General features: G+C 43.0%; 2 protein-coding genes, 1 non-coding gene and 2 pseudogenes across 3 annotated transcripts; 4 read left to right on the top strand and 1 right to left on the bottom strand.

The window, feature by feature from the left end:
- The first annotated feature begins 18,976 nt into the window (after nucleotides 1-18,976).
- Nucleotides 18,977-25,329, top strand: Cryba1 (crystallin, beta A1). The gene is made up of 6 exons (NM_013056.1): nucleotides 18,977-19,012; nucleotides 20,709-20,773; nucleotides 21,640-21,758; nucleotides 22,957-23,098; nucleotides 24,427-24,569; nucleotides 25,053-25,329. Exons 1-6 carry the CDS (start codon nucleotides 18,982-18,984, stop codon nucleotides 25,198-25,200), a joined length of 648 nt encoding a protein of 215 aa, NP_037188.1. The 5' UTR covers nucleotides 18,977-18,981; the 3' UTR covers nucleotides 25,201-25,329.
- A 638-nt stretch (nucleotides 25,330-25,967) lies between these two features.
- Nufip2 (nuclear FMR1 interacting protein 2) lies at nucleotides 25,968-58,334 on the bottom strand. Its single transcript, NM_001427799.2, is given in 4 exon segments — nucleotides 25,968-34,438; nucleotides 37,984-38,016; nucleotides 51,295-53,007; nucleotides 58,002-58,334. Coding segments are annotated over 4 exon segments (2,076 nt in total). The 5' UTR covers nucleotides 58,279-58,334; the 3' UTR covers nucleotides 25,968-34,385.
- Nucleotides 58,335-73,853: 15,519 nt separating this feature from the next.
- Nucleotides 73,854-74,320, top strand: LOC103693441 (60S ribosomal protein L27a pseudogene; annotated as a pseudogene).
- A 10,593-nt stretch (nucleotides 74,321-84,913) lies between these two features.
- On the top strand, nucleotides 84,914-85,045 carry LOC120095450 (small nucleolar RNA SNORA17). The gene has a single exon (XR_015632512.1). It is a non-coding gene; the product is annotated as a small nucleolar RNA SNORA17 (small nucleolar RNA).
- Nucleotides 85,046-103,820: 18,775 nt separating this feature from the next.
- On the top strand, nucleotides 103,821-104,087 carry LOC120095266 (cytochrome c oxidase subunit 7C, mitochondrial-like; annotated as a pseudogene).
- The last annotated feature ends 18,866 nt before the right edge of the window (nucleotides 104,088-122,953 follow it).

Below are 122,953 nucleotides of genomic sequence, written 5' to 3'. Positions count from 1 at the left end.
GTTATTTGTATGTCTGTACATGCGTATGTGTGAGTGCAGGTGCATAAGTACCACAGTCTGGGCACAGTCCGCCTGTGGAGATATCGGTCCTCACCATCACGTTGTTTGAGATAAGATCTCTTTGTTGTCTCTCACATTCGTCAGTCTAGCTGGGCCTTGGGGGGAACAGTCTGCCTCTGCCTCTGATCTTGCTAGAGAGCCGACATTGCACTGCACTGTTCCAGCTACTAGGCAGGTTCCAGGGGTTCAAGCCCAGGTCTTCACGCTGTGCGGCAAGTGCCTTACCCACTGAGCCACCTCTTTAGTCCACAGCATTGGGTTTGTTTGGTTTTTTTTGTTTTTGTTTTAAGATTTATTTATTTTCAACAGGCAGTGGTGGCACATACCTTTCATCCCAGTACTTGGGAGGCAGAGGCAGGCGCATCTCTGTGTGAGGCCAGCCTGTTAGACAAAGTGAGTTCCAGGACAGCCAGGACTACACACAGAACCCCTGTCTAAAAAAACTAAAACAAGGACTGGAGAGATGGCTCAGCAGTTAAGAGCACTGACTGTTCTTCCAGAGGTCCTGAGTTCAAATCCCAGAACCCACATGGTGGCTCACAACCATCTGTAATGAGATCTAGGGCCCTCTTCTGGTGTGTCTGAAGACAGTGACAATGTACTCACATAAAATAAATAAATCTTAAAAAAACTAAAACAAACAAAGATTTATTTATTTTCATTTTATATACATGGGTGTTTTGAGATGGCGAGATGGCTCAGTGGTTAAGAGCACTTGCTGCTCTTACAGAAGACCCAGGTTTGCTTCCTAGGGCCAACATGGAGGCTCACAACCATTGTAACGCCAGTTCCAAGGGATCCAAAGTCCTCTTATGACCATGGAAGGTACCAGGTATACACATGGTGTACATATATACACACAGGCAAAACACTATAAAATAAAAATAAGGGTTAAAAATTATGTATATGTCTGTTTTGCCTGCATGTATATGAAGGCTCTATGTGCACGCAGTGCCCACAAAGGTCAGAGAGGGCATCAGATCTCCCGGAACAGGAATTACAGACAGCTGTGAGCCACCTCGTAGGTTCTCAGAACCAAGCCCAGATCCACGGCAAGACCTGCATGACCATCCAATCCACCAACTAATGCCAAGCAAGAACATACCATCTAGACTGGACACTAATTAAGAGAGAAGACTGAACTTTGAACTTGTTGTCTTATCTGTCACTCCTGTCCTACCTGACACACAAATATTCTCCCAAGACAAGTGCATTTGGCCCACGTGACAGGAATAACCAGCAGACACGGCACAGGATGGTATTAGTGTGCTCACAGAAACTCATTCAACACCACAGGTAGCAGCTCCCTCTCTAACACTCGCACTGCCCTGCCCTCTGCTCCTCCTGTCCAGTGTTCCTTGCTGTGTACCTACTGTGATCAAAGCTGCCTTTATCTCTATCATCCTCGTCCTGCTCAATTCATAATGTCATGATTCTCTTAACACCAAGCTCAGGGCTCCAGTTAACATTTGAGCAGGTTGGGGTTGGGGATTTAGCTCAGTGGTAGAGCGCTTGCCTAGGAAGCGCAAGGCCCTGGGTTCGGTCCCCAGCTCCAGAAAAAAAGAACCAAAAAACCCCAAAAAAACAAAAAACAAAAACATTTGAGCAGGTTCGTGTTTTACAAATTGCCTTCCCCTGACTCTGTGAGCTGCTGGAGACCGGAGATGAATGTACTCATGAGTCTGGTTAGAAGCCTGGTCTAGCCAGACCTCACTTAATGGGATGGACGAAATGGGGAGAGAGCAGGGGACACGCTGACAGGCACTGACAGATGTGGGAAGACAGACAGAAAAGGAGGCAGAGGTAGCACCCAGGTTTATGATCTGCAGAGTGGACTTAAATGAGGACACCATTTGCTGAGAGAGGAGATGGAGGAGCCTCAGACTGATGGTAAAAAGCTCAGTGTGAGCCCCGCTCACGCAAGGGCATGGGGGAGCCAGAAATAGGTAGCCAGTGCAGAGTCAAGGGATCCGAAGAGGGAAATGACAGTGTGCATTCAGATCCACCCGCACCTAGCGTGTTCATGGCTCCTCTGAAGTGGAGGCTCCGGGTTTTTCTTCAGAGTCTGTAAGTCTCTCTCCTTTTGCAAGAATGGAAGTAATCAACCTCCAGGACAGAAACCCAAGTTCCCATCAGTCTCTCCCCAATGTGTGCTGACAAGAAGGCACCCCCCTCCCACCCCCACCCCCATTGCCTCCCAGACTTCTTTTTTTTTTTTTCTTTTTTTTTTTTCTTTTTTTTTTTTCCGGAGCTGGGGACCGAACCCAGGGCCTTGCGCTCGCTAGGCAAGCGCTCTACCGCTGAGCTAAATCCCCGACCCCTGCCTCCCAGACTTCTATTGTGTTGTAAATATGAGAGGAAGGGCACCTCAGGCTTTCTGGTTCTCTTCAACCCTTATATTACATTGTTATTATTCAAACTATGATTATGATTTAACATTTTAAAATATATATGGGTGTTTTTCTTTTCTTTTTTTCTTTGATTCTGTTTTTGTTTTTTATTTATTTTTGATTGTTTGTTTGTTTTTTCAAGATAGGGTTTCTCTGTATAGCCCTGTCTATCCTGGAACTTGTTCTGTTGTTGTGGAAAAAATTTTTTTTTCTTTTTCTGTTTTTCGGAGCTGGGGACCGAACCCAGGGCCTTGCGTTTTCTAGGCAAGCGCTCTACCACTGAGCTAAATCCCCAACCCCTGTTGTGGAAAATATTAATTGGGGGTCTCTACCCTGCCATAAATCATTCAGTTTCCAGAAAAAAGACATAAACCCTTTATATTTATAATAAGCTTTAACAGCACTAGAACTGAGCAGATATCAGTCCTCTAAGCTGTTTGGTCTACTTCCCTGTCAAAAACCCCCAGATTTAACTTGCCATGTTCTGCCTGGGTCGATCTTACTCTGACCGGCCAAACATCACGGCCAGTTCTGATCACTTACCCGATGGTGTCTTCCTCTCTCTTCTTCCTCCTCCTCCTCTGGTCTCTGCCTCAGACCCTAAGCCCCAGGAACCAACGCCCCATTCACCTCTCTTTCGCCCAGCTATAGGCTGTAGGCATCTTTAGTCAACCAATAGTTTTAAATTAAGAAGCAGGGTTACATAGCATCGCTTGGTGTACGTGATGATTTCCTTGTTTCTGAGGCAACCAGATCTTGGGAACCAGTATTTAGCACTATGATACATGGCAACATACCAAACCCCAACACTGTAGGTCGGGCAGGTGTCAAATTCAGAGACCCACCTGCCTCCGCCTCCCTCCCAAGTGCTGGACGAAAGTGCCTCACCATGCCTGGCTGTACCGGCGGTTTTTGAGCATGCGTGTTTGTGTACGGCTTTCAGACCTGAGGAGGCAGAAGGCCCTCGGTCGGTTTCCCTGGACTGGAGATATAGATGGTGTGAGCCGGCATGGTGAGAATCCAGTCGGAGTTCTCTGGAAGAGCAGCCAACGCTCTGATCCCTGAGCTGTCTCTCTAGCCCTGTGATGATGATTTTAGCTAAGGTTAAGTTATTTTAAACTACGTGCGGAGTTCGGGACACTAACCCCATCCACCTCCCTTCTTCCCACCTCGCAAAAGAAAAGAAAAGAAAAGGTCTATCAGGAAAAGCAAGTTAATTAATTGCTGGAGGATGTTGTGGTTGGTTGGTTGGGTATTTTGGGGGGGGGGGGCGTTGCTTGGTTGTTCAGTTCTTTTGTTTTTTGAGACTTGCTCTGTAGACCAAGCTGGCCTTGAACTTACAGAGATTTACCTGCCTCTGCCTCCTGAGAGCTGGGGTTAACAGTGTGAGCCATGACCACCGGGCCTATTCTAAGCTCTCAGGTCACCCTGTTTCTCTTTTCTCCATTCCCTGACCAGGTTCCCCATTTACCCACTGCTCCACAATGCCCTCTTCAGACCTCAAGGCTACCTCCCGCCATTCCTGTCATCTCCATTTCTAAAAGATATTTTATTTTAAATTATCTACATGTCTTTGGATTGGTCTAAGCACCAGTGCAGAAGCCTTTGGAGATCAGAAGGCCTGGGTCCCTCTGGGGCTGGAGTTGCGGGGGTGGTTGCTATGGGATCTGGGAACCAAACCTCGGTTCTCTGCTCTTAACTGCGAAGACACATTGCCAGCCTTTCCTGCTGTCTTCTTAAAAATGGGTTAAAGTCAGGCACGTGGGTGGTGGAAGTAGGGGAGCTGCTGCAAGTTCAATACCATCCTGGGCTACATAGTGAGACCCTATTTCAAAGCCCTCCCCCAAAGAAATACAAAGAAAAGGAATGAAAATTATCGTTATACCTTCATTTTTTTTACATTCTTTATATTTCTACTTCCCCTACTAGAAGGGGCATTATTTATTTGGGGTTTTGTTATGTTTGTTTGTTTGTTTGTTTGTTTGTTTGTTGAGACAGGCTGTCTCTATGTAACCCTGGCTGTCCTGGAACCCAATAGATCAGGCTGTTCTTGAACTCACAGAGATCTACTTGTCTTTGCCTCTCAAGTGCTGGGATTAAAGACATAGTCTGCCACACCTAGCTTTCTCCCACCCCACTCTACCTTTTTAAAGTGGTGGGGGCAGAAGAGAGGGAGGGAGAGAGACTCACGGGCGTGAAGAAAGAAGAGAGAGAGAGAGAGAGAGAGAGAGAGAGAGAGAAGCTAGGTGCTTCCGGGTACTATTCTTTATGCAAATTGACTGCTTTACTGCTCACAGAAGTTCTAAGAGCTAGATGTGTGTTTGTATCAGCCTAGAAGATAATAATGAACAGTAAATTCACCTAAATAGCTGGGGATGGATACTTAACATGCCCCAAAACAGTGTTGAGCCCAAGTAGTGTGAATACAGTCCTAGCCTCAGGGTAGTAGGAAGTGGCTATTGGCAATGTTTAACATAAAATTTCAAGGTTCCATCCCCACAGAGTCTAACTAGGCCTGAGACAACAAGCAGGGCCATATTTTAACTGCACATCCTGTGGACCACACTTTGAAAAATCTCATCTTTTCTTCTGACAGGCTGGGAACGCTTGTGCTCTGAAGCCTGATGTATGCCCCCTGGTGGTCAGAGACGAAAGAACAGGAGGGTAGCCAATAGGATCCCTGGTCAACAGGACAAATACCAATAGTCTAGAATTCCATTCAGCCAGTGATCCCCTGCCAGCAGTAAGCCGATGTCACACACAGTATACCTAACAGAAACGAGACTTCACAGGACTGACCTTCCAGGGTGACTGTCCACCTGTTTTTTACCTATAGATAGATTCATTTCATTCCAAGTGGGCAAATTGTTCTCTGGTACAGTTATCTGTACCTTATAACACGTGGCTCTAGATTCTAGGACTTTCCATAATTGCAAAAATGAAACAAGTTCTCATGTAGCCCAGGCTGATCCACCCTAGGCTGGGATTACAAGCGGGTAACACTTCTATCCACAGAGATGTTTTTTTTTTTTTTTAAGATTTATTCATTTATTATATATAAGTACACTGTAGCTGTCTTCAGATACACCAGAAGAGGGCATCGGATCTCTTTACAGATGGTTGTGAGCCACCATGTGGTTGCTGGGAATTGAACTCAGGACCTCTGGAAGAGTAGTTGGGTGCTCTTAACCGCTGAGCCATCTCTCCAGCCCCAGAGATGTTTTTTTTTTCCCATTTGAGAAAGGTTCTCATGTGTACCTCAGGCTAACTTGGAGCTTAAGATCCTCCTGCCTCAGCCTCCCAAAGTGCTGGGATTACAGATGTGCACCATTTTGCCTGGCCTCACATCAGTCTTAAATCGTTAACCTTAAGAAGAAATAGCGCCAGGCAGTGATGGTGCATGCTTGTAATCCCAGCACTCGAGAGGCAGAGGCAGGCAGATCTCTATGAGTTCCAGGCCAGTCTGATCTACAGAGTGAGATCTAGGACAGTCAAGGTTGCACAAGAAATCCTGTCTCAAAGAAAGGAGGAAGAGGGACCAGAGGTGAGGTTCTGTGCACGCTGGGCTGTGGCCCCGCCTGGCTGTGGTCTTCGAACTCAGCGCCGACTACCTCCGCGAGGAGCTGCGGCAGGACCTGGAGGCAGAGCATATGGAGGTGGAGGACACGACTCTGAACCGTTGCGCGACCAGCTTCCGGAGTCCTGGTGGTGTGGGCTAAGTTCGAGGGAAAGCCACTGCTCCAGAGATACCGGCTGGTGAACGAGTGCTTAGCTGAAGAGCTCCCGCACATCCATGCCTTTGAGCAGAAAACTCTGACCCCAGAGCAGTGGACCCCACAGCGGCAGGAATGAGGGACCCAGGCCTGAACAAGCATTAAATTTTAAACCTGGCCAAAAAAAAAAAAAAGAGGAAGAGAGAAAGAGAGAGAGAGAGAGAGAGAGAGAGAGAGAGAGAGAGAGAGAGCTAAGAGAGATGGCTAAGTGAGTGTTTAAGAGCACTGTCTGTTCTTCCAGAGATCCTGAGTTCAAATCTCAGTAACCACATGGTGGCTCACAACCATCTGTAATGGAATCTGATTCCCTCTTCTGGCATGCAGGAAAACAGAGCATTCATATATGTAAACAAATAAAAAATTTTTAAAAAGACCAATAATTTTGAGAAACAAGACATGTATTAGTTCTGAGTCCTCTGTGACTTATGGACCTCAAAGCTATGTGTGACTGCAAATATGTTAGTACATGTTAAAATTCTGTTCAGGGTGTCTACAAAAAGTGAGTGAGCAGCTCACCCAGCCATTCCTTTCCCTTTTATCTCCCAAACAGCTGTATATACCCCATGTGAACCTGAAAGAGAAAGGGTTTCTACCAATTCTGTGAATGATAGCTACAAAGTAAGGAAGTTCCTAAGTTAGCACTTCTCAACCTGTAGGTCGATCCCCTTGGGGATCAAAGGGCTCTTTTATGGTGGTTGCATATCAGAGATCCTGCATGCCAAACATTTACAACAGTAGAAAAATTACAGTCACAAAGTAGCAGCAGAATAACTTTATGGTGGTGGCTCCTAACACAGGAAGAACTGTTTTCATGGGTCCCCAGCAGGCTGAGAACCAGTGGCAGCTCTGGAATAAGGCTTTTATAGGCTGTGGTACCACCCAGCAATGAGAGGATACAAAGTACCAGCTTCACGCAACAATGTGGCAGAGCTTAACCATTCAGCTGTGAGAAAAGGAGTCCAGGAAGGAAGAGCCAATGTGCTTGTGACACACATGCAGAATACAAACAGCTAAGAAAAATCTCCAGTGCCAGAATGGAATAGGAACTGGCTTTATGTGGAGAGACTGGAGGCACCTGGGGAGGTCTCAGCAGGGATGCAGGGGTAAGCGTCATGAGCTGATCTCAGTGTATTTCATAAAATCTTGTCAGATTATTTGTTCATATTTTGTGCGATTTTTGCTTATATTTAAAATTTAAAAAGGGATCTAAAATTTCTCGGTGGGAAGTGGTTGTGGTGGTACACACCTGTAATCTCAACATGTAGGATACAGAGGTAGGAGAATCATGAGTTCAAGTTCAACTAAATAAACTGGGAGACCCTATCTCAAACAACCACCACAAAGCCAAACAATAGGGTAGGGCAATGCCCAGGATTCTCTTATCATCGGCTGAAGCCCAGAGTCCCTTAGAGTATCAGAATCAGGACCGTAATGATTCTAGGGAAGCAAGATGTGACCTCAGAGCCAGGAGCTGGATCCAGATATCCTGCTCGAAGTCAACCACAGAAGGAGTGCCCTGAAGATAAGGCTGATTCCAGAAACACTGTCCCACTGGGCTGTGGAACAGAGCAGAAGAGCAAGGTGGTTGGGGATTTAGCTCAGTGGTAGAGTGCTTGCCTAGCAAGCCCAAGGCCCTGGGTTCAGTCCTCAGCTCTGGGGAAAAAAAAAAAAAAGAAGAGCAAGGTGTCTGCCCAGAGTCTGTGGGATGAAAAGTCAGGCTCTAGCCTTGTGTCAGTGTCAAGATTTACCTGAGCCCACAGTAGACCCACTGAGGATTATTGGCCAAGAAGTTAGTCAAAGCTCTTCAGCTGTGAGACAGAGAAGTCAAATGGTAAAATACAGAAGCCCAAAATAGGCTTGACTGAAATTTCCCCCAAACCTAGAGATGAACACGACCCAACTTGCTAAAGAAACAAATAAGAAGCAAATGCCATTTGATCCTGGTAGTTCCAACCTGTGATTTCAGTGCTCAGAATGCTGAGGCTGGGGAATTCCTGCAAGGCTGAAGGCAGCCTAAACTACCTGTTGAGATTTTTCCCTCACAAAAAGACACAAATATCATGACAGGGTGAGACATACAATGAATGAGAAAATTCGTAACATGGCTGCTACAGCCAGTAGGACAAGCACAAAAGATGTTTCTGAATGAAAATGAATTTAAAATAAATTCTGAGGACCAACAGTAGAATGTTTATTTAACATGTATAAGACCCTGGGTTTGTCCTAGCACTTCAGAATAATAGAGTATGCACAGATAGAGGGATGACAGATAGACTGGTGCATGATAGACAGACCATTTAAAATGGTCAAATTGCATAAAGGAAGGAATTGAATCTGTATGATAATACTGAGATGTCATGTAGGAATATGTGTGTAACTTTAATGTGTGTAACCTACTTTTTATGATTAAGGCTTTAACCTCCCTGCTAGCCTACCACCCACCGGAGGTAGTGAAAAAAAAAAAGATACAGGGGAAGTGGACCTGTTTAGAAATGATTCTTTGGAGCAAATCCCATCTTTGTTGTAGGAAATTAGTGGTTTAGTTTGCAGGTCAGCAGTGGCAGCTCTATCCACTCAAAAACACTTCATGGCTATACCAGCGGTTTAGTTCGGTAATGTCGGGATAGCAGAAGCAGTGGCATAACCTAGCAGGAACAGCCAGGCCACAGCTGAATCAGCATGAGTCAGCAGGGGGAACCAGGATCACCAGGAATGCCAAAAGAAGTTCTCAGCTGTGCCTCTCTCAGCAAATCAAAGATCAGCAAAGACTCAAGACCAACAAGCACTGCACAGCTAGCTCTACAAACAAGCCCTTCTCACAGTCTGTTGAGTCCTATTTACACTCCCTCCAAACATCACCTGTCCTCCACTGGTCTTGCCTCCACCTATGAGTCTGTATCAGCTGACATCACTCTGCCAATCCGCCTGAGTCTGAAGAATCATCAAGAAACCAGAATATACCACCAGAAGTTTTTTGGTTTTTCTCTGTGGCGTCTAGACAAATGGAACTGAACTGTGCAATATAAGGTGGACCAATACATGCATGTCCTTTAGTTAATGAAGAATCTTTTATCACGCACATGTCCGTTTACGTGCTTGCTTTATCAGAACATCCTTTCACCTGTGTTTGACTCAGTGAAATGTTCCTTCTCAAGTCTGTATTGACCTTTCACCTGTGTCCGCTTCAGGAAAACATTCTTTCACGTGCCTGCTTTAGCAAAACAACCTTTCACTTGTGTCTGCTTCAGGAAAACATTCCTTCACGTTTGCCTCAGCGAAACACCATCCCATACAACTGACTTTCCAAAGAACCCTAAAGTTTCCACTTTATATGTGTTTGAAAAAGAACAACATATGGAAATGGGGAGATAGCTCAGTCAATAGAGTACTTGCCTTGTGAACATAAGGACCTAAGTTCAAATCCCTAGCACCCATGTTTCATAGGAACACACACAACACATACATGATTCAGAACGCAGGAATAGAGGTCATGGTGTCACTCAAGAATAGAGTGCTTGGGGGCTGGGGATTTAGCTCAGTGGTAGAGCGCTTACCTAGGAAGCGCAAGGCCCTGGGTTCGGTCCCCAGCTCCGAAAAAAAGAACCAAAAAAAAAAAAATAGAGTGCTTGTCTATCATGTTCCAGGTCCTGGGTCAGCCACAGAGCTACACACACACACACACACACACACACACACATACACACACACACAGCAAGACTATGAGTCAAGAAACATAATTACAAGTAGGAGATACAAAGCAATATTATGCATTGCAGTTAATGTATACTACCAAAAGTATACTTAATAAGTATATTTATACTATCTTGGGCTAAATTCTAGGCCATAAAAACATGTTAAGGGTTGGAGAGATGGCTCAGTGGTTAAGAGCACTGACTGCTCTTCCAGAGGTCCTGAGTTCAATTCCCAACAACCACATGGTGGCTTACAACCATCTGTAATGGGGATCCAATGCCCTCTTCTGGTGTGTCTGAGGACAGTGACAGTGTACTCACATAAATGAAATAAATAAGTAAATAAATCTTTTTTTAAAGTGTTAAAATGGATGGATTTCAAAGTGCAAACATACATATGTGTATGTGTGGAGGGGTGTATATTCAAAGAAAGAGATTTGCTGATGTACAGTTGCATATCTGTAACCTTTGCTAATCTCTGCCTGTAAGGCATGGAGTAGGGATTGTAGGGGCTCCTAAGAAAGTTAATCCTTGATCTTTAGAAAGCCATAGGATCCTCTCTGTCTCTCTATGTCTGTCTCTCTGCATCGCCTCTCTAGAAACACACACACACACACACACACACACACACACACACACACAGTGACTATGAACAAAGAAGCACACAGCCCCAGTTGCTATAGAAAACACCCAGCCTTAGAATGAAGTCAACGTTGATGTCAGTAGAACAGGATGGAAAAAGTCTAAATCTTAGAAACATCACTGGAGGGCTAGAGTCCAAACTTACCCTCCTATGTTATTTTCTATTAGAAGACCTAAATTAAGTTCCTCATTGTATAAGGCACTAATATAATGGGACTGGAGAAGTGAGAACACACAGGACTTTGGAGAGGGGAATTTGGAAGATTGAGCCAAAGATTGGGTACAGAGATGAGAAAAAGAGTGGTCCCAGCAAGACATGGCCATTTGTGACTATTCATCCAGCACGTGAGGAGTGAGACAGGAGTGTGACTGTAATTTTTTTCAAACACCTATTTTTAATGATGGTTCTTAGATGTTTTAACCTCCCTTCTAGCCTACTACCCACCAGAGTCAGTGGTAAAGAAAGGATATGGGGAAAGTGGACCTGTTTAGAAAGGTTCTTTGGAGCAACTCCCATCTGTATTGCCTGGAAATCAGCAAATCAGTTCATTAGTTTGCAGTGGCGGCTCAACCCCAGCTCAACACACTGGCAAACAATTCACTGGTATGACAACAGTCCAGTTCAGTAGAGTCGGGATTGAAAACATGAATCAACAGCAAAGACAGCAAAGACAGCCAGACCTCAGCCTTGGCATGAGTCAGCCAGAGAGACTGGAGGGACACCAGGAAAGGTGCTTCTCTCAGCGAAGTGAAGATCAGCGAAGACTCGAGACCTACAAGCATTGTATAGCTAGCTCTATAAGCAAGCCAAGATCAACCTCCAATATTGTCCCTCAAGTCCTATTTATATCTTCCAAATATCATGTGTCCTCCATGGGTTTTGCTTCATAACATGTCTTGCCTTAAGATGTATGCCTGTCTCAGCTGCACTTACATGCTCATCTTACTCTACCAGTCAGCCCGAGTCCAAGCAACTGCAGCACACCACCAGAAGTTTTTATGGCAGAGTTTCTATGGAGTCCTGACAAATGCAGCTCAACTACACAATGTGAGGCAAAGAATTCTTCATCACATGTTCTTTCACATACTTGCTTTAGCAGAACATCCTCTATCCTGTGTCTGCTTCAGCTAAACATTCTTTCATGACCTTAGTCTTTCACCTGTGTCCACTTCAGCTAAATAGTTCATGTGTTTGCGCCAGCAAAATACCATCCCACTGACTTTCCAAAGAACCTTAAGTTCCCATTTCACAGGAGGTTCAGAAATTCAAAGTCATCACTGGCTACATTAGGAGTTAGAGCCCAGCTTGCAGTACATAAAACCAACTGTAAGGCCCCATCTTTTGTTCAGACTCTGTCTTAACCAACAACTACAAGTAGGGCTCCTGGATATTTGGCTTGAATGGTACTGAAGGAGCCAGAGTTGGGGTCAATCTAAGGCCAGTGGGAAAATTCCACCACAAACCTCCAAGCACAAAGACCCCTCCCTTCCAGAGAGTAGAGCTTGTTTAGTGTCTAGAACACTGCAAGCCAACTATCAGAAAAAGCTACCTGTGACTCCCAACCAACCCTCCTTGGAAAGTCCAGAATGGTACACTGAGTTGATTCGAGTTGTTTCACTCCACCAAATGCTCATAGTATCTTGCCTAGTTACCATTGTGTAAATTCTGCCCCAATTGTTTGAATTCTGCCCTTATCAAAGGTATATAACTCCCTCTTAGAGTCTGCTCAGGGCCATATCCTTTTTGAAGTGGGGAGGCCCCAACATGTTGGAACAATAAAATTCCTCTTGCTTTTACATCAATCACTGCCTCTGTGAGTCTCAATCAAGAGGTCCCAGAAGAGGTTCATTGTGGATATCACAAGCCCATTTCTGAGAAAGAGCCATCAGAAGACAAACAGGTTGAAGTTAGTGACAATAGTGGCTATATGAAGTTAAGAACATTGTTGGGAATCATCTCTGTTGGATACAGTGGGGAGTTAACTGCTCATCTCTGAACCTGAAGACTGTCCTTGGCTGAATAGTGTGTGCCTAAAATGCACGTCCGTCTTGGACCTCAAATATGACCAGACTTGGAAATGGTATCTTTGAAGATAAAATAATGGAAATTAAGTTGAGCTTACCCAGAATCAAGGATGATAGTAAATACAATGGCTGGTGTCCTTATAAAAAAAGGCACGTGAGGGCTGTAGAGATTGTTCAATAGTAAGGAGCACTTAAGGCTCCTTCCTAGAACCATGTAGAGCAATTCATAGCCGCCTGTTACTCTAGCTCCAGGGGGATCCAGTGCCTCTGACCTCCTTGGACACCTGCTCATGTGAATATACCCAGACATAGACACATCCACCTACACATAATAAAAATAGTGTCTTGGTGCACACCATAAAATGAATCCTTTTTCTTCAGCGTACTTCTTTTTTTTCTTTTTCTTTTTCTTCTTTTTTTCGGAGCTGGGGACCAAACCCAGGGCCTTGTGCTTGCTAGGCAAGCACTCTACCACTGAGCTAAATCCCCAACCCCAGCGTACTTCTTTTTATGTGTATGAATGTTTTGCCTACATGTATGTCTGTGTGCCACACATGAGCCTGGTTTCTGTGGAAGACAAAGAAGATGTGAAATCCCACAGAGATAAGAGTTTAAGGTGATTGTGAGCTGCCCAACATGAGTGCTGGGAACTCAACTTTGCTGAGCCATTTCTTCAGTCCATCAAATTAATCTTAAAAAAAAATAAAAGTGTAAGACTGGAGAGATGGCTCATCAGTTAAGAGCACTGATTACTCTTCCAGAGGTCCTGAGTTCAAATCCCAGCAACCACATGGTGGCTCACAGCCATCTGTAATAAAATCTGATATCCTCTTCTGGTGTGTCTAAAGACAGCTACAGTGTACTTATATATAATAAATGAATCTTTTTAAAAATGTGTATGTGGGGTGTGTGTGTGTGTGTGTGTGTGTGTGTGTGTGTGTTGCAGGGTGTGAATTTCTGGGCATCGGCTATGCAGCAATATAAGAAACTTTTGTCTCTGGGAAGACAGGGTGTGAGCATGTAGAAAATTCTAGTAAATGTACTTAAGGAAGGTGCTGAAAACAGAACCAGTAAAGAAGTAGGTATTTTGTTTGTTTTTGATTTTGAGACATGGTGTCACATAACCTAGGCTGGCCTTAATCTCCTGATCTTCTTGCCTCTACTTCCCCCCAGTGTTGAAATGTGTATAGCCATGCTTGGCCAAAATTAGACATTAATATATATATTTTTTTTCTCTCTTAATGAACACATAATAATTTTACAAATTTTTTGTTGTTTCTTTTTTTTTTTTTTTTTTTTTTTGGTTCTTTTATTCGGAGCTGGGGACCGAACCCAGGGCCTTGCGCTTCCTAGGCAAGCGATCTACCACTGAGCTAAATCCCCAACCCTGTTGTTTCTTTGAGTTAGGATCTCACTATACATGTAGTCCAGGCTGGCCTCAAACTCATGATCAACACTCCTATCTCAGCTACTTGAGTCCAAGTATGATGGACAGTGACATAAAACCCTGTCTATGAATGAATGAATGAATGAATGAATGAATGAATGAATGAATATTAAATAAAAGGAGTCAGTGGTACATTCTTCCATACTTATCCCTGTCTCAAAGAAGAAAATCCCCAAGACAAATAAAAGCAACAACAAAACCGAAAACATGGGTGTTCAAAAAAGCACATAGTGCTCTTGTAGAGGACCTGAGTCCTGTGTTCAGCATCCATGTCAGCTGGCTCACAACTGCCTGTAACTGCAGCTCTAGGGAATCTGATGCTCTCTTCTGGCTTCTACTGGTACCTGCATGCATGTGTGCCTCAGGTAAAATGACTCTCTGGGGCTGAAGAGATAGTTCAGTGATTAAGAGTGCTTACTGCTCTTGTAGAACACCTGGGTTTGGTTCCCAGCAAACACAACCATCTGTAACTTGAGTTCCAGGGATCCAATACCTCTTCTGACTTCCATGGGGACATTCCTGCCCACACACACACACACACACACACACACACACACACACACACACACACTCACACACACACAGACATACACATGCACACACACATACACACATATACACACATACACAGACATACACACAGACATACACACACATGCACACTCACACATATAAACTCACACACACATACACACACATGCACTTCACACTCACATACGCACATATACACATATAAACACGCACACACAAATATACACAGACATACATACACACATAAATACACACATATACACACACATACACACACATACACACACATGCACACACATAGACATACACACACATACACACACATGCACACACACGCACACACATATACACAGACATACATACACATACACACACACAGACATACATACGGACATATGCTCATACACACACATACACACACATATACACACATACACAGACATACACACAGACATACACACACATGCATACTCACATACACATACACTCACACGAACACACACATATACACATACACACACATGCACTTCGCACCCACATACGCACATATACACATATACACAGGCACACACACATATACACAGACATACATACGCATACATACATACAAACATACACATACATACTCACACACACATATTAAATAGATGTGATTTTGAAAAGATGGTAAGTTTGTGATCTCTTTATTCTAATGCTGATCTGAAGTTTAAGTTAAACTGGTGTCCAGTGTTCTTCTCTTCCAGTTGAGCAGCCCTAAGGGAGAAGCAATCTACCACTGCTTGTCGGGAGTAGGGAGTGGGCTATGTCATCAACAGGACACATTCTACCTAGACACCCATTCTTGTATCAGTTTTATGGGTTCTATTGGAAGGAAAGTGGTTGGTCTGCAGAACTGAAAACCCCATGAGGCTGCACTGGACTAAAATGCTTGCAAGCCTGTCTCAAATGGAAGAAACCAGCCTTGGAGTTTGTTCTCTGGCCAGTGCACATATCTATCCATGCCTGGAGCAGAGGAAGCAGAAATTTGAGATGGCTCCCAAGTTCTCTGCTACTGCTTGGCCTTCTTGGCCTTTTCAAAATTATCCAGGCCCCAGATCTCCTTCCTGTTTAAAGACATAGAATGGGACCAGGGAGAAAATGTCCCCCGAGCAGGCCCTTGTCGGGGAGGCAGGAGCTGACTGAATGCTGACAGGGACCTTTGCTTTGTACCTTTCCTGCTGTGTCCAACAGAAGTGCTGCTCAGCTGCCTGGCCAGCCCCATTGTCCTTTCCTCAATGTGCTGAGTCCAAGGGCTTCCCTGGCCCCATGGCCTGACTCCCCTACCCCTGGGCCCAGAGGCAAGGCCAGAGGGACAAGTCACCCATAAAATATGGTTGAACACCAACCAGCCCCAGGTTGCATGCACACGCACACACACTCACATACATGCACTTGCACAAGCACACAGGCAGGGTGCTGATAGAATGCACAAATAATAAAGAAAATTACTAGAAAACTGAATAACTATGGTCTTTTCCAATTCAAAGAAAACATTTATCTGACTTTTTTTTCCCTAGAGTCTGTTCCTATTTCTTCTTGTCTCTATGAGACCCTAGCATAAGATGGAATCTTATTTGACACAAAAAGACAGTTACTCTTTGCTGAGTTCTGAGTATCTAACACTGCCTTGATCACATCAACTGCCTTGTCTGACAGCTGTAGGTGGGCCAGCAGTGATCATCCAATGCCAGGCACCAGGCCAGAGAGGAAACAGCATGCTTGTTGCAGTCAAATAGACATGGGTTGAATCCCACTAGATTTCTTGGCTTAGAATCTAGCCTTCCAGTTACTCAGTTTACTCATCTGTAAAATAATTGCAGCATTGACCCATTTCATGAGGCTATCCTGAGAGGATCAGGAATAAAATGCCAGACTCATGGTCAGTGTGCTCTGTGCTGCAGTTACTAAGGATGAAGGATGAACAGGAAATTGTGAAACTCAGTCTGGGAAGAGATCACATACTGGTTCCTTTCTACTCCTTGGGTAACCCTGGCCCTAAACTCCCTGAAAAGAGATGGGACTGGGAGCTGGGGTTTCCCGGCTGCCCTGGAGGTAAGATCCATGTAGGACAGGCAAAGCAGAGTCTCAGATAACAAGGAAGGAGAAATGGTCCTCATCTTTGTGAAGAGACATGGCTCAGGACGAGAGAGAGAGCTGGATATACAGTATTAACATACACAGGCCCTGGGATTGATTCCCATTATCATAAAAGAAGCCACAGCTCTTCAAACCCTTTTTGAAAACTTGGTAATTATCACAGGAGACCTCACAATCCTCAAGTTTCTGTGACATGAGGTGATAAAAGAAAAATGATGTGTGTGGTGTGGGTGGGGTGGGGATGGGGGTGGGGGTGGGGGTGGGGTGGCAGCCTCAGAATTCTCGGTGGACTTATGCCGATGGTTTGCACACTCACTGAAACACACACAGTCTCCCATGCAATGATTTTGTGTTTCCATTTCCTCTCTAAAATGAAAAATTAACCAAGTCAGTCTTTATTGAATCAACAACTCATTCGAATATAAAACTCTCCCCAAAGATCCTGATAGTGAAAAAGAGCCCTAGGCAGTGCAGGCTGGATGAGAGGCTGTGCACAGCGGGGTGCCACGCAGTGAATTGTCACTCTTCCAGAGTCTCGGGACACATTCATTTTCTCAAAATGGACTTGCCAAGCTAAATAGTAGATGCAGATAATTATGTCATATTTATTTTTCAAAAATAACTGTTTTCACGTATATAGTTTTTCAAGACAGGCTTTCTCTGTGTAGTCCTGGCTGTCCTGGAACTCACTCTGTAGATCAAGCTGGCCATGAACCCACAGGCCTAAACTCTGCCTGGAATTAAAGGTCATCACTGCCTGGCTAATATAAAAATATAAAATGCATTCTTGTTGCTTAAAGTTCAAAGATTACAGAAAGATATATTGTGAAAAATTTTGTCCTAAATCAAGTGACTCAATTCCCTCTTTTGGATCCCAAAATTTCTAGTTTCTAAAGAAATTTCTACAAGGTGAGGCCATCTAAACCAGTCCAGGGATGAGGAAATGAAAGAAGAAATAGTTGACCAAAGAAATGTCAGTCTGGAAGGGAGAAAAGGACTAAGAAAAGGAGTGTGTGTGGAGAGGGGAGCAAAATGGCTCAGCTGTGCTGGTAAAGATGCTCCCCGCTAAGCCCCGCAACTGAATTTAATCCTTGGAACACACATGGTAGAAGGAGAGAACTGACTCTCACAAACAAGATGTTCTCTGACCACGCGCACGCTTGCGTGCACGTGCAGGGACACACACACACACACACACACACACACACACACACTAAATACACATACACACAAAGTGATATCAAAAAAATTGTCCAGGTTATTAGCCCCCCTTTTTTTAAAGATTTATTCATTTATTATATATAAGTACACTGTAGCTGTCCGCAGACACACCTGAAGAGGGCATCGGATCCCATTACAGATGGTTGTGAGCCACCATGTGGTTGCTGGGAATTGAGCTCAGGACCTCTAGGAAGAGCAGTCAGTGCTCTTAACGACTGAGCCATCTCTCCAGCCCCCAAAATTTTAAAAGTGAACTACAGTATTAAAGTGAATATTTAATTTAATAATACAAAGTGAGATTCGGGTCTACATGTCGACTGTAATTGAACTTCGTTCCTATCCAGCTGTGTATAGAATAATAGAGTAAAGAGCTTTGAGAAGATTTATGTTTTCTCAAAAAGGCTCAGTTTTATAAAAATACTTTCACTTATTTATTTTAGGTGTTTTGTTTTATTGTTTTTGAAACAGAGTCTCACTATATAGCCTGGGCTGTTAAGGAACTTAATATATAGACCAAGCAGGGCCTGAAATCATAGAGATCCAACTGCCTCTGCCTCCTGAGTGCTGGGATCAAAGGCTTGCCCCAAAACTCTTGGTTTTTCTCTGTCTCTGTCTCTCTCTGTCTCTGTCTCTCTCTGTCTCTCTGTCTCTCTGTCTGTCTGTCTGTCTGTCTCTCTCTGTGTGTGTGTGTGTGTGTGTGTGTGTGTGTGTGTGTGTGTACACATACATATGGTCCATTTCGATGATTCTGATGTGTTTTATAGAATCTTTCAAGACTGTCAAACAGGATAGGGCCAAGCATTCACTATAGAACACTTCTGTCCTTAGTTCCCAGCCACTCTGAGAAGATCTCCCTAGGCAGCCAGCCCTGCCCAACAGAAGGGCCTCTGCACTTCTGGAACCCTAAACAAAGCTCTGAGGGACACCTCCCCCAGTAGGCTGAGCCACTAAAGCTCTGGGGATCAGGAGAAACAAAGAGAGAGGGGGAAAGAGAGTGCTGACAGAGCTGCTGGCCATACTCTGCAGGACTATAAAGAGGGGATCCGGAGAGGAAGCTGCACCAGATGGAGACCCAGACTGTGCAGCGGGAGCTGGGTGAGTAAGACCTTGACAGTGCCTTTATCTTTCCTTTCCTTGACAGACAGATGCAGAGGAAGAACCAGTTGTATCCTGCCTAGAGGTTAGAACCTGTGGGAGAAAGAGAAAGTGGGGGACAGCTTTAGTAGTTGCTTTTGCAATAACTACATTCTTAGAAATCAAGACTGGGCATCAGCAGGTTATTGGACACAGGATGGGTGTAGCAAGGAAGAGATGCTGCTTATTTGGAAGCTCCACATAGAAATACCAAAATTTTCATGCATTAGCTCCTGGGCTTGATGCCCGAGTAGAATCCTCCATGTTGATTCTGGGTCTACAAACCTGATATGCATCTGCCAGTCTTCTTTCTCCCTTTCCTTCCTTCACCCTTCTCCTCATTGGACCGCTAATGATAAGTGCTTAACTTCTTTTTTTTTTTCGGAGCTGGGGACCGAACCCAGGGCCTTGTGCTTGCTAGGCAAGGGCTCTACCGCTGAGCTAAATCCCCAACCCCAGTGCTTAACTTCTATCGCTGTTGATCCTCATACATAAAATGGGGTAGTGATGGTATTTGACTTGTGCTGACTTGATATTATTCAAGCAATGCAGGGTCTGACATCGAGTAAGCCATTGGCTTTTCAAGACAGGGTTTCCCTGTGTAGCCCTGGCAGCCTGAAAGTCATTCTGTATACCAGACTGGCCTTGAACTCACAGAGATCTACACAGTACTAGGAATTGAATCTGAGGGTTCACACCCATGTTGAGCAAGCACTCTAGTACTGAGCTATATTCCCAACCACACCTCCCCCTCCTTTTTTGAGTTTCACTCTGTAGCCCTAGTGAGCCTGGAACTCACAGCCCTTACTTATTAATTTGAGACAGAGTCTAAGTGATCCAACTAGGTCTTGAACTTGCAATCCTCCTACCTACTATTTCAAATAGCAGGCATTAACTTCAAATTACTCTCTGCCCCATCTCACCACAGCTTTAGCATGAGCCTGTATCAGTCACACAGGAATGTCCAGCCCTGCTATGGAGATGCTGACCCAGTGTATATTCAGTAGTGATATAGATGAGTACTATGATGAATGCTGAAAAGTGAGGGAGAAGTCAAACTCTGCAGGCTGGAAAAGGCAGAAGGGTCTTGAGGCAGCAAGGCCAAAAATCTAGGTCTATGAGAGAGGAGATGGCGGCATGGATATGCAGAATTGGTCAGTTTGGGTCCTGGGAAGACACAAAGGGTTGGAGTACAGGCTGCATTTTCATCAGTGACAGGTGAGGTGGAAAATTCTGACCCTGCTGACTGAATGACTAGAGACACGGAGTCTAGACAGTTGCCAGGGAGATGCAGGCAAGCAAGAGGACAGAAGGGATATTTATCAAGAGTACCATATGCTTTCACAGTTCTTTATCTGTATTACTTTTCTTTTCTTTTTTTTCTTTTTTTCGGAGCTGAGGACCGAACCCGGGGCTTTGTGCTTGGTAGGCAAGCGCTCTACCACTGAGTTAAATCCCCAACCCCTACTTTTCTAATCTTTATAGTGACTGTGTGTAAAAGGTTTGTTGATAGAAAACCTGAGGTTTTGATAGTAGCCCCAGAGGCAGGATCTCAACCAAAAATCTGGGACTGTAAGCCTCTTTTCCTCATTACTCCTGTGATATGGCTAAAGAGATCTATCTTAGTCACATCACTGGTATGTATCCTCTCTTCCAGAAACTCTTCCAACCACCAAGATGGCTCAGACCAACCCTATGCCAGGGTCCATGGGGCCATGGAAGGTAAGCTGAGCCAACCACATAGAAAATGAAAGGATCCAACAGGGCAGGGCTGAGGTACTGGCACACAGTAGCTTCCAGGCTGTACTTATTCTTGAGATAGTGCCCGTCCCAAAACCAAAAAAAAAAAAAAACCCAAACCAAAACAGTTCTGTAGGAGGGTCAATCTGACACCTAGACACTGTTGAAAGGCAGTTTTCCTGATGGGTGACTCTGGAGGTCCATGATGGATAGATGATGATGCTTGTTTCCTAGGCCAATTCTATCTTGCCATTAGGTCTCCCAAAGTCATGGGATGCAGGCCCCTCTTCTCAATCTGATGTTGGATTTGGTTATGAGCTGAAGTGGCAGATCCCAGGTCTGTCACTACTCCCCTAATACTTAATCCTTTCCTCAGTTGTCAACTCTGACCCAAGTTCACAGTTTGGGGAGCTTGTCAAATCAGGATCCAGGTTCTAGTTGAAAGGATGAAAAATTCATCACAATCCTCCCTTAATGCCTTAGAAGCAAATAAAAAAAAAAATCCACAAGGTGCTTCCAGAAGTCCCAAAATCCTGACCTCTGGGTCACATAGGAACAGGACAGTTGGTGAAATCAGAGTTCACAAGGCCTTGATCTATGAATTGAATTCTGTGTTGTCCCTGGAACACTATTTCCATCATAAACTTAGCCTGAACATGTTAATGTCCACTGAGCACTGGTATCAACTTGAACCCCTTTTTGCCCTGACTACACTGGAAGAGACCTTATCGGGTAGCCTGGGTTATAGCTAGTGATGAAATCACAGGATAAACAGATGGTCTTAACTTATACCCCTATTCTTACTGCTGTACCTGGTTCTCTTCTTTGTCTCATTCAATCCCATTCAGATAACCATCTATGATCAGGAGAACTTCCAGGGCAAGAGGATGGAGTTCACCAGCTCCTGCCCAAATGTCTCTGAACGTAGTTTTGATAATGTCCGGTCACTTAAGGTGGAGTGTGGCGCGTGAGTATGAGTACCAACAGAGCTTCAGGACCTTTTCAGATAGATCTCGTTAGACATGGTACCATTTGAGTAAGGATCTAGGAAGATGCTCCCCAGATGCCAATCATTTCTTAGAGAGAGGTGTTTTATTTTTCTAAAGATCACTACATGCCCAATTAAGTAACTCAAAGCTAGGGGTGATGTTCACACCCCTAGCAGACCTGCAATGAGGCAGGACAGTAATTGTATGTATGCTTTTGTAGTCTATAAGTTACTTGTTTTTCTTCCCCGCATAAAATAGGGAAAGGAGAAAATCTTTTTCACTTTTCGAGACAGGATTTCTTTGTGTAACCCTGGCTGTCCCAGAACTCTCTCCAAAGACCAGGCTGGCCTCAAACACATAGATCCTCCTGCTTCTGCCCCCAAAGTGCTGGGGTTAAAGATGTGAACCACCACTGCTCTACTAAAAGAAACAATGGGGCTGGAGAGATGGCTTAGTGATTAAGAGCACTGACTGCTTTTCCAGAGGTCCTGAGTTCAATTCCCAGCAACCACATGGTGGCTCACAACCATCTATAAATAAAGTAAATAATTAAAAAAAAAAAAAAAAAGACTAGGTTGTTAATTTAGGATGCTCCACTAAGAAGGTGAAGTATGAACAGCAAGAGGAAGAACCTTCAAACTAATAAACAAAGAGAGGAACTGGAGAGGTGGTTCAGAGGTTAAGAGTGCAGGTTGCTCTTCCAGACGTCCTGAATTCAGTTCCCAGCAACCACATGATGACTCATAACCACCTATAATGAAATACGATGCCCTCTTCTGGTATGCAAAGATACATACAGGCAGAAAACTGCACACATAATAGATCTTAAAAAGAAAAGAAACAAGTACAGATACCCAGTCCCATCATGTTATTGCTCTTAGGAAGAGACTTATAAGCTCTGGAGCCATAGAAATGGTCACTGGATCATCAATCTGAAACTTCAGATGGGGGGGGGTATCACTAAAATGGAAATAGAGCTTTGTTAATACACATTACTAGGGGCCCTCTATCTTCAGTGGTTATGTTCAAAATATATTTCAAAACCTGTTCATGAGTGTTCACTAGTGATAGTCCTGGTATTTTATCCCACTATAAGTACTCAAAACAAAAGAGGCCTTCTCCTTAAGGCCATATAGGTTTTGAGCACCATGAACAACCACTACTTATTTTTGGCAGCTGGATTGGTTATGAGCACACCAGCTTCTGTGGGCAACAGTTCATCCTGGAGAGAGGAGAATACCCTCGATGGGATGCCTGGAGTGGGAGCAATGCCTATCATATTGAGCGTCTCATGTCCTTCCGACCCATCTGTTCTGCTGTGAGTCTGAAATTTCCACTTCTCTTGCATTGGGGTGGGGTAAGGATGAGGTCAGACTGGTATTTGTGTTGAATGTACTAGGATGAAAGTAAAGAATGAAGGATGCCTTTCCAATCTACCACTTGATATTCCACCTTATGCTAAAAAAAGAGGCTCTTCTTACTGGGGCAGGAAGCACATACTCAAGATCAAATTGTTAGTTAAAGGATGAGTGAGAAACTACTTACATGTACTAGAAAGTAAATTTATGGCCAGCTAAATTGGAGTGTGTTTAGGTTCCACTGAAGAACCAGGTTAATGTTTAAGTACAACTTCACTAAGTACTGTATAGGAAGGTCTTCCAATATCACTTCGCTACATTCATATGTAAAATTTTAAGATCAGGTATTGTTCAACAATTAGGTTGCATTCTAAATTAAGTCTTAAAACTTAACTCTATCTTTTAAAATGATGTAATTTTTTTGTGAATTATACTATTTGCAAATAGAGAAGCATCTATTTCTGTTTCCGAGATCATATAAACTGCTTAACCATTACGAAATATTTTTTGCACTATTTGTCCACATTTAAAATAAGTAATTTCTTCCCGAAACTTAGGGAACAATTCATCATTCCTTTCAGTTCCTTAATAAAGTCCAGTTTTCCACTAAGCTCTCATTTAGGACTGAACTGGCCAAACTTGGTCTTTTTTTTTCTAATTTTGAAAAACCTTATTTGTATTGCCATTTACTCATTGTTGACAAGAGTACCTGACTTAAAGGGCTAGCTCATGGTTTGAGTAGACTGAATCTGGAGCTGCGGTGAGGTAGAGCAAGGCAAACAAAAGGAATAGTGGCAGATATCGAGATCTAAGAACATATACAGCAGCTCACAGCCAGTTGTCCACAAATATTTTACTTCAGGAATAAGGTGTGCAGGAACTACCTTCTTCAGTACTAAATCACCATGTTCCCCCTCCAACATGGTGGCCCCATGACAGTCTAGGGTACCCAGCAACTTTTGAGTAAAAATGTTTATGCAGAAACCAACCAACCATTAGATCTTTAAGAGTTGAAAATGGTTCTGACTTTGGGAGTGACACTTGCCTGGGCTAGAAACTTATCAAATATGTTCTAATGATTCTTAGGTTTAGTTCTCTACCTCCAACTCAAAAGTTCTAACTATCTCTGTTTGGGATTAAAGGTGTGTAGCATGAACTGCCCAGCTGGATTTTCTCTTATAAATCCCTGTTAATCCAACAATGACATTATGCCAGAAAATGAGTTTAATACTAACTTGTTAAGCTAGAATAACTATACTACTAACGTCTTTAAACTTCTGGATTATAGAATCATAAAGAGTCTAAGATCACCATCTTTGAGAAAGAGAACTTTATTGGACGCCAGTGGGAGATCTGTGATGACTACCCTTCCTTACAAGCCATGGGTTGGTTCAACAATGAAGTGGGTTCCATGAAGATACAGTGTGGAGCGTAAGTACAAAATAAGATTGAAGCACACTTCAAAGATTGTAAATATTAAGACATCGGGGGTCATGGTTTACTAGATGCCATACACTGGCAAACTGACACTGATCTGAAATGCTTTGCTCCAGCTACCACTTACTCTATCTTCCTCAACTGGATATCTGTAGAAGCGGTTACTCTGACACCTCTATTTCTTTTCTATTTATTTTACATATTAAGTACGCTGTAACCTCTTTAGATATACCAGAAGAGGGCACTGAATCACATTATAGATGATTGTGATGTGGTTGCTGGGTATTGAACTCAGGGCCTCTGGAAGAGCAGTTAGTGCTCTAAATCACTGAACCATCTCTCCAGTCCCCTTCATTTTTTCATAAGGCTAATCGTCTATCAGTTGGGACCTACTAATGACATGACATTGAGAGGACTTTGGTTCTGGGGTTTATGTTCTTACCAGATTTAAAATGTAATGTACTTTGACTTTTATAGTTGGGTTTGCTACCAGTATCCTGGATATCGTGGTTATCAGTATATCTTGGAATGTGACCATCACGGAGGAGACTACAAACACTGGAGAGAGTGGGGAACTCATGCTCAGACTTCTCAGATCCAATCAATTCGCCGAATACAACAATAGTAGAGTCAAAGATTCAAAATTCCTCAAGCATGCAAACTTACTAAGCATTATAGAATTTTATGTTCTGCCCAGACACTGCATCCAAATGTTAGCACTAAAATCCACAATAAATGTCATTTAAAAAAAAAAGTGCCTTAGAGACTGATTCAAATACTTTGTACAAATCTCTTTTGTGGCTTTTGGGGTAGAGGGGGCTTCACTTTTTTTTTAAAGATTATTTTGGGGCTGGAAAGATGGCTCAATGGTTAAGAACACTGACTGTGCGGGGTTGGGGATTTAGCTCAGTGGTAGAGCGCTTGCCTAGCAAGCGCAAGGCCCTGGGTTCGGTCCCCAGCTCCGGGGGGGGGGGGGGGGGGGAAGAGTAGAAAAGAGGTAAAGCTGGCCATGGGCATGTGGAGGGAAGGTGGGGAGAGATGGAGAGCGAGAGGGACAAGGGGAAGAGCAGGGAAGAAAAGAGAACAGAGAGCAAGAGAGGAGTAAGAACATGGCATAAACTTTTAATCCCAGCAATGGGGGGAGGCAGATGCAGGTAGATCTGAGTTTGATTGAGGCCAGCCTGGTCTATATACAGTGAGTTCCAGGACAACCAGAGTTATAGTATGAGACCCTGTCTCAAGAAAAGAGACAATAATCAGTTATCTTTAAGACTGAAGCTCTTTGCAACAAATAACATTTGGAAAATAGTTAAAAGCCACAAATCCTACCTAAATTTTCAGAAAGGAATTTAAAATTTAAAGTACACACAAAAATAACACAAACACCTCAAAAACTTTTAAATTTTTTTTATTCAACAATGTACACTTATTGTCTTATTTGATCTACAAATCTCAAGTTTTTCTGATAAAATAAGTAAATCTGAGTATGGTTGTAGAGTGTAATTTTGTATTTTTAAAACACTGAACATTAAGTAAGACATTAATAAAGGAAGATCATGTAACTGACACTTCCTTGGAATTCATAACATCAGCAACAGCTTTAGTAAATACCTAAGCAGTTAGTTATTTAGCAAAACAGTAAATTTCTGGTCACTGTTCTTCTATCTAGAAAAGACCTACTTTTATTATTTTTTAAACTGGGCAAAACAGGTATTGAAAAAAATTTCAGCAGGAAAGGGCCAACATCTTCTAACAGAACTGTAATGTACTAATTATCCTTTTCCAAAATTAAAAGGCAACCCAGTTCATGAATAAATGTCTGCACACAATAGATTACTTTAGTTCTCCAATACATTTACTATGTTGTTGCCATGCAGGCCAATCTGGCTTTGAACTCACAATCCTCTTGCTTGAGCCTTCTGGTTGCCAGGATTACAGATGTAATCAACTACTAACAGATATTCAAAATCCATCCAAGCTGTTTGCTACTGCCTTTGTTTTTAAGATTATGCATCACTGACCACATTTTGAAACTCTACTAGGTTTTGTTATAATCATCACTATGAACAAACAGAATTTGCTGTCTTTTCAAAGTCAACAAGATGAAAGTGAAGTAACCCTCTTTTAGATAGCCAAAGCTATAAAATGAAATATATCTTATATCTGGGAGCCTGGGGAAAACACCATTGGTAATGTCTTCTACTTAACTCATCTATGAATGTCCTAAGGAAATCACCAAAGTTCCTGTTATAAGATGAATGACAACATCTGGCCAGCAGATCTACACAACCTTGTAAGTGCACACCTCATGTAAGTGAAACTACTCAGTACATGCAACTGCAGTGAATTAACCAAACATGCCCAACTTCTCAACTCACTCACATCAGCTTGGGCTTTTTAAAATATCTTTAAAACAATTGTGTTTTGACTTTTAAACTGAATGACTTTAATTTCAAACTATCCAGTTAATCAAATTCATGTTAAAGCAATAAAGGTTAATAAAATGCTACCCTACCTTTAAACCAGCTTTAAGACATAAAATTGTCCGAGCTTCATATGGCAAAGGTCTTTCCTTCATTTTAGTTTGAATGACTTTCCATTTCTTTTTCATAAATATTCAAAATTTCACTGAGAAGCGCATTGGATCCAATGGTTTATAAAGCTGATACAACTGCCCTGTTTGAAGAAAAGCCCTTTAACAGATACAGACAGGTTAAGCTCTCACTTCAGCTGAACTTTATTCAGTGGTTGCCAGTTTTCCTCCCTTTAGTTCCACTGATGAGCTAGCCCAGAATTATAACTTTGAACCATGTTTCCAAAGATGGTAAAGCTACGAACAGCAAAATAATGACAGATTACTTTTGGTAATGACACACAGATTAAACTTTCAGAACATGTGCATAGCTTTATTCATCTACTTAAATCTAACCTTTCACGGAGCTTCGGCAAACTGAGTGTGCAAAATGCATTTCTAAAACGTAATGCAAGCAAAGCTTTTCACATTTACACTGGCAGGAAATACAGAAACTAACAAGTCACATTAGGGAGAGTTCAGATCTGTCTTTTTTTTTTTTTAATGACAAGAATTGCACAGTTTATTATTTTGAGACAAGTGTTGTAGACATGAATATTTAAAATCCCTAAGCAAGGTGCTTCAACAATAAAATCTGTTGGAATGAGCCAGTAACTTGGAATAAAGCTCACAAAGAATCCCAAATTAACGTGGACAGCCATCATTTCCTGTATTTTTTGCAAACAATGCTTTTAATAATACCTTTTATAACACTAAAGGAGACAGCAAGCTGAAATTTTTTCAAAGCACACAAAGAAACGATACTATCACATTACTTGAAGGTGGTGTTGAGGGTGGGGGTAGGTAGTGAAGAACCTTTTTTACTATTTCCCACTACAGAGCAGCCACTAACTGACTAAAAACGGAGGGAAAAAAAATAAGTGAAAAAGCAAGTCACTTCCCCAGTTTATAAAAGAGTTCCAGTTTGACAAGATCTCTAACTTTAAACAGAGAGCACCAGTTGGGCAATAGAATGAACATTTCAACTGCATAAAAATCAGTGAGGTGGTAAGAACCATCAACATTTCAGGCATTAATACATGGCCTTTCCAAAGTTAATATACATGCAAGGCACACTGATATAAAAATAGATCTCTGGCCAACAAATATATTAAGTAAGCAAATTAAAATTTTGGCTCTGTAATATTGGCAACATCAAAATATAACCAGATAGCTTTGGACCACACATCATTCTCATATTCCTCCACCTCATTTGGTGTCCTTCCTCTATACTTTTGGGTTTTTTCTCCTTCATGTTTGAGTATGTGCTTGCAAAGATATTTTACTTTGTCAAGTAGCATTCTTATATTTTACCTTTGAACATATACTAGAGAAGTAGAATAGTTGGGAGCTTGTTAACTAAACTAAATATGATAGGTGCAGGGCAACATTACTTCTCTGATAAAATTGTAACAAACAAAAAACAAAACGCAGCTTACTGAGAACTAAAAACAAATGAAATGATTTCCTCTAATTCTTCCCAAGTCTTTTTGAAGCAGAGGGAATAATAGAAACAAAGCTATAACTATTTTCAGTAGTAGAAGACACTTTAAGGCCAAAATATAATATTAACCAAAAATTTATTTCCTAAGTTACTGTCCCCTTCATAAGTCAACACAAACTACAGACTACTTTACTGACTCACTCCTGAAGAGAATAATAAACTCTGTTCACTTTTGTTAGTGGCTGTGCTACCAAAAAAAGGTATTAAAGCAACCTATGGTATATAGTAATGTTAAAAAGTGCATCACATTCTTGATTTTCAGTTTCCCATAGCAGCAGCAGCAGCAGCAGCAGCAGCAGCAGCAGCAGCAGCAGCAGCAGCAGCAGCAGCAGGCGTAATCTAAGACAAAACAGTTGTTTTCATTCTAAAGATGCAATACCTAATGAAATGTATTAAAGATTGTGAAAAATTATCTACAAAAGATAAATGCAAACAGACTTAATAGACAAGAACTTAAGGTATTCGTTCATATTTACATATTAAAACCATTTTGTTAACACCAAATCTTTACAATTAGTAAAAGAAATATGCATTTTAGGAATAAGAGATGTTACTAAAGCAGTATTCATTTTGGAGCCTTTGTTTAGCACCTGAGGAAAGGGGTCTAAATAGAAAGCTATTGTAATGTTGATCTAAGTTGTTTGGTCTGTAGATTAAAATGACTACAATGAAAGCAAAATTCAACTAGGGGAAACATTTGTAACTATTTCAAATAAGGCTGTTAAAATACATTGCCAGGTTTGGTGGTAACCCCAGCACTCTGGAGGCAGAGGCAGGCAGATCTGAGTTTGAGGCCAGCCTAGTATATAGAGCAAGCTTCAGGCTACCCAAGACTACACTGTGAAACCGGTTATCTTCCCCCTCCCCAACAAAACAAAAATTCAAACAGACACCTACATGTTAAAAAATGGCTTCAGAACTCTGGACAGAACAAAATTTTCTAAATAGGAAATGTTTGAACCAGCAACCCTACTACAGCTTAGGGTGTCTTTTGAGTTTCAGTCCATATCTGAGTCCTCATAATACAATAGTATAATACACTACTGCTGCTTTGCTGGGCATCTTACGGAGAACGAAAAACTCACTACTGCTGGGTAAAACTCACTACTGCTGGCATCTAATAATTGCCTCAAGATCTCTCTTAAAACTTGGTGAGTAGATCAGTCCTTGAGTGGAGTTGATAATTTATCTTTTTTTATACCTACAGAATGGTCTTGCAACTCACATATCTATATCTAGGTGTTCATAAGCATTTTAAGATACCCACAGCAGAAGCCCACCTTCCTCAACACAGAAATATATCAATACTTTTGAAGGGAAATCAGTAATGGCGTTCAGGCCTTATGTTCTTCTGGCCATCTTTAAGCAGCTACTTATGCTTTTACTCGTCCTGTGCTTTCTTCTAGGAGACTGGGGAAGTAAATCCCATCCTTTTCTAATACAGTCCTATCAAAAACCACTCTGGCAGGCATACATCAACAGGTCTTACAGAAATAATTCTTCACATATCTGGTCCACTACACTATACTAGTTTGACTGGTTAATATATAAAAGGAATTGTATCATTTGAAAATATGGTCAAGTGGCATAAAATCCTTAGCAATTAGCACACTAAGTAACTTGAGAGAAACCTCATCATCACCATCACCACATACAGACAGGTTTTTAAACTGCGCCAGGTCTTCAATTTCCTTGCATGTGCCCATCTGGTGCAAGTTCATATCACATGTCCTTAACCTTAACCCCCCCCCCAAAAAAAAGAATGCTTTTGGTGAAGGCTGGCAACAAGTCTAACAGCCAAGTGTGCAACTACTGTTGATGTGTCCTATTTTGTGAAGAAACAACTGCCTATCAGTTCAAGATTTACCTTATTTTCTCTAAAAACTGTCACTTGAAAAAAAATTACAGCACTGGTTTTTATTTTTCTTTTGCAGATTCAGAGTGGTAACTAGGAAAGCAGATGGAGGACAGGGGAAAAAAGGTATCACTACCAAATTTTTAAGATATTGGCTATCCCCTCCTAGGAAGCAGAGGGCAGGCTAGATAGACACCATAAAAACTTTATTGATGTGAAGGTTCATTACTAAGGTTAGCAGAAACACTATGCAATTAACTTCAGGCTGTTGAAATGAGGACGAATAGAGAAAAGATAAATACACCCTGTCTTTTGTGGGGAAGGAAGATTATTCAAGACTTTTACACAAAATTGAGTGGTGACGTAAAAACTACAAGACAAACTGAAAAGGAAATCATCACCCATAATTAGTTTCTTAGCTATTAAAAAAATAGGCCATGATTTCATCCTTAGTGCCATTTTTCTAGTACTACCCTTGAAGGATTTAAACCACCCGACTTTATTCCGTGTAATGAAAACAAATGGCACAAAATAAATACAAGTTTCATTCTCTGAATACTAATATGTCTTACACATTCATTTACTAATTCTTAGTATCTTCATCTTTCCCCAACATACAAGCACCCCAACATACATACATCCACACACACACGTATCTTTTTCAGTCTTTTAAATGGAGGGATGTTAAAAATCCCCTCTAGACTGTATTTGGTTTATGCTACAGTACTAATACTCTGAGTTGAAGGAAAATTCTTTATACCGACAACATACTGTTATTTAAATGTGCTAAATTAATCACAGCTGATGTTTCTTTAGAAGCTTACACACAAAAAAATAATCAGAAAACAGATGAACTCGTAAGACATTTTTTTAATAAGTGCTCTGTAAGGAATTGTGTGAGGACCTAAGGAGAAAGATTGAGACAAGTATCAAACAGCACAAAAGATATCTGTCCCAAAGTCCTGCTTGTACTGAGGCAACTAAGTCCATTAACCCAATGTCCAAAAAATACTGACAGTTAATATGATGGACCATTAGGGATCCCAGAAAGTTTAAGAGACATTTCTAACTACTATGTGTGTGTGTGTGTGTGTGTGTGTGTGTGTGTGTGTGTGTGTGTGTGTGTGTGTATACACACACCTCTAACCACATTATCAAGAAAATTTCAGTGGAGAAATCAAAGTGAAATGTTGCATTGTCTCATTTAGAGGAAGTGAGATTCTCAACCCTTGGACAGAGAAAGGGTACATTCTCTTTAGCTTCTCTGCACCGCAGCCTGAAAGTTATGGAAAAGAATTATGAAAGTGAAGGCCTTTAAAGGTACTAAGTATTACTTCTAAGTTAAAATCCCAATTCAGGAAACTGGATTTTTTTTTTCATTTTAAGTATGTTCATTCAACCTTGTATGCCATAAACCTAGGAAGTATTTTTTTGTTCTTTTGTTTTTGTGATTTGTGCAACAGACCAACTTTAAAATTCCAGGCAAGCAAAACGGACACTTAAAAAAAGTGGGGTAAGGATTCAGCCCTAAGGCGACAAGTGGTCACACAAGGCAATTAAACACACGGCAGAACTTTAAAACCTATAAAACAAACTGGAGCCTCGTTTTTCTTTAATCAAAATTTTTTTAACTTTTTGAAAATTTTTATTAAAAATTAAAAAAAAAAAAGGAACACAAAACACAGACTTTTCAGTTCAGTATGTGGCGTGTTGCATTTTCCAGTTTGCTCAGTGCTTTAAAGCTCAAGGATGCCTCACTGATGTACAGGGGCCTGAAGCATCCTAGCTTTTGGCAGGCAGGAGACTCAACCAAAAAGGAAAAAAAAAAGAAAAATAGGAACAAAGCTACTAAATGCAGGGCACATCTGTAAACATATTATACATTTGAAAATTACAATATCAGTAAAAGTGATACAGTTTACAGGTGAAATGAAACTATCTGAAACTGGCCTACCACAAGTTTCTGAACCTGGACTGATACAATAAGTTATTATATATTATGTATAAAAAGTTTTGTTTACATCAAGTGGAATTGGCAATCCATGCTTATACTTTAAAAAAAAAATCTAAGTAGGGCAGAAATCCAGACTAAAAAGTATTTTTCTCTGCAGTAAATCAAATAGGTTCTTTCATGAACATTTGTTAAAAACCTGAAATAATTAACAAAACCAGAAAATCCATCCATACTACAATCACTCAAAACTGGACATTTCTTATAAAACAAGAATAAAAAGTAACTACTTTGTCCCCACCCCCAACCCCCTCAAAGTGTCCAAGGGATCCAGTTTGCCTTTGTTAGACTGCAACTCTGTAAATGCCCTGCTAGTTTAACTTGCATTTGACATACATGGATACATTAATTTCTCTGTTGTGTGTGATATGATGCTACATCAGGCCAGAACTTGTATTTATGCCACTAACTCACCCAGTCTTAAATTGGACCCTTAGTTCGTTCGTTCTCTCTCTCTCTCTCTCTCTCTCTCTCTCACACACACACACACACACACACACACACACACACACGTTTTAGCATGCTATACACAAGCCGCAGCACAACAGGATGATAATGCGATGATAAGACAGGGCTAATGCCTCTTTCTGCCCAAAATTTTCAGAATTTCACATTATTAAAAAACAAAAACAAAACCCAAACAAACAAACAAACAAACAAACAAAAAAAAACCCCAAGCCCAATCTTGCTCTAATGATAAAATATATTAAGATATAATTAGAAATATGTAAGCTGAGAAGTAGAATTTGCCTGAAAACACACCTTCTACATATATAAGCAGTGTTTATTACCTCCTCACTGGCTAAAAAAAGACGGTTTTCATGAATTTTTTTTTCCTTTTTAGATTTTGCTGAGAAACTGAAATTAAAAGAATTTACAGAAAGGTACATAAGTTTCTCTTAAATGGTTGATGAAAAACAAGAAGAGTACGCACTTAGTGTTAGTGACAGAGAGCAAGTCTGAGCACCTACAGCAGAAAAGCAGAATGGATTTTTGCTCCCAGTTACACAATTACAATGGGTAATTATCAGCCAATTACTCGTTCTGCAACTTTTCCTTGAATGACACTCTTAGATTCTTCAGCTGTTAAAAGTCAAACATGTAACCAAAGTTAACTATGTACCCACAAACTATTCCAGGATTGTAAAACTTCAATGCCCTCCCCCTGTCCCCACCCCACAAAAAATAAAAGGAAAGGAACTATTTCCCCAACACCCCAGAGGCTGCACAACTCTTGGCAAGACATGCAAATCATTGGATTAAAAAAAAAAAACAAAACAAAAAACAAACAACAAAAAACACCCCTGCAAACTTCAAGGCATTTATCCAGCATTCTCGCAGGGCTCAAAATAAAACTAAAAGATCAAGGGCGGAGTAGGGGAAAATGTTGAATCATTCTGGGTTCCCCGTGATTAGTGTATCACTTTAGTCACAGAACAAGGTACAGATACCTAGAAGTAAGTGGATTTGCCTTTCCAGTGGGTCATTTGTTGCCCAAGTAGATGACAGCAGGAACTTTAGAACCACGCTTGTTAAGTCTGTATTCATTAATCACTTGCATTCACACTTAAAAACAAAAACTAACAAAATAATAAAGAAAAAGACTATTCGGTACCGGAGATTAAATAACCATGTGTAGTCTCTTGAAATAAATTTGATTCCTTAAGAAGTCTAATTACTCTCAGTTGCCTTTTTTTTAAATAACTATATATATATATATGTATATATATATATTTGTATATATTATCCTGTGATTCTACTTATGGTTCCTCTGCTGCGTTGAAGATCTAGGAGCATGAAAGCCTTGTGTCCCACATGAACGGTGGCTCTAATGCTGCACAAAGGTTACAAATAGGCAGTCTGGTCCTTCATTGATCTGGACTATCCATGGCTTCATTGTAAGTGATTATCCTTTTGGGATCTAGAGGCAAAGTGAAAAAGTAAACTAATTAAACAAATTCAAAACAAATCCTTCAATTAGCCCAGAAACAAATCCCAAGCAATCATTTAAATTGAAGACACTTCTGATTAAAATAAATTTAAAAGCCATTTTCTTTTTGGTATTATCCAAGTGTGATCTAGTTTCTCAACCCAAAATGTGGCCATTCAGCATTCCCAATAAATTCCCAACAATAATGTCCTCTAACACCCAGTAAGGGCTTCAACCTCTAGAGACTAACCATGTTTAAGTTCATTTCATAAGGAGTTTTCCTTACAATTCACTTGATTACAAAAGTAGCAAATATAAAAGCAAGGAGAAAGAAGCTCAAGTCATAAAACAATTTAATAGAGAAATTCTTGGGCTTATTTTGTTTAGCAAGGAATTTTTTGTTTTTAAAGTTCTGATCCAGGCTGGACTCAAAACCTGCTATGGTAGCTGACCTTGACTGAACTCCTGTGCCAGGTGCTACATGTGTTCTCATGCCCTAGCCTAAAGTCTAAATTTATTTTAACTACAGTGGGATGGTTGACAAGGAATGGCTGGCTCAAATAAAATCTAACACCAAATATTTCATGGTAATAATCAACATCATCATACAATAACTAGCTTATCCCTAATCACTCAATTACTCTTTATTCCCCACAATATTATCTCTATCTTCAGCAAACATAAATGTAGGACCCAAGATACAGAGCACATGCCTAGAATATAAAAGGCCTTTGTCCAGTCATAGTTTGTGCTCCCTTCTGGAGATAATTACAATTTTATTTTATATTTACATTTATATTTACTTATGTTTGGCTATGTTTATTTTATATTTACATTTATATTTACTTATGTTTGGCTATGTTCATGTGTATGACAGACATGGCACATACAAAGGGCAAGGGACAACTTTTTTGAGAATTCTCTTCTGACCACCTTGATTGATATGGGTTTTGGAAGTTAAATTCTCATTTTCAAGTTTTGCAGTAGGCACCTTTACCTGCTAAAGCATCTAACCAGTAAAGATGATGAGGATTATAGCCTCGCTAGCCTTGATCTCAGAAAACAGCCCGACTCTACCAGGATTAAAGGTGTGTGACACTAAACACAGTATCAGTAGAGACAGTATTTTTTGTTCTACATTATTTCCAAGAAGTGCTGGGGTTGTTGCAATATATAGTCCAGGTTGGCTATTAACTTTTAAAAAGTTAGTATGCTTTAGTAAATAGGAAAACCAGGAAGCCAGGTGGTGGAGGAGCACATGTTTAATTCCAACACTTTGGGAGGCAGAGGCAGGTGGATCTCTGAGTTCAATGACAGCTTGGTGTACATAGTAAGTTTCAAGACAGCCAAAACCTACACAAAGATAAAAGAGTAATTTCCTCATACGCATAAGGTCTTAGATTCTTCCATCCCTCAAGATGAGCATGCAAACCTTCCAATCATTACTTAACAGAAAGGAAGAGATCCAACAACAACACTTAAGTTCTCAAGCTATCCCAGTTTAAGAATTAACCTAGCTTAAACCAGATAGTGGTAGCTCACACTTTAATTCCCAACTGAGGCAGGCCAACCTGGTCTATTGATGGAATTCCAAGACAGCCACAACTACAGAGAAACCTGTCTCAAAAAAAGCAAATCAAAACCACAAAGAAGGGGTTGGGGATTTAGCTCAGTGGTAGAGCGCTTGCCTAGGAAGCTCAAGGCCCTGGGTTCGGTCCCCAGCTCTGGGGGGGGGGGGGGGGGGGGGGCCCACAAAGAATTGACCTGGCTCACTTAACAAGACAATACAAAAATATCATTTCTAGAACTCCAAAGACAATCTGCCATGAAGACAATGCTCATCCTTACAGTCACTAACCATTTTACAATGTTGCATTTCTCAATTTGGTGGATCAAGTTTGCAGAACTCATTTTGTAGTCTCTTTGATTTGAAATGTATAAAGAAGCAATTTTTTTTTTTTTGGTTCTTTTTTTCAGAGCTGGGGACCGAACCCAGGGCCTTGCCAGGGCCTTGCGCTTCCTAGGTAAGCACTCTACCACTGAGCTAAATCCCCAGCCCCTAAAGAAGCAATTCTTAAGTGTTTGCTAATTATCTTTAAGCCATGGCTGTACTAAACAAAAAACTTGATCCTTGGCTATCAACCTATAAACCACAACAACTAGCAATGATAACCTTAAGGATGTAACAATGGCACACATACCTTGACATAACTAACAAGTCTGTAATGAGACTTAAGACCCACTCAACAAAAGGGAAATCATTCCTGGTACTGGAAACCTAGCCAAATACCTATGGGTAGTAAAATCATGGATCTTGGGTGTGTGTGTGTGTGTGTGTGTGTATAAAATCACCACTTTACTAATCCAGCATAACCCTAACTATACTCTATATAATATTTGTTCCTATATGGACAAGTGAAGTGTAGCTCTCCCCCACATAAAAGAAACTTCTTTGTAACACACAAAGACCATTAGAGAAATCCTCTCCTAGTAATGTCAGAAGCTATACACAGTAAGTCTCACCAACATGACTGCATAGATATGAGCTAAATAAACAAGGAAGACAATAAACATGCTGAAGTGAATGAGCAAGTCCAGGTACTTCAATGCAACACAGAGAACTACAGGCAATGAAATAACACATGAGAACTGAGAAAGTCTTCCCCAGAAAAGCACCCAATTGTTTATCTAGTACCAAATGGTCAGCCTTGAAAACATACACATACACATTCCACTACACAAACCAAACAGGTTATTTATGTAATTAGGAACTTGAGAGCAATCAAAGACAACATGTAAATTGTATACCCAGTCCTACTTTTTCAATCTTGGGTTATGGGAGGAAAAGTGAATCTGCTATTCTTATTTCCAAACACCATTCCAGAGAACATACAGTCTAGATGTTTCTGTATATTATCCTAAAATAGGAAAATATTTTAGTCCTTAGGGTATCCTTTTGTTTACTATACAAACAGGCAGAATGGTTAGACATTTATATTGATTTCCTCAAAAACATTTGTATTTGGAAGACACAGGAAGGCACTTGGGCTGTACTGGGGATCATACCCAAGGCCTTTTGTGTATTAACCATGAGCTCTACCACTAAGTATAAAATAAAACCCTTCACGCCTCTACAGCCATAGTAGCACATGCCTAACCCCGGCACTTGGAAGGCAGCAGTTGGATTTATGTAAATTCAAGGCCACCCAGATCTACACAAAACCTTTTTAGAAAAGAAAAAAAAAAAAAAAAACCAAAACTAAACTATTTTGAAAGGCAGAGTTTCCATTTTCCCTGCAAAACTATAGCCCATGATAGCCTTAAATTTCAAGCTCTGGCTTTCAAAGAGATAGGATTACAGGTCATTCTTTAGCAGTCTTGGTATGGCAACTATCTTTTCTTTTGACAAGTTGTTAATTTAATACAAAATATAAAGCCTGTTCATTCGTATAGGTCAGAATTCCAATTATTCTCACTAAAACAAATGTCACTATTTTTTATTAGTATTAACATTTCAAGTAGCAAACCATTCTTACCTTGCTTCTGCAAATTCCATATAGATTCCATTTCTGTAAGAGAAAAAAATATTTTAATGAACGCTGTACAAAATTCTGCTTTTATTCCTTATAATATTGCTATGCTTTACTCCCTTACATCTGAAAGACCTAGACTGACTACTGCTGGGATAAAGGTAGAGCTGACTTATAGTATGCAACACAAGGCACTAAAAGTTTGAAATAACTTTTAAGCAGCATCTAGGCTATGTACATGCTTATTATTTTAAAAAAAAAAATTGGGCTGGCAGGATTGCCTCCTACCAAGTCTAATGTCAAGTTTAATTTCTAAGACCTTCATGGTAGAAGAATGCTGGCTGTTCATTGAGCTCCACACACATGCACACACACTAAAAGCCAATTATGTGAAAATGACAAGATTCTGTGTTTACAAATAGCAAAGATATGCGAAAGTCTGCACATATTTAATGTTATTTCTCACCTATTACCCCACTACATAAAGCTTTACAGTGGACATCTAAATGAGTAAGACCATACATAGCTTATAATACTTATAATATAAAACCCTAAGAGTGGGCTGGAGAGGTGGCTCAGTGGTTAAGAGCACCGAATGCTCTTCCAAAGGTCCTGAGTTCAAATCCCAGCAACCACATGGTGGCTCACAACCACCCGTAATGGAATCCGATGCCCTCTTCTGGTGTGTCTGAAGACAGCTACAGTGTACTCATATACAAAATAAATAAATAAATCTTTAAAAAAAAAAAAAAAACCCTAAGAGTTAGTCCCTAAAAATAGAGATGAAAACTATTGGGAAAAAGGAATGAAAAACAGAATAGTACTTTTCTAATAGTGCCCATACCAAAAAAGTTAATTTGCACTCTAGAACTGGACCTTCTAACCACTCCACTTACTATTTACTATGTATAGTTTATTTATATAGGACTTGTTAGAGCACAAAAATGAGAAATTTCTTCTTTGTGTAGCCCTAGGTTTTCCGGACTTTATAGACCAGGGTAGCCTTGAACTAGTCTCCCAATAGAGGCATGCATAAACACACTCAAAAAATGCTAAGTTTCTTTTTAATGAAATTTATCTTTAAATTAAGTACTGAGGCAGTGTTTCACTATGTAACTCTGAGGGGCCTCTAAGTTGACACATTCAAACTAGCCTCGAACTCAAGACAGCCTTTGCTTCCTGAGTGTCAGTAGTAAAGCCATGTTTATCTGTAGACAGGGTGTCACTAACATGTCATGTTATACACCTCTGAACTTCAGACAATCCTCTCGGTCTCCCAAGAGCTGACACTACAAATTTAAGCCACTACACCAGTCTTCCTTGTCAATTTTATAAAACAACTGTAACCTTATACCCAACTTCCAAAGTCTGCAGATCCCCAAAGGTTATTTTCACGTTTATTTTGAATAGATTGATAATTTACTCTATAAATACAAGAGGAAGAAGACCTTTGCATTTCTCTACCTGGGATATTTTTAGTGTTTATGGGGTGCTTTTTTTTGGGGGGGGGGGTCCTTTGTGTAACCCAGACTGTTCTAAACTCTGTAGAACAGGCAGGATTCAAACAAGAGATCCATCTAACTCTGTCTCCCAAGAGCTAGGATTAAAAGCGAGTACCACTTTCGGGATATTTTAATCTATCTTCTTTCTACTTAGTTACCAGAAAAATAAAGCCTACTACCTACAAATTAGTGCCATATTAATTCATCTAGCTGAACATGGTTCTAAGTCAACAATGAGCTGTCATTTTAAAAAAGATTTACTTAACACTATTTAATGTATTTGAGTACTTTTTAACTCACTCCAGAAGAGGGCATTGGATTCCATTATAGATGGTTGTGAGGCACCATGAGGTTGCAGAGAACTGAACCTCTGGAAGAGCAGTCAGTGCTATTAACTGATAAAGCCATCTCTACAGCCCAGAAAAGTCTATTTCACTAGGATATTCATCTGTTCCTTCTCTCCCTCTCTTTTAACTTTTTCACACACACACACACCCCCCCCAAGCTGGCGACCAAACCCAGGGCCCTAGCAAGCACTCTACCACTGAGCTAAATCCCCAACCCTCATCTTTAGTTTTTGAGACAGGGTTTCTCTGTGTAGCCTCTGGCAGTACTTACTGGTCTCTGTAGACCAGACTGGCTCCAACTCAGATTCTCCTGCTTCTGCATGCATCAAACAAGTACAAAGTAATTTGGAGTGTCAGGGACGTAACAGTTGAGTACTCCATAGCTTGCTTTCAAAATTTATTTAATTTTTAATTATATGTATGCCTGCAGATCTTCAAGACCTCAGACAAGGGTGCCATCAATTGCATGCTACAAAAGCCATCTCTCTAGCCTTATCCCATGGCTTTCGGCATAACCATTATCCTTTGAGCAGTGCTCTTTTTTCTGAATAAGAGACAGTCACCTTCTTAGTCATTTCTCTAGGGAGTCTTCATTCTTTTCTCTTAATGGCAAACGTACTACTTACTTAGAAGCCAAAATCTGAGTGGGCCTTATCTGTGTTCGTAGCTATTAGATGGAAGCCATTCTCTATCCATTCTCTCATTTGATGCTGAGACATGTAGCTTGGACTCCAAAATGACTTTGAACCTCTGCCCCTATCTCCCAAGTGGTGGGATTACAGGCATTTATCAAGCAGGCCGATAATCATATTCTACAATTATAGTGAATTTTTATAGTTTATCATTAGAAATCTGACCACTTTACTTTAAAGCCTTTTATTGTCCCTATACATGTATTTTCCCCCACTGTTCTTATTCTTTTCTTTTTTCTGCATTGGGGATTAAACATGAGTCTTGTATATTAGGCAAGGTATATATATATTCATATATATATTCCTCCTTTTGTTTCCAGACATATTCTGAATGAATTACCTAGGTGACCCTTGAGTTTGTAATCCATTGCCTTAGCCTCTCAAACAGATTGAAGTACATACAGGCCTGTACTACCTACTACCATACCAGGCCCTGCATTTTTGTCTGCCTAATTTTGACCTGGCTCCAGTTCTTGCAAGTCTGAGTTATAATGTAACTAACTGCTGGTCTGGAATTGGTAATTTCCCAAATCCACACAAAATTCAACAATCACATTCACATTAAAAAATAAAAACAAGGGGACTGGAGAGATGGCTCAGCGGTTAAGAGCACCGACTGCTCTTCCAGAGGTCCTGAGTTCAAATCCCAGCAACCACATGGTGGCTCACAACCATCTGTAATGGAATCCGATGCCCTCTTCTGGTGTGTCAGAAGACAGCTACAGTGTACTCATATACAAAATAAATAAATAAATAAATCTTCAAAAAAAAAAATAAAAACAAGGGCTCGAAAGATGGCTCAGTGGTTAAGAGCACCCGACTATTCTTCCAGAGGTCCTGAGTTCAATTCCCAGCAACCACATGGTGGCTCACAACCATCTGTAAAGAGATCCGATGCCGGGGTTGGGGATTTAGCTCAGTGGTAGAGCGCTTACCTAGGAAGCGCAAGGCCCTGGGTTCGGTCCCCAGCTCCGAAAAAAAAGAACCAAAAAAAAAAAAAAGAGATCCGATGCCCTCTTCTGGTGTGTCTGAAGACAGCTACAGTGTACTTAAATAAAAACACGGACGGATTGAATGGCTTGGCACTGGCTGCTCTTCCAGAGGTCCCAAATTCAATTCCCAGCACCCACATAGCAGCTCACAACTGTAAGTCTAGTTCCACTGGATCTGATACCCTCTTATGGCCTCCATAGATCCCTATATGCACAAGTATACATATACATAAGCAAAACTTTTTAAAAGACCATCGGGTGTGGTGGCACTCAGGAGGCAAGCAGGTGGATCTCTGAGTTTTAGGCCAGCCTGGTCTAAAGACCAAGGCAACAAACATAATAAGACCCTTTCTGCAAACAAACAAGCAAGATTCCATCCATCAAAATCCAGTTTAAATGTTCCATAATACAGGCTGTTGTATTTATTCTTCTATACTGGAAATTATCTTATCTCTACTAAAATTCTCCATTTATTTGTAGCTTCCTGACATTTAGAATCTTGTATTACATGCTTGTGCTTTTTTCCTTCACCTATGGGTATTTGAGGAAGAGGTCTCTTGTATTGCAAGCTGGCCTCATACTCTATGTATAGGATTCAGTTCTTCTACTTCCTAAATGCAGTTATATGCCTATATCACTAATACTTTGATTATGTGGTGCTAGGTAATTCTACCAACTGAAATATATCCTTTGCCTCTACAAAGAAAAGCTTCTTCCTGATAAGTAGTTCTCTCTCATAAATAAGCCAAGTACTTTAGTCTACGGTAGGTACTTCAAGAGAAAATGAAGAACTACACTTTCAAATTAGTGCTATACTCCTTCACAGTAAAGAAATTGTGTCGGGGGAGTGGATAAAGCTGAGGATAGATTTTAGACCTTCTAAATCAAAGTTTCTAATTGAAGAAAACAACTAGAACTACACCAAATGTGTATGTATCAGAATTTTTCGAAAGGCCAAAACTAAAACCAAAACTAAAACCAGAGAACCAAACTATCTATGCTAATAACCTGCTACAAACTGCACTCAGTTTGTCTGAAATATATTTTTATACTAATAGCTTCTCCATCTACAGAAAAGACATTAGCTTTGGGTGATTAAAAAATCAGACACTCGGGGTTGGGGATTTAGCTCAGTGGTAGAGCGCTTGCCTAGGAAGCGCAAGGCCCTGGGTTCGATCCCCAGCTCCGAAAAAAAGAACCAAAAAAAAAAAAAAAAAAAAAAAAAAAAAAATCAGACACTCTAAACTAGCTGGCACACAGATCTTAAACCCATTTATACTGCTATCATTTTAACATTGTATTTTTCACTGCAATTTCTAATACACTAAAATATTTAATCACTGGGGGTTGGGGATTTAGCTCAGTGGTAGAGGCCCTGGGTTGGGTCCCCAGCTGGGGGTGGGGGTGGGGGATTCAGAAACTTGCTGCCTGAGCCTATAAACCTGAGCCTGACACCTGGGACCTATTCCCACTAGGTTCATCCTTGCATGATAAATGTCAAAATTTGTCATTCTTTTTTTTTTTTTTTTGGTTCTTTTTTTCGGAGCTGGGGATCGAACCCAGGGCCTTGCGCTTCCTAGGCAAGCGCTCTACAAAATTTGTCATTCTTAACTGATTTTAGCTAAAGGATACCTTTCAAGCTATCTCACTTTTACTGTAACTGAGTGTAAACTCTTTCATCTCAACTTTTTGTGGCACTGGACTTTGAATACTCCCCCCTCATGACAGAAGTCAACTGTTCTTTTGCTGAATTATTATCTATACCCAGTTCTCCCTCTTTTTACCTTTTTGTAAGATTTTTATTTTGTATAGCTGTGTACCTAGTATCTGAGGAAAACAGAAAAGGCATTAGATCCTATCCACGCTGGTACTGGTGTTAAGATACATGTGGATGCTCTGAGGAGCAGATGGTTGGTTCTATTCCATGTTGCTTAGACTAGCCTCAAAATTTTTTCATCTTAAATTTGGAATTATTTTGACTCAGCCTCAGCAGTAGCTGGGATCCCAAGACCTGTGCCCAAATTTCTATGACTGTTGTCTTAATGCACTGTTTATTTTGTATGTGGGTATATATATGCAACTTGTACAAAAAGATCGCAAGGGACCCACAGGAGTAGGTCCTCTCCATCTACCACCTGGGTCCCACAGATAGAACTTCAAAAACCCTACATTGGTTTTTGAAGCAAGGTTTCACAAAGCTCAGACTGTGTAACTTTGAACTCCTGAAACTGTTGTTTCCAAAATACTGGTAAAGGCCCGAATTACTACACATAGTCTATTTTTTAATATTGCAAAATACTAGCATTTTTAATGTTTGAGTGCAAGAGCAACTCAATTTTAAAGTTAGCTTTTTGACCAAATAGGCAACTCCCATCTCCTTTACAAACTTGACTTTAAAAACATATCCAGAATATAGAAATAACCACTAAACAACTAAAAAACAAAAAGCCAGGCATTACATAGGCCTTTATAATCCCAGGGTTTTGAAGGCAGAGACAAATGGATCTCCTAGTCTACATAGTGAGTTTCAAGACAGTCAGAGCTAATAATGAGTAGGCTGTCCCCAAAAGGGGTAGTGGCTGGAGTGTCAAACTGTGGCAAATACTAAGACATTTTTTTGCAAAGACACACAAATGGTTAATAAACAAGTGAAAAGATGTTAAATTATCAATCATCAGAAAAGTATAAATAAACTGGGCAGGGAAGATAGCTTCACAGTTAAGAACACTGGCTACTTTTCAAGAGGACCTAGGTTCAATTCCCTGCACTCATATGGTGTCTCAGAATTTTGTGTAACTCCAGTCTCCCAGTGTCTCTTCTGGCCTGCATTGAGTACCAGGCACACATATGACATACAGATGTAGGCAAAAAATTCATCACATAAGGATAAATTTTTTTAAAAAGTATAAATTTTAAGATACTATCCACCTGTCATAACCAATGTGGTGGCTACTATTAAACAGAAACTGAGGGCTGGAGAGATGGCTCAGTGGTTAAGAGCACTGACTGCTCTTCCAGAGGTCCTGAGTTTAATTCCCAGCAACCACATGGCGGCTCACAACAATCTATAATGAGATCTGATGCCCTCTTCCGGTGTGTCTGAAGTGTACTCATATACATAAAATAAATAAAATAAATAAATAAATCTTTAAACAGAAATTGAGCTTACCAAGATGTGAAGCTATCCAAACCCTTGTGTACTCTTAGTAGTACAATGTAAAACTGCTGTGAAAAACAGTACAATATTTCTCAAAAACATAAGAATGGAACACAGTCTTCTTTTTCTTTTTTTTTTTCTTTTTTTTCCCCCGGGGCTGGGGATCGAACCCAGGACCTTGCGCTTCCTAGGCAAGCGTTCTACCACTGAGCCAAATCCCCAACCCCGGAACACAGTCTTGAAAAGCTATTTCTATATCCATGCTTAGGGTGGTATCATAATAGCTAAAATGTAGAAGTAGTAAAACAAGTATCCATTACAGATATAGAAGAATGGAGAAATACAACACACACATTCCCAGTTTTAAAAAGAAATGGAAGGGGGTTGGGGATTTAGCTCAGTGGTAGAGCGCTTGCCCAGCAAGCGCAAGGCCCTGGGTTCGGTCCCCAGCTCTGGAAAAAAAAAAAAAAAAAAAGAAATGGAAGGCTGTACCTTCCTAACATGGTTATGGTCCTGATTTTAATCCCCAGAAGAGAAGAAACAGGTTGATTCAACTCTACTGTAATATTAAAACATGGTAACTAAATCCTCAGAATTTTTTTAAGTTAAGGAGAAATGAGCTGGGCCAGGGATTGTGATCATGAAAAAGAAGCAGTTGGTTCTTTAGGCTAGCCTATCTTGTCTCAAAAACAAAACTCCAAGAGACATTATCATTACTTTAGTATGACATAAAGAAAAAGGACCTACTCTTCGCTTGTTAATTGACACTGCTCTATCATGGTACACAAAGATAAAATTTGTGGTGTGAGGAAATGGAAGAGCTTATTATCCATGCACACTAAGCCAACATTCTACCACTAAGTTCTATACCCAACCAAGTCTTATTTTTCTACCTTCTTCAATAGATCTTATATATATCTGAAAATATGCTTTCTTTTCTTTTCTTTTTCCTTTTTTTTTTGGAGCTGGGGAACGAACCCAGGGCCTTGTGCTTGCTAGGCAAGCGCTCTACCACTGAGTTAAATCCCCAACCCCGAAAATATTCTTGAAGTCTAATTAAACTCCTGATCTTGCTTCTCCTCTGAAAGCTAGGATTGCAGGCTTACACCAACCAAGCTGGGTTTTCAGTTTAATAGTCATTCAATGCTTTTTTTTTCTTTTTTGAGAGGGGGTCTCTTTACATGGCTCTAGCTGTCCTGGAACTTGATATGTAAATCAGGCTGCTAAAATGCTAAAATTATGTCACAGCACACCAGGCTAATAGTCATTTCTTGAACAAAGTCCATGGCACAATATACACATATGAAGAGAAAAATGCCAACTGGACTATAAATCCTGTGTGACCCTTATGCTTTAATCTGTCATTTTATCTTTAATTGCAATGAGCTTCTTATATTAAAAGTAAAATTAGCAGTTCCGTAAGTTATCAATAAAACCTAAAATATGCACCCTCCCTACTGAAATGACACACCCTTCTACCTATTACTAAATTATATTGTGAATGGCCTATTTTTGAAGCTAGAAGAAATGCACAGAACTTCCAATTCTAAGCCTAACTTAAACTCAGTAAATTACTACTCAACACTGAAAAGACCAGAACCCTTAATTATATAAACAGGTACTCTTGATAGTGCAGTTAAGCTCAAATGATTCTCCTTTTGAAGTAAAAACAAAAACAAACAAAAACAAAAAACAAAACAAAAAAAAAAAAACACAAAAAAAACCAAGACTTAATACTTGCTGCTCTTCCAAAAGGGTGAACTTTGGTTATCAGATTCCACAAAAAACAGTTCACAACTATTGTAACTCCCTATTTTCAAAATACTGATTCAAAACAAATACAAAAAATCAGTAAGTCAATGAACCACTGCTGAACCAACCAATATCAAGTAGTAATTCAAAGAACCTGCCCTCCTGGAACCAAAATGAACGATTATCTGATTATCTGCTCAGTTCTGTTTTATTTAGGCAAAATACCTGTTTGGTCACTTATTAATGCTCAAAATTGCAAAATTCGAATTGATGTACTACTTTACTAAATTCATTGTAGTAACTGCAACCATGCAAAATGGTATTTAGTTCATCTGTATCACTTCTACACTACAAAGAGAAAAAAAAAGAGGTTGTGGAACACACCTTTAATCTCAGCAGAGGTAGATAGATCTCTTGGGTGTCTGGACAGCTAAGGCTACACAGAGAAGAAACCCTGTCTCTCAAGGGGAAAACAAAAACACAAAGCTGGGAGAAGTGACACATATAAAGGTCACATATAACCCTCACTCAGGAGGCAGAGGCAGGCCAATCTCTGAAGCCAACCAGGACAACAAAAGCCAAAGCTACAGAAAGAGACCCCACTCCTTTTTAAGAAAGAAAAAACATCAGCTAGCATGATGACTCGGGTCTTAACAATCCTTTAATCCTGGAGTTGGGAGACAGAGACACATGGATCTGTGACACCAGCCTTGGTCAACAGTGAGATACTCTCAAAATGAACTCCAGCAATAAAAAAAAAGGAATTTTTTTGTAGGTCTAGTCTAAGCAATATGAAATCTCCCTGGCTCTAAGAAACAAAAATCTACACAAAAAGCCACCAACTAACCACCTTTGGAAACAAGATCATCTCAACGTCTTCTAACTAATTATCACAAACTACAAGACACTGTGATTTTCTGTAATAGGCCCTAGAGAGCAGATGACACAGAAAATGACACCAAAACCACCCAACTCTCCTCACAGAATTTAGCATATATAATTAAACACACCTTAAGAACCTAATAAGCATTTCTCTTCTGCTCTACTTTCAGCCTCTAAACTTTTATTTCCAAGGAGACCTGGAGAAGAAGTCAAAATAATCTACCTGTCAAGATTCCTAAAACCAGCAGCTATGGTAGTATATGCTTTTAAACAAAAACTTTGAAGAAACTTAAGTCAACCTCAGCCACCCCTTTCTCACCCCCCATCTTCTACAAGTTATACCTTGTAGCCCTAGCTGTCCTTAAATGGCTATGTTGACAAAGTTGGCCTGGAATTCAAATCAGTCTTCTTTCTGGAATTAAGAGTGTATCATCAAGGCCCTGGGTTCGGTCCCCAGCTCCGAGAAAAAAAAAAAAAAAAAAAGAGTGTATCATAACACCTAACTCCCTATTTTTTTTAAAAAGGAGGAAACAAAATACATAAAAAAAAAAAAAATAAAAAGTACATGTATATAAAAGTACATGTCTTTCAGTTTACAGATCAAGAAAGGCAAACTACTGGGAGAAGTCCCAAGGTCCTACCCTTAGATGAAGTGCTTCAGGAAATTAATGGACTGTGAGAAGAATTAAGTCTTTGCTAGGAAAGTACCCCGATCCCAAACAGCCATCCCTAAACATTTAAGATTTAAGCATGCTGGGCTGGAGAGATGGCTCAGTGGTTAAGAGCACTGACTGTTCTTCCAGAGGTCCTGAGTTCAATTCCCAGCAACCACATGGTGGCTCACAGCCATCTCTGATGTCCTCTTCTGGTGTGTCTGAAGACAGCTCAGTGTATTCATATACATAAAATAAATAAATCTTTAAAAAAAAAAAAGATTTAAGCATGCTACATTCTCATGTGTGCCTAAGTATATATGAGTAAAAATAATAAAGAGGTTGTGAATTGGGGACACAGCATTATGAGTCCCCAAAGGAGAGTGATGTGAAAATACTGTCACAGTACTGTGTATGAAAGTATCATTTTTTTTTTTAATTTATAAAAGGCTAACCTTAGTATGGCTCAACAGTTAGGTGCACCTTCTACTCTTGCAGTGGAACCCAAATTAGATTCCCAGAATCAACATTGAACAGTTTGCAACTGCCTGTAATTTCACCTCCAGAATACCCAATATCTCCTTAGCACCCAAAAGTTCATGTCAGTGGTTAAGAATACTTGTGATCTTCCAAGTTTGGTTCCCAGCACCTGCATTGTGGCTCATAGCCATCTGTAACTACAGGCACTGGTGTGGTGGGAACAGAAAAGCAGGCCAAAATGTAAACACATAAAAAAGAAAGTCGGGGGCTGGGGATTTAGCTCAGTGGTAGAGCGCTTACCTAGGAAGCGCAAGGCCCTGGGTTCGGTCCCCAGCTCCGAAAAAAAAAAAAGAACCAAAAAAAAAAAAGTCGGGGGCTAGAGAGATGGATCAGTGGTTAAGAACACTGACTGAGGGGTTGGGGATTTAGCTCAGTGGTAGAGCACTTGCCTAGCAAGTGCAAGGCCCTGGGTTCAGTCCCCAGCTCCAAAAAAAAAAAGAACACTGACTGCTCTTCCACAGGTCCTGAGTTCAAATCCCAGCAACCACGTGGTGACTCACAACCATCTGTAATGAGATCTTATGCCCTCTTCCGGTGTGTCTGAAGACAGCTACAGTGTATATAAGTTTTTAATAAAAAAAAAAGTCAGGCTGGGAAGATGGCAGTGGTTAAAAGCACGGACTATTCTTTCAGAGGTCCTGAGTTCAAATCCCAGCAAGCACATGGTGGCTCACAACCGTCTGTAATGAGGTCAGATGCTCTCTTCTGATGTGTCTGTCTGAGGACAGCTACAGTGTACTTATATATAATAAATAAATCTTAAGTCACAAACAACTTTGTTATTCTCTAAGGCAAGTTTATTCTAGAGAAAAAAAAATCTTCATCCCTATAATCTGATGGGCTCTCTCTTTCCTACAGATGAAAAGTCACTCCAAAATAAACCAGTATTTAATTAAAAAGTAGCATACACCTTTAATCCTAGCACTAAGAAAGAGATAGACATGTATTTGAGTTCAAGGCCAGCCTAGTCAGCATAGGTAGTTCCAGGATAGGGAAGACTACATAGTTTCTAAAAACAAATTAGCATGTGCAGTAGGCAATAGATGTTTATACCCAAGGAGTAGAAATGACATAAAGGATGCAAATAAAAATTGTTTTCTTTTAGTGTCATGGAGGATGGCCTTCAATCCCAGCACTCAGTAGGCAGAGGCAAGTGGGTATGAGTTCTAGGCCAGCTTGGTCTACAAACTCAGTTCCTGGATAGACAGGTTTACACACAATTCCTCCCCCACAAAGTTATGCATTCAGCAAGTTTTCATTTTTCTTTAATTATCCAGGTGAGGGATCTGCAATGGCAAACTGAATGTCAGAGGACCACCTCTGGGAACCAGGAATTGGAACTCAACTCAACTCAGGTCTAAGGCTTGGAAGCTGGTGCCTTTGCCTACTAAAAGCTATCTCTACAAGTCCCAAAAAATTCTGTTGTTCGAGTTAGGATTACTTTAGGTGGGGGTTGATGGGTTTGTGATTTTTTTTTAAGACAGGTTTTTCTCTGTGTAACCTAGGTATCCTACAACTTTCTCTGTAGACCATACTGTCCTCAACTCAGAAATCCTGCCTCTGCCTCCCAAGTGCTGATAGATTGCACCACCATTGCATGGTATGTCAGGAAAGTTCTTAATTCCCTGCCTGGCACGTATTTAAGAGCAAGGCTCAAGGGTTGGGGATTTAGCTCAGCGGTAGAGTGCTTGCCTAGCAAGCACAAGGCCCTGGGTTCGGTCCCCAGCTCCGGAAAAAAAAAAAAAAAAAAAGAAAGAAAGAAAGAAAGAAGGAAAGAGCAAGGCTCAAGCCTTAGTAGTTAAGGAACAAAACTTGGAGGAACACTACTGCCCAATTCATTATAAGCAATTAAAACCATGAAATGCTTTGCTAATAGAGTATACACTTTAAGAAACAAGAGAGGGTGGCCAAAGTTGGTGGCATACACAGGCAATCCCAGCAGCACCTGTAGAGGATCAGAATTTCAAGCCCATTTGGCTTATAAAACCTTGGACTCTATCACTTAAAAAAAAAAAAAAAAAAAAAAGTGGGGTTGGGGATTTAGCTCAGTGGTAGAGCGCTTGCCTAGGAAGCGCAAGGCCCTGGGTTCGGTCCCCAGCTCTGAAGAAGAAGAAAAAAAAAAAAAAAAAAAAAAAAGAAAGAACCAAAGAATTCAGATATACTAGTTTGGGGCTGGGGCTGGGGATTTAGCTCAGTGGTAGAGCGCTTACCTAGGAAGCGCAAGGCCCTGGGTTCGGTCCTCAGCTCCGAAAAAAAGAACCAAAAAAAAAAAAAAAAGCAAAGCTGTGGGGCTTGAGAGAATGGCTCAGTGATTAAGAGCACTGACTGCTCCTCCAGAGGTCCTGAGTTCAATTCCCAGCAACCACATGGTGGCTCACAACCATCTGTAATGAGATCTGATGCCCTCTTCTGGTGTGTCTGAAGACAGCGACAGTGTACTCATATAAAAAATTAAAAAAAAAAAACAAAAAACCTGTGAGACCCTATATAAAATAATATCTTTAAAGCAACATGAAACCCCTCTAATTATGTGACCAATTATGCTTTTCTTGATCATTTTATGTTGGAAAATTACATTCTTCTAAACTTTAATATGATTTCCAAAAATCTCAAATTAACTGATGATACTAATTCTTACCCAGGTATTCCCAATATAGAGTATCAAATATACGCACACACCCACGCACACACCCACGCACACACCACACACACCCCCACACCCACCCCCACACACAGGATAGAGAGGGGAGGGACTTATCAGCCCATTGGAATCTTTGAAAAAGAAACAAATAAGAGTTACCTTTAGTGTGATATACAATAGCAGCCCTCAGGTCAAAAGAACCCCAGCTATCATTCCTTTCTAGGCCTCTCTGGTATCTCTGTTCTTTGGCGGAGCCTAACAAAGTGTTCGTAGGAGAGGCCAGAGGATTTTGATTTTCTATTTCGTAGTCCTTTGAGAGAAACACTAAAGCACCTTGACTACTGGTGTCTGCTTTTTGCAGGTCACCTATATGACTGGGTTCCAAGGATAAGGCTCCACTCTCAGTAGTCCCAGGTTTTAGAATGTTACCCAGAACTTGAGGACTAGTCCGTTTTTCCAGCTCATAAGCCTTGGGAAACACAGGATGCTCAGTTCCTGAGGGAATTATTTCAGCACCCTGTGAAACCAAAGTGGCAGGATATTCTCCTTGAAATGTCACTTCCATCACTTTATGATCTGATGACTTTCCAATAACAGTCTCTGGGCCAGCACTGGGTTCATTTATAAACGATAAACCCCACTGATTCTGGAATATATCTCCCAGGTTTTGCTGATCTGTCTGAGAGGGCAGATCTACTTGTGCACTTAACAGCACTGTTTGCATATTTGAAGGGTAGATAAAAAGGCTAGACTTAATTTGTTCAACAGCTGCTGAACTCAGACTCATGTCCTGAAGAACTGAATCAGTCCCAGTAGAGATGGGTGTTAAAGTATTAGCAGCAGTAGTTAGCAGTGGCTGACCCGCAGATGGATACATACTTCCATCAGTTCCTGCTAAAACAGGCCCATTAGAAAAACTGGCAGAAGTAACAGATTTCAGAGCTGACATGGGGACCTGGGATAACCGACTTGAGGATTGGGTCTGAGTTTCCCCAGTAGATGATGATGATGAAGATGAAGTTGGTGACACAGAGGAGTTCTGTACAGTTTTGTTGAGGTTTTCCTTAACTTTGCTTGCATAACTTATTTTAGGAACTATTTTTGCACTGCTATTGTCCACTGGAAAAACTGGGGGTGGTTTAAACAAGGTCCACGAGTCCTCTTTGGAGGCAGCAGCTGAGGCATGCTTTCCTTTGGGCCGATCATCAAACTTTTTGCTACTCAGACCAGGTTTAATATCTGAACTTTTACGAATTATGTCACCCATAGCAGGTTTTCCACGACTTGTTCCTCCAGGTCCAGTTTCGTATTTCCAAATAGGCTTCGAACCATCTACTCGAGTTCCCTTTTGTTCACTGTAGTCAGGCTTTAAAGTTTCAAGTCCCTGTTTTAATGCTGGGACACTAGTCTCTTGCATTATTTTGTCCTGCACTAAATTAAGGTTTTCACAACCCTTGGCACTATTGCGCCTAGCTTTCCTTTTCTTAGGAGTGGTATATCCACTCTCAGATCCACTCCCATCATTATCTGCTCCTTTGCTCATATAACCATTAGTAATATAGCCTGAATTATTTGTTATAACACCATTTGGAATTGCTATAGTGTCGGTCTTATCTACAGCCTGGGTCTCTCCAGATTTATTTTCATAAGACTTCCCATTCTTTTTGTCCATACTGTTTTTCTGAATAAAATTCTTGGTTTTAATTCCTGCTTTTCCAAAGGTGCTGGTCTTTACAGTCTGCTTCAGGCTCGTGTCTACAACTTGCTGGTTGCCATTGAGGACCCTGGAAATAGGGTTGGTAGCTTCATCAGAACTGAGGTTCTTTAAAGATATTTCTCTTTCTCCAGCATTACCATTTATTTCACCATAGCCTATAGAAGGAAAACAAAAACAAACAAAACACATACATTTAAATCACAGCAATACTGAACAACTTTATTGAACCCCAAATACCAAGTAAGCTGTATGTAGGGTTTGTATCTCGTCTCTTGTCAGCCCATTTTACAAATTTTATGACACAGAGTTCATTGCCAGTCAGAAGCAGACCTAGGACACAACTCACATGAGGTCCATCTACTGGGCCAGTAGCCAAAATCAACTAGAAAGATCAGGACCTTTCAAGCAGCAAGCCATAATATTACTCCAAACTATCTAAACAGAACAAACCTTATGTATTACAGCAATGAGGTTGTTATAACAAGTGAAGCAAGATGATTGTTGCATGTTTGAAGCCACCCTGGGTGGGTGGGACAAGGATAGAACCTTGTCCCAAACACATACTATTTAAACAAACCAGTGCTACTTCAGATACAATTGTAAAAGGAAAATAAAAATAAGACTTTGGCTTTTGCCTCCCTTGCATGACCACTGAATTCAATCCCTACCCAGTACTACTTACTGCCCCTCCCTCCCTTCTCCCAAAGAGGAAATTGAGGGCTGTGAGTGAGTAGTTGCCAATGTCTATCAGACAAAGCCATAAGGCCTGTGGACTTCCAAATATAACTCCACATAAGAGTATACTATAACATATGAAACAAAAATATGTAAAACATTTTTAACTCTTTTATTAAGACTCATTCTCTTACTTTCCCTTACTTTTGGTGTCTATTTGAATTAAAGGACCAGGAGAGAAAAAGTTAACATCCAAGTCAGAGTAGCAGAACTAGAAATCTGTCTACAACCCAGATTTCTACCCCCTTGCAACACTTTCACGCTCACAAAACTACTATGAAATGCAACTAAAATTCCAAAGCAGGCAAGTTTTTGAATATAGACTTCACTCCATACAGCTAAGGTTTTGTCTGTTTTTTGAAATCAAGTTTTTCTGTGTAGTCCTGACTGTTCTGGAAATCACTGTCACTGAGCTCAGAGATCCACCTGCCTCTGCCTCCCAATGCTGGGAATAAAGGCATGAGCAACCACTGCCCAATTTACAGTTAATTCTTACTAGAAGTGATTTACTGGGTCAATCACAACTTCCTGCTCACTAATAAAATGGGGACTAGCTATCAATTGTTTTAAGATCTTTGGGAAATCCTCAATCAAACAACAAATACATTTTCTTCTGTATGAACTTCCAGAAAATAAGAAAATGTAGTTGAACAAATAGCAAACTACAGACAATACTTTTGCTTTCTGACACGGGATTTCTATGTAGCCCTAGCCATCCTAGAACTCACTCTGAGATTTGCCTGCCTCTGCCTCCCAATACTGGGAGTAAAGGTGTACACAGCCACTGTCCTGCATTAGAAATACACAATGGCATGTATCAAGTTCAAGGTTCAACCCTTACTTAGGAAAAATAAATTCCTTATTTCCAGCATTGTATTACCATTTTTCATTTTCTAAAAACTATGATAGCCAATCAATCAAACTTCCTGTGTTGCTTTGAGCTGAGCTCAAGATCTTATCATACTAGGAAGGTCTTCTACCAATAAGCTCTATCTCCAGGTCACAAATAAAAAAAAAATTTCATGGAGCTGAGGTGGTGGGACATGCTTTCGATCCTAGCACTGAAGAAAATCTGAGTTTGAAGCCAGCCAGGGCAAAGACCCTGTCTCAAGTGTTATTTTTTTTTTCCTCAGAGAGAGGCTAACTATAAGACAAAAACAGTATATGTAGTTCTGTATTCTATAATGTTTTCTTTAAAAAAAAATGCAGAATGTTAAGCCAGGTCTAGTGATACGTACCCCTGCAATTTTGTCTCAAACAAAAAAAAAAAAAAAAAAAAATTAGGGGGGTAGAGACTCAAACCAATAGATTTGCCTGAACCAAAGGCAGCCAAGAGAACTACTTTACCATTTAATAAGTTAAGCAATTGGGGTTGGGGATTTAGCTCAGTGGTAGAGTGCTTGCCTAGGAAGCACAAGGCCCTGGATTCGGTCCCCAGCTCCGAAAAAAAGAACCAAAAAAAAAAAAAAAAAAAAGTTAAGCAATATCTGTATCTTCTGATTCATTAATCATAATTTTATATATTTAAACTAAAGGTGGGCAATGTTACATGCAATGATAAAAACTGAAGTCCAAAAAAGTTGAACCACAACACAAAATTTTAAGTAAACTGCAACAATTCTACCTAAGTTTGCTTACTAGTAACTTAAATACCAGAAATAAATCATGGGGGAAAAAAGCTCAGGTAGCAAATGGTGGCCCACATTAATTCCAGCTTCCTAGGAGAATGAGGCACCAGAATTACAAATTAAAATGTAGCTCAGTGGTATATAGCTCCTACCTGCTATACACCAAGGGTCCTAGGTTCAATTCTAAGTTTACAAAATGCAACCTACTAGGCAGCTTTTAAAAGTGTTAATGACAAAAATAAATAAATCTCACTTCTGAATAAATACATAGTTGTCTCCCTGTGGCCTTGGTATGCAGAAAGTCTAAAAAGCATCTTTTAAAGCTTAGATATTTAAGAAAAATGTGAAGATAGTAGTTATAACAGAAAGCAAAGAATTCCTGTGTCTTTACTATTTGGGGCTGCCATGATAACTCCACTTCAAATGGACTCAGTAAAACTTGAGTCCCAATAAATCTAGCTTTTGGATTTGACATTGCAATTACTCAACATGTTTGGCCTCCTATGCCCTTACTTCTGAATACAGAAAACCAGTTTCACTTAAGTTTGGGAGTAATGGTTCATAAAAACCCATTACGTTATGTACCTAACATTTTCTAGATTTCGTAGCACTGTATAAAATGACCAAACTACACATGGAAAAGCCACTCAGCCCAACTGATAATATTCTTCATCCCAATTTAAGACATTTTGAGGACAGCCACCTTCAATGAATGGTTCAAGGTCTGCATCTCTATGGAGTAAGGAATCCGATGGGGAATACACAAACCTTGTAAAAGATAAATTCTAAATCTTTGAACAGTTCCATTTGGCAACCTTGACACTTTCTCACCTTCTGAAAAACCAAAACCAATGCAGTTACATAATTCCTAAGTCTCTAAGCTGCTGTAAATCCTTACAATTAAACATTTCTGCTCCATCATCAGTCCCTACCACCTTATAAAAGAAAATCTGATATCCATCCAGGTGTCTTCAAATAACTTACGGTCTACACTAAGTTTTTCACCAGTAACTACTTGTATTATATGATAGGCTAAGTTTAACATTTTTCTAAGCATTCCCTTTTCAGTTTAAAAAAAAAAGCACTTTAATGTGCTTATATATAAACTTTGATGCTTATTTTTTAAATATTTCAAGACTCCACGTTTAATATGTTAAATAACATTCAGTTTGGGGATAGAAGTCGGTTTTAAAATGCACCAAAAACACCTCTCACTTTAACCAAAAAGGTCTTGTCCAAGGTAAGGGATTAGTGACAACCGCATGGACAAGTCACTTCCTTTCCAGTTCATCGTTAAAGAAACAGGGAACCCAAAACTGCCCGTGTTGTCCATCCAATCGAACATCTGATTAATCCCTCCTACAGTCACTAACCCAGCTCACAAGTTTAGTAGGTGTTGAGTGGAAAAACCAATGGAGTAAGGTTTGAGAGGTTGCCGGGCCCCCCACCCTCCTTGGGTAGGAAATGCGCTGCTATAAAGAAAAAGGCCTAAGTGAAAAAGCCTCTGAGGCGGAGTCGTGAGCGAACCTGGCAGGAGATGAGATTCCTGTGGCAGAGAAACTCGTGACAGGGGAGCTTGGTTCCCGCTGTGTACCCCACCAGGCCTCAGGCACCGCCTCTACCCAAAATGAATCCCCTCGCCCCTCGCAGGCCGGCGGAACGCTGGGGCCGCCGCCCGGGCCTCCTTCCCCCTCTAGCTCCTCTTCGAGGCCCGCTCCCTCCCGGCCGCCCGCGCCTCCCGCCGCACCCGGGAGCGGGAAACGCGGCCGTCGGCGCGCGAGTCCACGGTGCAGGCCGCTCCCCTCGTGGCCGCTTCCCTCCCCCACCCCAACCGCCCCCGCCCCTCACCCCAGGGACCCGCCCGGGGCCGCGCGGCCGCCACCGGGTTACACAACCCGGCGCGGGGCGGGGGGAGGGGCGGCGGGCGGCGGCCGCCCGCAGTGCGGGGGACCTGAAGAGGGCTGCACAGGGTCCCGGGGCAGCGGTGCCAGCGTCCCGTGTGGCCTTCCGCACCCTTCCCCCTCCGCTCCTCAGCCGGCCAGAGTCGGTGACAGGAATCGGCTTCCAACATGGCGGACAGGAAGCGGCCCCGCGAGGAGAAGAGAACATTCCAGCCTCGCCGGCTCCGAGGCGAGCGGGCCAGGGGCGCCGGCCTCTGGAGGTGCCTCGCGGATAGACAGCGGGGTCCGGAGCCCAAGATGGGCATTTAGGGATAGAAAAGACCCGAGGGACGATGGGGTCCCAGCCTACCCCCCCCAGGACAGCAAACCCCAAGGCCACAGGTGGGCTTGGGGTGGCGGGTGAGGGAGGACGCTTCCTCAACTCAGCCCTCAGCCCCGCTCCTCGCCGCCTGCAAGCGGGTCTCGCGACACCACCCGAACCGGAATTCACTAGGCCTGGATTACAGACACCTCAAGGGATTTTTTTTTTTTTTAGGACAGATGAGTTTCACCCCTTCTTAGGGCCCCCACATTCAGGCAACTCCAGGGCCGCACTAGAGGGAAAAATAAGGCTGGACTTCCAAGGCCGACCGTACAGGTCTGCCTCCGGCCGGGGCGGGGGCCGAGGAAGGTCACGCTGGCCTGACTGGGCCTCTCCCATGCTAAAGGGAAGGAGAGGGCGCTGCAATCCCCACCTCGCGGCCCGCGCCCGGGAAGAATAGAAGGGGGCATCCCCGGCCCGGCGGGACGCACACCCCGACCGGGTCCGCGCTTTTCACATCTAGCCCCACCCCCATCCCTTCCCCCCAACCCAGTCCCCTTCCCCCACCGCCCTCCCTCTCAGACCTGTTTTCTTCTTCGGCGTTTCCTGGTGCTGCTGGAGGGTGTGTTTCTGCTCATGTTTCAGCGGCTTGGGCTGGGCCTTGGGGCTGCCCTCGGCTCCATGCTGCAGGTACTGGTGAGGCTGCTGGTGATGGTGGTGGTGGTGGTGGTTGTGGCTGTGGTTGTAGAAATAATAATGGTGGTGGTGGTGCGACTGCTGTTGCTGCTGCTGGGGGTGATGGTGCGGATGGTGGTGGCTGTGATGGTGCTGAGGCTGTGGCTGGCCGGGCTTCTCCTCCATTGAAAGCGGCTGGGACTCCCTGGCTGAGGCTGCGGGCTGCTGCACCGTCAGGATCTGAGACTGCTTCTCCGCGCTCGCTCAGTATATCTGAGCGCGTCTCGCCAGCGCACTGGTTAAGCGAGCGGATCTGCGAGATTGGCAGCCGCGCTCCAGCAATCAGGAGCCACGCTGCGCGTCAAGCCCCGCCCCTAGCCCAAATCCTCTTCCCTTCCCCTTCGCCACCGCCGCCTGGCCAACGCCACTTACCCTATGCAACCTCACAGGGCCGGGCCTTCAACGTCAGCATTATGGCTCTCTCTTCTATCGCTTTCTCTCCTTCACCACGCAGTTAGCGAACAGCACTTTCTACACTCCTCACAGCGAGCAAGCTGATGTCGAGTGTAGCAGATTCCACTGAGGATTCTACTGGCGCTAGGAGCCATCTGTTGGTTTTGCACCTCCTAGAATATGTTGGGGTGTGTGTGTGTGTGTGTGTGTGTGTGTGTGTGTGTGTGTTTAATTCTTTTCCGGGTAGTCGAGGGGGAGGGAGGCGGGGGGGGGTCTCAATTTCCTTAACCCTTAAACCACGAAAGGGGCAATACAAAAAAAGAGGAAATAAATACATTTTTAAGAATACAAGAGCCTCACAACTCGATAGATCGTTTTGTATTCTGGATTCATTTTGCTTTGTATTCATATGCTAATCTCTTCCTTTCCACGGAGGGATTATAGGGTTCCACAATAGGGTATCTGTGTAATTTTCTAAAAGGGCACAAAGGGCTTAAATCATTGTTTCTTTGTAGTTGAAGGCAAGAGAGAGAGAGGAATGAAAAATCTACACTGAAGTTTTTTGTTGTTTTGTTTTTTTAATTAAACACTGCAGGTGAGGTCAACTATGAAACCAAAATAGGTTTTAGGATAAGACTTTCAAAAGTGAAGGAAAGGAGAAAGAAAATCTTTAAAAGTTCTTTAAGTTTTGGGTTTTTTTACATTTTTTGCTTTAAATTGAAAGAAAACATTGAAATTTAAAGGCATATTTGCATTTTATGCTGTTAATTCAACCTGTTATGATAGGAAGGAAGAAGGTTGTGATGAGGACAGACACGCGGCACCCTCTTAGTATATTAGGGGTGGGTGTTGACTGGGAGTTTTGTTTGTGTGTTTTGGATTGGATTGGTTTTGAAACAGCATCTATGTAACCCTGATTGACTTGGAACTACCTTTGTAGAAGTGTCTGGCCAACTAAGAGGTTCCCCCTGCTTCTGCCTCATGAGTGCTAGGATTAAAGTCCTACACACCAGCACACCCAGCCAATGTGCTATTACATGAATGCTTGCTTTATAATTCATTTAAATTATACATATAATGCATACACATCTACGTAATACAAGGGAAATTTTAAATGTAAAGTTTACCATCTTTTGTATTTATTTTGTTTTGTTGTCTTGGTTGGTTTGTTTGTTTGGTTGGTTTTGAGACAGGATCTTACTGTGTATTGCTGCCTGGCCTGTTACCATTCACTATGTAGCCCAGGCAGACTACAAATTGTTGCTGTGCCCCTTCCTCTCCCTCAAAAATACTGTCATTGCGGGCCGGCACCATCATACCCAGTTCCCACTTAACCATTTTGAGTACACAGTTGAGGGGTATTTCAACATTCCCATTCTTCTACAACCATCTCTAGCTCAAAAATACTGTCATTGTGGGCATGCACCATCACACTCAGTTCCCACTTAACCATTTTGAGTACACAGTTGAGGGGTATTACGACATTCCCATTCTTCTACAACCATCTCTAGTGAACCTCTAGGACCTATTACTCTTGAAACCCCACTGCCTTTTAACTGGTAAAGCCCTTGAGGGTGGAGGGTTAGGTCAACTGTTAAAGAGCATGTTCTGCTCTGGCCAAGGACCAGAGTTCAATTCTGAATACTCCCATACAGCTCATAATCATCCATAACTCTAGTTCCAGGGGATCCAATCCCTCTTCTGAAGTCCAAGGGCACCACACACAGGTAGTAAACATAATTAGGTGTATTTTGTATGTGTGGGTTTTTGTTTTTTGTTTTTGGCCGGCATGATGTGTGTATGTGCACCATGTGTATGCCTGGTGGCTGCTAAAGTCAGAAGAGCTAGTTAGGTCTCTTACATGTGGCATTAAGAATGGTTGTGATTCGGGCTGGAGAGATGGCTCAGCAGTTAAGAGCACCTGACTGCTCTTCCAGAGGTCATGAGTTCAATTCCCAGCAACCACATGGTGGCTCACAACCATCTGTAAGGAGATCCGATGCCCTCTTCTGGTGTATCTGAAGACAGCTACAGTGTACTTATATATATAATAAATAAAATAAATCTTTAAAAAAAAAAAAAAAAAAAAAGAATGGTTGTGATTCAGTATGTGGGGCTGGGAACTAAACTTGGGTCTTCTGCAAGAGCGACAAGTAGTCTTAGCCACTGAATCATCTTTCCAGCCCTGTTTCAATTATGCATTTCTGTTTGCTTGGCGTTTATTGTTGTTTTGATTCTTCTTTTTTTTTTTTTGGAGTCACAATCTCTTATACCCTAAGCTAACCTCCAACTCACTTTGTAGTCAAGGATGACCTTGAACTTTTGATCCTTCTACCTCCCACATTTTGGTATTTCAAGTGTGTGCTACCATAATACCTTAATATGTGTTCATATTACATGACATGAATAAAAAGGTCTTTCCTTTTTTTGACTGAATAATATCTCATGGTGACTAAGTATGTTTTGGGAAGGTATATACAACATTTTTAGTATGAATTTATTTGACAATAGGTATGTTATGTTAGTCTCCCTTCTCTCACAGACAGCCGAGACTACACAGAGAAACCCTGCATTGAAAAACCAAAGAAGGGCTCTAGAGATGGCTCAGTGGTTAAGAGCACTGACTGCTTTTCCAGAGGTCCTGAGTTCAAATCCCAGCAACCACATGGTGGCTCACAACCATCTGTAGTGAGATCTGATGTCCTCTTCTGGTGTGTCTGAAGACAGATACAGTGTACTTATATATAATTAAAAAAAAAAAAGGAAAAAGGAAAGAGTTAGACACTAGTGATTCATGGCTTTAATCTCAGTGCTTGAGAGGTAGAGGCAGGTAGATCATCCTATGAATTCAAGGTCTACAGAGCTAGTTCCAGGACAGCCAAGTCTACTTAGAGGAAAACCTGTCTGAAGTACAGTATACTCACATTGCATTAAATAAGGAAATAAATCTTTAAAAAAACGCTGTTCAATAAATACTTGAAAATGTGTAAGTTAAATAGATTTTATTGTTTTTACTTTTCCATCTCCATCTGCATTACTTTTTGTATGCAGTCATGCCTATAGGTAATATTGTGACTTCCATTTTGTCATTTTGCTGTTTGTCAGTTTGTTTTTGTTTTGTTTCAGATTTATTTATTTTATATATGTGAGTACATTGTCACTGTCTTCAGACACACCAGAAGAGGGCGTCAGATCCCATTACAGATGGTTGTGAGCCACCATGTGGTTCCTGGGAATTGAACTCAGGACCTCTGGAAGAGCAGTCAGTGCTTTTATCCCCTGAGCCATCTCTCCAGCCCTGTTTTTGTTTTTCTGCTTTCGTATTTTTCCCCGTCCTTTTTGACAGGGTCTTACTATGTACCCCAGGCTGTCCTCAAAGTTGTACTAATCATGTCTCAGCCTTCTTAGTGCTGTAATGAAAAGCATGGACCACCATGTATGACCTGAGGTTATACTTCCAAGTCAATTTGCAAAATGTCAAAAACATTAAATGTCAGGTTTAAGATGGCTCTCATTACAAAAAAAAAAAAAAAAAAAAATGTTGTGACTGGAGAGGTGGGTGAGTGGTTGAGAGAATAGTCTCTTTTTTTTTTTTTTTTTTTTCCGGAGCTGGGGACCAAACCCAGGGCCATGCGCTTGCTAGGCAAGCGCTCTACCACTGAGCTAAATCCCCAACCCCGAGAGAATAGTCTCTTATAAAGTGCCAGGGAGGTTGGGGATTTGGCTCAGAGGTAGAGCGCTTGCCTAGCAACCGAAAGGCCCTGGGTTTGGTCCCCAGCTCCGGAAAGATAAGACAAAAAATAAAATAAAATAAAGTGCCAGGGATTCCATTCCAACACCCACCTAGGAGCTCACAACTCTAACTCCACTTCTAGAGTATCTTATGGTCTCCTATGGTCTCTGAGGCACCAGACACACATGTGGTACACAGACATACACACAAAACACCCATAGGGCACACAATTTTTTTTTCTTTTTTCTTTTTTTTTCAAGCTGGGGACCGAACCCAGGGCCTTGTGCTTGCTAGGCAAGCGCTCTACCACTGAGCTAAACCCCCAACCCCACACAATTTTTTTTTAAAGATTTATTTATTTATTTATTTATTTATTTATTTATATGTAAGTACACTGTAGCTGTCTTCAGACACACCAGAAGAGGGCATCAGATCTCATTACAGATGGTTGTGAGCCACCATGTGGTTACTGGGAATTGAACTCAGGACCTCTGAAAGAGCAGTCAGTGCTCTTAACCACTGAGCCATCTCTCCAGCCCCACACAATTTTTTTAAAAAGAAAAAAACATATTATCTTTTCAAATATTACATACTGAAAAAATATCACCTGACAGTAGTGGTGCATGCCTTTGAAGGCAGAGGCAGACTGACCTCTGAGTTAAAGGCCAGGCTGGTCTACCGAGTAAATTCCAGGACAGCCAGGGCTATAAACCACCCCCCCACACTCCACCCCCCCAAAAAAGAAAAACATCTTGTTCTGTCAGTAATTATTTCAAGGGCTGGGGTTGTAACACAGTAAAGTTCTCGTTTAGCATTCACCAAGCCCTGCAGTTGATGCCTAACACCACGTAAATCATGCACATAGTTTCTGTCCTTTTTATTGTCTATGAGACAGAGGTCTCACTATGTAAGTCTGCTGAAAATCACTCTGTAGACCAGGCTGGCCGCAGATTCATAAGGATCCGCCTGCCTTTATCTCCTGAATGCTGGGACTAAAGGTGTGCATCACAACATAGACCAGAGATGGAAATTCTGTCCTAGAGCAGGGAAAGCCTGTGGGCCAAGCAGAGACCGCAGGGTAGCTGGAGTGCACGTGGAAAGGAGACAGACTCTAAGGTACTACTAGTGTCTCCACTTCTCATCAACTCGGAACCAGGCAAGAGTCTAATTTGGCCTGCATCTACCTGAGTAGACCAGAGGCCCCATCAAAAGCCTTCATGCGGCCGCTCCCCTCTCCGAGTGGCCAGATGGGAGTTCCAGACCAGTGTTGTTTTATGGCATACTGACAGCCAGGTCCTAGGGCTGCCTCAGTTGGTGTGTCTGCCTCAGGGGCTGTGGCACTGCACCACTGTGGTACCTTGATTATTGGCTATGCCAGGAACCTGTCTCTTGACAGAGACAGTGTGTACTCATATAAATAAAATAAATAGATCTTTTTTTAAAACGTCGTGTTATTTAAAAAACAAACAAACAAACAAAAAATAAATAAATTTTTAAAAGGACCCCAAAGTGGGGCATTAGATCATTTTGACGGAGGTCCTTGATTTGGGTGCTAGGGTTCAAAGCCCTGTACAGAATTTCAATCATTTCTGAAAAGGCCCTAAACAACTTTCAGCCATTTAGTACTACATAAGTATAAGAAGTAACATTTTTTTTTTCCAGAACTGAGGACCAAACCCAGGGCCTTGTGCTTGCTAGGCAAGCGCTCTACCATGAGCTAAATCCCCAACCCCAAGAAGTAACATTTTAAGTACTGTCATAAAATGAAAATGTTAAACCAGGTGTGGCAGCTTATCTTCCTTCAGTCAGCACAGAGGCAGGCACAGCTCTGTGAATTTGAGGCCAGCTTGGTCTTCACAGTGAGTTTTAGTAAAGCCAGAGTTGTATAGTTAGCCCCTGTCTGAAAAAAAAGTAAAAATGTCAAACAATTCTGAAAAAGATTTAACTCTTCCTCCCCCTTCCTTTTTTCTTTTTCTTTCTTTTTTTTCTTTTTTCTTTTTTTTTTTTAAATTTATTTATTTCATGTATGTGGGTACAATGTCACTATCTTCAAATACCAGAAAAAGGCATCAGATCCTGTTACAGATGGTTGTGAGTCACCATGTGGTTACTGGGACTTGAACTCAGAACCTCTGGAAGCACAGTCAGTGCTCGTAACCACTGAGCCACCTCTCCAGCCCGAACAGCTTCTTTTGTTGATTTGTGTGTGTGTGTGTGTGTGTGTGTGTGTGTGTGTGTGTGTGTTGTTATTGTAAAACAGGTTCTCATTATTGTGACCTTAGATGGCCTGGACCTCACAGGACCTGCCTCTGCCTCCTGAGTGCTGGGAGATCAGTCCAGTACCCCACGGCTCACTATGTAGCTGAGGCTGTCTCTGAAATCATTATTCCTTGTCTCCACCCTCTAAATGCTGGTATTCCAGGCCTGGCTCATCTCTGCTGACTAATGAGTGAACATTTTCTCTTTACTCACTAGTATGTGCTTTTTTGGAATTTTGCTGTTTCTCTTTGTACAGTTCAGGAGATTAGTTAAGTAGGGTTGCAAGACTACAATTAACAATGAAAATCATTGGGCTGGAGAGATGGCTCAGCGGTTAAGAGCACCCAATTACTCTTCCAGAAGTCCTGAGTTCAATTCCCAGCAACCACATGGTGGCTCACAACCATCTGTAAAGAGATCTGATGCCCTCTTCTGGTGTATCTGAAGACAGCTACAGTGTACTTGTATATAATAAATGAATACATCTTTAAAAAAAAAAAATACCTAGGAAGCACAAGGTCCTGGGTTTGGTCCCCAGCCCCGAAAAAAAACAAAAAAAACAAAAAAAAACAAAAAAAAAAACAATGAAAATCACAACTCAAACACCTTATTTTCCATGTGCCTTTACCCGTTTATGTTGGGTACCATTTCAACTTCAGAAATACAGAAACTTTTTTTTTTCTTCTTTTTTTCGGAGCTGGGGACTGAACCCAGGGCCTTGCGCTTGCTAGGCAAGCGCTCTACCACTGAGCTAAATCCCCAACCCCTATTCTTTTATGTTATAAGTACACTGTAGTTGTCTTCAGACACACCAGAAGAGGACATCAGATCCCATTGCAGATGGTTGTGAGCCACCATGTGGTTGCTAGGAATTGAACTCAGGACCTCTGGAAAAGCAGTCAGTGCTCTTAACCGCTGAGTCATCTCTCCAGCCCCCAATAGTTGCAATTTCAAAATAAAGCAAATCACTGGTAACATTCACTGTTTCATTTTAGCAAGAAAAATAATCTTATTCATACACCTGTGATGGCTAAAGAAACTCCATTTTTGTGCTAGGCGTCCATGTTGTTACCTGATAGTTGTCTCTGACTGCAGTTCCTGGAAGATAAGTTCCTGAAACCCTGATTCCCTGATACCAACATAGATAAGTTTTTTTATCAGATCTGGGATGCAATTCTTTTCTGCTTTGTATCTCACGTGGACAGATTACTTGACCCCACTCAACTGTTTTTCATTTGAAAGTCTAATTCATGGGTTTTAATGAGGTAGGTTTAGATAAAGTTGCTAACAAATACCTTTTTTAAAGATTTATTTATTTATTATATATGAATACACTGTGGCTATCTTCAAAAATACCAGAAGAGGGCATAAGATCTCATTACAGATGGTTGTGAGCCACCACATGGTTGCTGGGATTTGAACTCAGGACCTCTAGAAGAGCAGTCAGTGCTCTTAACAATTGAGCCATCACTCCAGCCCCCAACAAATACTTTTTGATGCTACAAAATGATTAAATATGTTATGGTCCTTATTCCACCACTTCCACCACCACCCTGCCCTCCCTTGCTTCCCCCAAGAAAGGGTCTTGCTATTTTAAACAAACTGGTCTTGAATATTTGGGCTCAGGTTGGAACTGAGGCTTGTGTGCTTAAAACTGGTTGTCAGCATGAGGTACCACTGACAGATTGTTGACTCTCTAGGAAGTGGAACCTAGGAAAAGGAAGCTTGGTTGTCTTAGTTAAGGTTACTATTGTTGTGATGATATACCAGGAACAAAGCAGCTTAAGAAGAAAAGGGCTTACATATCCTGAATCACATTCCACAGAGAGAAGCCTAAGCAGGAACCTGCAGGCAGGAGCTGATGCAGAGGCCCTAGAGGGCACTGCTTCCTGGCCTGCTCCTCCTGGCTTGCTCAGACTACTTGTTTGGTTGGTTGGTTGGTTGGTTGATCATTTGGGTTCTTCAAGGTAAGGTTTCTCTGGCTGTCTTGGAACTCACTCTGTAGACCAGGCTGGTCTTGAACTTACAGAGATTTGCCTGCCTTTGCTGAAATGAAAGGTGTGTGCCGGGGCTGGGGATTTAGCTCAGTGGTAGAGCACTTACCTAGGAAGCGCAAGGCCCTGGGTTCGGTCCCCAGCTCCGAAAAAAAGAACCAAAAAAAAAAAAAAAAAAAAAAGAAAGGTGTGTGCCATCACCACACTGAAGACTGCTTCCTTTTCATTCATTCATTTCATTCATTCAATTTGTTTGTTTTTGAAACAGGGTTTTTCTGAGTCACCCTGGCTTTCCTGGAACTCGATCTGTAGATCTGTAGATCAGTCTGGCCTTGAACTCAGAGAGCCATCTGCCCCTTCCTCCTGACTTCAGGGGCTAAAGGTGTGGGCCTCCACTGCCAAGCCTTTATTATTATTTTTTTTTTCTTTTCTTTTTTTTTTTTTCGGAGCTGGGGACCGAACCCAGGGCCTTGCGCTTGCTAGGCAAGTGCTCTACCACTGAGCTAAATCCCCAACCCCCCTTTATTTTGTTTTAAAACTGCTTTCTTTCTTTCTTTTTTTAAAGACTAATTTATTATATATAAGTACACTGTAGCTGTCTCCAGACACACCAGACTAGGGCATCATATCTCATTGCTGATGGTTGTGAATCACCATGTGGTTGCTGGGATTTGAACTCAGGGCCTCTGGAAGAGCAGTCAGTGCTCTTAACCACTGAGCCATCTCTCCAGCCCTTAAAACTGCTTTCTTAAAGTATCTAGGGCCACCTACCCTGAGTGGCCCCATCCACAGTGGGATCAGAGTCCCCCATCAATCACTAACTTAAAAAAATGCCCTGCCGGGGTTGGGAATTTAGCTCAGTGGTAGAGCGCTTGCCTAACAACCGCAAGGCCCTGGGTTCAGTCCCCAGCTCCGACAAAAAGAAAGGAAAAAAAAAAAAATGCCCTGCCTACAACCAGATCTTATGGAGGGATTTTCTCAAACGAGGAGGTTTCCTCCTCAGAAACGCTTTAGCTTGTGTTAAATTGACAGAAAAACTAGCGTGGATTTAGGTCACTGAGAGGTGACCGTTGAAAAGGGGAAGGAAGACCTCTGGCTTTTCCTCTCCTTCACTTTGCTTCCTGGTTTGCATGGAGTGAGCAGCATTGGCTCATGCAAGTGCTTCCAGTCTTCCCTTACATTGACCTAAAGACCAGTGACCTAAAAGAGCTTCCCTCCCTCCCTTTAACTGTTTTTGTTGTTGTTGTTACGATTTATTTATTTGTTATATATCAGTACACTGTAGCTATTTTCAGACACACCAGAAGAGGGCATCAGATCCCATTACAGAGGGTTGTGAGCCACCATGTGGTTGCTGGGATTTGAACTCAGGACCTCTGGAAGAGCAGTCAGTGCTTTTTTTTTTTTTTCTTTTCTTTTCTTTTTTTAGGAGCTGGGGACCGAACCCAGGGCCTTGCGCTTCCTAGGCAAGCGCTCTACCACTGAGCTAAATCCCCAACCCCCCACAGTCAGTGCTCTTAACCACTGAGCCATCTCTCCAACCCCGGACACACACTTTTAATCCCAGCTCTCCAGAAGCAGGGACAGGTGGATTTCTGTTAGTTCAAGACCAGCCCAATCTATGTAGTGAGTTCTAGGACTTCTGGGGCTATGTACAGAGACCTTGGTTTTGAAAAAGAAGAGGTTGGGGTTGGGGATTTAGCTCAGTGGTAGAGCGCTTGCCTAGGAAGCGCAAGGCCCTGGGTTCGGTCCCCAGCTCCGGGGGGGGGGGGGGGGGGGGGGGAAGAACCAGAAAAAGAAGAGGTTGTGGACTGGAGAGATAGCTTAACAGTTAAGAGCACTGGCTGATCTTCCAAAGGACCCGGGTTCAGTTCCCACACCCACACAGTAGCTTACAACTGTCTGTAATTACAGTTCTATAAGATCTGACATCCTTACACCAATGTACATACAATAAAATTAAATAAATAATAAAAAAAAAAAAGGCTGTAAAAATGGTTCAGTGGTTAAGAGCACTGACTGCTAATCCAGAGGTCCTGAGTTCAAATCTCAGCAGCCACATGGTGGTTCACAACCATCAGTAATGAGATCTGATGCCTCTTTTTGTATTTCTGAAGAGAGCAACGGTGGGCTCACATAAAATGAATAAATCTTAAAAAAAAGAAAAGAAAAGAAAAAGAAACGTTGCTGTTAGTATAGAAGTGTAATTAATCTTAACGGGGTGTGGGCAAGCATATTTAATCCCAGCACTGGGGAAGCAGAAGCGCAGATAGATCTCTTTGAGTTCCAGGCTAGGTAGAGTTACACACTGATACCCTAGCTCAAAAAAGATAAATACAATACAATAAAATAGACATTTTTTTTTTCGGAGCTGGGATCCGAACCCAGGGCCTTGTGCTTCCTAGACAAGTGCTCTACCACTGAGCTAAATCCCCAACCCCAATAGACATGATTTTTAAAACTTTAATCTTTTTTTAAAAATTTACTTCTATACGGAGAGGGGGAGGGATCCAGGGACAACCTATAGGAATCAGTTTCATTCTACCATGTGTGTTCTAGGGGTTGAACCCAGTCATCAGGCTTGGACCAAATTTCAGTTCCCATGGTCCGTATAGTGGCTCGTAACCATCAGAAACTCAGATTCCAGGGGATCCAATGCCCTCTTCTGTCTTCTGTGGACAGAGTAAACATATGGCATACTTGCTCACATAAAATAAATACATCTAATAAAATTTCAAAACTACTGTTGTTGTTGGCTTTATTTGTCCTTTTATTAGATTTAAAAAAAAAAACAAAACAAAACAAAAGAAAAAAAAAAACATTTCAAACGTTATGGTTTCCCCTCCAGAAACCTTTTCTTTTTTTTGGGACAGTTTCTCTGTGTAGTCCTGGCTGTCCTGGAACTTGCCTCTGTAGATCAGACTGTCTTCACACTCAAAGATACCTGCCTGCCTCTGCTTGCGAGTAAAGTTGTGTGTCACAACACCCCACTATACCGAACTCAAAAAATATTTTTAAAAAAAGAAAGAAAAGTTAGGGCTAAATAATGCTGCTAAATCTTCAGTGTTTGGCTGCACTTTATTTCTTGTCTTTGCACTTGAATCCCTACAGAAAAATTGTCCCCAGTTCCCAGGACACTGGCTGGAAGCTCACTAGACACCAGGACTTTGATATAAGCTACCTAGGTAGAGTCTAACATACAATGCCTTGTACAGGTGTCCTCCCTCAAGACGACCAGTTCTGCACACACACACCCCACACACACCCTCCTCCGTTAATAATATACACCAGATTTTTACTATTCACAAATTATGTACATTTGGACTTGAAAGACCACGTAGCAGTTAAGACCACTAGCAGATCTTCCAAAGGAACCGAGGTTTAAATCCCAGCACCAACGTGGCAGTGTATAACTGTCTCCAATTCTAGGGGATCCGATATCCCCTTCTTACCTCCATGGCCACCGCATGCATGGGTGCAGGAACGTGCAGGCAAAAACACCTCTATATGCATAAAAAACCTAAATAATTTAATGATATACATTTTTGTCTATGTGCAATCAATTAAACTTCTTAATAAAGTTATTAAACATTAGAAAAGTAGGTGAGTCATTCATCTGAGTTATACACAAGAGGAGAGGCCTTGAGGCTGTCCTTTGATGTGGCAGCAACCCTGGCTCATCTCAGAGGGTGTCTACTGCCGTCTAAACACATGCTTTGAGGCCACTGAGATGGCTTAGCTGGTAACCATGCCTCCTCTGGCCTAAATTCAATCTCTGAACTTGCCTGGTGGAAGGAGAGAACTGACTCCCCAAAGTTATCCTCTGACCTCCAAAGACCTTACATGTGTTCGCCCTCCCCCAAATAAATGTAATAAAATACAATACAAATAATAAAATAGTAAAAATGTCTCTTAAAGATGACCTAATGTGGTAGTGGTGGCACCATGCCTTTAATCTTTGTGCTTTAGATGCAGAGGCAAGAGGATCTCTGCGAGTCCAAAGCCAGCCTGGTCTACAAAGTTTCAAGGGAACCAAGGCTACACAGAGAAACCTTGTCTCCAAACAAAAACAAAAAATGTCTTAAAAATGCACTCTTAGGGGGTTGGGGATTTAGCTCAGTGGTAGAGCGCTTGCCTAGCAAGCACAAGGCCCTGGGTTCAATCCCCAGCTCTGAAGGAAAAAAAAAACTACTCTTAGACTGTCTTTGCATACTGTACTGCTACCAATCAGCTACATTCCAAATATAATCTTATTTCATATGTGACTGGAGAATACACAAGTCGTGAAGTTTCTGATTTTTTTTAATAATTTTTTAAAATTTTATTTTATGTGCATTGGCATTTTGCCTGCATGTATGTCTGTATGAGGGTGTTAGATGCCCTGGAACTGGAGTTATAGAGTGTGAACTGCCATGTGGGTGCTGGGAATCGAACCCTGGTCTTCTGGAAGAGCAGCCAGGGAGGACTCTTAACCACTGAGCCATCTCTCCAGCCCCAAGTTCCTGACTTATTAAGTTGGCAAACATGCAGTGCTGGGATAACAAATATGTGCTATGATATCTGGCAATGAATATAGTCAATCTCATTCCCTCATTTGATCTCAGATCTCACCATGTAGCCCTAACTGGCTGCCAAGGACCAGCTTTGGCTTAAAGAAGGGTTCCTGAAAGAAGGGATGTTTGAGAGCATAGGAAAGAAAGGACTCGCCCTGGGTTCGGTCCCCAGCTCCGGAAAAAAAAAAAAAAAAAAGAACCAAAAAAAAAAAAAGAAAGAAAGGACTCCAAGTCAGATTGTCAGTCCAAGCTGACAGCTTGTGTTCTGCTCGAGATGTCTCTCCAGAGAGATCTCTGCTTGAGGCAACTCTACTAGAGACAGCTCTCTCTTGTTAGAAAACATTCTAAAAACTCTTTGGATAGCTCCTAGGTTTTCTGATCAAAGTCAGAAAAGCTGCTATAAGAAACTCTTGGATTTTCAGACTAAGTCAGAAACCCTGTTAGAAAAATTCTAAAAGTAATTTTTGGGTTTTCCAATCAAAATCAAATAACCGGAGAAAAAAATTCTGAGGGGCTGGAGAGACGGCTCAGTGGTTAAGAGCACTAAACTGCTCTTCCAGAGGTTCAATTCCCAGCAACCACATGGAGGCTCAGGACCATGTGTAATGAGATCTGATGGCCTCTTCTGGTGTGTCTGAAGACAGCTGCAGTGTACTCATATCCATAAAATAAATCTTAAAAAAAAAAAAGAAAAAAATTCTCAAAGAGCTGTATTGTATTACCTCTCAAAGCAGTTCTCTCCAGATAGATGCTAGAAAACATTCTAGAAGAGCTGTAGTTGCTCTTCAGACAGCTCTCTTTGGATACCTCTTACTCTAGCAGGGTAAAGCCCAGTCTTGTATTTACATATCAATTTAGTCTTTTGCTCCAGGTTCCCTCCTGATTATCCTATGAATCAGCATTCCCTGGCCCCAGCCCCTGAAGGGACAGCAAGCACATTTTTCTTTTTAACATTGCAAATGAGGGCTGGAGAGTTGGCTCAAAGATTAAGAACATTGTCTACTCTTCCAGAGATCCTGACTTCAATTCCCAGCAACCATAGGATGGCTCATAACCACCTATAATGAGATCTGGTGCCCTCTTCTGGCATGCAGGTGTACATGTAGGCAGTATGCTGTATACATAATACATAAATCTTTTTAAACAAATTGCAAAGGAATTCAGAGATTTGCCTGCCCTTGGGAGCACAGAAAATAAACTAGCTGGGTGGGATCTCACAAGTGAGACAAGCATTCCTACCATGCCTGTGCCTGATCTCGACCTGTCCCAGGCTGACCTTGAACTCCGAAATCCGCTTGCCTTTGTATCTTTGTCACAAGCTGGTTTACAGTGCATCTGCCTCTGTTCTTTTTTTTTTTTAAGATTTATTCATTTATTATATATAAGTACACTGTAGCTGTCTTCAGACACACCACAAGAGAGCATTGGATCTCCTTACAGATGGTTGTGAGCCACCATGTGGTTGCTGGGAATTGAACTCAGGACCTCTGGAAGAGTAGTGGGGTGCTCTTAACTGCTGAGCCATCTCTCCAGCCCTGCCTCTGTTCTTTTAGGTTCATGAAGCCCCTCATATAATTCATATATTACATCCTTATATTTCGCATAGTTGAGAAATTATATATTTTTGAACTCATGTTTTCAGAGTTCTTTTCCACAGCCTTAAGGTCTTAGTGTTTATCATTTTTGCTAAGGGCATAGACACACCCTCACCTCTAAGATTGCTGCTGTGACTGATTATCATGGAGTCATTAACCTTGGCAGGGATAGGGGCTGGGGATTTAGCTCAGTGGTAGAGCGCTTACCTAGGAAGCGCAAGGCCCTGGGTTCGGTCCCCAGCTCCAAAAAAAAGAACCAAAAAAAACAAAAAACAAAAAAAAAAAAAAACCTTGGTAGGGATAACATTCCCTGATAACCTTGGCACGGAGAATATGTCCTGGAGGAATATGAAGTAAAAATATTTTTTAAATACAAATAAGCCTCACACCCAGTAACCATCAACACTAGTCCAGGGCCATGCCCTGCTGGCTCTGTTCTGGGAGCGGGAACCATGTTACTCTATCCCTTCCACAAGGCCATGCAGGACTTGGCAACTGGCCTAGAACTGTGTAAACCAGGCTGGGTTCTAACACACGGAAATCCACCTGACTCCTCTCCCTGGTTTTAGGATTAAAACTGTGTATCACCATACCTGTCTAGAACTACAAAATCTTTTTTTAAAAAAAATGAAAACAATATTCATACACTAGTGTAAAATGGAGTAAAACTTAATCAAAGCCACTGTTGTACATTAAAAAAAAAATCGGGGGCTGGGGATTTAGCTCAGTGGTAGAGCGCTTGCCTAGGAAGCACAAGGCCCTGGGTTCGGTCCCCAGCTCTGAAAAAAAAGAACCAAAAAAAAAAAAAAAAAAAAAAATCATGGGGCTGGAGAGATGGTTGAAAATATTTCCTGTTCTTCCAGAGAACCTGAGTTCTTCTGTTTCTAGCACCCATGTTGAGTGTCTCATAAAGACACACTAACATAAATCTTTTTTTTTTTCTTTTTTTTTTTTTTTTCCGGAGCTGGTGACCGAACCCAGGGCCTTGCACTTCCTAGGCAAGTGCTCTACCACTGAGCTAAATCCCCAACCCATAAATCTTTTTTTAAAAAAACATGCATAGGGGATTGGGGATTTAGCTCAGTGGTAGAGCACTTGCCTAGCAAGCGCAAGGCCCTGGGTTCGGTCCCCAGCTCCGAAAAAAAGAAAAAAAAAACAAAAAAAACATGCGTAAGCCCTCTTTCTTTTCTGCCACCGCCATGCCATCCAGACTGAGGAAGACCCGGAAACTCCGGGGCCGCACACGGCCACGGTCGCATCCGTAAGCACGGAAAGCGCCCAGGAGGCCGCGGGAATGCTGGAGGCGAGCATCACCACAGGATCAACTCTAACAAACATCATCCGGGTCACTTTGGCAAAGCTGGCATGAGGCATTACCACCTGAAGAGGAACCAGAGCTTCTGCCCAACTGTCAACCTGGATAAATTATGGACGTTGGTCAGCGAGCAGACACGGGTCAATGCAGCAAAAAACAAGACTGGAGTTGCTCCCATCATTGATGTTGTTCAATCAGGCTACTACAAAGTTCTGGGGAAGGGGAAGCTCCCTAAGCAACCTGTCATCGTGAAGACCAAATTCTTCAGCAGAAGAGCTGAAGTGAAGATAAAGGGTGTTGGAGGTGCCTGTGTTCTGGTGGCTTAAAGCCACTTCAGAGGTTAATTAATGCAAACATTAAAAAAAAAAAAACATGCATAGGGGTTGGGGATTTAGCTCAGTGGTAGAGCGCTGGCCTAGCAAGCACAAGGCCCTGGGTTCGGTCCCGAGCTCCGAAAAAAAAAAAAAAAAATGCATAAAACAAATCTTTGAAAATAATAATTATAAGTGACTCAATCATGAATAACCTAACAGTATATCTAAAAACTTTTACAGTTGTGTGTGTGTGCACATGAACATGTGTAAATGTGTATACCATGCACACATGTGGAAATCAGAAGACAGCTCTGTAGAATTCTCCGATTCTACTCTTTTTTTTTTTTTTTTCTTTTCTTTTTTTCGGAGCTGGGGACCAAACCCAGGGCCTTGCGCTTGCTAGGCAAGTGCTCTACCACTGAGCTAAATCCCCAACCCCTCTGGTTCTACTCTTTTTTTTTTTTTTTTTTTTTTTTTTTGGAGCTGGGGACCGAACCCAGGGCCTTGCGCTTCCTAGGCAAGCGCTCTACCACTGAGCTAAATCCCCAACCCCTCTGGTTCTACTCTTAAATATGGTTCAGGAATTGAATTCAGGTTATCAGGCTTTAAGGCTAATGACTTTGCCTGGTGAGCCATCTGATGGGCTTCTCTACAGCCTTTTGTTAACAGCAGATTTACCATTTATTGGTTATTTACCTAATTTTCTTCCACCCATCTATCCATCCACCAACCATGTAGGTATCTATTCAGATCTTCTGTTGTTTGTTGACCTTCCTCTACCTTACCCATGAACTTTTAAAGTCATTTAATCTTATGTGTATGGGTGCGTTTTTGTCTTGTATTTGATTTTACTTTTTTTTTTTTTTTCCGGAGCTGGGGACTGAACCCAGGGCCTTGCGCTTCCTAGGTAAGCGCTCTACCACTGAGCTAAATCCCCAGCCCCTGATTTTACTATTTTAAAGATTTATTTATTTATTTTATGTACAGCATTCTGCCTACATATGTGACTGCAGGCCAGAAGAGGGCACCAGATCTCATTACAGATGGTTGTAAGCCACCATGTGGTTGTTGGGAATTGAACTCAGGACCTCTGGAAGAGCAGTCAGTGCTCTTAACCACTGAGCCATCTCTCCAACCCTGATTTTACTATTTTAATTATGTGCATTGTGGTGGTATGTGCACATGAATGCAAGACCCACAAAGGTTCAAGGTGTGAGAACCTCCTGGACTGGGGTTAGAGTCAGCTGTGAGCTGCCCAGTGTGAGTGCTGGGAGTCAAACTCGGACCCTTAGGAAGAACAGTGTGTGCTTTTAAGCACTGAACTCCAGCCCTGGTCTTTTTTTTTTTTTTTTTTCTTTAATGTATATAGGTGTTTTGTCTACATATGTGTCTGTGCACTACTTGTGTGCCTGACAACCAGTGAGGCCAAAGGAGGGCATCAGATCCCCTAAAACTGGAGTTGCAGATGTTTGTGAGCTGGTATGTAGGTGCTGGGAATTGAACCCAGGGCTTCTGCAAGAGAAACAAGCTCTCTATACCACTGAGCCTCCTTTCCAGGTGCTTTCCCTCTTTCTTTTATTTGGTGCTGCGAAGTCTTACATACATGAAGTGTATGCTCTATTGAACTATGTTCCCAGCCATGTGGGTAGGAAATTTTAAACATAAGTGACAAACCGTTCACCATTCCCACCTCTGCCTCCACATTGGCATGGCACTCCAGTAAATTTTCCGGTTTTTCGAGCCAGGGTTTCCCTGTGTAACAGTCCTGGCTCTCCTGGAACTCACTTTATAGACGAGACAAGTTTCAAGCTCACAGGAAGTAGCACTATTAGGAGTTATAATCTGACTAGAGGACGTGTGGCCTTGTTAGAGAAAGTCTGTCACCCTCTTCCTAGCTTCCTGAAGGATAGTCCTCTCCTAGATGTCTTCAGATCGAGATCTCAGCCCCTCTTCCAGCACCACGTCTGCCTGCATGCTGCTAGGCCTCAGACTAGGACAACACGGGACCGAACCTCAGAAACTGTAAGCCAGCCCAACTGAAAGTTCACCTTTAGGGCTGGAGAGATGGCTCAGTGGTTAGAGCACTGACTGCTCTTCCAGAGGTCCTGAGTTCAATTCCCAGTAACCACGTGGCGGCTCACAGCCATCTATAATGGGATCTGATGCCCTCTTCTGGTGTATATGAAAACAGTGACAGTGTACTCACATACATAAAGTAATTTTTAAATATTTATTTATTTATTTGTTTATTTATTTATTAAATATAAGTATACTGTGGCTGACTGAAGACACACCAGAAATGGGTGTGTGTGTGTGTGTCCCACTGAGTTTATCTACGGTTGCTTGAATGAGCATGGGGGGGTAGTTAGGTCTCTAATATTAATATGACTAATTCCCAGTTCTTAAAGACTCAGAGATATTTCCCGGTGTGGTGGTGCATGTCTTTAATTCCAGTACTCAGAGGCAAGGGCAGGCAAAGCTCATAGTTCAAGGCCAGCCTGGTCTACAGAGCTAGTTCTAGGACAGCCAGGGCTACACAGATAAACCCTGTCTTGAAAAACAAATAGACAGACAAACAGAACAAAAAGAATGGCCTAGTCCAGGCAGAAGAGATGGCTCGGCAGTTGAGAGTAAGTACCGCTCTTGCAGAGGACCCAAGTTCCATTCCCAGCACCCATGTTGCGTGGCTGACAAACCACCAGAGACTCCAGCCCCAGGGGCTCTAACACCTCGGGCCTTCTCAGGCACTTGTTCTCAAATGTGCATGAAGTATAAATATACATGCACACAATTGAAAAACACAAACAAACTATTTTTCGTTTGTTTTTCGAAATGGTTTCTCTGTGCAGCTCAAGCTGTGCCGGAACTCAACCAGGCTGGCCTGGAACTCACAGAGATCTGCCTGCCTCTGCTTACTGAGTGCTGGGATGAAAGGCATGTGCCTGTACTTGGGACAGGTTCTAGGTGGGCTGCGTTGCCTGGCCTCAGTGGGAGAGGAAGGGCCTAGCCCTTGAATGCTAATTTGTGTGTGGGAGTAAGGGGATACCTAGGGAAACCCATACCAGCTCAGAGAAGAAGGAGAGGGGGGAATGGGGGAAGTATTATGGGAGAGGGTGACAGAGAAGAGGGGCAGTGGGCTGTAAAGTGAATGAATAAAAAAAAGAAGAAAGTCCCCAGCTCCGAAAAAAAGAAAAAAAAAAAGAAAGAAAGAAAGAAAGAGAAAAAGGCATGTGCCACCACCACCCAGCAAAAACAATATTTTTAAAAGAATGAAAGAATGCTTTGTTCTAAAGTTCACAGTGAAATTACAAGACTGACTAGAAAAACTCAGAATCTCACATTAACATCAGGAAAGGGAACATAGACATTTGCCCAGGCACTACATTAGGAATCAAGAACCCAATCACTGCCCCTAAGCTTATCAAGTTCTCAGCATAACTTATCAGGTGTACATGGTGGTTTATACCACTAAATTTCAGCATTAGGGAAGCTGGTGCAGGATTGCCATAAGTTCTAGAGCAACCTGGACTACAAGTGTGAGACTTTCTCTCAAAGAACAAAAAGCTGGCCTGGGGAGACAGCTCAGCAGTTAAGGAGCTGGCTGCTCTTTCCAAAGGACCTGGGTTCAATTCCTAGCACTTACATGGCAGCTCACAACTCTTTGTAATCCCAGTTCCAGGGGATCTGGTGCCTTTTTCTGGCTTCCACAGGCAAAGTATCCATGTGGTGTACAGACATATAGGCAAAACACCCATGCACATAAAAATAAACAAGTAAGTAAAATAAACACCCCCCACCCCAGATAAACACGTTATTGCCTCAGTTTCCCGATTCCAAGAAATCGCTCTGCAAGCGTTCACTCCTAACTTGCGTTCCCATGCTCTCTAAAGTCCACACTCACTGGATTTTGTTGTTGTGTGTTTTGTTTTTAATCTTTTTTTCTTTTTTCTTTTTTTCAGAGCTGGGGACCGAACCCAGGGCCTTGCGCTTGCTAGGCAAGCGCTCTACCACTGAGCTAAATCCCCAACCCCTGATTTTTTTTTTTAGTAGGGTCTCGCACTGTAGCTCAGATCAGACTGAAACTCTATAGACAGTCCCCTGCCTCTGCCTCTTGAGTGATGGGATGACAGGTTTGTACCACCATGCCCAGTATCGCAGGTGTGTACCTGTGATAATTTTTTAGATACCTCATAGGTATTTCAAATATACCGTGTCCAAAACCAAAGGCTGCACCCATAGGATCTCATCAGCATGACTGCCTAAAACACGAGCTGCTCTGTGTATACATATATGTATTTAACAACATGTTTTATATATGTGTGACCATGAATTTGAAAGAAAGCAAGGAGGGGCATATGGGAGAGTGTGGTGGGAGGAGAGGAAAAGGGTAAATTATGTAATTATGATCCCAGAAAATTTAAAAAAAAAAACTTTGGTTGTTTCCCCCAAACCTGTCTTCAAAATTATTCCCAATCTGTGGTGATGCTACCTTTACTAATTGACTTAACCCTGAAACCCAGGAGTCCTCCATCCTTGGTCTTTTCTGTCCCACCCCTGACCAGAGTCTATCATCTCTACACTAAAGATATTCTAATTGCATTTGCTTCCTTCTATCTTCCATTTGACCCAGGCTCTGATCTCTGACTTCCATTCATAACTCCCTCACCGTTCTTCACAGAAGAGATGGCATAATCTTTTTTTTTTTTTTTCCCCAGAGCTGAGGACCGAACCCACGGCCTTGAGCTTGCTAGCAAGCGCTCTACCACTGAGCTAAATCCCCAACCCCCGAGATGGCATAATCTTAAAGTCTAAGTCTGCAGGCTGCAGATGTAACTTGGTGTTAGAGTTCTGATGTTAGTTTGGTTTCTGTCTTGTAATAAAACACTGACAATAAACCAACTTGGGTAGAAAAAGGAGTTTATTTGGCTTACAGGTTACAGTCCATCCCTGAGAGAAACCAGGACAAGAACTCAAGGGAGGGATCTGGAGCAGGGACTGAAGCAGCAACCACAGAGGAATGCCGCTTACTGGCTTGCTCCTCTGGCTTTGTTAGCAACCCTTCTACTGCACCCCAGGATGACCTGCTGAGGGATGGTACCATTCACAGGCAGGGACCTCCCACACTAATTAGCCATCAAGAAAATGCCCCAAGATGTGCCCACAAGTCAGTCTAATGGAGAAAGTTCCTCAATTAAGACTTTCTCTTTCTGGGTGTGTCTAAGTTTGTATCAAGTCAAATAAATATTTATCAACACATTTAGCATCTGTGAGACCCTGGGTCCAATTCCTACTACCACCAAAAATTTTATTTATCTGTTTATTAAATTATAAATCAAATCATGATATTCCTTGTCTTGGGATTATTTTATATCACCCTCCCCCACCCCATCAACTACTGTATTGCAATCATTCCCTGTAATTGTAAGCCTTCTGCACAAGTCAAGAAACAGTGCAATCTATGTGTGAGCTACTCTCCGAAGGATTGACTTAAACATCACAACATTGGACAGAAAGAAGAAATTCATTCCTTCTTTTTATGCTCATCACTTTGAAACAGAGCTTTCTGCTTTTTAAGGGAGTTTGAGTCCCAGCACCTGCATCAGGTGCTTTGTGGGATCTGATGCCCTCTTCTGGCCTTTGCAAGTACTGCACACACAGGTGCACATCCTCACCCCCACCCTACCCCAGGCAATACATACAATTAAAAAGAAAAATGAATATGCTGTGTCTTTGCACAGCTCTAGGGTTGACTTAACTGGGGCGGCAAGGTAATAAAGAAATGGCAGACACACAGAGACAGGAAAGGTCGAAGAGGCTGCAGCCCCCTGGGAGCTCAGCATGTTTATTGTACACATTTGAACAAGGAGGTGGCTATTGCATATAGGTGAGTAAGGAGGCCGGATTATTACATACAGATAAGCAAGGAGGCAGGGTTATTATATGCAGCTGAATGAGGCTGGTTTAGCTAATCTCAGCAGGAAAAGTCCCTATCGGGAGGCAGCCTCCAGGCCATTGTAGGGCGAGAAGAAAGCTATGGTGGCCGTTTTCTTCCCACACCATCAACATCTGCACTCAGACCTGAGACAGGTTTTGGCATCCCTCTGAGTCTCAACCAGGGTAGGTTCTGCCACTGTCATGGGGCTAAGGCATTGGTCCTCGACATGGCCGTGCCTTTGTCAAACAATACTCACTCGGGACTTCTCTCCGTTCCTTTTAAATAATGAACCGAGTCGTACCATACAGAAAGGGTTAATAGGTTGAGCCTAGAAAATTTTTCCTGGGGTTGGGGATTTAGCTCAGTGGTAGAGCGCTTACCTAGGAAGTGCAAGGCCCTGGGTTCCGTCCCCAGCTCCGAAAAAAAGAAAAAAAAAAAAAAAAAAAAAAAAAAGAACCAGAAAATTTTTCCTAAGCAAGAAGATGCCTTCTTTAAAATTCTGAGATAACCATACGGATGTTTCTTTTTGCACACTGCAAATCATCCTACAAAAATAGACAACATCTGCTGGCTATGCTGGCCAGAAGTACAAAAGCTGTTTACGACACCGTAATTAACCTACCCAGAGGCCTTTATTTCCATGAATAGGGGAGGCAGATAATCAGATAAACCTGGTGTAGTGCCTTGGCCTAACCTGGAACTAGGACTCCATTCACCACTGTTGAGTCTTACACAGCCCGACCGACCGCGTGCACAGCTAGCCTTGCCCAGTTGTACTTTAGAATTCCTTGGCATACCGGCTTCCTGGCACCAGCCTTCATCCGCTATTTCTCCAGAAGACACTTCATGAGCCAGGTTGGCTATCCACAAAGCTCCAGTGGTATCCAGACAAAAACCAAGAGGTTTTATTAGTGTGCATTTTAGCAGTTCAGAGAACTTCTATATGTGTATAGACACACACACACACACACACACACACACACACACACACACACACACTTCTCTGCCACACAATGACATAAGAAGATCCGAGATTATAAAACATAAAATTTCAAATAGTTTGTTTAAAAGCCACAGTAAAATTATATATCACCATCACATTCCCCTCTTCCCACTCTCATTATAGCATGTGGCTTCCCAAGGGATTTGAGACCTTTTATGAAAAAAAATGTAAAACTACATATAATTATGAGTCTGGAACACTTTTTTCTAACATTCTTAGCATAGGGGGAAAAAAGTCACTGTGTAGTTTTTAAAATAAGAAGCCTTTGTGGGACAGGCTTCTAAACTGACTCATTCCTAAATTCACATTGAAATGATCAAAAGACTAAAAATAGAGGGAAAACCTCTCATATGCCAGAAACTTTGAGGAATTTCTGCTAGTTAGAATGTAGAAGGGCCCAGTTAGAAGGAGGTATTGTGTCAAGATTCCACTTCTGTAATATATTTCGGCATCCTGGGCCAGCAAGATGACTCGGCAGGTGAGTGAGGATATTTGTGCCAATCCTGACACAGCCAGAGTTCAATCCCTGAGAAACAAGGGGAGGAAGGAAAGATCTGTCACTGGTATGTCTTCGTTTGACCGCATTCTTGAATGTGCGCATGCGTACACGCGCAACTCTAAGGTCCAGGATTTTATTCTTTGAAAAAATATTATCACCTTGATTGAATCATACTAACAACTTTTTTTTTTCCTTTTTCTTTTTTTTTTTTTTTTTTTCGGAGCTGGGGACCGAACCCAGGGCCTCGCGTTTGCTAGGCAAACGCTCTACCGCTGAGCTAAATCCCCAACCCCACTAACAACTTTTTAGTCAGGATAGAGGGCAGGGTGAGGGCAGAGGAGAGTCAGGTTCTGCTCCCCACATTCCAGCACCTAATTGGTCCACTACAATGTTTGTTTTTCAAGACAGGGTTTCTCACTGTAGTCCCGGCTATCTTGGAACTCACTCTGTAGACCAGGCTGCCCTTGAACTCATAAAGATCTGCCTGCCTACCTTTTCCTCCCCAGTGTTGGGATTAAAGGTATGTATCTCCCAACCCCAGCAGAACCATTGTAATTTCTGTTTTAGTATTTATGCAGACCTGTCTCTTAATGTTGAAATGAACAAAATGGAGAAAAATCTTGGGGCATCAAAAGTACTATAGTTCATAAGAGTAAGGTTCCTTTGAAAATTCAGAATAAACACATGGGTGATGTGAAGAACAGATTAAGAATATATCACCAGGGGGAAAAATGTAAGCATTTTTATTCCCTAACGATGTAACTCCAGTACCCAACATGGCACCTGGTTCAGAGCCATCACTCAGTGATAGCTATTGAATGAATGGAGTAGGCACATCAGGAGGCACCATAGACACAGCAGCAATAATAAATACCTTTCCTAAGACTTATGTCTGCTGATTAGTGAATAAAATCAACATTTAGACTTAACCAAGCAACATTTTAAAAATATGTCACAGATGAAGAAAAGCACCTTCGAGAATAAAAACAAGGAAAAAGGGGAAAAAAAAAGAAAGATTGGTTTCTCTCCAAGGAGTGAAATTCTGCCAAACGACCACAGAATTCTTCTGCAACTCCGTGAAAACCAATAAATGACCATCCCCCTCCTAAAATAAAAATCAAAATGTAAACTGGGTGGTGTGGTGTGCACCTTTAGTCTCAGCACTGGAAAGGAAGAGACGGGTGACCTGAGTTTGAGACCAGCCTGGTTCAATTCCCAGCACCCACATGGCAGCTTACGACTGTCTGTAAATCCAGATCCAGAGGATCTGACACCTTCACACAGACATACATGTAGGCCAAACACCAAATGTACATTAAAAATAAATTATTTTTATATTAGAGAATATATATATCCATAGAATCACACAAGGAATGATGGGAGACAAAGAATAAATTAAGGAGCCTGCCATACTCTATGGATACTAACTGCACATATATGTGCACATATCTTATACAAACATGTGTACACCCATCCCATACATACAGAAACAAGGCTGAGAGAAACGAAATCAAAGTGTTCGGCATGAGCACTTGGGAGGGAGAGGCCAAAGGACTGTAACTGGAGTTGGGAGTTACAGAATTTGACCTTGCCTCAAAAAGATATAAGATATAGGAACAAAAATAAATAGCAACAAAAGTTCAAGGTTCTGGGAGTGTCTAACTCTGGGTGGTTTGCTTTTTTTTTTTTTTTTTTTTTTTTTTTTTCTTTTTTTCTTTTTTTTCCGGAGCTGAGGACCGAACCCAGGGCCTTGCGCTTGCTAGGTAAGCGCTCTACCACTGAGCCAAATCCCCAACCCCTGGTTTGCTTTCTTTATACCTTCTTGTGTCTCCTTCATCTTTCCTATGTTTTCCATAATTTCTACAGCAAACACACTTACTTCTACATTTAGGAAAAGGAGTCGGTGCTGGATACAGTAGTGTGGGTCGGAAATCTCAGCACTCAGGAGGATGGAGCGGGGGACAGTGTGGGCGCTACATAAAAAGATTGTCAGAAAACAAGTCATTCAGTAAAATACATAATGCAAGGTTTGCAGCAAAGCTAGAAAGAATATAAGTCTCCCAAAGCCAGGCTTATTCCTGGATGCCCAAAGTGTACAAAACTATCTACAAAAGCAGCAGTGTCTCATATAGCTCCAGTCCAGTTTCAGCTAAACAAAACAAATGTCTTTTTCCTTTGAATAGTGAATGCCTTGGAGTTCCTCCAGAATAATATTGAATTATTCGCATTGAATAGTGAATGCTTGGAGTTACTCCAGAAGAGTATGAAATCAACTTCATTTCAATAAGAACTTCAAAACCTAAAACCCTGTAAATTCAGTCTTAGGACATGTGTGTTCTCTCAAAATTAATCTTCTAATTGGGTGCTACAAGATGGGAAGCATTGAACAGACACCCCCTGATGGAGAAGGAGATACTAAGAGGAGTAGGGGATGCTGAAAGCCCATGTGAGAAACCAGGGTGCAGCTCGCTGATAAAATGTATACCCGGCCCTGACTTCAATCCCCCAAGGAAAAAGTGAGTAATTAAAATAAACCCAACACCAGCCATCAGGATATTACAGCTAGTAACGACTATTTCCACCCCAAGCTATTCTTTACTGGAATAGTGAGTGAGCGGCAACATTTCGCTCACTCATTTACTCCTTCAGTCAGTATTTCTAACACCGGGCTATACATGCAGCAGTGCCTCGGCACTGGGTTAACCACAGAGAACACTTAGATGGGGGGCTTTGTCTTCAGAGAGAGGAAAGGCTGATGGAGAAGACAAACAGGCCCGGCGGTGAAGAAGGCTATGAAGTCGGGTTCTCTAGAGGGACAGAACTTACAAGTCTGAATATATGAATGTGTGTTTATTGGAATGTTTTTTCAGGCTGTGGTCCAGCTAGTCCAACCATGGTTGTCTATCGACAGAAGGTCTAAGAATCCAGTAGTTGTTCATTCTGTGAGGCTGGATGTCTTGGCTGATCTTCAATATATGTCAGAATCCCAAAGAAGTAGGCTCTAATGCCAGTGAAGGAATGGACTTGCCAGTGAGAAGGAGAGCAAGCAGGCAGAGAGAGCAAGCTTCCTCCTTGCATTTTGTTTACTTGGGCTGCCACCAGAAGGTGTGCCACCAGATTTAAGGTGGATCTTCCCACCTCTAAAGATCCGAATTAAAAGTGGGTCTTCCTGCCTCTAGAGGGGTTGCAGGTATGCCTGCTGTGTCACACGTGGATGAGTAGGTGACAGAGAGGAGAGAGGCTATGTCTCAGCCCAGTGTTCTGTCCTATGAACATCTGAATGATTAGTAGCCTAGCATCCCCTGAAAAAATTAGAGCCTGGTGCTACACAGGCCCAGATGGGCTCCCAGGGTGAGCAGCAAGCTGGAGATTAGAAGAACCCATGCCTGGGACCACCAGCCCTGGGTGGGAGTGAGCCCAAGACAGATGAACCTTGCCTTGGGGCCCAGATAGGGAACCTGAAATGACTACCAGTCCAGTGCTTTACAGGCCCTGGGGTGCAGACCGTTCCTGAGATGACCCCTACCCAGTGCCATCATGCAGGAGCAGAGAATAGCATTCCTGATAGCACTCCTAAGACAACCCCAGACACTCCGAGACCCCAGGTACCACTAAGAGGAACAAGTAAGTGGTGGAGAAATGTACGAGAAACAGAAGAATGTGGGTACTGAGAGGCAGAGCTGCAGACTCAAGGACAGTGAAGAACAGACTGATGTGAGAAGCCAGTGATGCCACCTGGGACCATGGTAGGGCCCTGGCCTATGCTGCCACCAGGGCCATATCTGGGTCAGTGGTACTACAGCAGCAGGGATCTGTTACTTCCAAAAACCAGGCAGACATCTCTGATTCAGGGATGCTACTCCAGGATATATTGATGTCTGAGGATTGTGCAAACTGGCCCCACCTCTCACCTGGGCATGGTGGGAGACCTGGCCATGGGGTCATGAGAACAAGAGGGCTGGCCCTGCCCCTCACCTGCTACAGCCCTTGGGAGAGCAGGCCTTGCACCTCCAGTGGGCAGCACAGTAGAGCTGGTCCTGGGTGTGGGGGTTGCAAGTGAGCTGGCCCTAAGGGTGTGAGTATGGGATAGCTGGCCCCACGAATTGCCTGCCATGCAGTGGTGTGGGTAAGGAAGAGATACCCTCCCTGACACTCAACCTCTGCCACCTACAGGAAGCAGGAGAGCTGTCCTTACCCCTCAACTACACTGCAGCACTTGGGAGATGAGGCCCCTGCACTTCACTTGGGCAACAGAATAGAGCTGGTCCTGGATGTGGGAACTGCAGGTGAGCCTGTGCCAAGAGTGTGAGCACAGGAGAGTCAGCCCTGCCTTTTGTCTGTGGTGCAGTGGTGGGATAACACCTCCTCTCCCTCATCCCTCACCACCCATGGCAAGCAAGAGAGCTGCCCCCCAGGGTCATGAGAGTAGGAGAACTGGCCATGTACCTCACCAGCTGCATGCAACACTTGGGAAAGTGGGCCCTGTATCTTGCCTGTCAGCAGGGTAGAGCTGGTCTCTAGTTGCAGGGTTTCTAGTGAGCCAGCCCCAAGGGCAAGAGATCGGTAAAGCCAGCTGACTAGCTCAGATGCCTCTCAGACCCAGATCCAAGTCTTTGAGTTGGCCCACCCCAACATTACCCCATCAATGAACTGCTGGAGTGCATGAAGGGGCTAGCCCTACTGATCCAAAACTACAGGATCTCCATGACACAGGACAACAACAGGATATCTGAGAGGAGTTCCAATCAAGTACTGATAGATTAGCAGAAGCCAGAGGCCTCATACCAAACCAATGAGTCATTGTAACGAACATTTGCAAGCAAAGAACTGTGGACAAAAGGGTTTAACATGGGAGGCACCATGATGTACTACAGCTTCCAGAAGATATTGATTTATTTTTCTCTGTTGGGGAGGAGGTTACAAAGGTGAAGGGTGGGTACAAGAGGAGGGGAAATGAATGGGATTGGGTGCATGATGTAAGTTTACAAAGGTCTTTTCCTGGGGCCAGAGAGATGAGTCAGTAGTTCAGAGCACTGGCTGCTCTTCCAGAGGACCCAAATTCAATTCCTAGCACCCACACGGCAGTTCACAACTGTCTGTAACTCCAATTCTATAGGATCCAACACCTTCACCCAGACATGCATGCACATAAAACACCAATGCATACGAAATAAAAATACATCATTAAAAAGTTCATTCAGGGGGTTGGGGATTTAGCTCAGTGGTAGAGCGCTTGCCTAGGAAGCGCAAGGCCCTGGGTTCGGTCCCCAGCTCCAAAAAAAAAAAAAAAAAAAAAAGTTCATTCAGTCTTAGGGGCTGCAGAGATGGCTCAGTGGTTAAGAGCACTGACTGCTCTTCCGAGGTCCTGTGTTCAATTCCCAGCAACCACATGGTGGCTCACAACCATCTGTAATGAGATCCAATGTATGTCCTCTTCTGTTCTGGTGTGTCTGCAGAGAGAGACAGTGTACTCACATACATAAAATAAATCTTTAACAATCAACGCACCACACACAGGGAGAGAGAGAGAGAGAATGAATCAACATTTAAAACAAGTATACTTAGCCACTTGGGTTAATTCTGGATCTAGTCAAGCTGACAATCAAGAATAAACATCACAATGATATCTCTCTCGCTCTCCCCCTCCTCTCTCTGTGGTTAAATGATATAAACTGGAACCCCAAAAGGTAAAAATTAGCAAAAAGGTGTCCAGAGCGATGATGAGTGCCAATAACCCCAGCACCTGGGAGATGGAGGCAGAACCATCAGAAGTTCAAAGTCTGTCGGGGCTCAGAAATACGAGACCCTGTCCTGAAAATAAATAAATAAATAAATAAATAAATAAATAAATAAATAAAATTAGAGAAAGAGCCTGAGGACATTAGCTTAATGACAGAGCACTGCCTAGCATGTGCAGGACCCTGGATACTCTCTCTCTCTCTCTCTCTCTCTCACACACACACACACACACACACACACACACACACACACACACACACACACGGAGAGGGAGAAGAGGAGGGGAGTGGAGGGGAGGGGAGACAGAAGAAGAGGGGGAGGAAGGGAATGGATTTCCTCCTTAAACCTTTTGTAAGACTTCATTGTGCCACGCAGTGATGATACACACTTTTAGTCCCAGCATCCATGAGTTTGAGGTCAACCTGGTTTACAGAGAGAGTTTCAGGACAGCCAGGGTTACACAGAGAAACCCTATCACAAAAAACTAAGTCATTTTATTTCATCTGCAAAATACTTGCCCTTTTAATGGTGTTTCATAACATGTATGTAGTGTGATAATTAACAAAACATGGCATACCTACTAGTAAAATGTATGTTCTGAGGAACAGTGGGAAGCCCAAAGCGGCAAGGAAAGGGGAGAAAACGAGAGACACTCGCTTGTCATTCAGTTCAGAAGGCTAATTATGACCATGAGCTAGGTCATCTATTTTTTGTGACAGTAAACTGTTGTTTGCAAAGAAGTGGTTTATTTGAAGCTTTCTCAAGGGAAATCCAACAGCTCAGTCTCAGAATTTTGTTATAAAGGGTCTAGATCTTCATGGCTTTTGCTTAAATACACTTCTGCGTTGAACTACATGGTGCCTATATAGCTAGAGTCAAAGGAGACTATATCCAGGGTGAGTCTTACCCTCGACCCCACTCTATGCAACCCTGATCCTCCCAGGGGTCGACACACTGCTGAACGGGGACATGTAACAGTGATGGAGTGCGAAAGGCCTGCAGGTACTGATCTTGTAGTTGTAAGCATATTCAAGCATTGGGGGAATTTGCATACACAGACGCTGTGAGTAATGAGTTATTCACAGGTAGGAGTCAGGGTGGTTACTGGGTTGGCAGATGCAGCAGCGAATGAGATTGCCAGGAAAAAGCTCCATCCCTCTTGTCTATCTTTCTGTCTTGTCGTCTGTTATCTGTGTTTACCCTCTGGGCATCTCCTGTACGTCAGGCTGCGGCAGCCTAGGAGTATCACAAGTAGACACCATCTGTGGAGAGCTTTGGGGGCCTCCTTCTAGGAATTTGGCAGGAATTTGACATTGGGCTAGGACAGGGACGTAGGCTGACGAAGAGTGCAGCCGAGGAACGTGTTCTGTGTGTCCTGATGGCTCTTGTTTGTTAAGGCTCTGAATGCAATAATCAGGGGACCTTGGTTTATGCTTCGTTTTCCTTAACAACTTTGTTTATGCCTTAGGACTGTCCCGGAAAAAATTAAACCCACTTCAACCTCAGCACTGGCTGGAGGCCTGTTCTAGTGCTGTCTAACTGTCTTTTTCTTTTCAGTCCTCACTCTCTCCCTTGAGACTCTGTTAGGCTGACTGAGCCGGCTTGGTCAACCATCACACCTAACAGAAGAGAGGTCATTTTCTCTGTGGATGTCATATTATAGCAAGAACAATCTTTCTCCAAATCCTATTTTACTCCTAGCAAACTTGCATTCAGGTGTCATGAACCAAAATGACAGAGAATGCTCCTGTCTCAACCATGACTGGCTTGGAACAACAAACTTCATCTCCCAGACATAGGGAGCACCTCGAGGGAGCCACATTTCAAAAAACGAATACAAACAAACAAACAAACAAAAACACAAAACAAACAAACAAACAGGATTCTGTTAGTAAGAAAGACTGGGAGGAGGGAAAAGAGGTAAGTAGTCGACAGGGTTTCTACCATGTTGTTTAGCAGTGATAGTTTGATAATGTCATGCCCACAGGCCAAGATCAGAAAACAACACTGCCTGGGCATTAGTACTTACATACATAACAGGCACTGATTGCTAACAACATTCATAATCTGTCACCCGTTCTTTACCACTTTCTTTGCAAGTATGCTACAAAAAAATGTCTCCTAGTCTGAACTAGATGAAGGAGGTGGACAACACAGTGCTCCATGACCCACATGTAGGTTAGAGTGTAATGCCTCCCAACATGGCTATCCTACATAAATACAATATGGCTCTCAAAATCAGGAAACCACAGCCTGGCTGGCTGAATGTTGTCTAAGGATTCAATAAAGTCTGTAAGTATAGGAGTTAGCCCAAGATCACCTGTTATATTTACTTGTGCCTTAATTCTTATTTATTTTTAGATTTATGTACTTATGTGTATTTTTTTTTTTTTGTGAATAAGTGTTTTGCCTGGGGCTAAAGAGATGGTTCAGAGGTTAAGAGCACAGGAAGCTTGAAAGATCCCCGGAGCAGGGAGATCCTCACTCAAGTCTCGGGATGATGCAACCCCCCAAGAACTCACACAAGACCATCCTTGCTGTAATCACGTGAGGTTTATTGATAGGAACCAGTGCACTGGGGTCAAGACTCATATCCTACGCAGGGGCACAGGAGTTCAACCCCGAGAGGCTGGGAGAAAGGGTATTTAAAGGAAGAAGCCACAAACCAAGGGGGCAGGGGTGGCGTCATTGGAAAATCACAAGGAGAAGCTTGTTTCTCAAGATTGCTTAACTTTATGGTCAGCTAGTTCCTAGAAGCTTCCTGCTTCTCAAGGTTGCTCTCTAAGATTTTCGGGAATTGCATATCTAAGGGCCTTATCTTAAGTCCTTTTATCTAGTTCCTGGGAGAGCAGGCTCAAGAAATGTGACCTTTTACTTACTTACAGGTAGAGGGCAGGGTCTGGAATTTGAGGTATTCAGGGCTTGTTAGGGGTGAGATAGCATTTTTTTTAAAGATTATTTATTTATTTATTTATTTATTTATTTATTTATTCTATGTATGTGAGTACGCTGTAGCTGTCTTCAGATACACCAGAAGAGGGCATCGGATCTCTTTACAGATGGTTGTGAGCCACCATGTGGTTGCTGGGAATTGAACTCAGGACCTCTGGAAGAGTAGTCGGGTGCTCTTAACCACTGAGCCATCTCTCCAGCCCGAGATAGCATCTTTAAACTTCTGACTTTTTTTTTTTCTTTTCTTTTCTTTTTTTCGGAGCTGGGGACCGAACCCAGGGCCTTGCGCTCGCTAGGCGAGCGCTCTACCACTGAGCTAAAACCCCAACCCCCAAACTTCTGACTTCTTAGCTGCATTTTTTATTCTTTCAAGCTCTTCCAGAGGTCGTGAGTTCAATTCCCAGCAACCACATGGTGGCTCACAACCATCTGTAATGAGATCTGGTGCCCTCTTCTGGCCTGCAGGTATACATGCAGGCAGAAAGCTGTGTGATGTATACATAATAAGTAAATAAATAAATAAGTAAATAAATATCTTTTTAAAAAAGTGTTTTGCCTGAATGCATATATGTGTAACATGTTGTGTGCTTGATGCCTGGAGAGGGCAGAAGAGGGCATGGGATCACTTGGAACTGGAGTTGCTGATGGTTGTGTGGGTCACTGCTCCTTGGTCCTCTGAAAGAGCAGTAAGTGGTTTTGTTTTCTGTTTCTCCAGACAGGGTTTCTCTGTGTAGCCCTGATTGTCCTAGAACTCGCTCTGTAGAGCAGGCTGGCCAGGAACTCACAGATCTGCCTGTCTCTGCTGGTGCATGCACTGCTGCGACCTCTGCCCCAGCACAATCCTTGTCATCATCATCTTCTTCCTCTTCCTTCTTTTATGTGACATGTGTTTGGTGTTTTGCCTACACATATGTCTTTGTGAGGGTGCCAGATTCCCTGGAATTGAAGTTACAGGCAGTTGTGAACATCCATGTGGTTGCAAAAAATTGAACCCAGGACCTCTTTCTCCAAGTGTTCGGAACTGCTGTTCTAGCCCCTTAATTGTAACTTTAGATCTAGAAGAGTACTTCCTCAGTCTTTTCTTGACTTGTAATTTGTGTGTGTGTGTGTGTGTGTGTGTGTGTGTGTGTGTGTGTGTGTGTGAGAGAGAGAGAGAGAGAGAGAGAGAGACAGAGACAGAGACAGAGAGAGAGACAGAGACAGAGACAGAGACAGAGACAGAGACAGACAGACAGACAGAGACAGAGAGACAGAGACAGGGTCTTACTATGTAACCCAGCTGGGCCTCAAACTTACCATCGACTCCCAAGTACTGGGATTATAGGTGCACACTTACACTCTCAATTTCCCTTATGCTTTTGAAGACTAAAGAGAGGTTCTTTGCTAGAACATTGATTGCTCAGTTAAGGTTGGTCAGCTAATGCAATCCTGAGGAATTACCATGGGCTTTTCTTACCCCATCTCATCAGATATCGCACGATTTCAGTTGGTGCCATTAGCTGGTGACGCTAACTTTCTGCCAGATTTATCCACTTTGAAACGAGCCCTCTTCCAGTTTGTGATTATTAAGCGGGTTGTGGGGAGCTATTTTGAGGCTATGAAAATAGCCTGTTCTTTATCCAGTTTTCAGCTTCTGGTCTTAGCCATGTTTCTTGGCCGATGTAACTACTTCTATAATGGTTTCCAAATGGCAATTTTCTAATCTTAGATTCTATCTGCACGTATTCATTCATATTTCACTGTAAAGAAGTTGTTTTCATAGAGCTAGAGATGTAGCTGGGTAATGGAGTACTGGTTTAGGCTGTGTGAGGCTATAGGTTTACCTCCAGCACTACAAAAACAGAAACCAAAACGTCGAAGAAACAAGCAAAAACCTGGGGCTTGAGACATGGCTCAGTGGTTAAGACACTCAGTGGCTGGGGTTGGGGATTTAGCTCAGTGGTAGAGCGCTTGCCTAGCAACCGCAAGGCCCTGGGTTCGGTCCCCAGCTCTGAAAAAAAAAAAAAATAGAAAAATAGAAGACACTCAGTGGCTAAGGTTCACAAGCTATCTGTCACTTGATTTTCACATGACCTGATGTCCTCCAGCCTCTGCAGGCATACCTTTGGTCTCATTTACATACAAACAAACAGTCATACACCTATAATTAAAAAGATCTTTGACTTACCATTTGCTTATTATTTTTATAAACTTGTGGGTTTTTATTTTATAATATGCATTATTATAATTCTATAATCTTGTGTAAGTGTGAGAGTGAAAGCACAATCAGGTATGCCTTCAGCACAGCACAGCACAGCACACACAGCACAGCACACACAGCACAGCACAGCACAGCACACACAGCACAGCACAGCACAGCACACACAGCACAGCACACACAGCACAGCACGCACAGCACAGCACAGCACACACAGCACAGCACACACAGCACACACAGCACAGCACAGCACACACAGCACAGCACACACAGCACAGCACACACAGCACAGCACAGCACACACAGCACAGCACAGCACACACAGCACACACAGCACAGCACAGCACACACAGCACAGCACAGCACACACAGCACAGCACACACAGCACAGCTCACACAGCACAGCACAGCACACACAGCACAGCACAGCACACACAGCACACACAGCACAGCACAGCACACACAGCACACACAGCACACACAGCACAGCACACATAGCACAGCACACTGGCAGAGGTCAGAGGATAACCTCAGGTGTTGGTCCTTCCACCTTGTTTGAGATGGGGTTTCTTGGTCAAAGCTATGTACCCCAGGCTAGCCAGCCTGTTTGTTTCCAGGGATTCTCCTGTCTTTGCCTCTGATCTTACCATAAGGGTGCAAGGATTATAGACATGCAATAACACTTCCAGCTTCTGCTTGACGTGATGGTTAATATTAATTATCAACTTGACAGGGTTGAGAATTACCTGGGAGACACCCTGCATGAGGAATTATTCTGTCCATTAGATTGGCCTCTGGCTACGCCTATGGGGGCTGTCTTGACTGGGTTAATGGAGGTGGGAAGACCCACCCTTGAAGTGAGCTACACCACTCCATGTCAAGGGGAAGTGGCTGAGCCCCAGCACCATCTTTCTCTGCTTCCTGACTCCAGATGCGACCTGACCAGGTTCCTGCTTCAGGATTCCCCTGCCTGGACCACTCTCTAAAGTAGTGAGCTAGAAATAATCACCCCCACACTTCATCTTCTTTTTAAAAATTATGTACTTTTATTTATGTGTCTCTGTGAGGGTATGCCATGTGTGTCTTCGTGCTTAAAGAAGCCAGAAGAGGGCTCTGATCCAGTGTTACAGATGATCGTAAGCGGTTTAACGTGGGCTCTAGAAAACAAATTTGGAATTCCTAAATGATGCATCGTGCATGTCACTCGTGGAGATGACATCATCACCTGGCCTTGGGTAGTTTGATGGCTTTATTGCCCATTTGTCCTACATTGCAGCTCAACACCGTGAAGTGTAGGAGGCCCGCAGGTGCAAGTTGGCCAGGTGGTTCGCAGCAGTTCCCGCTTCGGTGGAATAATTCTGATGAATCTGAGAGGTCATGGCTGATCAGGAGTATGGGGCTAACCATGAAGACGGTGCTGGCTGGTCCTAGGAGCCGAAGGCAGGGAGGAGATGGTTCTGGGGGCTGTGACTGGAGAGACTTGTAAGGCGTCTGGGAACTAATAAAGTGGGAGTCCCCAGGTCCGTTCTGTCCAAACACTGTTGAAGCAAGACACAGATCCACAGGACCTCCAAGGTGCTGCTCTGAATATTACATTTCTTATTTATTTATTTATTTATTTATTTATTTATTTATTTATTTATTATTCGTTCATTCGTTCATTCATTCATTTACTTATGTATTTATTTGACACACTAAGATGTCCTGAGTGTGCTGCACTTCCCATATTCCATCCCAGAAATATGGTGTTTCTCCTCAGTGTCTCTGATAGTTTTGTTCCCAGAGAGTTCAGTTTAGGAACATGACCACTACCAGAATGCTGTAAGCAGTTCTGTTTTCAGATAATCTAAAACTAAAGGCTCTGTATCTAAATAGCCTGAATCCATACAACCTTCTAAAATTCCTGCACTGAAGCCTAATGCCCAGAGTCCGTGAGAGATGGAGCTGTAGGGAGAGTCCTAGGTTTTTGAGGGTGGAGCCTTCATAAATGGAATTCCTGTCCTTGATTGTGGAGGCTTTTAATCCCAGCACTCGGGAGGCAGAGGCAGGCGGATCTCTGAGTTCGAGGCTAGTCTAGTCTACAGAGCGAGTTCCAGGCTAACCAGAGCTACATAAAGAAACCCTCTCTCTAAAACACAATCAACCAATCAATCGATAGATAAGTAAGCAAATAAATAAATAAATAAAATTAATTACCCAGTCTAAGGTGTTTAGTTAGAGTAGCTCAAGCTAAGGCTTATTTTGGGGGAAGGAGGGGAGCTGCTCCAGATTGAATTCAGAACCTGGTGTGTGCTAGACCCCGCCTATCTCTCTCCTGCACAGGTAGGCATCTTTAAAGGCAGGGCATGGTAGTGCATGCCTGTGATCTATCTCAGCAGAGGGTAGAGGCAAAGGCTGGAGGGTTGCAGAAAATTCAAGGCCAGCCTGGTCTACAGAGCAAGTTCCAAGACAGCCAGGGCTTCATAGATAAACCCGTCTGGAAAAACCAAAAAGGAAAAAAAAAAAAAAAAAAAAAAGAAAGAAAGAAAGAAAGAAAGAAAGAAAGAAAGAAAGAAAAGAATAACAAATTGTCTTCCTTTGCTTTTATTAATACAAAATGTCAGCATTTCAGTTCTTGTATTAGACAGACCTCTATTCAGACGCCAGCCTGTGTCTGCTGGTTGTGACACCTTGAACCAGTTGTCCATTTCTATATTTGGAGCGCTGAAGCTCATGAGCTACAGAGTACAAAAGCCTTGCCTTGGGCCCCACTCCTCTCCGGGGGCTGTAGATGTGTCCCATTTATCCCCTCTGACTCCCCAGTGAAACAGACACTTGTCATGGGAAATGCTTGTCACGTTCTCAGCACAGGGCTCTGGTTCATGTCCTGTGTTCAGTGAACCCCGTGTCCAACTTTTCAGTTTTGGCTGTGACAGCTTAGCTGGGAATACAGAGTCTGAGTAGCAACTGGTATGAAGTACACGCTCAGGGAACACTGGCTGTTGCCTCTTAGGGTTGTTGGGAGGAAGAAGTGGGACCGGAGAGTCTGATGCTCTAATTATTCTTGCTCTGTCTCTCCCTGAATTTCAGAGAATTTTTTTTTCCCAGAGCTGAGGACCGAACCCAGGGCCTTGCAATTGCTAGGCAAGCGCTCTACTACTGAGCTAAATCCCCAACCCCTAGAGAATTTTGATTACACTGTTTATAACCTGCAAGCCAGCGTCCATCTTATTTTAAAGCCACTCACACCTTCCTTAATCTTTAACCTCCTCATTTAAATAAGTGCCAGGATGCCTCAGAAGACAGAAACTAAACATTTAAACCTAGATCAAGCTTGAAGCTGCTCTTTTTTTTTTTTTTTAAGATTTATTTATTTATTTATTAAGCACACTGTAGCTGTCTTCAGACACACCAGAAAAGGGCATCGGGTCTCATTACAGATGGTTGTGAGCCACCATGTGGTTGCTGGGATTTGAACTCAGGACCTCTGAAAGAGCAGTCAGTGCTCTTAACCTCTGAGCCATCTCTCCAGCCCGAAGCTGCTCTTTTGATCCTCAGGTCCTGCTTCTGAAATTGCTGCCACCACAATCTTCCCAGATGTGCAGCTAGATTTGGGTGGAAGAAAAGGGAAAAGAGGTGAAAAGGAACTGTCCCAACCATCAACAGCAGAAGATGATGTCTGTGTAGGGAATGACTTCTTTTAAAGTAGGAACAGTAGAAAAAGCAGTGACCAACTGCTGTGACGACTGGAGTTTTTGCGAATGAGTTCTTCAGCATAGCTTTGTTCCTAAGACAAAGTGAGCAGTCTCCCTGTTCACTGCCCCTCCCTTCTTCCCCTCCCCTTTTTTTTTTTTTTTTTTTTTGTGTCCATTCATTTCTGTCATACCTGGAAGCAAAAGAAAGGAACTCATTTCTGAGATATTTTTCCCCTGAAAATAAAATTTAGCAACATATTGTTTATAGAACGAAAAAGGACACGTTCTATTGTGTGTTGGGATCTCTGTCCTTCCTTGGGTGTTGTCATATTGAGTTTCTGAGAGGTGTAGTAAGCCAGGCTCAAAGAAATACTGGTCTGCTAACAATTTGCTAAGTCACCATATTTCTCAAAACTCCTTCCCTGGGTTCACCTGGGAGCGCTGCTGTAAATTATAGGAAATATGGGTACAATTCGGGTCATGGCTATCCTTATTCAACTGACCCACTTTGGACTCAGTCTAGGCTCTCACTGGCCTGCTGTGCCTTAGCCAAGCAAGTCTGTGTGTTCCTGGCACACACACTCTGTGCTTGGCTCTTGCCATTCTCTTTGTCTCAAATGCCCTCTCGCCTTGTCTCCAAGTCTCCTTGCACTTGTTCCAGTTCTCACCTAGCTCCCTGCAGGGCTGGTCAAATCCTCTTCCAGCAGTCGTCTCGATTTCCATCACTGGCAGAGATCTTGCTCTTCTTGGCTTTTTTCTTTTCTGGCGACTATAGTTGTTTACCTGCATCTTTCCTTCTCATCCTTCCCGCAGAACTGATGAAGCACAGAACCTGTATTCTCCCTCATTTCCTACAGCGCTTCAAAGTAGAAATGGCTCTCTATCTTCCCAACCAAACCTTGACCTGTAAGCCCTTTGAGATCAAGAGACAGCTCTCATCCTCCTCCTCCATCTCCTTTTTAAAATTGTATTTTATCTCTCTCTCTCTCTCCATTCACACACACACACGCATGTGTGTGTGTGTGTGTATATATATAATATATATTTATATATATATGTATTATATATATATAAAATATATATATAAAATGCATCCTGTGTGAGTGCCCATGTACAAATGCTCACAATTCCATTCCATGGTGTGTGTGGGTGTAGAACAAAGAACTTACTGCAGGAGTCATTCACTCTTTCTCAGGGGATCAAAGCACAGATCAGCAGTCTTGGTGGCAAGCTCCTCTGCCCTCTAAGCCATCTTACTGGCCCTCAAGAATCATTTCTTGTCCCTTATATTCCCAGCAGCATCTAGCTCATTGATTGGTACATGGTTGGTGCTCCGAAAGTATCTGTTTAAGTAATGATTAAAAATAAATACTTTGGGCTGGAGAGATGGCTCAGTGCTTAAGAGCACTGACTGCTTTTCCAGAGGTCCTGAGTTCAATTCCCAGCAACCACATGTGGCTCACAACCATCTGTTGTGGGATTCAATGCCCTCTTCTGGTGTGTCTGAAGAAAGAGACAGTATGTTCACATACATATAATAAGTAAATCTTTAAAAAAAATAAATACTTTGGGGCTAGAGAGATGGTTCAGTGGTCAAGAGTACTTTCTGCTCTTCCAGAGATCCTGAGTTCAAATCCCAGCAACCACATAGTGGCTCAAAATCATCTGTAATGAGATCAGATGTCTCTTCTGGTGTATCTGCAGACAGCTACAGTGTAGTTATATATAATAAATAAATACATCTTTTTAAAATTGCAAAAAATACTTTGTTGAGGATTTGATTTACATTAATTTTAAAGTAAAACTTTGATAAGGAAAGTATATTCTACAGTTATAAGTAAGTCATGAGGTCTGGGAGCAAGTACCCCTACTTATGAACCATCCTGCTAGCTTCATGGCTAGTTCTTCCTCTCACAAGGATGCCCTGTTGAGCATTTAGAAACATCCCTAGATTTTTGTCTGCTGATATCCTACAATCCTTTTCATCATGACAAAAGAGTTTCTAGTTTTGGAAGAACCCTGGGAGATAAAGTCATTCTCTGCTGGGAAACACCGAGCTAAGGGATTGCCTCTGTGAGTGAGTCATATACAGAGAAGACTGCAAAGGCGGAGCAGGGAGTGGAGTTAGCCGAGCCCTGGTCTGGCATTCGAGAAGCCCTGGATTTGGTCCTCAGCACCACATAAAGCTGGGTGTGACGCTGAGTACTATAACCTAAGCACCAGAAAGCTGGAAGGAGGAGGACCAGAAGTCTTAAAGGTTTATTTGTTTATTTAATGTGGTTTTGCCTGTGTGCATGTAAGTGTACCATGTGCATGCCTGGTGTCCAAGGACGTTACCAAGTTTCAGATTCCCCTGGAACTGTACTCATAGGTGTTTGTGAACTGCCATGTGGGTTCTGGGAATCAAACCCAGATCCTCTGCAAGAGCAGCCAGTGCTTTTAACCACTGAGCCATCCCTACTGCCCAAGGATGGCCTTAACTTAGACGTTTAAGATCATCTTTACTGCATGCATGTCCCCTCTGGGATTCAGGAGACACTGACTCAAAAATGAATAAGCAAACGAAGAGAGAAATGACAAATACCTCTATTCCCAGGCCCCAGGTGACGAGGTGGAAAAACACTTGAACCTAGGAGTCCAAAAATTTTAATTAAATAAATAAAAATAAATAATAAAAACATGAGAACTACTCAGATGGCTCAGTGGGTAGAAGCACTTGCTACCACATAGCCTGAGTTTTAGCCCCAGAACCCAAGTGAAAGCGGAAAGAAGGACAAGCCCAGAAAGTTGTCCTCTGACCTCCACATACAGTCACAGGTGCCCAACAGTAATAATAAGAAAATTTAATAGTGTTGGGGATTTAGCTCAGTGGTAGAGCGCTTGCCTAGGAAGCGCAAGGCCCTGGGTTCGGTCCCCAGCTCCGGAAAAAAAAAAAAAGAACCAAAAAAAAAAAAAAAAAGAAAATTTAATAACAACAACAACAACAATAACACCAAACAATAAACTAATGGAGTATATTCCAGAAAAAAACATTCGAAAAAATTTTAAAGGAAAAATAGACTATAATAGACTACAGCATGAATAAATAGGTCCTAATTGCTGAAGGTAATGACTAGGGAGGAGCATGGGGCACGGAGTGATTGGGGGAGAAGGGAAGGACTCAGTCATGAAGGTGTTTGAAGTCACAGACGGAAGCTTAGGTTTTGTTTTTAGAGCTACAGAGGCCATTAAAGTTTTTAAGCAGAGAAGAAACGTGATCTGCTTGATGTTTTTGAAGATCACGTTAACTCCAATGTGGCCGATGGGAGGGAAGACAGGACAGATGACTCGGATCAGCCATGAGCCACCAATTTCTCTCTCCGCATCCACAAGCGCTCCTCACGTTCTCTAAGATGACGCCCACAGGCACTTTTTCCGTTCTCTCTTCCTGGCATATTAGTCCAGGTACAATGAACTCTAGTTTGAACTTCAATGGTCTCCCTTTCTCTGCTTTCCCCTCCCCACTGTCCACGGCAGCAGCCACTACAATTATCTTTTTAAAGAACCCCACAAATCCAATCATACTAGTCCCCAGGTAAAAAACATTTCCTCATTTTCTCCTGTAAACCCTGAATTATTGGGTCCCTGCTTATTTCTCTAACCTCTTATCATCCCACGCTCTTCCTCTCCAGCGGACATTTGTTATTGCCTTGGGAAAAGTGATTATGAGATGTCTCTTCCTGAATTCCCAGGCCCAGAGTCTTGCTTAGAGACAGAAACAGTAAGTACCGTGTACTTCTTTGACTTCCCTTAAAGTAAGGAGTGGGCACAGCCTCTAGCGTCCGAGCAGATGGTTGCCAGGCTGTGTGCTTGTTTGTGTTTTGGTTTCACGCTGAGTCTCATGCTGTAGCTTAGACAGAGTCTGAGCTCACTAAGACAGAGAGCCTGGAGCTCACTCTGCAACCAAGGCTGGCTTCAAATTCAGCGGTCTTCCCGCCTCAGCCGAAGTGCTGTGATTATGGATGTGCACCACCATACATGGCTTTTTCTGCTCTAGCTCGTTTAATCGGTGCTAGCAATTTAAGCGAAAGAGATTTGGTGGGATAGACAGACTCCTGGAGGAAGAATGAATTCCTGAGTGACAGAGACAGCAATAGAAAAGTGTTGTCTGATGTCTGCTCCAATAGTATTGGCAGTTTCAATTCCTAAGAATCTGTACTTATCAATGGCAGTGGGACCCCTAAGGATAGTTAGACTCGGATCATTGTCCTGCGGCAGATAACCATGAACCTAGCTTCCCAATCCTACAGGTGATTCTTAGTTACCCAGTGACCTTTTGATGTTGAAAGATGGCTGACTTCTAGAAGCTGTTTCCTCTACCTGCCAAATTCTTCCTGACCAGTAGAAATAAAGGACTTTATTTTGCTTTATTTTACACCGCCAACACTTCAAACGATATCTGCCAAGTAGAAAATACTTTGCAACTGTTATTTCAACTGGATAGACTCTGCCAGTTAGAGGCCAGGATACCAAATTTTATTTAGCCTTCATCTTCCTTTCAATTTTTTTTTTTTTATTAACTTGAGTATTTCTTATATACATTTCAAGTGTTATTCCCTTTCCCGGTTTCCGGGCAAACATCCCCCTCCCCCCTCCCCTTCCTTATGGGTGTTCCCCTCCCAACCCTCCCCCCATTAATTTTTTTCTTTCCATACTGGGTTTCTCTGGGTAGCCCTGGCTGTCCTGAAAAACTCTTAGGCCATCCTCGAACTCAGAGATCCGCCTGGCTCTGCCTCCCCAGGTATAAGATTAAAGATGTACTACTTCACTACCGCCTGGCTCTCCTTCCAAATATTTATTCCATAGACGAGGATTTGTTTCTCTGCTTAATTTTTTTTTAAAAGATTTATTTATTTTATGTATGTGAGTACACTGTAGCTGTCTTCAGACACACCAGAAGAGGGCATTAGATCCCATTACAGATGGTTGTGAGCCACCATGTGGTTGCTGGGAATTGAGCTCAGGACCTCTGGAAGAGCAGTCAGTGCTCTTAACCACTGAGCCATCTCTCCAGCCCCTGCTTAATTTTTTTTTTATTATTGTTGTTTGTGGGTGTACATGATGTGTGTGGCACATGTCAATACACATACATACATACATACATACATACACACATACACACATACACATACACATACACATACACATACACACATACACACATACACACATACACACACACACACACACACACACACACACACACACACACACGTCGAAAGCCTCCTTAAGTAGGTTTGAGAATCAAACTCAGTTCACCTGGCTTGTTCAAGTGCCTTTATTTGATGAACCAACTCGCTGACCCTGGTTTTTTGGTTTTTTTTCTCATAAGATTTACTTGCCATAGCATGACTTTAATCCCAGCTCTCTGCAGACTGAGGCAGGTGGATCTCTGTGAGTGTGTGGCCAGCCTGGTCTACAGAGTGAGTTCCACAACACCCAGGGCAGTTATACAGAGAAAGCCTGTCTTGAAAACCAAAAACAATCAACCAACCAAATAAATACAATTACTTTAATTTATACGTCTGAGTATTTGCAGATATGTATGTGCACCAATGTGGGTCTGGTACCTGCAAAGACCAGAGGGCAGTATTGGAGCCTCTAAGATTGGAGTTATTACGGATGAGATCAGCCACCACATGAGTACTGGGGATTGAACCTGGGCCCTGTGCCAGAATAGCAAGTGTTCTTGACCTCTGAGCTTGCTCTCCGATGCCTGTTTGTTTCTTTGACTCATAATCTCACTCTGTAGCCCAAGATGATCAGACCATCCTGCCTCAGCTTCCTCAATACTGGGATTACAGGTGTGTATCACCAAGCCCGACATTTTGATTTTTGCTGTTGTTGTTCTTTGCTTGTTTGTTGAGATTAAAGTCTCTCACCATGTATTCCTTGCTGACTGCAGACTCAAAGATCTGCCTGATTTAAGTGCTGGGATTTAAAGGCATGCACCACCAGGCCCGGCTGATTGTTTTTGAAAGAGAGTTTCCTGTAAACCAGACTGACCTAAAACTCACTCTATTGCTGAGAAAGACAATGAAATTCTATAACCCTCCTGTCTCCAGTTTCCAAAAGACAAGATTAGAGATATATATCATCACATTCAGCAAGAATACACATCTTTTTAAAAAAATCTATTTACTCTTATTTTATGGGTGTGTTTTTCCTGCATGTGTATGTATGTGTACCACGTGAGTGCCCGGTGCTCATGGAGACCAGAAAATATTGGGTCTCCTGGAACTAGAGTTACAGACATGATTGTGAGCTGCCACGTGGGTGCTGAGAACAAGCTGCTATGCCGTCTCTCCGTCCTCAGAAAAGACGCTCTTTTTATTTTATTTATTTTTATGTCTGTAAGTGCTTTCCTTGCATGTATGTCTGCATCCTGTTTGTGCCAAAGAGGAAAGAAGAGGGCGTCAGGCCCCTTGGGATTCAAGTTACCAAGAGTTATGAGCTACCTTGTTGGTGCTGAGGACTGAACCCAAGTCTTTTGGAAGAGCAGCCATCTCTGCAGTCAAGCAAAAGCATTCTTGAATTTTAATTTTTGATTAGCAATGGCCTAGGAATGTTGCTCAATGGTAGAGGGCTTGCCTAGTGTGCTTGAGCCCCCCCCCCCCCCCCCCCCCCGAGTTTTATCCCTAGCATCACAAAGAGATGGGGGGAGGGGAGGAACCCAGGAGAAACAAGAGGAGAAAAAGGAAAAGGAAGGAGGAAGAGGACTGCTTCTTCCACTTTAAGACTCAAAAGTCTGGGGGCTGGGGATTTAGCTCAGTGGTAGAGCGCTTACCTAGGAAGCACAAGGCCCTGGGTTCGGTCCCCAGCTCCGAAAAAAAGAACCAGAAAAAAAAAAAAAAAAAAAAGACTCAAAAGTCTGAAAGGAAGTCTGATGGTGGGGGTACACATCTTTAATCCCAGCACCCAGAGGCAGAGGCAGGAAGATCTCTATGAGTTTGAGGCCATCCTGGTCTACAGAGTGAGTTCCAGGATAGCCAGGGCTACAGAGAAACCCAGTCAAAACAAAGTCAAGGACTGGAGAGATGGCTCAGCGGTTAAGAGCACCCGACTACTCTTCCAGAGGTCCTGAGTTCAAATCCCACCAACCACATGGTGGCTCACAACCATCTGTAAGGAGATCCGATGCCCTCTTCTAGTGTATATGAAGACAGCTACAGTGTACTTATATATAATAAATGAATAAATCTTTTAAAAAAACAAAGTCAAAACAAAACAAAAAACAACAACAAAAAAACCCCACCAGTACCAACAACAAAGTTGGAAAGGGAGGAACCTCAGAAGTTGGGGGACAACTCATAGCAACTGGACCTCTTAGAAACTTGTGCTAGTATCATGGTTCCTAGAAATTTCTGCCTGAGACTAGGGAGAGGAAACTGTGACGACATAGAGTAGAGCAGCATTCTCTCGTAAGATTCTTTTCCCCCCTTCCAGTCTTCTTGTTCAGGATAGCAAGGTCGTGAAGAAAGTAGGGTGAGGTGGTATGGCCATTTCTTCTGCCTTCCGTCTCTGTGACTCTCGGAGAACTTCCAGCAGCATGTTGGGCCAGAGTATCTGGAGGTTCACCACCTCCGTGGTGCATCGCAGCCACTATGAGGAGGGTCCGGGGAAGAATTTGCCGTTTTCAGTGGAAAACAAGTGGCGGTTACTGGCTATGATGACCGTGTACTTTGGATCTGGATTTGCTGCTCCTTTCTTTATAGTAAGGCACCAGCTGCTTAAAAAATAAGGATATGGGGTTGGGGATTTAGCTCAGTGGTAGAGCGCTTGCCTAGGAAGCGCAAGGCCCTGGGTTCGGTCCCCAGCTCCGAAAACAAGAACCAAAAAAAAAAAAAAAAAAAAAAAAGGATATGGGCTGGAGAGATGGCTCAGCGGTTAAGAGCACCCGACTGCTCTTCCAGAGGTCCTGAGTTCAATTCCCAGCAACCACGTGGTGGCTCACAAACATCTGTAAAGAGATCCGATACCTTCTTCTGGTGTATCTGAAGACAGCTACAGTGTACTTATATATAATAAATGAATAAATCTTTAAAAAAAATAAGGATATTTAATTCATCCCATTAACAGAATGAAGAAAGTTTAAGAGATATGATCTGGAAATTGGATTAAACTCTTGAACTCTTATACTAGAAAAAATGTAAATAAACTAATGATATAAATAAATAAATAAATAAATAAATAAAAGATTCTTTTCTCAAGGTGAGGCTTCAAGGAGTTATCGTTGGCCTTACTGGTAACCTTAGTAGACAGCCTGGTATGTGGTGGACTGCCAGGCTTTAAATAAGAGGTGGACATTTTTGGAAACTGAGATAGCAAAGTCCCACTTGAACGCTGGATGCAGAAGTTTTTTTTGTTGTTTTTTTTTTGTTTTGTTTTGTTTTTTTTTCTTTTCTTTTTTTCGGAGCTGGGGACTGAACCCAGGGCCTTGCGCTTCCTAGGCAAGCGCTCTACCACTGAGCTAAATCCCCAACCCCTCGATGCAGAAGTTTGGTATCATCTGTAGCCTTCCGTCCATGACATTTCATTGTCTGTAAGCATGGGGGGCTGGGAGACAGATGGTGATCGGCGTGGCTGAGGTGTGGTTTGCTTGCTATCATTGAAATCAAGCAGGCAAAATTTTAAGCATATGCTTTGTACACTGAGCGCATGCTAAGAAATGTGCAGTATCTCATTTAAGCATCTCGCAGCTCTGAGAAACATCTGTTACTATAACACCCTTGCTTAAAAGCCTGTTTTCACCATTACAATATCATGTATCCTCACGCATGTATCCTTTCTCCCTCTTCTGTTCCAGTTTTTCGTAACTGTATTTTCCTCTGCATGGCTGTTTTGAATCTTTATGAGCCACTTGTGCCTGGTGCCCTTGGAGGCCAGAAGAGGTCATGAGACCCTCTGGAGCTGGAGTTACAGATGGTTGAGAGCGCCATGTTGGTATTGGGAATTGAACCTAGGACTTCTGGAAGAGCAGATGCCCTTAACCACTAAGCCATTCGTCCAGGCCCGTATTTCCTTAGAATTAACTTTTAAGAAGTGGAATTATTGTTAAAGAAAATAAAGATTTTAGAGTCATTTGTAATTTTTTAACTCTTATTGGGAGAGCTTTTCTACTTCATTTCTTTGTATTTAAGGTTTGTTTTGTTTTGTTTTGTTTTTTGGCCAGGCTTGGTAATACCTACCTTAAATCCCAGCACTTGGAAGGCAGAAATAGTTGGATCTCAAGGCCAGTGATAAGTTATTTTTCCACTGGCAAAATGAGCCAATTCAAACCAGATTAGAGTATAAATGGGAAGTCCCCATGGGGAGAGGGAGGGAGAGGAGGAAGAGAGATAGAATGCAAACAGGAAGAGGGAAGAAGAGAAGAGAGAGAAAAGGGAAGAGAGGGAAGACCAAAATGTTTGGATAATACAGGAAGGAGCCTCTGGGGGAGAGGCAGCCCAGCCCCTGGACTGAACATTCATGGCTGGGAAGGGGGTGTGCCAGGGACTGAGGGATGCTGGGAGAACCTGGAGGGCAGGTCTGCTTTGGTATGTGAAATATGCATGAGCCCCTTGTCCTGGGTCTGAAATCCAAGAGCCAGCCTGCTCTACATAGTAAATTTCACACCAAGTAGGGGTACAAAGATCCTGTCTCAAAATAAATAGGTAATGACTGGGGAGAAGGCTTAGGGGATTCGGGGGTGGGGTAGGAGATGGATTTAGAGAGCCTGCCTGTCTTGCAGAGCAGCAAGATAGTTCCTATCACAGCTACTGTCGGTCTCCTCTCAACCACTGTCAGTCTCCTCTCAACCACTGTCAGTCTCCTCACAACCTCTGTCAGTCTCCTCTCAACCACTGTCAGTCTCCTCACAACCACTGTCAGTCTCCTCTCAACCACTGTCAGTCTCCTCACAACCACTGTCAGTCTCCTCACAACCACTGTCAGTCTCCTCACAACCTCTGTCAGTCTCCTCACAACCACTGTCAGTCTCCTCACAACCTCTGTCAGTCTCCTCACAACCTCTGTCAGTCTCCTCACAACCTCTGTCAGTCTCCTCTCAACCACTGTCAGTCTCCTCACAACCACTGTCAGTGTCCCTCAACCACTGTCAGTCTCCTCACAACCACTGTCAGTCTCCCTCAACCACTGTCAGTCTCCTCACAACCTCTGTCAGTCTCCTCTCAACCACTGTCAGTCTCCTCACAACCACTGTCAGTCTCCTCACAACCACTGTCAGTCTCCTCTCAACCACTGTCAGTCTCCTCACAACTACTGTCAGTCTCCTCACAACCACTGTCAGTCTCCTCACAACCACTGTCAGTCTCCTCTCAACCACTGTCAGTCTCTTCACAACCACTGTCAGTCTCCTCACAACCACTGTCAGTCTCCTCACAACCTCTGTCAGTCTCCTCTCAACCACTGTCAGTCTCCTCACAACCACTGTCAGTCTCCCTCAACCACTGTCAGTCTCCTCACAACCACTGTCAGTCTCCTTCAACCACTGTCAGTCTCCTCACAACCTCTGTCAGTCTCCTCTCAACCACTGTCAGTCTCCTCACAACCACTGTCAGTCTCCCTCAACCACTGTCAGTCTCCTCTCAACCACTGTCAGTCTCCTCACAATCACTGTCAGTCTCCTCACATGTCAGTCTCCCTCAACCACTGTCAGTCTCCTCACAACCACTGTCAGTCTCCTCTCAACCACTGTCAGTCTCCTCACAACCTCTGTCAGTCTCCTCTCAACCACTGTCAGTCTCCTCACAACCACTGTCAGTCTCCTCTCAACCACTGTCAGTCTCCTCACAACCACTGTCAGTCTCCTCACAACCACTGTCAGTCTCCTCACAACCTCTGTCAGTCTCCTCACAACCACTGTCAGTCTCCTCACAACCTCTGTCAGTCTCCTCACAACCTCTGTCAGTCTCCTCACAACCTCTGTCAGTCTCCTCTCAACCACTGTCAGTCTCCTCACAACCACTGTCAGTGTCCCTCAACCACTGTCAGTCTCCTCACAACCACTGTCAGTCTCCCTCAACCACTGTCAGTCTCCTCACAACCTCTGTCAGTCTCCTCTCAACCACTGTCAGTCTCCTCACAACCACTGTCAGTCTCCTCACAACCACTGTCAGTCTCCTCTCAACCACTGTCAGTCTCCTCACAACTACTGTCAGTCTCCTCACAACCACTGTCAGTCTCCTCACAACCACTGTCAGTCTCCTCTCAACCACTGTCAGTCTCTTCACAACCACTGTCAGTCTCCTCACAACCACTGTCAGTCTCCTCACAACCTCTGTCAGTCTCCTCTCAACCACTGTCAGTCTCCTCACAACCACTGTCAGTCTCCCTCAACCACTGTCAGTCTCCTCACAACCACTGTCAGTCTCCTTCAACCACTGTCAGTCTCCTCACAACCTCTGTCAGTCTCCTCTCAACCACTGTCAGTCTCCTCACAACCACTGTCAGTCTCCCTCAACCACTGTCAGTCTCCTCTCAACCACTGTCAGTCTCCTCACAATCACTGTCAGTCTCCTCACATGTCAGTCTCCCTCAACCACTGTCAGTCTCCTCACAACCACTGTCAGTCTCCTCACAACCACTGTCAGTCTCCTCTCAACCACTGTCAGTCTCCTCAACCACTGTCAGTGTCCCTCAACCACTGTCAGTCTCCTCACAACCACTGTCAGTCTCCTCAACCACTGTCAGTGTCCCTCAACCACTGTCAGTCTCCTCACAACCACTGTCAGTCTCCTCACAACCTCTGTCAGTCTCCTCTCAACCACTGTCAGTCTCCTCACAACCACTGTCAGTGTCCCTCAACCACTGTCAGTCTCCTTCAACCACTGTCAGTCTCCTCACAACCACTGTCAGTCTCCTCTCAACCACTGTCAGTCTCTTCACAACCACTGTCAGTCTCCTCACAACCACTGTCAGTCTCCTCACAACCTCTGTCAGTCTCCTCTCAACCACTGTCAGTCTCCTCACAACCACTGTCAGTCTCCCTCAACCACTGTCAGTCTCCTCACAACCACTGTCAGTCTCCTTCAACCACTGTCAGTCTCCTCACAACCTCTGTCAGTCTCCTCTCAACCACTGTCAGTCTCCTCACAACCACTGTCAGTCTCCCTCAACCACTGTCAGTCTCCTCTCAACCACTGTCAGTCTCCTCACAATCACTGTCAGTCTCCTCACATGTCAGTCTCCCTCAACCACTGTCAGTCTCCTCACAACCACTGTCAGTCTCCTCACAACCACTGTCAGTCTCCTCTCAACCACTGTCAGTCTCCTCAACCACTGTCAGTGTCCCTCAACCACTGTCAGTCTCCTCACAACCACTGTCAGTCTCCTCAACCACTGTCAGTGTCCCTCAACCACTGTCAGTCTCCTCACAATCACTGTCAGTCTCCTCACATGTCAGTCTCCCTCAACCACTGTCAGTCTCCTCACAACCACTGTCAGTCTCCTCACAACCACTGTCAGTCTCCTCTCAACCACTGTCAGTCTCCTCAACCACTGTCAGTGTCCCTCAACCACTGTCAGTCTCCTCACAACCACTGTCAGTCTCCTCAACCACTGTCAGTGTCCCTCAACCACTGTCAGTCTCCTCACAACCACTGTCAGTCTCCTCACAACCTCTGTCAGTCTCCTCTCAACCACTGTCAGTCTCCTCACAACCACTGTCAGTGTCCCTCAACCACTGTCAGTCTCCTTCAACCACTGTCAGTCTCCTCACAACCACTGTCAGTCTCCTCTCAACCACTGTCAGTCTCTTCACAACCACTGTCAGTCTCCTCACAACCACTGTCAGTCTCCTCACAACCTCTGTCAGTCTCCTCTCAACCACTGTCAGTCTCCTCACAACCACTGTCAGTCTCCCTCAACCACTGTCAGTCTCCTCACAACCACTGTCAGTCTCCTTCAACCACTGTCAGTCTCCTCACAACCTCTGTCAGTCTCCTCTCAACCACTGTCAGTCTCCTCACAACCACTGTCAGTCTCCCTCAACCACTGTCAGTCTCCTCTCAACCACTGTCAGTCTCCTCACAATCACTGTCAGTCTCCTCACATGTCAGTCTCCCTCAACCACTGTCAGTCTCCTCACAACCACTGTCAGTCTCCTCACAACCACTGTCAGTCTCCTCTCAACCACTGTCAGTCTCCTCAACCACTGTCAGTGTCCCTCAACCACTGTCAGTCTCCTCACAACCACTGTCAGTCTCCTCAACCACTGTCAGTGTCCCTCAACCACTGTCAGTCTCCTCACAACCACTGTCAGTCTCCCTCAACCACTGTCAGTATCCTCACAACCTCTGTCAGTCTCCTCTCAACCACTGTCAGTCTCCTCACAACCTCTGTCAGTCTCCTCTCAACCACTGTCAGTCTCCTCACAACCACTGTCAGTGTCCTTCAACCACTGTCAGTCTCCTCACAACCACTGTCAGTCTCCTCAACCACTGTCAGTGTCCCTCAACCACTGTCAGTCTCCTCACAACCACTGTCAGTCTCCCTCAACCACTGTCAGTCTCCTCACAACCTCTGTCAGTCTCCTCTCAACCACTGTCAGTCTCCTCACAACCACTGTCAGTCTCCCTCAACCACTGTCAGTCTCCTCACAACCTCTGTCAGTCTCCTCACAACCTCTGTCAGTCTCCTCACAACCACTGTCAGTCTCCTCACAACCACTGTCAGTCTCCTCTCAACCACTGTCAGTCTCCTCAACCACTGTCAGTGTCCCTCAACCACTGTCAGTCTCCTCACAACCACTGTCAGTCTCCCTCAACCACTGTCAGTCTCCTCTCAACCACTGTCAGTCTCCTCACAATCACTGTCAGTCTCCTCACATGTCAGTCTCCCTCAACCACTGTCAGTCTCCTCACAACCACTGTCAGTCTCCTCACAACCACTGTCAGTCTCCTCTCAACCACTGTCAGTCTCCTCAACCACTGTCAGTGTCCCTCAACCACTGTCAGTCTCCTCACAACCACTGTCAGTCTCCTCAACCACTGTCAGTGTCCCTCAACCACTGTCAGTCTCCTCACAACCACTGTCAGTCTCCTCACAACCTCTGTCAGTCTCCTCTCAACCACTGTCAGTCTCCTCACAACCACTGTCAGTGTCCCTCAACCACTGTCAGTCTCCTTCAACCACTGTCAGTCTCCTCACAACCACTGTCAGTCTCCTCTCAACCACTGTCAGTCTCTTCACAACCACTGTCAGTCTCCTCACAACCACTGTCAGTCTCCTCACAACCTCTGTCAGTCTCCTCTCAACCACTGTCAGTCTCCTCACAACCACTGTCAGTCTCCCTCAACCACTGTCAGTCTCCTCACAACCACTGTCAGTCTCCTTCAACCACTGTCAGTCTCCTCACAACCTCTGTCAGTCTCCTCTCAACCACTGTCAGTCTCCTCACAACCACTGTCAGTCTCCCTCAACCACTGTCAGTCTCCTCTCAACCACTGTCAGTCTCCTCACAATCACTGTCAGTCTCCTCACATGTCAGTCTCCCTCAACCACTGTCAGTCTCCTCACAACCACTGTCAGTCTCCTCACAACCACTGTCAGTCTCCTCTCAACCACTGTCAGTCTCCTCAACCACTGTCAGTGTCCCTCAACCACTGTCAGTCTCCTCACAACCACTGTCAGTCTCCTCAACCACTGTCAGTGTCCCTCAACCACTGTCAGTCTCCTCACAACCACTGTCAGTCTCCCTCAACCACTGTCAGTATCCTCACAACCTCTGTCAGTCTCCTCTCAACCACTGTCAGTCTCCTCACAACCTCTGTCAGTCTCCTCTCAACCACTGTCAGTCTCCTCACAACCACTGTCAGTGTCCTTCAACCACTGTCAGTCTCCTCACAACCACTGTCAGTCTCCTCAACCACTGTCAGTGTCCCTCAACCACTGTCAGTCTCCTCACAACCACTGTCAGTCTCCCTCAACCACTGTCAGTCTCCTCACAACCTCTGTCAGTCTCCTCTCAACCACTGTCAGTCTCCTCACAACCACTGTCAGTCTCCCTCAACCACTGTCAGTCTCCTCACAACCTCTGTCAGTCTCCTCACAACCTCTGTCAGTCTCCTCACAACCACTGTCAGTCTCCTCACAACCACTGTCAGTCTCCTCTCAACCACTGTCAGTCTCCTCACAACCACTGTCAGTCTCCTCACAAACACTGTCAGTCTCCCTCAACCACTGTCAGTCTCCTCACAACCTCTGTCAGTCTCCCTCAACCACTGTCAGTCTCCTCACAACCTCTGTCAGTCTCCTCACAACCTCTGTCAGTCTCCTCACAACCACTGTCAGTCTCCTCACAACCTCTGTCAGTCTCCTCTCAACCACTGTCAGTCTCCTCACAACCACTGTCAGTGTCCCTCAACCACTGTCAGTCTCCTCACAACCACTGTCAGTCTCCTCAACCACTGTCAGTGTCCCTCAACCACTGTCAGTCTCCTCACAACCACTGTCAGTCTCCCTCAACCACTGTCAGTCTCCTCACAACCTCTGTCAGTGTCCTCTCAACCACTGTCAGTCTCCTCACAACCACTGTCAGTCTCCCTCAACCACTGTCAGTCTCCTCTCAACCACTGTCAGTCTCCTCACAATCACTGTCAGTCTCCTCACATGTCAGTCTCCCTCAACCACTGTCAGTCTCCTCACAACCTCTGTCAGTGTCCTCTCAACCACTGTCAGTCTCCTCTCAACCACTGTCAGTCTCCTCACAATCACTGTCAGTCTCCTCACAACCACTGTCAGTCTCCTCACAACCACTGTCAGTCTCCTCACAACCACTGTCAGTCTCCTCACAACCACTGTCAGTCTCCTCTCAACCACTGTCAGTCTCCTCTCAACCACTGTCAGTCTCCTCACAATCACTGTCAGTCTCCTCACATGTCAGTCTCCCTCAACCACTGTCAGTCTCCTCACAACCACTGTCAGTCTCCGTCAACCACTGTCAGTCTCCTCACAATCACTGTCAGTCTCCTCACATGTCAGTCTCCTCTCAACCACTGTCTATCTCCTCACAACCACTTTTTGTAACTCTATGGGAAATTTGATGCCCCTCTCAGATTTCCAAGGATACCTTCACTCACATACATGAACACTCAAATACATATAAAGAGATTTACCTGTCTCTGCCTCCCAACTACTGGTATTAAAAGGAATGAAACACTAGGTCCAGCTGAATTTGTTTTGTTTTTTTGAGACAGAGTTTCTCTGTGTAGCCCCTGCTGTCTTGGAACTCACTCTCTAGACCAGGCTGACCTTCAAACTCACTCACGGAGATTCGCCCTCTGTCTCCTGAGAACGCAAAGGTGTGCACCACCACCAACCTGCTGAGATAGTTTTTAATAAAAAAAAATTACTAGTCTTGCCATTCTGCAGTCAGTTGCCTGGACTTGCCTTGTGTTGAAGTCAGGGAATGTCTGAGATGGAAATGGATGCTGCCAACAAGAATAGCTGGTGGATGATCCCTGAAAACTTTGAGTCTCCATTCGTGTTCTTCATAGATGAGGACCAGGAGCAGCACATATTTGGCCATGGTGACAAATACCTCAGATGCATTGAGGAACACAGCAACACCTTCATTCAACTGGAGGGATGGTTCACAGCTTCAGGCCAGACTCGAGTCACAGTGGTGGAACCATTCAGAGCAAAGCATTAGTTGGTGGATATGATTTGGAACCTGTGTAACCAGGAAGCTTACCACAGGGCCGGAGGCCAAGAGATGTTGGATCTTGTCCCGAAGCACCTCTGACCAGAGCTCACTTGGATGCCTCCCTCACAGTGCAGGCACGTGACTGGGGCCTGTTTCTTGATATCAAGGATTTAGTCACCACCTGGGACTGACCTACCCTGGGAAACAAGGATGTGACAGTTTTGACCAGCGTTTAAGAGAAACTAAAGGGACCTGCCATGGTGCACTATCCTGAGGGAAGACTCGGGTGCAAGTATCTGAGGGACATCTCCCAAGCATAAGGCTTTTCTGTAATGGCAAATGTGCAATAAAACAATGCCTTGCAAAAAAAAAATTACTAGTCTTGCCTTTGATAGTCCCAGGATGTTTTTGAGTTGCTGGTTTGTGTGTTATATTTGTTTGTTTGGTTGGTTGGTTAGTTTTGTCCTGGGGATTGAACCTAGGGCCTCATGAAATGCTACCTACATGTTGTTTCCTGGAGATACATACGTAGTCTTACCATATTATCTGAAATAATTCTTTCTTTGCAGAATATTTTTCTTCTTGCAAAGAAGGAAACTTTCAGGTGGCTTTAAAGGTTGCAAAAGTAGTAAAACAAAATATTTTAGAAGGGGAAAGGAAAGGGCGTACAAGGGCAGAAAAGACAGGAAGGAGGGCATCTCACAAAATATGCCATGAAGTTTCGGACTTGCTAAGGAAGGCAGAAGAAAACGTTGCCAGCTCCTTGGCAACCAATAAAACAACCAGAAAGTGATCAGTTGCAACAAGAGGCAGTGTTCAAAGCAAGATCAGCCTGATTACTTGAGGAAAATCGTCACCCTTCCTGGAGAGAAGACCTGCTACTTCGGGTCTTTTCTCTCAGAGAGCAAAGCTTAAGAACAAGGTGGCAGTACACGAGGAGAAACATTTAAAGGGCTACTTTTTACTGTGCCCACAATAAAACGTGATCGTACTATAGCCAAATACATTTCAATAAAGACAATGTATTGTTGCTATTATTATGCTCTTGTGAAGATAGCTCTCCCCTGGTTTTAATTGTTCTGTGGGTATTTTACCTAGAGCTAGGGTAGAGTGAGGTAGAAGGGGCATAGTTGTGGCGATAGTATGTGGGAGGATATGGCAGGACTGCTGGCTGGGGAGATTCTGTCTATTTTTTTCCCCCCAGAGCTGGGGACCGAACCCAGGGCCTTGCGCTTGCTAGGCAAGCACTCTACCACTGAGCTAAATCCCCAGCCCCGTTGGGGAGATTCTGTAACCCTGGTCTGGACGAATGGAGGAAACAGAGATGGGTGAATCTCTCGAACTCACTGGCCAGCTAGCCTATCTAGCTGTGGCAAGATCCTGTCTTCCACAATAAGGTAGAGAGAAAATACCAGTGTTGGGCTAGAGAGATGGCTCAGTGATTAAGAGCACTGACTGCTCTTCCAGAGGTCCTCGGTTCAAATCCTAGCAACCACATGGTGGCTCACAACCATCTGTAATGAGATCTGATGCTACAGTGTACTTATATATAATTGTTGTGGTGAAAAAAAAATGGGGGGGGGTTCCCACTAGCTCGAAATCTGAGGGCCGTTCTAGAAGGTGCCACGCTAGCACCAGGCATTCTGTAGCCCCAGGCTTCCAGAACTGAGACAGGCTGTCTTTCTGCCCGAGGCGGAACTTTGCTCACATCCCATGTAGCCTGGTAAAATCAAAGCTCTAGAAACTAGTAGTTTAACACTTAGATTTATATGTTAAATTCTCAATTTACAGGCTGGAGAGATGGCTCAGCGGTTAAGAGCACCCAACTACTCTTCCAGAGGTCCTGAGTTCAATTCCCAGCAACCACATGGTGGCTCACAACCATCTGTAAAGAGATCTGATGCCCTCTTCTGGTGTATCTGAAGACAGCTACAGTGTACTTATATATAATAAATGAATAAATCTTAAAAAAAAAATTCTCAATTTACCATCATAGAAACCGCCCACCTAAACAAGATCTAGACCACCAGGATCAGAATCCTCCTCCTCCTGTCTCCATCTTCCTTCTCTCACTCCTCCTCCTCCCTCCTTAGACTTTTCCCCGCCTACTCTTCCTTCTCATCCAATGATAGGCTTCGCCTTATCCTGGACCTGCTTGTTGCGTAATGACTTCATCCTACATATAAGAAATAAGTCATTTTTTTTTCTTTTTTCCCTTTTCTATTTTTCGGAGCTGGGGACAGAACCCAGGGCCTTGCGCTTGCTAGGCAAGTGCTCTACCACTGAGCTAAATCCCCAGCCCCAATAAATCATTTAAAAAAAAAAATACCAGTGTTGATGATCTCTGGCCTCTCACCACACATACAACACATACACTTACACACACACACACACACACACACACACACACACACACACACACACACACGTCTGCCTTAAGGAAGGGATTTTGAACATTCCAGGAGTTAAGAGGAGGGGCGGCATACAAAGGTGAGTGTGTGTGAAGATAGAAGTCACAGCATCACAGCATCCAGGGTCTCTTCAAGGTCTTGGGAAGGGATTTGCACTACACTTTTTTTTTTTTTTTTTGGTTCTTTTTTTCGGAGCTAGGGATCGAACCCAGGGCCTTGTGCTTCCTAGGCAAGCACTCTACCACTGAGCTAAATCCCCAGCCCCTTGCACTACATTTTTTAAAAGATTTTATTTATTTATTTTATATGAGAACACTAATAGCTGTCTTCAGACACACCAGAAGAGGGCATCGGATTCCATTTACAGATGGTTGTGAGCCACCATGTGGTTGCTGGGATTTGAACTCTGGAAGAGGAGTCAGGGCTCTTAACCGCTGAGCCATCTCGCCAGCTCCTCCAGCTCCTTGAACTACATTCTTAGAACAATGGGGAAAGGCTGGGCTAGGGGATACAGCATGGTGCCACAACACTTATCTACTGTCTTAGGGTTTCTGTTGCTATGACAGAACACCATGACCAATAAGCGAGTTGGGGAGGAAAGGGTTTATTTGGCTTCCATATAAGGGTTTATACTTCCATATCACTATTCATCATGGAAGGAAGTCAGGACAGGAACTCAAACAGGACAGGAGCTGAGGCAGAGTCCATGAAGAGGTGCTGCTTACTGACTTGCTCAGCCTGCTTTCTTATAGAATCCAGGGCCTCTAGCCCAGGGATGACACCACCCACAATGAATTGAGCTTTCTCCCATCAATCACTACTTAAGAAAACATCTTACAGCCTGATTTTATGGAGACATTTTCTCAGTTGAAGAAGATTCCTCCTTTCAGATAACTCTAGCTTCTGTGAAGTTGATGTAAGACTGTCCAGTCCACCTACCATGTGTGGAAGTCTAGATGGAGCCTCAGCACCTCTAAGGCGAGGGAAGGAGAGAGGAAGAAGTGGAGGGAAAGCCAGGAAGGTGAGGATTACTGTCCTGAGTAGTACTAGGGAGTAAACACCAGGCCTTGGGAATGCTCAGCAAGCATTTTTAGTCCCCCCCCCCTTTTAAATTTACTTGTTTTATTTGTATGAGTGTTGGCATGATTGTCTGTGCCCAGCATGTGTCTTGGAGGCCAGACAATGGCATTGAGTCCCCTGGGACTCAAGTACAGACAGTTACAAGCCATCATGTGGGTGCTAGGAACTTAATTCCGTCCTTTGGAAAAACAGCCAGTGCTCTTAACTATAATCCATCTCTCCAGCCCCCAACTTTTAATTAAAAAAGAAAAATCCGGGGCTGGAATAACAGCTTAGTAGTTAAGAGTATGTGCTACTCTTTCATAGGACCTGATTGACTGATTCGTGGCACCCACATCAGTCAGCTCACAAACACTTAACTCTGGCTTCAAAGGGATCTGAGAGGTCTGGCCTCTGCAAGAAACTGCACTTCTGTGTGTGCACACCTGCAAACACACACACACACACACACACACACACACACACACACACACACACACACACCACTGTAATAATAGATAATATTTACATGAAGGGACAGGGTATGTGCCACAGCATGTATATATATGCAGATCTTTGGGATCAGCTCTCTCTTTCCACTTCGTAGGTTCTGGGAATCAAACTCACGTTATCAGGTTTGGCAGTGGACATTTTGCCAGCCAAATAAGTTGTCTTGCCAGCTTCTGTGACCACTCTATTTTTATTTATTTATTTAAGATTATTTATTTATTTATTATATAAGTACACTGTAGCTGTCTTCAGACACACGCATCAGATCTCATTAAAGATGTTTGTGAGTCACCATGTGGTTGCTGGGAATTGAACTCAGGACCTCTGGAGTCAGAGCTGGACTTCAGAGCAATCAATGCTCTAAACCACTGAGCCATTTCTCCAGCCCTACAGCTCCTGTCTTAATGTAGACGGGCTGTGTCTCCTTCCCTGAGGAGAGAGGCGATCTGGGACACACAGAGTTAGAGATGTCTGCTTCGTCCTAACAGGGCTTTCACCAGGACTTCAGCTTGCAGAGTAGAGGGGACCACGGGTGCATGTCCAACACTGGATTTTTGTTTTGTTTTGTTTTTTAAATTTCATTTTTTATGTATGTATGTATGTATGTATGTATGTATGTATGTATGTATGTATGTATGTATAAATACACTGTAGCTGTCTTCGGACACATCAGAAGAAGGCATCGGATCCCCTGTTACAGATGGTTGTGAGCCACCATGTGGTTGCTGGGATTTGAACTCAGGACCTGTGGAAGAGCAGTCAGTGCTCCTAACCGCTGAGCCATCTCTCCAGCCCCCTGGATTTTTGTTTTAACATTTCTGTAGTTACTGCATGACAAGTGGTTTAAAAGGAGGCTAAGTAAGGCAACAAGGAGGCTTAGGGAATCTGTCTGCCTATCTATCTATCTATCTATCTATCTATCTATCTATCTATCTATCAATCATTTTTTGAGGCAGGGTCTCACTATATAGCCCTGGCTGAAACTTGTGTGTAGACCAGGTTAGCCTCAAATTCACAGAAATCCACTTGTATCTTCCTCTCATGTACTGACCCATGGGAAATTCCCATAGAAATACTGCTTCTATTAAGTTTATATTGAAGGAAATTAAAAGTAGAGAGTGGTTTTAGAAGAACAGTAAAGACTTTGTTCTCATTTTTGAAAGAGGATCTGACTTTGTAGCCCTTGCTTCCCTAGAACTCACCATGTAGACCAGGCTGTCTTATTTTTTGGGGGGAGGGGTGTTTAGATTTATATTTTTTCTTTATTGTATGTATATGAGTACTCTATCTGCATAGAGAGCCTGTATGCCAGAAGAGGTCCTTAGATCCCATTATGGTTTCAAGCCAGCATATAGTTACTAGGAATTGAACTCAGGACATTTGGAAGAGCAGCCAGTGCTCTTAACTGTTTAGCCATCTCTCCAGCCTAACCAGGTTGATTTTTAACTCAGACAACCTCCTGCCTCTGCCTCCTGAGTGCTGGAATTAAAGTGTGTTGGGTCTTTTTTGACTTTAGGCTTCTAACACGAGTTATTTCTAGCATGATTTCCAGTTGTGCAAAGAAAAAAGAACTTCTACAGAGCCAATGTAGAGAATTTCAGAAGCTGTGGACGGATTATGGAAAGAATTGTTGAGGAATGAATGCAGACAAGCCAAGGTACTTTCTCATGCCAAAGATTTTACAGGGTGCAGGGTCATTAAATTGCTCTTTCTTTCCTTCCCTTCCCCTCCTTCCCCTCTTCCCCCCCCCACAAAGAAGGATAAAGTAAGAAAGAAAGAAAGAAAGAAAGAAAGAAAGAAAGAAAGAGAGGAACTTTGACAAATAAAATTAATCTAATAGAAAGGATTAGATAGTAACCATAAAAGAACATGCGTTGAACTATGGGAGATACTAAACCTGGTTGAATTAGCTAGATTGGGGGACTATCTACTTACTAAAGAACATAGTTAGTGGGGTTGGAGAGATGGCTCAGTGGTTAAGGGCACTGACTGCTCTTCTAGAGGTCCTGAGTTCAATTCCCAGCAACCACAAGGTGGCTCACAACCATCTGTAATGGAATCCAATGCCTTCTTCTGGTGTGTCTGAAGATAGTGACAGTGTACTCATATACATAAAATAAATAAATCATTTAAAAAAAAAGAACATAGTTAGTGTCTGTCTCTTATGCCTGAAGAGATTTGGGAGGACAGCTAGGCAGCTTCCTAAGTAGCATTTCTAGGCATTCCTGGCTGGCCTGGAATTCACATTGCAGACCAGGCTGGTTTTGAACTCACAGTGATCCTCCTGTCTCTACCTCTCAAGTGCTGAGATCAAGGTGTTAGCCACTACATCTGGCCCATCTGGGATTTTAAAGCAATTGACTAAAACTTCATGCAGTCACTGGAGAAGTGTCCCTTGCACATTACGGCTAAGTACAATCCCTATTTAAAGAAAAAATTAAAAAAAAAATAAAGAAAAATAAAACAAAACTATCATTAAGGACTGGGGAGATGGCTCAGCAGTTAAGAACATAGACTACTCTCACAGAGGACCTGAGTTCTATTCCAAACACCTTCATGTATCTTCAACTCCAGATCTGAACATGGGAACATGGGTACCAGCACTCATGGTCATACACAAACACACACACACACACATTTAAAAATAAAAGTAAATCCTTTTTTTTTTTTTTTTTTTTGGTTCTTTTTTTCGGAGCTGGGGACCGAACCCAGGGCCTTGCACTTCCTAGGTAAGTGCTCTACCACTGAGCTAAATCCCCAGCCCCGTAAATCTTTTAAGGAATTAAATTAGATGTGGTGGCACCACCTGTGTTTTCTGTAATTTCTAGAAGGTAAAGGTGGAAGAATCAGGAATCCAAGGCCAGTTTGGCAATCTAGAGGCCAGCCTGGGATATACAAGATGCTGTCATGGGGGCTGGAGAGATGGCTCAGCGGTTAAGAGCACTGACCAGAGGTCCGGAATTTAATTCCCAACAACCACATGGTGGCTCACAACCATCTGTAATGGGATCTGATGCCCTCTTCTGTTGTGTCTTAAGCAACAGTGAACTCACATACATAAAACAAACAGAAAAATCTTTAAAAAAAAAAAAAGAAAGAAAAAAAGATGCTGTTGCAAAAAGAAAAGGGAAGCAAGCCAGGCAGTGGTGGCGCATGTCTTCAATCCCAGCACTCAGGAGGCAGAGGCAGTCAGATCTCTGTGTTCGAGGCCAACCTAGCCCACAAAATGAGTTCCAGGACAGTCAGGGCTACATAGAGAAGCCCTGTCTCGAAAAACAAACAAACAAAACAAGAACTACTAAACAAAACAAGTATTTACCTGAATGGGCTAACCCATTTCACATGAACTATGTGTCTAATATTTTTGAATTTAGAGTTCTAGCAAAGAAGTCTAAATACTCCAGAGCAGGTGGATTATCTCTTCTCCTTTCCGTAATCAATATGTATAAACTATTAAGATGAATCTGGCGTGGAGACACATTCCAGGAATCCTACACTACTGAGGTGGAGGCAGGAGAATCAGGACTTCAAGGTCGTTATCCACACATAGCAAGTTTGAGGCTAGCCTGGGCTATGTGAGACCTTGCCTCAAATTTTTTTTCAGAATTGGGATGGGATGTCAGTGGAATGGCTAAGTGGGTAAAAGTGCTTGCTGCCAAGTCTGACAAGCTGAGTTTGATTCCAGGAACCCCCATGGTGGATGGTGACTCCAGGAAGTTGTCACATACATGAGTGATGTGGTTTGTGCATCCACACATATCCACCACACACAAGATAAACACACACACACACACACACACACACACACACACACACAGAGACAGAGACAGAGACAGAGACAGAGACAGAGACAGGCAGACAGACAGCAGATAAAGAGGTAAACTTTTTTCCTTTGTTTTTTTCAAGACAGGGTTTCTCTATGTAATCCTGGCTGTCCTGGAACACACTTTGCAGACCAGGCTGGTCTCAAACTCAGAGCTCTACCTGCCTCGAGTGCTGGAACTAAAGGCCTACACTACCACCACCACCCCCAGCTCAGATCTAGTTTTGATCTAGCGCAGTTCCTTCCTAGTCTGTGACCTCAGGCAAAATACTAAACCCTTCTAGGCCTAGTTTTATCACCAATGCTGAGCAGATACCATGGGAACCCACTTCAAAGATTTGTGGGGGAAACTAAATGAAAATAATTAATTGACATGTTTAGCTCAGTGGCATTAAAAGCACTCTCTGGCATATTCATCACAGGAACAGATAATAGAAATAACAAGACTGGAAAGATGGCTCTGTCTCAGTTGTTAAGAGCGTTTGTTCTTGCAGAGGACCTGGCTTAGTTTCTCAGCACTCACATGGCAGCTCACAGCTGTCCACACCCAAGTCCTTGAGCACCAGGTATGGACATAAATACCAGCAAAACAATCAAACGCATGAGATAAAATACATAAATCTAAAAAAAAAAAAAAACTAAAAAAAAAAAACCACCCAAGAAAGGACATAAATGCTACTTTATACCAGTGACTACGTTATGTACTTTAAATACCACATTGTCCTATTTATTTATTTTTTTTTAAAGATTTATTTTATTTATTATATATAAGTACACTCTAGCTGTCTTCAGATACACCAGAAGAGGGCATCGGATCTCTTTACAGATGGTTGTGAGCCACCATGTGGTTGCTGGGAATTGAACTCATGACCTCTGGAAGAACAGTCGGGTGTTCTTAACCACTGAGCCATCTCTCCAGCCCCACATTGTCCTATTTAATCCTTCTATCCTTCTCTGGCGGTTTGAATGAGAATGACTTCTATAGGCTCATATATTTGAATGCTTGGTCCCTAGTTGGTGGACCTGTTTGGTGAGGATTAAGAGGTATGGCCTTGTTACAGGAGGTAGAAATGTATGACAGGGTGGGCTTTGAAGCTTCAAAATCCCACCCCATTCCAATCTCTTCCTCTCCCTCTCCCTCTCCCTCCCGCCTTCCCCTCTCCCTCTACCCCCCACCTGCCTTGTGATTCTTCTCTCTTTTTTTTTTTTTTTTAAGATGTACTTATTTCATGAAGAGGGCATCAGATCTCATTACAGATGGTTGTGAGCCATCATATGGTTGCTGGGAATTGAACTCAGGAACCTCTGGAAGAGCAGTGGGTGCTCTTAACCACGAGCCATCTCTCCAGCCCAGTTCTTGTCTTAATATGTAAGGACTCAGCTACTGCTCCAGTACCATGTCTCCTGCACCCCGCCATGTTCCCTGCCACAGTGATCATGGATTTACCCTCTGAAACTGTGAGCAGTCCCCCACCTAAATGCTTTCTTTTATAAATTCTTTTCTTCATGGTGTCTCTTCAAGAATGTCTTTTGTAACCAAGACACCTTCTGTTCTGAGACTGGGTCTCATGGTAGGTCAAGCTGGCCTTGAACTTTCAGTTCTCTCGCCTGGCTCTCCCAGTTATGGGATTACAGAAGTGTAGCACCATGCACAAAGAAAAAGATGCTGTTTTTACTCTAATTTACTTTCAAGATGCATTGAAGGCAGGCGTAATGGCACACACCGTCACTCCCAGCACTCAAGAGGCAGAGGCAGGGCAGATCTCAGAATTCGAGGCCAGCCTGTTCTACAGAGTGAGTTCCAGGAGAACCAGTGTTAAACACAGAGAAACCCTGTCTCAAAACAAAAGCAAAATAAAAAAGATGCACTGAGATATAAGTAATTTCAAACATAGAGAGCTGTATAAGTAGTTTATATAATTGCCTCTGGGGTGTGTGTGTGTGTGTGTGTGTGTGTGTGTGTAATTTGGAGAAGCTGAAATATATATACAAACATAGTTACATGCCCAGTACATGTTGCCAGCCTGAGATTCTTAGGACTTCTATCTATGACTCATAGACCTGGAATAGCACTCTGGTATTAGTGGCCCCAGATTGAACCCAGGGCCTCTGCTAGGTAAGCACTTTAGCACTCAGGTATGCCTTTCAGCCCCTGATGG

This window comes from Rattus norvegicus, chromosome 10, assembly GCF_021556685.1.
Source record: "Rattus norvegicus strain SHRSP/BbbUtx chromosome 10, alternate assembly SHRSP_T2T, whole genome shotgun sequence".
Taxonomy (NCBI): Eukaryota; Metazoa; Chordata; class Mammalia; order Rodentia; family Muridae; genus Rattus; species Rattus norvegicus.
Note: the sequence above shows the minus strand (reverse complement) of the source record. Positions and strands in the feature narration are given on the sequence as shown.

Coding starts and splice junctions, on each gene's coding strand:
- Cryba1 (NM_013056.1), top strand. CDS start 18,982: ATGGAGACCCAGACTGTGCAGCGGGAGCTGG. Junction 20,774..21,639: donor GGTCCATGGGGCCATGGAAG/GTAAGCTGAGCC, acceptor AATCCCATTCAG/ATAACCATCTATGATCAGGA. Junction 23,099..24,426: donor TCCGACCCATCTGTTCTGCT/GTGAGTCTGAAA, acceptor TCTGGATTATAG/AATCATAAAGAGTCTAAGAT.